Raw genomic sequence first — 117,059 nt, forward strand, 5'->3', positions numbered from 1 at the left:
TAACTGTTAACCGGGAAGTAAATTTATAAATTTAAGACTAGTCCTAATAGCGAGGTCCTTTATTATAAGGCTCGCTAAATAGTCCGTAGCTTTAAATAATAGGAAGGGATTAATTATAATAAAATATTTGCTTCGGTTATAAGGTTTATAAATTATGAATTTATTTTCACCTTCGCCGCTAGTTTCAATTTAAAATTAGAATAAATAAATGTTTAACCCGCTTTTCTTTATAATCTAATTAGGGAAGAGATTTATGTAGAATAGCCCCCCGGTATTATTAATAATAATAAAACCCTAATATATAAAACAAAGCGGGCCTTTATAATTTAAAATATAATTTATATATTTAGTATAATATATTTACTACCTTCCTCTATAATTTTAATTTCACCCCGCTACCCACTAATAAGGTTATTTTTAATAAAGGTATTACTTAGATCGCTATTTATATCGACAATCTATTTATTACCCGCCCTTCTAAATCTGACGTTTAAGCCCTAAAGGATATCCTTAATAAATAATTTAAAATAACCGATATAAGTCCGTATTCTTATTACTTAAATATCGTTATAATCCGTAATAGGCCAAATCGTACCTTTAAATTTAATTAAAAGGTTTTCCTTAAAAAGGTACTTGGCAATTTCAATATATTAAATTATAATATTATTTCTACCCCTATAGATAATTATAAAATCCCTAAGCGAGCCGACGATTTTAAAGCTTCTAATACCGATAAATATTAATATATTAATACTATCGGTTCCTTTATATATATAATGTTCGGTATATATTTGGATATTATTTTCGTAATATCCTTTTATAGTTAATACTTCGCTAAATTAACCTAATTTATATATTGATTATAAAATATATTTTTAAATACCTTCGTAGTACTTTTACCTTTTACTTTACTTATTCCGGCCTATTTTCTATTATTTTTACTAATTATTCAAATACTAATTAGGATAGTAATACCTTTATTAAACGCTTTATTAATAAGTATATATTCTATATTAATAGCGTAATTATTAATTAATAATTAAAATGCTAATAGACTATCGCCCTATTTATTTTACGAAGTAAAAGTTATAGTATAAATGTAGGTAGCTAAAGAGGTAATTTAATTTAAGAGATTACTATTAAACTTATCCTTTATAGTTAATTCCGCTATTATTATCCGCTATAATAATTACAGTATTATAGTTCTAATGAAGAACCTACAATATTATTCCTGTACGAAGTATGTTAATATCCAAAAAATATAATATAAGGAAGCGTAGGCTACTAGGAGCGTAAACTTCTAATAGGTAGCTACTAAAGAATAGGTTACTAATATCTTTATAAAAACTCTACCCCAAAGCATCTTTAAATAGTATTATTAGGCTTTAGGGTTATTAAAACCTTTTACCCTATTATTACTATTAAAGACCTATTAATACTTTTTTAATCCCTAACCGCCTATTTCCCCGTATATATTCACTAAACCTTTTATACGTAATAATTAATTCTTATACTATTTCTTTTATTTTTCGTTACTTTTATATTAAATTAATGCTTTACTTATAAATCCCATTCCCTCTAATTAAATATATATTTATATCGACAATTTAAATTATAATTTTCTAATTTCCGCGAAATTCCCTAATATAAAAAATTTTCAAAATCGACTTACAACTATCTGAATACCTTCTAGCCCTCGTATAACTTTATAAATATATTTATTTCAACCGTTATATTAAAACGAATCGATTAATATCGCTTACATAGGCTTACGACCTCTATATTAAAAGTTCTTACAATTTTTTTTTTTAACTCACTTTTTCATTTTTATTTTCAAAACTTATTATATTTATTATTATCTTACCGTCCTTATATTAACCCTTACAACGGTAATCCTTTTTCCTACTAAACTTTATTAATACTAACCGTATTAAGCGAGAGAGAAATATTTATAAATAACTTTACCTTTGCCGTTTTTAGCCCTCTTCACTTATTTTCTTATTATAGGGCAATTTATATTTGGATCGAGGGGGAGTGTTGAAGCTATTACTATGTCTTGGTATTCTTGGTATAGGGTTGATACAATCTATATACTTACCCTATATATAAGCTAGATTTCGTCTCCTTTCTTTATATTTCTCTTTCTCTCTCTTGAATCAATTAAGACATTTACCACCACTTTCGTCGTCTCTTACATTTATACGTGATCACCTCCTCCGTATGGTTCAACACACCGGAAGTTCAAAGTACGCGAAAGAAAAAAGAAGATACGTCTGGATCCTGAGTGTACAATAGAGGCGGCACATTGCACTACTGCTCAAGATACTTGGGACGAAGCTGAAACGAAGGAACGTATAGCTGGCTTAACAAGGAGAGATGAAATAAGAGAGGAATATGCATGAACACCCCATTTGAATAGGTTTCGAACAATAGGAGCTTTGATGGGGCTGAAGTCAGAGAGGAGGGACACCATATTCTCTTCCTCATTTTGAACCGCGGCTAAATCTTTCTCTCCTCCCTTCAACTTATTCATCAACCCTCACTCAACCAACTATCTCACTTTGCCTTGTCTTTGGCCTTTCCTCCTCAGTGCCTATCTACCAGTACGAAAGATCCCAAGCCAAGATGAATCAGGAAGTTCAGAACCAAGCAGCGCCAGGCCCAACTTATCGACGCGATTATCGCGACACGCCCGTTCATGACTCGCGAAGACCTCGAGGAGGAGTTCACAATGTGGGATATCGAAGAGTACCAGCTTTTGACTGCCTCGGGTCTTCTTGATCCGCTGCTCAGAGCTCACGAAGGCGACGACAACGAGACCCGTGACCAAAGGGTCTAAGACTTTCTGAAGGAGTTGCGGATGTGGAGGAAGTTTTGTAAGTAGCAGATGAGGTCATGAGACTGAGTGGCAAAGAACAGGAGGTTGTGAAGAGGTACTAACGATATATACCTACCTTAGTATACCATGGCATCAGCCCGAACATGCTCGGCGGCAACGCTGGCCACGAGGACCCGAGAATTGCGGAGCTCAGAGCCCGCATCACTGAGCTCGAGAACGAAAACACCACGCTGAGAGCCGAGTTAGCCAACAAGGATGCGGAGCTAGAAGATGCTCGCGTCCAGATTGAGACCAAGGAGGCAGAGCAGGCGGCCAAGGTGGAGGAACTCGCCGCGCAAGCGGACATTTTGGCCAAAAACGCTGGAGCAGTGGAACACCAGGCTATATTTATCAAGCTACGCCGGGAAGTCGGAAGGATAGACGTGGAAGACATGGACAATGCCTATGAGTTGTTGGGAAAGGCTGTGGAGGGCGTGAACGCCGCTGCCGCATGGTTTGCGGACGAAGCGGGCGCGCCTGGCGCTGAACCTGTGGAGCTCGAATGAATGAAGGGCATCCAGCTTACGGTGGACTTTTGGTAGGCGGTTGATTGCAGGCACGGGCGTGGTGTGTGTGTGCTTCGCGGTAGAAGCAGGAGTCGGAGTTGGCAGGTTGATGGCACATGAGGCGTCAAGGATTTGGGTGGAATGGTTTTTTCTGCTTCAGCTCTCGTTGTTTCAGTTCGGAGTTAAGATGGAAATTGGCATTGCAGGTGGTTGAGCCTGCCGGTGGTGTGTGCGTTAAAAGCAGTTCTTGCAGCTAAAAGCAATTCTCACCGCTCTGTTACGCCCTTCGTTCCTTCCTTTCTTCATCTCCTTCACGTGATAGTTCTATTTGGTACCCCTCGCAAAGCAGCGACAACTCAGAAGTCCACAGCCACTCTCCAACACTGGAAATCTCGATTTACACACCCAAAGTTGCTCAAAAATGAAGGAGAAGAGTCACATTTGGAAACGCCTGCCGCCAAAAGGCCTGACACCAAGGAAAGGGTCTTTCTCTTCGGAGTAGTCATGTCTTTCTTACCACCTCCATGTCATTTATCAAATCCACTCTGTGACATATTTCAGTACTAGTGTACCTACCTGGAATTGAAAAGCTCCCAACATGCCAGGCACCGTACCTACCTACAAAGGTGAGTGAAGTGACCTGTGACTTTCCACCACTTTCTCTTTACATAGCTCTTGCTTCCACCCACCAATTTTCTCTTAATGTTGACACTGCTGCCTGCCTGGCAGATTGTGGGTCACGGTCACCCTGTTGTGCAAAGCACCTCCGCCTCAGCTTTGTTCGTTTGGTAGATGGATTTCGTAGCTTAGCCACTCCTTGAGACTTACCACTTCCTCAATCCATCACCAGTTTCCAGCATCTAGGATCAGCTTCACGGCTTCAATACTTAACAGACTTCATCATCACCCAGCTAGGTAATCTTTCCTTGTCTCCTGGCCCCAGGTGCTAACTTCTTCGCTATTCCATTGCAACCGCAACCCGAGCCTCTACCGAAAGCTCAAGAATTTAACCTAAGCTTCATGACACAAAGAGAACTGGAGGCTAACCGGAGAACAGTTTCACAAGTCGCCATCGCCAACACCGGCCTACAGAATACGCTTCTCCCACTTGACAACTCGGAGCGGAAGACTCTACCGGCATACCTTCAAAGTGGAAGCGAAAACGTAACGATCCGAAGCAAGTCCGTAAAACGCCACAAAAAACCTCTCGCGAAGATTCACCAGTTGTTAGGGGCCCCGATACCTCGACCGAAGGGATCGCAACAGGAAAGAGACTGAATACATCGGGGAAAGGCTGTCCAATGGCCACGCATCCCCATGGCCGTGAGGTCGAGAATACCCTGGACAATGGATCAGCGGCCAAGGCCGAGAAGCCCGCTGAGCTTGAAGCAACTCACGACCATCCTCAAGGAGAACTGGTTACAAATCAAGATTCCTCCGCCTTGATTGCAGAGAACCAAAGGCTGAAAGCCAAGATCCAGGAGTTGTTGAAAGAACTCGAGATACAGCTTGACAATGAAGCTCGTAACTACAAGAGACTGGCCGAGATTCGTCAAAATCACACAGAGATTGAGCAAAGCCAGGCTGCTGAGCGACAAGCCGCAACGGAGAGGATTGCAATGCTGGAGGCCGAGTGTAACTTCTTGAGAGACGATAATAAGCAGATGGATATCAATCACCGTGATGCATTGTCAGCATTGGACAAATGGAAGGATCGCTACCATGACCAGCAACAAAATATGAGGGTGCTTCGAGGAAAAAGCGAGTGGTTGGAGGACCAACTGAACATTGCTCAGCACGACTTGACAACTACAAAAACCGATGAAGCCCGCATTGCTGTCTCGGAGAGACAGGCTGTTACCGAAGAGCTCACCGAACTCAAACAAGAGTGTAAGCAGCTGAAGGATCAGCTAACTGCCACACGAAACGAACGCAATTCTGAGCAACAGGCCGCAAACAACAAGATCAGCGAGGTGTCGAAGGAGTGTGGTCGGTTGAGAAAACAGATCGATACCATACAGAGCGAGTTGGCCGCAAAAGTCGAAGAAGCCCGTGAAGCCGAGACATGGAGAGAGGCCGCAACTCGGAGGGCTGCCAAAATCGAAGAAGAACGTGAAAAGCTGAAAGAACAGGTGGCCACAGCCCAAGGAGAATTAACCACTCAGGCCAAGAAAGTTTTTGAAGCCGAGGTCAAGAAGAAAGCTGACGCCAGGAGAGTTACGGAGCTCGAGGAAGAGTGTAAATGGTGGAAGAAGGAGTTATACAACTGTAAAAACCAGTTAGACGTGGAAGGCGTATCCAAAGCGGCTTTTGGCGCCAGATTGGAGCAAGCGTCAAAGCGAATCAGAGAGTTCGAGGAAGAGTGTAATCGGCTGAAGGAGAAAATGACTGCCGACACGAAAAATGCGTCCGACCAAATCTCCGAGCTCAAGATAGAATGCCAAATGCACAGGAGGCGGGCCACCGATCTCGAACAGGAATGCCTTGGCTACAAGAAGCAAGTTGCCATCATTGAATGTCAACTAGAGACAGCTATTGAGGAACGAAGTCAGGAACGGGTGGCAACAGCTGAGAGAAAGTTGGCTACCAAGACCGCAGAAGCTCATGAGGCCAACGTTAACCTACAGGCTGCCGGCAAGAGAGTCAACGAGCTTGAAAGATGGCATTGGAAGCGCTCGGACAACGAGATGTCTGCTCTTAAAGAACAGGTGGCAACGGCTGAGGGACAGTTGGCCACCAAGACCGAGGAAGCTCATGAGGCCAACGTCAAATTGAAGGATGCCGTCAAGAGAATCCACGAGCTTGAAATAATGTCGAAACGCACGGAGACAGAGATCTCTACTCAAAAAACCCTGTTGTCTTTAGCAACGGCAGCCAAAGCAGCTCGTACCACCAAACTGGAGCAAGCATCCAAGCAAATCAGGGAGCTGCAAGAACAGAATGAACATCTCCGGAAGGAACAGACTGAAACTGCTGCCGAGAAAAATCAAGCGTTAGACCAAGTTGCGAAGCTCAAGAAGGAATGCCGCCTCTACAAGGAGCAGGCCAACAAGGTCGAAGAGGAGCTATAACGAGTAGGCCACCAGACTCTAACAGGAATGCGTTGGTCAGCAGAAGCGTATTGCCACCGTTGAAAGCCAACTAAGCATAGCGATTGACTTGGAGAAGCGAAGTCATGAAGCGGAAAAGCAAGTGAAGGGATTGTCACAAAAGATCGCTGAGCTCGAAGAGGAATGTCGTCAGTACTGTCTTACCGAAACCAATGAGAGCGACATGGCTATGGTGAGGATAAGGCCCGACGCGTTTAGAGCAACGGAGGAGTTGGCAGCTCTTCGAGACGCTGTCCACAATGGATTGAGCAAAAAAGCGAAGGCGGTTAGCATGACTTGTAAGGCTATCCGGATCAGCTTTGAAGGGCAATCAAATGCAGGGGCAGGCGTGGTTTCGGCACTTCCGATGCTTTGGCATGCGGTGTCCGAGCTGGATATGGCCGTTGAGGAGGTTATGGAGCGGTTGGCATGCTTAACTAGAGGGACTATGGGGTAACTGCTAACGGACTTAATGTGGTAGAATAAAACAGTGTTATAAGTACCTCTTAATGCTGTAACACGTGCAACAGAAGTGCGTTGGTGATGGAAGATAGCAATATAACATTTTTTGGTCTTTGACGTGCATGTGAGACTGTGAGTATTTCATCTCTAGTGTACCTATGATCTTGACCACAAATAGCGGCAATAACAGCCGCCACATGTCAAGTGGTTGTCTTCCACGTTTAGAAAAAAGGTAAACAAAGCAACTTCGTTAAATACTTTACGAAAAGCACTCCCCCTGAACTGGATAGAGGTGTCGACCGGACTCTGTGATTACCTTCTAACCACCCGGCATTTGGGTTTGCACTTAATGCTTCATACATCTCAAAATCAGGGTAGAAACCCGAGTAGGGTACCTAGAACTAGTCTATGTCCAAGGAGAAAATCCACACTTAACCCAAATTGACAGCACGATTCTACTTGCAGCATACTATGACAAACAACTTCGTGTGACGAACCGTTACAAGCACAGGAGTATATCGCTGGGATAATAAGAATAACGGTAGTAGTAGCCAAAAGGTACTGATCGATTGTGAAAGCTATTGCTTGCTGAAGAGCCAGTATATAAAGAGGCCTGGGAAGGCCGTCTTTATATACCGGCCTTCATGGACCCGATATACTGGACCCGTGGACCCGAACATTCATCTCGGGTCCCCGGGGACCCGAGCCATGGACCCGGAGCTTCGGGTCCTCCCTTCGGGTCCAACCTGATTGGTCTGTTGGTTCTATCTGATCTAGCTTACATAGGTGATCTCTGATTGGATCGTAACACGATGCCCCCCTCTCTGTGGCTTTGTCCTCAAACGCCACGATACTACCTTGGCATGTGATTGATAACCGCCGTCCCTTGTTGCGTTGCTTGGGTGCCAACAAGCCTGTTGATCGTAACCTTAATGCCTGCCGTCTCCCTTCTCCCTGATCTCTTGCTTCCTCATCTTTCATAACCCTGTGTGATCCAGAACTTGGTGAGTCTCCTTTCTTTCCTTCACCCATCAATTTATCATGGCCCGATCTCGCATTGCTCGTCCCAAGCGTTCTGCTCAGAAGGGAGCCGCTACTAAGGCTCTTGCAGTCTTAGTCGAAGATTCCGGTGAAACCCTCGATATGCCGTGCAGCAATTGTTTCCGACACAATCGCACTTGTGTCGTTGATCTGTCGAAGTCGAATTCCTGCAGCGAATGTGTTCGTCGCAAGACCGCTTGTGATGGTCAGGATATCACTAGACGTCGTGAGCGTGCCCTGCCGCCTTTGGGGTTCTCCCTTATACTGATTGTCGTAGTTTATAAGTCTATGAAGGAGTCCAAGCGTCTGGAGGCAGAGGAGGATAAGCTGGTACGCAGCTCAGTGGAGATCCAGTCGCGTCTGCTGCGTGTTCGTGAGCAGAGGCGTCATCTCCAGAAGAGGCAGAAGGAGATGTTTGATCGTGGGATGGCGGATTTGGCGGAGGAGCTGGGGGACAACGATCCGCTTGTTTCCGAGGAGTCGACTACTTCCGAGCCTGGCGTTGCTTTGCCCGAGGTTGGTTTTGACGAGTGGGCGCAGGAGCAGGGGCTTGATCTCCCTGAGATTTTGTCGCCTGATCCTTTGTCGCCTGAGGTGGCTGGGGTCGGTCAGGAAACCGCCGGTGAAAGCTCTCGATCTCGCCCTTCAGGTTGACGAGGTTCTCTGGGGGTTCCCATGTATTGCTTTCGTGGCCGTAGCCTTGCCACTTGATTAGGTATTCGATGTTGCCAGTGTTGTCATTGATTTTTGAGTCCAGGATGGCTTCCGTTAGGTATTCATCTCCGTCATTCCAAGTTTGAACGTTCTTGTCGAGTCTTGCGTTCCTAGGTGCTGGTTCTAGTAGTGAGACGTGGAAGGTAGGCCATTGTCGCATGCCCTTGGGGAGTTCGAGTCGGTAGTTGCTGGTGCTGACTTTCTCGATTACCTTGAATGGTCCCAGTTTCTTGTAGTCAAGCTTATCACTGGGCCGTTTGGTCTTGATATTACGGCGAAGTAGGTAGACTTTGTCTCCCCTCCTGAAGGTCGGCGCCGACGACCTCGTGCGGTCGTAATATCGATTCATTCTTTCGCGAACAAAGGTGAGCTCGTCTCTCAGGGCTTGGTGCATTTCGGTAAGTCGTTCTGCCCTGATGTGGGCCCTGGGTACGACCGTCTCTGAATCCCAACCCCTACGGGAGCTCATCTCATAACCGTAGTTGGCAAAGAATGGTGTGACCTTCGTGGTCTCGGTCTTGGAGCTGTTGTATGACATTTGAGCAGTGGGTAGTAGCTCTGTCCAGTTGTCCTGCTCGTAATTGACGTACGCTCGCAGGTATGCTTCCAAGACCTGGTTCATTCGTTCTGTTTGCCCGTCCGTCCTAGCATGGTATGCGGTGGACATCTTGTGCTTCACGCCAAGTTTGTTCATGAATGCTTGCCAGTATCGTGACGAGAAAAGCTTGTCCCTGTCTGTCACGAGTTCCTTTGGCCAGCCATGATTGGAGGTAATGTACCGCATGAAGATATGTCCGAGTTGTTCCGCATTGGTATCTTCCCTGAACGGTAAGAAGTAGGCGAACTTCGTGAATCTGTCGACAACAACCATGATGCTGTCATACTCGATGCCAGTGGCTGGGTCTCGTGACATGGGGAGCTTCGTGATGAAGTCCATAGTTACTGATTGCCATGGCGCTTCTGACACTGGGAGTGGCTCGAGTAAGCCATAAGGCTTGTGCCTATTGGCTTTGGTTTTGTGACAGATTTCACAGTCGTGCAGAACCTCTGTAACGACATCCTTCATCTTAGCGAATCCGAATGTCTCCTGTACCCTGGCTATCGTGCGTGCGATGCCAGCGTGTCCTCCTTCTTCAGGGGACTCATGAATATCTTTCACCAGCTCTTTCTGCAATGACGGGGGTACCCACAGCTTGCCTTTATGAAGCCACGGCTCGATCGAGGTTGACAGATGTTTTTGGACTTCCTCGTCATCTACTTCATGTTGTGCCTCGGTGATTCGTTGGATCCAGTCGTCTGGATCCACCCTGGCAATGTTGATGTTGTAGATGTCGAGTTCATCCTCGTCGAGGTCGTGAATGGGTAGTGGCTTGTGCGCTAGGGAACCATCATTGTTGGTTTTGAATAAGGCTGGTGAGGCCGTGCCTTCGGTTTTGGCTCGAAGGTCTTCTCGTCTGCTCAGGGCGTCGGCCCGTGCGTTCTCAGATCCCTTACGGTAATGGATGTGGAAGTTGAATTGCGACAGGAATTCTGACCAACGGGTTTGCCTCTGGTTGAGTTCTTTACTCGTGGTGAAGTACGTCAAGTTCTTGTGGTCGGAGTAGACCTTGACTTCGTACTTTGTGCCACTCAACCATGGTTTCCATTCTTTAAATGCCCAGATGATGGACATGAGCTCTTTGTCGTGTGTCGGGTAGTTGAGCTCAGGTCCTCTGAATGCCTTCGAGTAGAATGCAATGGGGTGCAATCTTCCCTGGTCATCTCGTTGACCAAGTTGGCCACCCATTGCCCAGTCAGATGCGTCGGTTTCAACCTCAAATTCTTTATCGGGATCGGGGAGAATGAGAATCGGGTCGTCCATGATCATCTGCTTCAGGGTGTTGAAGGCATCGTCGCACTCCTTTGACCATACGAATACGGTGTCTTTCTTGGTCAAATCGTTGAGTGGCTTGGCTATGCCTCCGAATCCCTTGATGAAGCGTCGGTAGAAGTTGACAAATCCCAGGAATCCTCTGACGCCGGTTACTGAAGTGGGCGCTGGCCATTCGGCGACGTCCTTGATCTTAGAGGGATCCATGCGGATTTGGCCTGGGGAAATACGATATCCCAGGAAGTCCACTTGACTGACATGGAATTCACTCTTCTTGGGGTTGACTGAGAGTCCTGCCTTTTCAAGCGCGGCGAGGACCTTGTGAACGTGTTTCTGATGTTCTTCCTCTGTCTCAGAGAACACAATGATATCGTCAATGTAAGCCATCACGAATTCGCCTGCGAATTGTCTGAGCACGGCGTCGATTCTGGCTTGGAAGGAAGCAGGTGCGTTGGTTAGGCCCTGGGGCATGATGCGGTATTCGTAATGCCCTAGTGGTGTCCTGAACGCTGTCTTCCACTCTTCTCCTTTCTTCATACGAATCTGGGAGAAGGCTGAGGTGAGATCAAATTTGGAAAATATCGTGGCCTTTCCAAGTCTGTCTCGCATCTCTTGGATCAACGGCAAAGGGTATCGATTCTTGATGGTGTCGTTGTTGAGATGCCGGTAGTCGATTACGAGACGAAGTTCTCCGTCTTTCTTTGGTACAAAGAGGATAGGAGAACCGTAGGGTGACTGGGATTCACGGATGTGGCCCAGCTTGAGTCTCTCATCCACATACTCCTTGAGCGCCTTCATCTGAGCAGCGTTGAGCTGGTAGATCTTTTGGTATTTAGGTTTGGCGCCTTCTTTCAAGGGTATCTCATGGTCCCAAGGACCGTGTGCTGGTAAAGTGCACTCAGACGATTCCTTGAAGATCTTGTATCCTCGATACTGCAGAGGAACGTCTTTGAGCTTATCTTTGTTGTCTTTGGGCGGAGGTTCAGGTGGTGGTGCTTCCGCCTCAAAGTTGCTGATGAACATGACCATTCTTGATGGTTCTGATGGTGGCGGAGTCTCGTGTGACGAAGGGTGCCGATCCTTTCTATCAGTGACTGAGACTTCAATATCTGGAGCTTTAAGGAGCGCCTTCTTGCGATCCCTGATGCGGCCGCTGCTCCAGTCAATGTCGGGGTTGTATTTTCTCAACCAAGGTCTACCCAGTATGGCGTCGTGTTTACCAATGGGGGTGATGTCAAAGACGATCTCTTGTTTGTCGCCGTTAATCGTGACCTTCATAGGTGCTGTTTCCCTTAGCACCTGGCCCTGTTCGTAACTCGGGCTCTTTCCTTCAAATGTGTACACTCGATAGGGTCGTTTCTTGTAGACCCATGGTATCTTCCAGTCGTTCACGACCTGGGGTGTAATAAGGTTGATTGACGATCCTGAGTCAATCATGGCCATTGCCTTTCCTTGGAATGGCTTGGTCCAATCCATCTGGACCTGATAAATCGAGTCCTCATCTCGATTTATCTCGAGGACTTGTGGCGGGTCAGCTACTCGTGGTCCTCTCGCGAGGAGCTGGCGCCATTTCCCTGTCTTCTGCGGCCACCGCGAGCACGGCGTTTCCTCTGGGACTTCGATTTAGACGAAGATCCACTGGCCGTCTCGCTGGTGCTAGAAGATGCTGCTACTGCTGTTTCCTCCTTACGCTGAGTGCGCTGGAATGCCCTTTCTTCACGCATGGCTTGTCTTGAATGCCATTGTCGTGCTTTGTCGGCCATGTGGACTGCGCAATTGATTTTGCAACAGTCCTGGTATCTGGTGTGGGGAGATTCCATGCATTCACGCGTATACCCATCCTTCAAGACGAGTCTCATGAGTCGGCCGCCTCCATCGCGTTTGCGGGGTGTGCAAGTGTCCCACATGCTAATAGAGTCTTTATGATGGGCGGTTCGTACTGGTATTGGGACATCGTTTTCCCAAACGCGTTGGGGGAAGTGGTCGTGTTCCATCTTGTATGACAAATGCCATGGGCAAGCGTCATATAAGCATTGGATCCAGGCGATTTTCCCGTGAGATGGGTGGCCTGGGTGGACCTGGGGGTGGTCTCCTGCTTGGGGTGACCAAGGGCGATCACACACGGTGTAGACATTGGCCTCGAACGCGGTCACTCCAATGGATTGGAATGATTGTCGTGGAGGGTATGGCTCGATGAAGGAGTCATCGTCGATGGGACCCGCATAGAATTCTGTCTGAATCTGACGGTTGTACTTCTCGTCCAGATTGAACTTGTGGGTCCACTTGCTGTCTCGAGTGATTTTCTTCTTGAGGCCCTGCAATGAGGCCTGGATGAGGGCGATGAGTTCTTCCGGTTTCTTTTGGGAGTCCTTGAAGGTGTCCTCATAGTCCCATCTATCTTGCCGATGGATGTGACGCCGCTGGCGGTTATAGGCGAGTTGTTGGATCTCCAGTTCCTTGATTCTGGTCTGATTGACGTCCGCCAAACGGTTGAGGTAGGCTAACTGGGCCTGTAGTTCCTCGTTGCGATCCATCTGATCCGTCGTGTCCGTGTCTGATCCTGACCTTATAGCATCAGGGAGGTCAGTATGAACGGTAGGTTCCTCGCGTTCAACGGTAGCGAGTGGCCTTTCTTCGCGTTCTTCGAAGGTGTTGGCAAGCGGTGCGCGTAGCGTAGGTGGAACGGAATGGCTGTGAGACGGGGCTTTATTTTCTTTATTAATGTCGTTGCCCCGGATGTATTCTTCGTGGTCACTTTCATCCCTGTATGCCTGTTCATATTGATCGTATTCTTCGATCGTCATATCATCGGTCGGTTCGTTGATCCCGTCGAAGTCCACCATGGCGATGGTGCGGGGAGGCTCGTCATTGTCAACGAGGGCAGCGAGGGCGTTGGCAAAATCGTAGTCGATCTCGATGTTGTCGACCTCCTGGTTCCTGCCCTTGCTCTTTCCCTTGCTAACAGAGTTGGTGGAGTGAGTGGGAACTGGCTTCCAGCTTCCTTGGCGGCGATTGTTGTTGTTATTGCCGCCACTGCGACAGTCGCGGGCAAAGTGTCCTGGCTTGTCGCACTTGAAGCATTTCTTGTCCTTGCTAGGGCCGCCGCCGTTCTTGCGGTTCTCAACGGCATCCACGTCCATGGGGCCTGAGTGGGTGCCGTACGCGGTGCTGCGCGTCTTGTTGTTGTAGCTGTTGCCTCCGCGCTGATACTTGTAGCCAGTGTTGGCGGGGGCGCGAGGACGGCTGTCACCGGCGCCCTTCTCTTTCTTGCGTTCGAAAAGGCGGTTATCGATGACGATGGCCTCGTTCATGTATTCGTCGAGGCTCTTCGACTTGCGGTCGATCTTAATGAGCTCGTCCTTGACGTCGCTCTTCAGACCACGGTAGAACTGATACTTGAGACCTTCGTCATTCCAATCGACGCGGAAGGCAAGCTGTCTGAACTCAGCCGCGTAAGAGGCGGCTGACTTGGTTTGACGAAGCTCGTTTAGCTTGGTTTCAGCCTGGCGGACCTTGTCGGCGAGACCAAAGACCTGGTTGATGGAGCTTTCGAAGTATTCGAAGTCGTTGAAGGTCTTCTGGGTCTCGATGTGCATCTCGGTCCAGATGTTGTGGCCGAGGTAGTCCGCTTGGGTGGGCTGGAACCATTCGAGGGCCTTGCCAGTGAGAAATGACGAGGCGTACAGGACTTGCTGGATAGGATCCACGACTTTGGTAAAAGCGAGGTTGGCGCGGACCTGGGTAAGAAATCCCTGTAGGTCCTCCTTCCTGGTGCCATCGAACTTGGGGGGAGGGTTGAGCTTGATGGTGCTTCCCATAGCGGGGGAGACTGCGGTTGGATGAACAGAAGCAGCCTCGAGGTCGCTGATCTTAGTGCGAAGCATGTTGATGATGTCGCGAAGCTCAGTGTCGTTGGTCTCATTGGTGATGGCGGGGACAAGGGTAGTCCTGCGGTTTTGAGCATTCTCTCTGGCGAGAAGCTCGGCTGCCTTGACTTCTCTGCCGTCGTCGTCCACAATACCGGTCATGGTATCAGTGCTAAGACCAGGGTCTCTGGTCGCGGTACCCGGGGTGCCAGCCCCAGCGGGTCCTCCAGCAGCTGGTTTGCCAGTCGGGATTCCAGACATGATGACGGTGAAGAGGTAAGGTAATGGGGTTTTGAGGAAACTTGATTGTTTGAGGAAACGTTTTGGGTGCAGCAGCAAATCCCAGAATACTAGTGTGCAAATTGATGAGCAAGCAACGTGTGACGAACCGTTACAAGCACAGGAGTATATCGCTGGGATAATAAGAATAACGGTAGTAGTAGCCAAAAGGTACTGATCGATTGTGAAAGCTATTGCTTGCTGAAGAGCCAGTATATAAAGAGGCCTGGGAAGGCCGTCTTTATATACCGGCCTTCATGGACCCGATATACTGGACCCGTGGACCCGAACATTCATCTCGGGTCCCCGGGGACCCGAGCCATGGACCCGGAGCTTCGGGTCCTCCCTTCGGGTCCAACCTGATTGGTCTGTTGGTTCTATCTGATCTAGCTTACATAGGTGATCTCTGATTGGATCGTAACACTTCGTTCCCAATAGGTTAGAGAAAGCTTACCTGCACCCATACTCTTTCCTAGAGGTACCCGTACAGGTAGTTCTGAGATGTCCTCAATCTTTCTACCACACCACCCCTTTGTACACACCAAATCTATACCTACCTAGTTGATGGTCTTTTTCGGTTCTTTTATCCGTTCAATGGTTTTGTCAAACTACGAGACTATTAAAGGGTTTGAGGGTGGCACTTCCGAGTACGTTACAAGAAGTAACACTGTTAATGTAATTTACCTGTTTCTTGAGGAGTTCGGCCCCATGGCATCGGAGATGTTACCTTTAGACAAGGCAGAGAAGTTGGTAGCGAAGGGCAGGCAGAGGCCGGCGGCGCGGATTGTAGGCATAGAGGAATACATCTTAGTTCCCTTCGACATCTACGAGGCACTATCCCAGGTCACTGTCATATAGATTTTCAATATATTCCCGCCAGTCCGTGCCGAGTTCATCCGCATGGTGGCGCCTCTGTCTCATGGCAATCAGGGAAAGAAGAGGGCTTCAGGCAAGAAAGGCACGAGGCAGGGCTTGACATTGGGGCAGGGAGATGTTCGAATCGGTTTTTGTAGTGAGGGGCAGCTAATGCAACCTCGGGATGTTGCCGTGAAGGCCGAAATCAACAATCCATTTTGCCATTGTTTTATTTTAAACATCCACTAATATAACTGATTTGAATGCATGTTGGCCAAAAAGGTTAGCGAGGGTATACCCTACAGGTACCGTAGCGGGAAAATGTGCAGGGGAATAGGCCTTTTTAGCCTTACTAAGGCTATGTAGCTTTATAAGTGGAATAAGGCATGTTGAGTTAATAAGGTATGTTGAATTTATAGGGCTTATTGGTCTGGGGGAGGCTCCTAATTGGTTAATCGACTTTGGTCTAGATGTGCGCTATAAATAGTTATTAAAGGTCTTAAGTATAGTATATTATTTTAGCGATTGCTTTACGGAGTGTACGAACCTTTTATAATAATTATTATAATTAATCGCTAGATTTATACGTTTAACGACCCTAGCGGTTATTATAAAAGGTTTTATATTCTACGACGAATTACCAAGATAATACGCTATATGTAATTAATTAGGAGTATACAAATAGACTGTATACGATATTGCGAAATATTTTAATTATTATAATATATTGATATTATATTCTTTAATTTGTATATTACGATATTACTGGTAAATGGGAAATAAATTGGATAATCCGTTTTTTTTTCTATATTTTTCTTTTTGCTTTTCTCGAGGTATAGTCGGGGTTAGTAATGTTGAGGGAGAGAATTCGAGGATTGGTTAATAAAGTTCAATTAACCTTTTGTATCCCTATAACGAAAATAAAGTCATATACTTGCGCGTTAATACGTATTGGCTACTTTCTTTGTTAAAGTATATTATTTGGATATAATTAATAATTGATTTCTTTTAAGAAGTCATTCGGATATAGTTAATAACGGGATACGTTACTTATACAATTATTATTATTAGTAGTAATTAGTATAGTAATGGGTAAAGTGTTTAATAATAAGCTTAGACGGATTGGTTGAGCCGTTATTAGTTAATAAATTGTTTATATTATAAATATTATATTTGTAATATTAGTCCTTAAATTCTAGGAATCTATTACGTCTACGGCGACGGTTTCTACGTATAGAATTAATATTACTACTAGCGTAATTAGGAGTAGGCGTGTTAGTAGCGCCGGTTAATATATTAATTGTAGCGTCCGATATATTACTAGATATAGAGTTACGATAGGTTTGGGACTATATAAATATATAGTTTGGGGTAGTAGTAGTAGTATTGGGGGTAGTAATTTGTACGGTACGCGATATTAATTTCGTCGATATAGTATAGCCGAGAGGGGCTTAATTCGATATTAAGCGGGTTTGTAATATAATTGTAGTAGTTGCGAATATCAGCTTCTTGCGTAGAGTTTGTGCTTTTTTTAGCACTTTATTGGCTGCCGATATTTTATTAGTTGTTATTACTTTGATTGATAGTAGATTAGTAGGCTTATAAGGATTGAGTCGATGGGTAAATTATTGAATTTTAGTTAGCGAATAGAAGATTGGCGAATTAGTAGGTGGCGGCGATAATAGAGAAGATAGCTCTTTAGCCTTTATAATTTTTTCTTATTATTTTTTAAGTATAATTTAATAGTCGGCCTTTTTTGCTGTGATAAGTAGTTTCTTTTATTTCCTTTCATTATTTTTTAAGGGCATTTTCCTCTTATTACTTTTTAAGGTGGTTAATTTTTTCTTTTTTAATACGAGTAGCCTTATTTTCCTTTTACTATTTTTTAAGTATAACTTCCTTTTACTATTATTTAAAGCGATTAATTTTCTCCTTTTTAAAACGAGTAGCCTCTTTTTCTTCGGCCTCTTTCTTATGATGAACAATTTCCTTTACCTCCTTTTATTATTTTTTGAGGGTATTCTCCTCTTATTGCTTTTTAAGGCAGTCGGCTTCTTTTTGTATAGTTTGGCGGTCGGCTTCCTTCTACGTGTCTTCCTCTTGCTATTTTTTTAAACGGTTGGCTTCTTTTTATATAGTTTGGCGGTCGGTTTGTTTTTACGTATCCTCCTCTTGCTACTTCTTCAAACGGTCGGCTTCCTTTTACGCATTCTCCTTTTATTGCTTCTTTAGACGGTCGGCTTCCTTTTGTGCAGTTTAGCGGCCGGCTTGCTTTTACGTATCTTCTTCTTATTGCTTCTTAAGGGCGGCAGCTTGGCGATCAACTTCTTCCTTTTACTATTTCTTTTTATAAGCTTCCTACTACTATTTCTTGAAGGCGTTTTATTGCTTTTTAATGAGAGTTTAGCGGTCGGTTTCCTTTTATGTATCCTCTTACTACTTTTTACGACGAGTAGTTTCTTCTTTATTGATACGAGCAATTTCTTTATTTAGTTACTTCTTGCGGGCGGCCTTCTTGCGCTCTTCGTACTCCTTTTCCCGGCGAGTAGCTTCGTTATATCGATTGACCTCCTTATTATTAACGTTTATAGGATCCGAATTTTTAATAGTTATATTAACGATTAGAGGGATGATAGGGCCCGCTTTATTTGATTCGTTTAATACTTTTATATCGCTAAGGCTAATAGTTTATTTTATTTCGTTAATATTAATGTTTATAGTTTTGTTGAGGTTATTAATCTTATTAAATGCTATTTGTACTAATTTCTCTAAATTTGCGAGTATTATATACTATGTATTTAGTTTCAATTTATACTGTAGTTTTTTAAGGCCGTACGATTCCTTAAATCAAGTCTAATTATTATTGAGCTTTTTGCTAATGTTACGTGGTAATTAATTTTTAAAGTCTTTTAATAAGTTTGCGTATTTATTATAGTTGTCTTTCGGCAATTTAATAGGATTGAGCGGGCGAAATTAATTGGTTATATATTTTATATGACGGATAATTTTATGAAGACCGTCCTAGTATTCCTCCAGGTTATTAATATTAAGCTAATTATCTTTAAATTATATATCGAAATCCTTTTTTTATTTTACTAAGAAGGATTCGGTTGCTTACTATATCTATCACCCGTAATTGCGCTGTTCTCGTTCCGGCTATATAGTATTTAATTAACTAAGGTATAATATTAGTTTATTAATGCCCTATATATCTTCGCGAAGGTTGTATAGGGGGTTGGCAATAAGAGGGTTAATAATAGGAGGGTTAACGATAGGAGGGTTGGCGGTATACGTAGGGAGAGGAATTTCTGAAACCTTCTTCTCGGTTATCGGCTTTAATTTAATAGGTTGTTTCGTTATTTAAGGAATAGGGGAAGGCGATATATATATCTCCTTAATTTTGAAATATTTACGAACGTGAGATATTAATTCTTCGAAGGAATTATTACAACCTTATAATTTACGTACGTAATTAGCGACTTCGATTTTGTACTTTGTAATATTCTGACCGGGGGTAGGGGTAATCTTAGCCAAAGGTATTACGAATTGTTTTAATTATTAGTTATTTATAATAAATCTTTTATATTCCTAGTTGGGAGACGGTAATACGGGCGCGCGTAATTCGGCCGTTTTTAGTATTTTATTAATACTATTGGTCGGGGATGGTAGTTTCCTCTTTATTGAGCTAAATATAATAGCTTCGGCTAACTTTAGGCTAAAGGTATTAAACGGGTCGATATTATCGTCGTCGTCGTTCCTTTTGGTATAATTATTATTGTCTTTCCTTTCGGTACGCCCTTCATCAGAGGTTAACGAATTATTATTATTATTAGATAGCGACGGAGGCGGCGAATTTATAGTGCTATATTTTCCCTAAAATTCGGTCGGGTTAACGGCAATGATATTACTACCTTATATAAGGGTAGGCTTGTTCTAAAAGAATAAATCGATTTTAACATCCTTTAGGTTTAGGTAAATAGTAAGTTTATTAAATTTATCGCCGTATTTATCGCAGGCGGTTTTGAGGATTGGCTAAATATTATTATTATGAATTTACGGCATTTTATGGCCTTGATTATTAATATAGCTTTTCCTATTTATTATTATACGTTCGTTTATATAAACTTCGGCTATTTCATATAATATTGTAATATATATAAATTTAAAGTAGAAAAGGCCAAGTCTTTTATTCTTTTTTTCGGCTATGAAGTTATTTTCCTAATTTAAAATAGGGGCGACGTATTCGAAGAGCAATATATATAGTAACTTATTAAGTTTTTTATAAGCCTACTTTTTAATATAGTTAATATTAGATTATATAAACATAGGCGCCTCTTTATCGATATTTTCATTTTCTAATAAGACCTTTAGGAGGGTATATTACTAGTAGAAACGGAAATCTATCGGGTAATTTCTAATTTAACCTATAATGAATTTTAATATATTATTAAATAAGAATTTATATTCGTAGGCTCCGAATTATTCGTTAGTATAATTATATATTTCCTAGAACGTAAATGTTAGGGTATTAATTTTTAGGTAGAGGTTATAGACGACAGAGGGCAATAAATAATTATAATATCATATATATAATCTTTTACACTATATAATATCGATAATATTGTTTATATTAGTTTATTCTTTATTAGGAAGCTTATTAGGGTCCCTCTTCCAATTATAATAAAATCGATATCTATTTTCTACTATATTTCCAATAGTTTTACAATTAAATAGCTAGAACTAGGAAAGGTATATTTGCATTATAATTTTAATTAATTATAATTATATTAATAGAGTAAAATGTAATACTAATATAATATAATCTTACATCGCCTCTGCCTTTTCTTTTCTACCTTTTATAATAGATCCTCCCTTATTAGTAATATAATGCGCGGACGGGGGTATAGGATTTTAGGTTATTACTAGTTGGAGTCCGCATAATCCCAACGGGGATACGGACGCGGGCGCGGATATAAATATAAATGCCGGCGCGGATACAGATGCTGCCAGTAATACCTATATTTACTATACTTGGAGGCGGTATTCGCTAGTATCCTCTCGAACTTATAATAAATAACGATAATATTAGCGTAATCGCGAGGGTACTATCTCGAGGAATAATATATAGACTCACATTGCGGCGACGAAGTTTACGCTTTTTATTAGTAACACTACTTACTATCCGTAATAGTCGAGGAGGATTATTGTTACCCCCGTTATTAGTATTATTATTTAGTATGGTCGAGAGGGGTGCGCGCGTGCGTACGCGTGCTTGCCTTCTTACCTTCTTACTTATTTACCTGCTTGCCTTTTTGCTTACTTGCTTACAAAAGAGTAAAAGAGGGGTAGAGGAAGCGAGTGCGACTAGTATTTAGAATATTTGTACGTAGAGTTTTGGGAGATTTTATGCGCGGTATTTGTAAGACGAGTGGATGTTCGGTTAGATTCAAAATCGATCTGGTCGCAATAAATAGTAGTCGCTAGTGAATAGTAGAACGCGGTAGAGATTCTACCAACTGGCAGTGAATGGTAACGAGGTAAATAGGTACCTAGAAGATAAAGTTCGGACGATTGCTTCCCCTACTAACTTTAGGTTTCTTATAGGATTAATAAATTAATAACTTTCCTCTACGAAATCGAAGATTCCTATTTCGTTATACGCGTAGTTAGGGGCAATACCGATTGTATTTAAAATGCTACTAAAATTGAAACCGCTAGGTAGGAAGCAGAGTAAGAACGTGCAGGCTAAATAGTATAAAGAGCGTGTACAGCCTAGTAGTATTTTCTCCCTTTTATTTGGCCCATATGGATTTAATTTTTAAGATATTATTAAAGCGTTGAAAATTATAATTTAATTGGATCTAAATATAGTAATCGAAATATATGGGAAAAATAGACTAGAATATGTACGTTTATATGTATTTCCGCTATATTATACCGGCGATATACTATAGTAGGTTGAAAATACTGGATTCAAAGGTCTCCGTGCTATTAAATTTTATTGATGCTACTTTATATTTCTTATAAAATGTGGACTAATCGGCGCCGACGGGGAATAGGAGCGGGATTTAAATATATAGATCAATTGCGATATTATTATTTATAGAAGGTTTTATTATTAAATTAATAAGATGTAGCAATTTATACTAGTTATAGTAAAGGATATTAATTAAAGCGAGGCTAAGTAGTATAGTCGCTAATAGGGTATTAAAGCGTTATACTTTGTACTAATATAATTATTACTAGTATTAAATATTATTATAAGTTGTATGCTGGATCCGGGCTATTGGGAATATAATGGTATTATTAATTTACTTTACTTCTTTTTTAGGGATAATATTCTTAATCCCTCTAAGAGGGCTCAATATATAATTCGATTATAGTTATAGCAATTCCCGCTTGGTTGGCAAAAGTTATATTCGCTAATTAAGTATTTACCTATTTATTTCATATTAGTGTATGCTAAATAGATGATTATTATTCTAGTTATATTATTATACTAGTTATATAGAAACTATATAAGTGTACGGTTCTGTATTAAAATAGAAGCGGAAGGTTTAGACCTAATTGAAATTGTAGTTGAAATAATAGTTATATTGGCTAGAAGTATTACTTTGCTAATGGGGTATAATGTACCAAAGAAAGATAGACGATAATTAAATACTATATTATATTGTGTACGCTATTTATTTAATTAATTGTATATATTGGTATATAGGTTAATATCCGGGGGATTAGCGGTATTGAATATTAGGTTGGCCTTGGTATCGGCTTTAGGTGCCGGTAATATATCGCCGGTAGATGTAAGCCCGGCCGGTGCTCCGGGTATGCTAACTTTAGCCCCGGAAGTAGATGTAGATAACGAAGAAGTGGCTGATAAATAGATTAAACGGATATAGTTATATATAAAGGATATCTATTGTCTTAATATTTATATTATATTGTACTACCTACATTTTGTAGAGGAGTATACTATGCTGGTTAATTTTAATATATTAATTGGAGAAAAATTCTATAGGTACGTTTGAATGCGATGGTTATAGATAGTAGGGTTATATATGTGGCGGGATGGGAGTTTGGCGTATTGCGACGAATTTGAATTTGAAATCCGATTTCAAAATTTGGATTTTGGTTCGAGCTAGTTAGTTTAATTCCGACGACCCGGATGTACTTTCGTACCCTTACGTAATATATGCTCCCGGCGCTATTAAAATTGTAGATGTATGATGTAGGAATAGAGAAAAGATTGTATCCCCGAATACAATCGAATGTTAATTGTTTGGTAAATATTTTAAAATTCGAGTTTACGAAATTAATTATTCTAATATCGAAAAGGTGTTGTTAATAAAAGCTAATTTCGGGGAAGCGGTACGATTTGTTCTATAGAATGTATTTAAGTATAACGATTTAGAGTTAACGAGCGATATATTGGACTTCTACTAATAATACCCTTCCTTATTTAATAGGGTTCTTTTACGAGAGGATTGTAGCGCTATTAAGGATAGGGAATAGAAGAAGATTATCGAAGAATTTTATGAGATCCTAGCTAGTTAACGATTGGGATTAGTTAACGATATAGATTATTTGTTACTGAGCGTTATTAATAAAATTAATGAGAATGAAATAGTAGTAATATATATAGTTAATGAACGAAAACGATTACCTCGGCGTATAACGTTCGAAAATATTTCGGTATTGTAGTAAGGATTGTATATACGAGCTTATTAGAACGAGTATAGTGCGCCTTCGATAGTCTCCCCGTCGCTAATAAAAAATAGGGCCTTCTAATGGTTCTATGAGTTCGTATTTATAAATAGGTATGTACTTCTACTACTAGCAATATTAATGAAAGTGATGTATGGAGTGGGAATGTAGTGATGGTACCGGGCATTTGCTCGAGTTTGGTACTATTTGGTGCTATTTTTATACTCGACTATTGTTTCCTATATAGATATCGAAGATCCATTGGTATATATATATTATTCGAAAGTATATACGATTCTATATATTTAAAAAGTATTTTGACCGCTAGCGGGCTATGTGCTATTGAGATTATTATTGTTAAAAAACTAGCCTTTTTGTTGGCTAAAATCCTATATAAACGATGTAAATATTTTATATTTATTTCGCGGGAATTTACTATAATATGTATTTCAATAAATTGATAATTAGTTATTTGGAATAATTATATTAAGGTACTATAATTGATTATTAGTATTAATTTAATAGTATATATAATGCGCGATAGTATATCGATGGCCTAAAATAACGATATTATTCCCTAGATGTAATATATAGTATATATTATTATTCTTATTTCCTAAGCTATGGTATTAATATATTCGGTATTATATTATTTAATAGCGTATTAATATATAATTCGCGCTAAGGTATTAAAAGACTGATATACGTTCGAGTAGGGCGATTATATTTAGTATAAATTTAGGAGTGAAAGAACCCGTTTTGGCTGTATCGATTATATATTTATATATAATATCGATTATAAGAATTAGGATAACCGATTTGTTTCTATTATTATTAGTTGTATTAAATGTAGTAAATAACGATACTTATTTTTGAATTTCGAAATTATAAAAGAGGAGGACGAGTTTGTGATTATTGGTATTAATGTTGTGAGCCTGGTGTGCTTGTATATGGTTTACGTAGTTGGAGTAGGATTTGTTTGGGTCGATTGGGATATATATACTTTTTAGCGATAATTAGTATATTAATATTTTAGCGCCTTCGGTAATTTATTCGCTTAATAATACGATATTATTTCGATTTATTTGCCTTAACTGATGGTGTCCGCTTGGATATATCCGCCTAAATGTAATAAATGTTTATAAGGGAGTTGTTAGTGCCGGTATTTTGTCTGTGAGTTTTGCGTTTAATTATGATGTATTGTATTGATTTTTCGATATGTATATGTTATACGGCGGTCGATAGTAATAGTATTGGTAATATCTTTAAATTGATAGTTATAGCGACCGTAGCCGTGCTTTATATTGTTTATTGTAAGTATAAGCTATATATAGAGGTATCTATTGAGGTGATATTTGACCGCTGTGATAGGCCGGCGAGACGTGTAAATTGTAAAGAATGTGAGTGCTCTGCTATATATATGTTTCTAATTGTTGATAACGATGTAGGCTGGTATATGTTTATATTATTCTACGTATTTATATCAGTCTTTTGCTTTATGCTTCTAAATAGATGTAGATTGTAGTATTAACTAGGTGGATACGAAGATAGGTAGGTGATAATATTATACTGGACTTTCGATCCGATTTTTGAATTATACGGCCGGACCGAGAGTATGTGTGTATAGTTAATAATTATTTAGTGACCTTTTATTTTAATTTAGTATTTTGGATAGGAATGTAGGCCAGGATTGCGGGAAGATGCTCCGGTTAGTTATATACCCGCACTATTCAATTAGATATATTTTTAATTATATGTGTTTATATTATTAATAATAATTCTATTAATCGTATAGGTTTTACAAGTTGACGTATATCGTATACCTACCCGATTAAGTAAACTATTTATAGGATTTGATAATATGTATTTTTCTTTTTATTTATTTCCCTTTCTTCTATTGAATATTTGTTTAATTAATACGAAATTAATAAATAGTAAATTCTTTATATACGATTATGATAATAGCTTTAATTATATATTAATAATGCGATTGTGCGTAGGTGTAGGTATTTAATTTAGTGTGCAGTGTACAACCGTATAGCCGTATAGCCGTATAACTATATAGCCGTACAGCCATATAGCCGTATAGCCATATAGTAGTATAGCTATACAGCCGTATAGTAGTGTAGCCATATGGGGAGCAAACTAGTCTTATTTACTCAGCTACCTACGTATAGCCCTTGCGTCTCTTTGTACCTGCGGGTCCAAATAGTTATAACATCCCCACTACACTTACCTACCCACCAATCCTAATGTCACACTATTTGGACCCACAGGGTACAAAGAGACTACGCCACGTATGGCGGCGGAGTGGATAGGGGTTGATATCAGAGTACGACTGTTATGAGAGACTAGAGCTAACCGCCAGCGTGGTCCGTGCTGTAATTGTAGCTGCAGTGTTAGATTGGGGGCGCGGTTTATAAGCGTAACCGCTAGCGTAGTTTATATATAGATTGGGGGCGCGGGATTGGGGTCGCGGTATTGGAGTTACGGGATTAGGGTACGGGATGGGGTTGGAGTCGGGATTCGGGGTTCGGACGGAATGTAAATTACTAGATGAAATATACGTAGGTACTGTACGTATAGTTATAAGCGTGACGGGCTGCTTCCTATTTATATTTTTAGTCTGTATATTTGTATTAGTGTAGATCCGCGCCCGATTAGCGGTTCTAAGGTACGCTTTAGCGACCTAGCGCTTAGGAATTGGAACTTAAATGTAACGGGTCTGCACGAGTAAAGTATAGCGTATAGTCGTATAGTTGAAATGCTATATTTAATAAAGAGGAAAAGGAAGGACTGTACTAAAAGGGTATAGTTAAAAGAAGGTTTTGTATAGATCGCTTAAAGCGTACGGGCCAAGCAATTATGCGGGTCTGGCCAACTAGAAGACTCGTATCCTTATCAATAATATAGGATACGGTTTAATATTAGCTAAGTTTAACCCCTAGGCTCTAACCCTATAATATTACCCCCCTACTCCCCTTTAAACAAAGGCGGTCTATCGTATAAAGTATTAAATATAATTAATTATACAAAAGTAACGAAATCTATTACAACCGCACCCAACCAAATGCCTATCTGAACGGAGAAAATTAATAATACTAGAAAAGGTAAGATATTTCTATTTAAATCCCTAAATAAACGCTATACAACTACCTGCCTCCTACCCGAATTAGTAACAATACGCCTATCGCTTACCCTTACAAAGCTACGCTATAGCTTAGTACTAAAATTAAATTAGGGGATATTTCTAGACTTTGCCTATTAAGGAACCTCTTTTACTGTATTATATTAATAATTCATAATGAAAATAATTGAATTAAAACTATTACCTAATACTTTGTAACGCTTTACTTCTCCTACTAATAGTTGGCTATTATTACTACCGTAATTATATCTTTTCAATATACTTCCCTTACTGAGGACGACCTCAATAATCCTTATACTTACGAAATATAATACTTACTCCCTCTAATAATCGCATCGTAAATAAGTACCAGCTTTAAAGGCCAACTACGTAATAAGAAATATTATTAACGGGATTAGTCCGGACAAAATATTAAGGACCCCTCCTTTTAAATATAAGGCGCTCTCTTAACTGTAGTTTTATTAGGGCCGCTAATACTAGTTTTATTTAATCCGAATATTCTTCCTTTTTATAACTATTATTATTATAATTACTTAAACCCCTACCAAATTATAATAAATTAATTTTATTTAGTATAATTAGCGTACTCTTAAACTAGAGCTACTATTATTATCACCCTCTCTCCTCCTCTATCTCTTTATTTAAATAGAATTCAAAGCTTTCCTAGCAACGCTAACTCAATATCTCGAACGTCTTCAACCGAATATACCTAATAAAGGCAGAAGCCAAAAGAAAAATATTACTATTAAAATATTCAATAGCAGGCGAAAAGTAAGAGAATAAATAGTAAAATTACACTTCTAAATCGCCGATAGCTAATCCATCTATATAAAACTTTACTTACGTACTTAAAACCTAGGTTTCGAAATCTTCTTTATTACCTAAGAACTTATTAAATTAGGGGAATACCAATTTCGGAGCGGCGGGTCTCAAAATAATTTTAGTTATTAACGTTTAGAAGGCGGCCGTAAGTTACTATAAACGTTTGTAGGGATCTTAAAATTAAGGAATCGTAAGGAAAGTTAATACTATTATCGAGAGGGACGGAAGTCCGGACAGTAGCTATAATTAAGATTAATTATAAGCGAACGAGAGGGATTGAACAATATAAATAAAAAGATTTATTACTAGAAGAGACGGAAATAATAAAGGGGAGAGAGACTCTTCGGGCGTACTTACGAGAGAAGGGTAATAGTACTAATTTAAAAAGAGGGTCAAATATAATGTAACAGGTCTATACGAATAAAATATAACGTATAATCGTATGGTTAAAATACTATATTTAATAAAGAAGAAAAGGAAGGATTATATTAGAAGGGTGCAATTAAGAGAAGGTTTTATATAGATCGCTTAAAGCGTACGGGCTAGGTAGTTATACGAGTTTGGCTAACTAGAAGGCTCGCATCCTTATCGATAAGGTAGGCTCCCTATTGATAAGGCAGGCTCCCTATCGATAATGTAGGATACGGCTTAGCATCAGCCAAGGTTAACCCCTAGGCTCTAGCCCTATAATATTAGATTTCTAGTTAATTAGGAGCTTCCCTTAGACTAACAAGCCCTATAGATTCAATATACCTTGTAAGTCCAATATGCCTTGTTTTATATAGTAGCCTAGGATATATAATAAGGCCTGTAATATTCTATAGAGCCTATTACGCTCCCTATATTTCCGTTGCGGTAGTTTGGTAGTATCATTATACTCAATTTCATTTGGTTTACTCAAATGTGGTTGAAATAGTGGCTTGCAAGGACTTGAAACTAGGGTGAATAATTATTATTTGAGCTTAGAGGTCTTCACGTAGGTAATATACGGTTGGGTAAGGTGAAAACACCTTGAACAATCTAAATTCAGCATACCCTAAGCTAGTAGACGCTTCTTACCTCCCTGAAAAGGCCTATTATATTGAACTATACGGAGGAGGTGATCACATATAAATCTGAAAGACGACGAAAGTAGTAGTAAATGTCTTAATTAATTAAAGAGAGAGAAAGAGAAATCTAAAGAAGGGAGACGAAGTCTAATTTATATATAAGGTAAATATATATAGATTGTATCTACCCTATACCAAGAATATTAAAATATAATAATAGTTTCAATACTCCCCCTCGATCTAAATATGAATTGCCCTATAATAAGAAAATAAATAAAAAGGGCTAAAAACGGTAAAGGTAAAGTTATTTACAAGTGTCTTTCTTTCGCCTAATATGGTTAATACTAATGAAACCTAATAAGAAAAAGGATTACCGCTATAAGGGTTGATATAAGGACGGTAATATAATATCAAGTATAATAAATTTTGAAAACGAAGAGGAAAAAGTAAGTAAAAAATAAAAAATATAAGAACTTTTAATATAGAGGTTATGAGACTATATAAGCAATTTTAATCGACTCGTCTTAATATAACGGTCAAAATGAATATATTTATAAAGCTGTACGAGGGTTAGAAGGTGTTGAAATGGTTGTAAGTCGATTTTTAAAATTCCTTATATTAGGGAATATCGTAGAAATTAGAAAATCGCAAGTTAAACTGTCGATATAAATATATATTTAATTGGGGGGAGTAGGATCTATAAATAAAGGATTAACCTAGTATAGAAGTAACGAAAGGTAGAAGAAGTAGTATAATAACTAACTATCGGGTATAAAAAGTCTAGTAAATATATATGGGGAAATAAGCGGTTAAATATTAAAAAAGTATTAATAGGTTTTTAATAGTAATAATAGGGTAAAAGGCTCTAATAACTCTAAAGCTTAATAATACTATTTAAAGATATTTTGGAGTAGAACCTTTATAAAAATATTAGTAAATTATTCCTTAATAGTTTTATATTAGAAATTTACGCTCTTAATAGCCTATATTTCCTTATACTATATTTTTTAAATATTAATATACTTCGTACGGGAATAATATTATAGATTCTTCGCTAGAGTTATAATACCCTAATTATTATAGCGGATAATAATAGCGGAATTAGTTATAAAAGAGAAGTTTAATAATAGTCTCTTAAATTAAATCGCCTCTTTAATTACCTATATTTATATTATAACCTTTACTTCGCAAAATAATCGAACGATAGTCTATTAGTATTTTCATTACTAATTAATAATTATACTATTAATATAAAATATATAATTACTTATAAAGTATTTAGTAGAAGTATCGCCGCCCTAATCGATATTTAAATAAATAGTAAGGATAATAAAAAATAAGCTAGAATAGGTAAAGTAAAGTTTGAAAATATTGTGAAGATATTTAAGAATATATTTTATAATTAATATATAGTTTAGAGTTAATTTAGTAAAGTATTAGCTACAAAAGAATATTACGAAAGTGATATCTAGACGTATATTAAATATTACGTATATAAGGAAATTAATAGTACTAACGTACTAATATTTGTTGTTATTAGAAACTTTAAAGTTATCAGCGGATTTAAAGATTTTATAATTATTTATAAGGGTAGAGATAATACTATAATTTAATATATTAAAATTGCTAAATACCTTTTTAAAATAGGCCTTTGAATTAAGCTTAAGAGTACGATTTAATTTATTATAAATTATAATTATATTTAAGTAATAAGAATACGGACTTATATTAGTTATTTTAAATTGTTTACTTAGGGTATCCTTTAGGGCTTAAATATTGGATTTGGAAGGGCTGGTAATAAATAGATCGTCGATATAGATAGCGGTATAAGTAGTACCTTTATTAAAAATAGCCTTATCGGCGGGTAACGGAATAAAGCCGAAGTCGTAGAGGAAGGTAGTAAATATATTATATTAAATATATAAATTCTATTTTAAATTATAAAGAGCCCCATTTAATTTATATATTAAAATTTTATTATTATTAATAATATCGGGCGGTTATTCTATATAAATTTCTTCCTTAACTAGACTGTAGAAAAACGTAGTTTAAACGTCTATTTATTCTAATTCTAAATCGAAGGTAGTAACGAGGGCAAAAATAAATTCATAGTTTATAGGCTTTATAACCGAAGCGAATATTTTATTATAATTAATCCCTTCTCGCTATTTCAAGTTACGGACTACCCAACGAACCTTATAGCGAAAGACTTCGCTCTTATGATTAGTTTTAAATTTATAAATCCATTTCCTAATTAACGGTCGACGGTTAATGCTATTAAAGACGAGGGTCTAAATCTAGTTTTTAACGAACGATTAATATTTTATTTATATAGCGGCTTATTAATACTATTAATTTAGTTATTTTATACCTTTTCGATAATTCTTAGGTTCGGGGGTAAGTAGGGTAGTAAAGGTAATAAGGGCTAATAGGTCGATATTAGTATATTTATTAGTAACTTTTAATAGTAATTATTATTTTTTGAAAATAATAGGAACCGGGGGGTATAATTCGGAGTAATAATTAATAATAGTACGTTAATAATCGGGGTTAAAAAGACCTAGGTCGCCGCCGATATAAATAATATTGAATATTAGTATAGATAATTTTAATAAAGACAGGTCTAATAAAGTTAATTAAAATAATTAAAATGGGAATTAGAGTAGCCCGTTTAGGAGTAATAGAGAAAAAAATAGTTAGAATAAGGGTAAAATGGCGTAAGCGTATTGGAATTTCCCCTTAACTATATTAATAAAATTCCTCCTAAATCTAAAGCTCCCTTTAAATTAGAAGTAAGAAATAAATAAATTAATGGTAAGAACGCTAGTAGAAGTAGTAGCGGGGTAAATATAAATATGATTTATATAAGAGGCCGTAAGGGTATTAAGGAAAAACCTATAGGGGGTTTAGTTAAATTTACTCTTAAGTAACCCTACGCTCAGTTAGATAAATTGGGAAAAGAAGAGTTTAAATTTATAGAATAAGTACTAAAATTAGAATCCGGCGCGTAAATAAGGGAAAACAGGTTAATCATTAATTCCGGGGTAAGGTTTAGCGAAATATAAATATAAATTTCGTTAATAATTATATTATTAATTAAAATAACTTTATTTATATTTATAAAAATAATATGATTTAATAAGCTTTCGTAGCCTAATAGTTTACTTCGGCCGGCTATAAGTATTAACTTCCTTAGGAAGTCTGCGTCGGGTAATTTATAATAGTAAAGGGTATTAATAATTTTTAAATATAATAAATTAAATTTATAATTATTCTATACTTTAAATAGCGTTTTATTAATAAGCCTATTTAAATACTTATTCTTTAAATAAATAATTGTTTAGAGAAAAATCGGCTATAAACGACGGTTAAAGTTATTATCCTCTAAGATAATAGTAAAGCACTCTTATAAAATCCTATTAAAGCGTTTTAATATATTACTTTATTTGTACCAATTGATTACCGAATATATTAATTGTATAAATCGGTTTGTATACTATAATTAAAATCATTTATTAATATTTTCGCTAGCCTAATTGAAGTAAATATAATAAAATCTATACTCTAACTTATCGAATTTATTATATTATTATTCTACTATACGAAAAAACTCGTCTTTAATTTTACTAGCGTAGGCCTAAACGTATTACGTAAAATTATTTATAATAGCAACTTAATACTATTATCTTTATAAACTTTTAAAGCGAAAGGGGTTATAAATATTTATATAAATATATTCAAGAGGTTGACTCCCTTTATATACTAATTCCTTATAAGGAATTTATTTTAAATAGCTTAATATGTATTTATTATAAAAGTAAATATTAAGAACGGGGTAAATATTAATAAATAGGATTTAAAAGGAAACAATATTTCCTTCGCTAAAATAGGTAAGGCGGTTATATTATATTTTGAATTTCTATCGTTCATTAGTATAAGTAGCGAAAATAAAATATAGTATTTAATTATTAGTCAATTAATATACAATATATATTCTATTTATATTAAAGCTTCTGAGGCGGATCTTCTAATTATAAAGTCCTATTGCTAAGCTATTTCCGAATACTATAATAAAACTCTTATAATCGAATTGTAATATAGATAGGAAGTTGTAAGCAATTTAGGGTAAATAGTACGCACCTTCTAATAAAATATAAAACGAATTGCTTTTATAAATAAAAGTACGTAGTAAATAGGTACCTATCGCTTCTAAAGTAATTTCTATATTACCTATTCTTGTAATAGGAGGGTTAACATAAGGGCGAAAGCTTTTAAAACCGGTTTTATTATAAAAGAAGTAATTTACGGCACTAGAATTAATAACGATAATATATTTGAAATTATTTAGAAATTTATAACGAAATTCTAAAGCGGATAATGCAATAATGTATTCTACGAACCTAGAATTAAATAGTAGGGCTATAATAAAGAAAAGTAAATTAGCCAAACGGGTATCGATATAAATGGGGTTAGAGTAAATAATTAATTATATAATAATTAGATAATTTAAAGTAATAAACATTAATAATAACAAGGCTATTAAGAGTATAATGTTTAAATTAGTAAATAATAGCGATAGTAAAGCCGTTAAAGACGGTAATATAAATAAAGAATATATAATTAGTAAAGACGGATATAGGGACGGATATAGGCATAGAATAAATAGCGGGTCGGTTATTATAAAATTGAATATTATATAGCCTATAAATTCTAAAAAATTAATAATAGATTGTAAATTACCCGCTTCCTAATTGTAATGGGAGCGCTTATTAAAATGCAAATCTTTTAAAGTTTCAATTTCAAATTCTTTATTATCGAAAGCGGCTATTAATAGTATAATAATCGAATTAAAAGATCGGTCGCCGTCCTTTTAATTTATAGATTAATTCGCATTTTTATAACGCTTAAAGTACTAAATACTGTAATAAGAATCGCTATAATTTAATATTTTATATACTAAATAGGGTACTTGAGGGCGTTCTTTATTAGTATTGTATAGTCTTTTATTATTAGTATTAGTAACAGTCTTAATAACCTTAATTATATATTAAATTATAAAGGCTTTTTGCTAGGCCGGCGTATTGAATACCAACTTATCGGTATTATCCTTCTATTATTTAGCTTATTAGCGTTTAATTAGAGCCTCTTTAATTTTAATAATACGTTCAACCCTCTTAAATATAACTGGGGACCGGGTGATTTTATTAAATTCGTCCCGCTCCGGTAAGATAATATATTCCCAAATGAATTTAAAAACGAAAATAATATATAGAAGGCCTAAATACCGAATAAAATAATCGATTACTATAGAATCAGGTAGAAAGCAATAATTAAAATCCATTTCAACGAATTTATATTAAGTAATTTATAGCTGGCTAACGTAATCGGCAACGCTATTGCAAGTAATGAAAGTATTAATATAAAACCGAATGAAAGTATTAATAAAACCTTTAAAATCCTTTAAGTAATAATTATCGAAAATTTATTAGAGAGCCTTTACGATCGTCTTCGTATTGTAATTCTTAAATTCATTATAGATCGTTATAGCGATTTTAGTAATAAAGAAATTAAATTATTAATATTATTCAATATTCTAATCTTCAACCTTTTTATAGTATTTCTATTCAGGGATACCGGAGTAATAGACAAGGAGGTTAAGATGGTTAATGATATTATATTTAGAGCGCGCTAAAATATAAGTAGTAAAAGCATAGCGTTAGGCATAATTATCGCTTCTGCTAACGAGAATTAGGAGGGTAATAATTTCATTAAAAGTTTTATTAAGCATATTTAAAATTTAAATATTCGGCGGGGCCGGGCACTAGAATATAGTAGTAAGGGCATTATAAGAGAAGCGGGAAAAAGAACGGGAGCTAGAAGAGGAATTATAATAGTAAAACCTTAAAACTCTATAGAATTAGGGGGTAAAAATAGTATTAGATTTTAAGTAAGGCCCGAAAGAATAATAATAGAAAATTTTAATAATAGTATAATAAAAGTTAAATTTTAAAAGAATTTATAAAAGATTTAAGGTACGGCGGAAATATCTTTTAAAAAATAAATAAAATTATAATAATTAAAATAGCGGCGGGTAAGTAATAATTTTATAAGGCGCGGCCGAAAATTATACCGATATATTTTTTATTAAAAATATTATATAGAGTAATTACGCCGAACCATAAATATAAATATAAATATCTAGCCTATAAAAGATTTGTAAATATAATAATATAAAGTAATAGTGAACGATGTAATAGATACTATAGCTAGTAAAGTAGCGGTAATAGTAGAATATATAAAGTACTAATTAAATAATAAAAGGGGCAAAAACGGTCCTTACTCAATAAATCGCACTTCTATTAATACGAAAGTAAATAAAATCTCGTAATATATTAAAAATCCAACGATTTTTAATAAAGATAATAAATTCTCGTAAAATATAATAAATTCCATAATAGCAAATGTTAGGAAAAATCCAATATATTTATAACGTAGTAAAATATCCCCGCGTTTTAAATTACCAAAGTTTTTCCTATACGCAGAGTACGTATAGTAGTCCGTACGTATAGTCTATACAAGTATAAACTATATATATAACAGCTATAATCAATAGTGGTATTTACGCTTAGTAAAAAGTACAATCCTTTTAGAGTGCGAATAGTATCTTTTCTCAAAGAGAAAAGGTAATAAGGGGGAAAAAGGAAGGAAAGGGGGGGGTAGGTAAGTATTATAAACTTAATTATTATTTATAGAACGCCTAGCGTATCCGGGTTTATAACCTATTTGTTGGAAGGTATCGATCGACGAGTGGATATGGTACGAAGGTACGGTCGATACGGTTGTGTGGAGCGTTTAAAGTGGAGTAGAATAGTATATAGAATATAGGGAAAGGTAGTAGATTGATAGAGATATCGATGAGTGTCTAAGATATATTTCTTTTTCCCTTTCTTCGAGGGAAGCCCTCTTTAAATAGACTTTTTGGATTAATAAATCATCGAATAATTAAACCGTTTATTCTTTTAGAATTGTTATTTTCCGATTATTCCAATGGTGTTACGTATATCTTCGTACGACTAACGTCGAGGCCGGAATTCGAATCGAATTTAAAAGTCTTCTCGGACTTCTTTCTTCACTTCTACTCTATATAGTCGTTATATGACGAAACCGTTTATATAGTCGGGAACGTTATGTTTCGTTCTTTCTAATGGAGTTACGTATGATTTCGTTTGATTAACGTTAAGGTAGGAATTTGATTACGAAAATCGAGGTTTAGATTTTCCTCCGGGTTATCTTCCGGATTCTATTTAGGGTTAATCCCTATTATAAATCGGACCTTTCTTCCGGACCGGAATTTTTCTCCCGTTATAAAAATAGTATTTATATATAAAAATATAAATTTTATTTTTATACCTACATATTATTATATAAGCCCGTAAATCCGTTATAAGTCTATTATTATTTATATATATATATTAAGTCTATAATTACTAACACTACTAAACTATACGGAGGAGGTAATTACGTATAAATGTAAGAGACGACGAAAGTAGTGGTGAATATCTTAATTAATTAAAGAGAGAGAAAGAGAAATATAAAGAAGGAAGACGAAGTCTAGCTTATATACAGGGTAAGCATGTGTGGATCGTATCCACCCTGTGCCAAGAATGCCAAGACATGGTGATGGCTTCAACATATCAGAAACGACAAAAGACATCAACTAGTATAAAAGAGGCAAACCAGAAGTACGCTCAAGCATTATAAGCATCCTCCAACGGCTGTCCACCAGATCCCGCTCCCGCGTTAGAGCCCTGGCCACCCACATCCTCCTCGAACTTCCTCACAACTCCCTTCAAATCAGCCAGCATCTCCGCGAGCAAGTCGCTCGACGCCGGGACACTGCCCTCCTTAACCAGTTTACAAACCACTTTTCCCACGCGACCCACGTGCTTGGCCTTGGTAAGTATGGCCGCGAGGCCCTTCTTCATGCCCTCTTCCTTGGCTTCCAACTCCCGCTCCTTCTTCTCAACTTCTCTGGTGCGACGCGCAAGGTTTTGGGTTTTGACGTGGAGCTGACCCGTCTCCAAGTTACGGCGAGCAACAAGGTCGCTCAGCCGACGACACTCAAGTTCGAGCTCGGCATATGTCATCTTGTCGGATGCAGAGCTTTTTTCGGCGGCGGCCTTGCTTTCGTCGTGAATCTCCTCTTCCATCTCCTTGTCCTTGATCTTGTGCACTTGCGTGCTTTGGGCCTCGACTTTGGCGAGGGTCTCGTCGATTGATGCAAATTTGAAGATGGGCGTTGTACCCTGCCCCTGCTCTTTGACTTTCTTGTTGAGCAGTTGCTCAACTTGCTCTTGCAGTGAATCGTTCTGCGCCTTTAGGTTCGTGATCTTGTTGGAGAGTTTGGCTTTCTCCGCAGCACTGTTGTCTTTGAACTTCTTCAGTTCAGTTGCTAGAGCCTGCTGATGCGCAATTTCCGCCTCTAGCCGGGCGGCACTTTCCTTCTTGGCCTGCCTCAGCTCGGCTTCCAAAGCAGACACCCTGCTCGTCATCGTCTGCTCCGTGACTTCCCTGGCAATTTCGGCTTGCTTGACCTCTTCCTTCAGGCCCTTGATCACGTCGTTGTATGCGGTCGCAATCGCATTCTTCTCAGCCAAGGCCTGTTCGTGCCCCTCGATTTCCTTGTGCATCCTCTCTATTCTCCTCGACAGGTACCGGTTTTCGTTCTCAAAGGCGACCAACCGGCGGCTAAGCTCCTCAGAAGTGCAGCCCGAGTCGTCAACGCAAACTGAGAAACACGTTCAAGTTAGCGATCAGCGAACATTCAAATTTTTCATTGGATTTCCTCGCCGTCAGTTCATGAAGCCACTTACTGTACTTATGCCACATCTGGCAATCCAGGAAGAAGTCTTCAAAGTCGTTCGCATAAGGCGGGTAAATTACGCCAAACAACTGGAGAGGCGCGATCGATCTCGCCCACCATCTCCGCCTGGTCTCTACTTCTCTGTCAAGCTCCTCCCTTGACACTTCTGGGTGACGCAGATGTACGTGATGGAGTAGTGCGCGCCGATTCGTCACGTACACCCTTCCGGGTCCATGAACATGTAGCGGCATCTGCGGTTGCTGTACCGCCGCATACGGTGGGGGAGGATATGGGGGAGAAGGAGCTTCGTCAGCCATCGTAAGTTTTTGAGCCGTTGTTGGTTACCTTACTGAGGAGATGAAAAAGGAGACGAAGAAGAAGAGGCCGAAGAATGAGAGGAAGAAGAGAAAGGAGAGTGTACGGTCAAGTTGAGAATGAACTTGAAGGAAACCGAGTTTGGCTGTTGAGGAAAGAAAAGAAGTGAGTTTGCGCGAGAGTCATCTGAAAGTACCCCGCGGCAAATATCATGCAGACTATTGTGGCCTAAAATCATGTCTTCGTCTGAAGTATGAAACGCGTGAGTAGAGATAAGGGGGACTTCGGAAAGAGAATGGTCAGCTCATGCTCTAGATCAGCACACACGTTCTCACCAAACAATATCACAAAATTCAGTCAAGCACCGCGATTCTCAAGCTGAAACATACATAGAACACTCTATTGTAATCCAGTTATGTGAGGATGAAATCCTGTATTTGAACGTTCCCTAGTTAATGCAAGTTCAACGGGTCAACATGATAGAGGTAGCGTACTATTGTGTGAACTATTCGAGTATTGGGCCAAGACAGAGTTTTGGACTCCCAGGGCTCTTGTTTTTTAAAGGGACGTATGATCTTCCAAGACCCACATAAAGGAGACCACGAGTTTGGAGGTCAAGGCTACCGTGTGCTTGTAACAAGAGGCCGAACTCGTCCGCTCTGTTTGCTCGTCACATATCCGCCATCTGCCCGAGATCAGAAGCAACTACTGGATCATATGACGCTAAATTTAATCCGATCAAGGTGTTCTCAATGTACTTCAAGGCATATCGCACGTCCGTTGATGCCTTTTGAGTGTCAGAAATGGTCTGCCTACAAGTAGACATGGAGATTGGAGGTATGACGACCCATCAGCCAGGTACTTTGCCTTGCTTAGGGTAGAGTGGATATAAACGGCTTGTATTGCCGTAGATCAGACGACGCGAAGGGCGGTGAGTGGCAGGGCTACATATACTATACCGTATGTGTCTGGTACCTCTACGGGTACCTGCTGCCTGGTGGTAGCCCTTCTTCTGCTCTAGTTCTCACCCCTCCTTGTGATTTTACCGTGGGGTGGCTGTCACCGGCTGTCAAAGCTCACTGCCAGTCCTTCTTGAAATTCTTGCCAGTTACCACCCCACTGCGGCACGGTATAAATCTTCTCCTTCTACCCCTACATCCTTGTGCCTCTTCTCCTCTTCTTTTTTTGTCGCCGTTCGGTCTTCTCCGACTCACTCAAAGCCATCTGTCACTTCCTACCGCCGCAAGCAAATCAAGATGCCTGTCCGTCTCCCTGGCGACCCTCACCCGGTCCGCGAGCCGTAAGTCAGCCCTTCGCCTCGAATCTCAATCACTCAAGCACTTCGTCCCCGCTCACGCTGTTTCCCGCTTGTAGGACCCTTCGCTCGGTCTTCTGGGACCTTAACCACCTGGCCATCACCGGTTATGTGGGATACTTCGGGTAAGCTCACATCTTGTAGTGCCTCTACCTATCTCGCCGTCAGATTGCCAACCAGTCTTGTCTCACAGTACCCACTATGCGTACCTACACTGCTTCGACGAGGCATTCCAGGACTGGTGTCGCGGGGCCGGCATCGACCCCGACACTCCGTTTCGCCGCAACGGCAGGATCTTGCCCATTCCGCTGGCCAGGTACGTGGCCGATATATCTGATCACATGCTGAACACAAAGTGATATACTGTCTGCCTCGTGGCATGTCGCTAACCTTTGTCGCTTGATGTAGCAAGCTTTAAGCGCACACCAGCTGAGGACGAGAAAAAGGAGAAGGAGGTCCGGCAACAAGGTAGAAAGTGAAAATAACGGGGAGGTGTCACTTACCACCGGTCTCGGTCGGGAAGTTCTTCCGGAGGAAGTGCGCAAGGAAAGCTATGTCACCGTGGGTGGCGTGAAGACTTTCCGCACCGAGCAGCAGGCGTTCATGGACGATCGGGAGGCCAAGGAGCTTATGGTCATTTACACAGACCCATCGGATATTCCACCTACGTGCAAGATTCCTTGTGAGACAGAGAGAGCTTCAGAAAGACACTTTTTAGCCTAAGTCGTCTGCTTACGAGCCTTCGCTTGATGCCGATCGACCGTACACCTCAGAGAAACCGTTCAGCTCAGAATAACCGTTGAGGCTACGGTTACGGCGGCGGCTATCGTGGTCGTGGCGGATACAACAACTCATACAACAACCGCCACGACGACATGACCGAAACTGATGAGGACTGTCGAGGAAGCACATGGCATGGAGGATTCACCAAGGGACTGGGTTAGATCATTAGACCAAATATCAGCCGTCTTCATATCTTGCTGCGTGCGCCTTGACAATGGTGAGGTATCGTGAAGTGCATTGTTGATGTAGTGTGAACATCAAGCAAAAGTCTCACCATTACCGTCGCTTATGATAATGTGTTCGAGGTGAGAGGACGGGTAGTAGGCTCTGTCTGTGTTGACATAACCTGGTCGTCGACATGTTGGTCAAGTGGCCTGACTAGGGCCTTAGGCACTTCACTCAACTTTTTACGTTGCGCCGCTTCTTCCTGCTTGGCTTCCAGCAGGATATGATACTTAGACGTAGGAAATATGCGTGATTGGATGGGAGGTTTAGGTCTTGTTTCGCAATATGGTATGCACGTCAGCATTTGTCCAGGTGTTTCTTTCCTCAAGCGTTGCAGTCGAAGGTCTATGGCTCTTTCCCAGAGACGGGTGGGGTGAGCTCTCATCTGCTTGAGGCTATACCATAGATAATGCCAATGGCAGGCACCAAGTACAGCAAAGAGGCTTGGCCATGTCTGCATTGCCGAGTTGGGTACCTAGGATCATCCGCTCATACTCCATGCCATGTGAATGGAATTAGGTTGTTCGCAAGAAACTTGGTACGAATGGGAGTGCAACTGAGCTTAAGAAGAGAATGTGATTTGTGTAAATGGCGTTGGAATGGGCCAAGGTCCTGGACCTTGGAGGTTTTAGTCAACTAGGTAGTGAAGTTATCAGTTGTGAGAGGGAAATATTGTGATCTCCAGGTTGTCGTCTTCAGGTTAACTATGCCGCTATTCATAGGTAGGTAGTGAAGTCTTCCAATCTTCCCAAGCCAAAACCTTGGAAGTGTTAACCAGGGAGAGAAGGTTCATACCAGGTCGAGTAAAGAAGCACCAGTGTCACTGGACATATGGTGTCAGGTTCAAGGTTTACAATGGATTCAGGAACGTTCACTTCGTCGAACCTGGCGGCAAAAGGTTCCCTTAATGGCCTTTTCAAGGCCTCCGATTCTCCCAATAAATGGTCCTCGGTTCCTCACCCTTCCTGTCAGCTAGCACCCAGTCTTTTGCATCACTCACGCCCTCCCAGGACTGACTCTGCTTTTGCTGGCTCGTCCTCTCGCCGACACATCTGCTTTGCTCCAACACGACATCCCTTTCGACATTTTTTCTTTCCGTGATGTTCGCCTTTGTTGTTCTTATTCCAGACTTTGGTCAGTGAATGATACAACGAAGATGGGCCCACCGAACGGCATTCATGGAACGAACGAGACGTTGGCTCCGTGAGTTCCCTCCTAGCAAGTTAGTCTTCTGGCTCGGTGCCTCTGCTAACATGGTCACAATGCAGAACAATTCGTTCGGTTCTTGCCGATGTTGTCAAGAAGGTTGTTGAGGAAGAGACTAGACAAGGCTGGTATGTGTGTGATGCAACAATTTTCCCATCATAAAACCGACACTGACCCAGATTCCATCATAGTTCGTCTGTTGTCGCTCGTATGTTGAGCAATGCCGATAAAGCGTGGGCAGAATATTGCCACAGGGCCGGCATAGACAGGGACACCCCCTTGGGTTCCCCTTTCCTTCCCGATGACGGATCAGGCGAAGAGTATGAGCGTGCTGCATGTGAGTAGTTGGCGATGGCGAAAGATTTGACATTATGGCCTCCTAACCCTTCGTCCCCTCCTACAGGGCGTTGCGCGCCCAAAAGCCGGCCGATCGTCTGCCAGCACGGAAGATGCTATCTGCTACTGCAACAGTCGAAGATGGCGGAAGCCACACAGCCGGCACTGGCAACTTGGTCGCACCCGTACGCTAGAAGTAAGCACCCCTATGCAGACTCCATCGATAGCGAAGTCTTGAGCTGACAGACCTTGAATCCATAGTCACCCTAGCTGGCACTACGACCCAAGTGCAACGAGGCCCAACGCCCGGCACCAATGATGCGCGCTTTGCGATAAGTCGTTTGCGGCGTTGAGTAAGCACAAGAGGACGTAAGTGACAGTAAATCCCGGAAATTGTCCCTTGATGACATTCATTGACAATGAAATCGGAAGCACCCGTAAAGACAGAAGGCCTGTGGTTGACTGCTCGCTACCGTCGCTTGACGGATCTCCTAGTTTTTGCTGCCACCGGCCGGTTGACGGCAATGCTCTTCGTGAGCATATCACCGGGGTCGAAAGGATGTTTCCTAGCATATCACCGGGGTCGAAGGGATGTTTCCATGAGGGGGTTGGGTGATTCATATCACGATATGGTGTCTGAAAGACCGACAGAACCACTAGATCGTTGATACCGGAACTGAAGCGCCACAAAGAGAGGTTTAGTAGCTAATGAACTCGTCCCCAGGTGCTTCTGGGTGTTTGTTCTTATCCGCCCATGGCCCATGTCGTCTTTTCGTCGTCCTTTGCTGTCAATATTTCTCGTTCGCACCTGGCCCATGGAGTAAAGTCGCTTTGCCGTAGCTCATTTCTATTGCGTGGAAAGACGTTAATTTTTGTCGGATAATGGTTGTGCGCATCCTCAGGTAGACCGTCATGATTGATGTTGATGATGTTGATGAAGAAAAGAAACGAAACACAAGTCAAGAAAACGACCGACGTCAAAAGTGGGCCTCTCACGTGAAGATAACGCACCACCGATAACTTTATTTACGCGTTCCCGCGGGGTTCGGTGGGTTTTCAGGGGGCTGCAGTCCACTGGCACCTACTGAAACCCACTGGAGCCCCTCTTCGTTCCGGGGCTTCCCCTTCGGCCTTCCACCGTTCCCCTCACTGGAGCAAAATTTCGGCTGCTGTCACGTCATTGGGTCCGGTCGAGGTCCGACGGAAAACCCATACCACATCATCTTCCTCACCACGGCACTCACCCTTTCACTTCTCACTCTCACTTTTTCACATACGGGACAAACGAGAATCGACCAGTTCATTTCCCTAACCCATCCATCCGCCCGCCCTCCCACTCGCCCGCCATGTCCTCCCCCGCAGAGTGTCGCATCCTCGTGTTCGCCTCCGGCAACGGCTCCAACTTCCAGGCGGTGGTCGACGCCCTGGCCGCCGGCAACATCCCCAACGCCCGCATCACCCGCCTGATCGTGAACAGGGGTAAGGCGTACGCGACGACGCGCGCGGAAAAGGCCGGGATCCCTTGGGAGTACTACAACCTGATCTCGCACGGGTTCCAGGCGCGTGGCGAGACGGACCCGGAGAAGATGCAGGAGGCGCGCAACAAGTACGATGCCGCGCTGGCCGAGAAGGTGCTCGCGCTGGATGAGAAGACGGAAAGGCCGCATCTGATCGTGCTGGCGGGCTGGATGTACATCTTTGGCAAGCACTTTTTGGGCCCTATCGCGGAGAAGGGAATCAAGGTTATCAACTTGCATCCGGCGCTTCCTGGTAGGTGGTTTGTCTGACATCAGGTGGATGGTGAGGGAGGGACAACGGGATTTGTGCGCTGACAATTCATTCGCTCCGCACTAGGCAAGTACGACGGTACACACGCCATTGACAGGGCGTACGCCGACTTCCAGGCTGGAAAGTTGGAGAACAACAAGACCGGTATCATGGTGCACTACGTTATCGAGGCCGTCGACCAGGGTGCGCCCGTCCTTGTGCGCGAGATCGAGTGCCGTGAGGGTGAGAGCCTGGAGCAGCTAGAGGAGAGGATACACTCTCATGAGCATTCTCTCATCGTCGAGGCTACCGCCAAGATTGCCGGTGAGATCATCGCCTCTCAGCAGGCGCAACAGTGATTGGTACTGGGAGCGGAAAATGAGGATGTGGTATAGCGATGATGATGAAAGACGACAAACCTGTAGAAACGAAAGAAACAGGACACGAAACGAGCATTTGGGCCTTGTTCAACATCACAGGTTCAACAGGATAGGTATGCAAAACGACAGGGCAGAAATGGGATTCGAACGGAAAAGGACTAGGCTTGGGGCGGATCGTAAACAGTCATGGATTTCAACACTGAATACAGCTAGTACAGGGCACGGGGAGAACGGCGTGATGAGATGAACTACACTTCAAGGTTCCCCTGAAAGATCAGAACAGAGACGCGCGTTCAAGATGAAGGACGCTCCTTCGCGGCTGTGTTCAGGATCGTGGGACAAAAACACCAAAAGATCCATGTCGCGATGGATGAACGACGAGTCAGAAGAGAGCAGGGATGGCTAGTCGACCTGGGCGAGCTGGGCAAAAAGCACAAAAAAACATACAACACCAGGGATTCGCTGGTCGTCACCGACCCAACTACTAGTCTGGCCCTCACTGGCTTATCTATGGGAGAGCGGACGGGATCCCGAGTTTTCCAGTGGGTATGGTCGTATGTGATGTTCTTGAACGAGGAAAGCGCTTAAGTGCGTGCATTTGACAGGGAGCAAAAGGGCTGTTGTCTATGAGAAGTCTTCAGTGTGGATCCCGCGGAACACCCCCTTTTTTCGTGTAAACAATCGAGGATCCACCGGCGATACCGTACGCCATTGACAAAGTTTCATAATCCGAACCCAAAGATGTTGACTTCGAGAACCCGGACTGTTAGCCGATATGAGGTACATACCGGGACCAGTTAGGTACCAGGTATGCAGAGTCCGGAAGATGAGCAAGGTTGACGAAGCAAACCACCACCAAGTAAAGCCGTGTTAAGGTGTAGAAGACGAGAAGCAATATGACAGTGGTGTCGAAGATGACCTTGTAAACAAAGAACAGTATGAGAAGCATAATGTATGCGACATGTGCCAGCCCCTTGATCATATCTTGGTCGAAGCCTTCCCACGGCTGTGGCAACAGTCGGACAATCTTGCGTATGGGGATAATCCACATGACCCATGATATCAATACGGAAATCCAGTCCTCAGGCTTGACATTCGCTTGGATGTTTTGCAGGACGGTGTGTATCTCGGTGATTCTCCCAAACGGATCCTGCCAGAACGGGGGAAACAAGATCCACGAGGCGACGAGGAAGACTGGAATGATAGTGGCCGTTATGGTTAGGCTGGACACCCTCCACAGCGTCTTCTCAATCTCCGTGAAGAAAGGTGCATTCCAGGCAACGCAATGGAGACCGCCGTAGATGAGCCCAAAGATGCTGAAGCCCAAACAAAACCCGAAGCGTGTGCCGGGTTCTCCAAACCGAGGGAAGTTCCCAATTCGATCCTTCAGGAGGTTAGAAGGGACAGTGTCGAAGCCGTGATAGAGGAGGGATAGTTGCCACCGTCGGACGTCAGAATGAAGAACCTGGACATAAGGAACTAGCCGACCGATCTCCTCCAACCGTCTAGCTGGGCTTGCATCATCGATAGGCCTGTCAAAGGATCCAGCTCCTCGTAGTTCGATACTATCCCATTCGTTACCCTGCTTCATATCGGAAGCAACTCGCTTCGTGACCCCAGGAGGTGTCAGTTGCACAAGGTATAACAGGTCTTCGGATCTCTCCACCTTCAGGAAAAGAGGCTCTCGAGAAGTCCTGCAAGGTTTAGCCAGTGGTTAGCAAATTTGATGGCCAACGGATACCGGCAGATATCTGAGAACGCATTGGAAACCCACTTGTGCCTGTCCGAGAAATGGTAGCCCAAAGGCGTGTAAACGAGATCTTCGAAAGCCGTCCGCCGAGCACCAAACATCCCGAATTTCCTCTCGACTGGCCCCTTTCGGTTGATGTTGATTCTGTGCTCAAGCTCCTCATTTCCTTTTGACTCAACAGGAAACACGAGACTTTGCACATCTTTGTGGAGGTGAGCGGATTCTGACACTTTATTGTCCAGCTTGATCTTGGTGCACATACTTGCAAGAAGCTTTGCCTCCACAGTTATACCTTCGGGGTCGAATGGGATTTTCTCCGGCTCGTCAATGCTTAATGGCTTACTCCACCACAAGCCGTATATGATCAAGGTGCACACTGCATGACCGAAGGTGTTGAGTTCTAGAAGACTTATTGCTAGACCCTGGGCAAACCGAGTGAAGCATTGGGCACAGAATCATGATGTTACCGGACGGTTATGTTTGTTAGCAGCTGTGAGAATTACGAGGGATTTCGGCACACACAGTACACTTACCTTGCAAGCAAACCAGTGCCTTGGCCAGGGTATTTCCTTTGCTCTTGTCCTGTATGTGCACGAGTGATGGCTTGGGAATCAGGGAGTATAGTCCTTTCTCCTTGAAGAAGCTGAGGGCTTCCGGAACCAACGTAAGCCGTGTGCGCCTTGCCCCATTTGACTTCCAAGGGAGGAAGGACTGGATCTCCGCCTTGTCATTGCTCGCGGGTTGATCCTTTATTTCGACGACGAAGCCGCCCATAACTGCCAAGAAGCTGTGCATCATGGTCCATTTGGGCGTAAGGGAGGTCTGCGTCAAGGATCTGTTAGCTCATTGCAAAGTTAGGTGGCTTGTAGTGCACCATACCTCCAAGTCTATTGTGCTCTTGCGACGCCTGAAGCAATATGTCAAGCGCCTCCAAAACCTCTTTGTTTTGGCCTTCCACCGCGAAGAGTAGCCATGAGTCTCTGAGTGGGTTCATGGCTTTGGTGAGCTTCTTTGCCTGTGTGTATTGCTGAAATGCAGTAAAGGCAATCTTTTGCGGTTCTAAATGTTAGCGCAGAAAAGGCTGGGCAAGGACGGATAACATCTTACCAGTTCTTGACAGACAAGACCCATTATCATCCATCCAGTCTTGCGTACAAACTGCCTCATGCCTCTCTCATTGTGCCCAGGGACGTTGAAATGGAGAGAAGTCCACACACAAAGACCGAGTGTAAGAAAACATGTCGAGAAGATGGCAAACGTTCCTCGGCGGTCAGGCTCTAGTTCAAAGCGAGGGTCAGCTGGGCCGGTGAAAGCACTTCCGAAGATTCCAGAGTGAAACATGGCAGATGAATTGAGATGGGAAGTGGAAGAATGAAAAGCGTGAGTCAGGGGAGGGACCGGATCTTGGGGTGTCCAAAAGGGTCATAATAAAAGAGTCGGTCGGAAGTGGAGGGTGGCCGAGAAGGGAGAAGCCCGCAATATATGTGCGAGAAGGCTCCCGAGAACTTCATATCGCACCTCTCTTGCTATCAGTTTCGAGTGTTGTTACACAACCAAAGAGAGGCATCTAGCCCAGGTCTCTAGGCACAGTAGGAATCGCCGTTGCGCAACCTATACCAACAGCCTCGAAGTTGAATCCGCGAATCATCGACTACATCGCGGTAGCCGACGACCCGGTCCTGACCAGCTAGAAACCGGGGTAGTCAGAAATGAGGGGGCACCAAAAACACGCCTATGGTCGTAGACCTTGTCAACTGGAGGCTGAAGGCCAAGGCAGACTAACGTATGGATTTAGAGCCCAGGCAGTTCTTTTCGGTGTCGACAAACTAATGAGAAACACTGTTAGCTTGGACAATCCCCTGATAGCGAGGGCGGCTTGGTCACAGCACGAATGTACATGATGCATAGCGGTCCAAGACAGCTCACGCCATACAGCTTTGACACTGCCTACCTCGAAGGTCCATGTACAGCAAAGACTGAAACCCCGGGATAGCAACGTGCATGGGCGACCAATAAGGCGACCAATTGAAGGAACGAGATATATCTTCCCTAGCTCCTTGAGAAAGCAGGTGGCTTGCAGCCGCTTGGGCGCCTATCAGGCAAAGCTCGCGCCATTCTGTGGAGGCGAAGTGGAAGGAAGAAAGAGAAAAGGTTAGAAGGAATACAGAGAAAAGGGAAGGGAAAGCTTTTGTTGAAGCGCAATATTGGACGTTTTCGAGGTTGCTCAGGACGAGTAGACTGTACTCAAAAAGCTTTCATGTCATGGTAGAAATGTCGTTGCAGAACTTGTCTCGGTCACCCCTCCATCCAATTGACAGGACGGGCGCGGGATGTTACTTCCTAATTTGCACAGAGTCCAGGTGCATCAGAGAGACGGGAAGGAAGCTGCCTCCCACGTTACACAACTTAGCCGAGAAAGAGCAACCATTCGTTCTTTCCAACTGGGCTGAATAACTGGCAGTGGTCACTGTGTTAAGGTACCCCGCTCCTCCCCCCTCCCCCAGTCCAGGTACTCGACCCTGAGCAACTGCGGGCTTCTTGATGTACTCAACTTTCTTCCCGTATCTACCATAATAGCGTCAAAGACCATCGGCATGCTCACACAACGAAAGCTCATCGCCCAATGGCCCTCAAGGGCGCTCTACATGGGCAGCCAAACCCGCATGAAAACCATCCCTCAAATCAGATCATACTACGACGAACCAACCACCCCCTCCCACCTTGAGTCCATCACCCGCGATCCCAAGTACTCGCGCATCCTGCGCAAAGTCTACGGCGCGCCCTTCCAAAGCCTGGTCAAGCCACGAATCGACGAATGGTTCGCCTACTGCCTCCACCGTTCACCTTCAGGGACATCATCAGGGTCAGGAAAGCAAATGACAATCCAAGAACGCACCCTCGCCAAACACGAATGGGCCCAAGAAGTCCTCCACATGCGCGAGCCCTACAACCGCACGCCCTGGCGGTGGGACTCCCTCAGCCAGCGGTCCGAGCCGCCTCTGGGTATGCGGCAGCCGGGCGAGCCAGTCGCGGATTTCTTGAAGAGACTGCCGCCGGTTCCGGGGCCGAAGATGGGCGGGAAGAATGATCGGTTTGTGCCGAGGTGGTATGTGGTTGAGAACCCCGTTAGGGAGGCGTACTTTGCGAGGGGGTATTTGGATCATGGGAAGGCGCATGAGCCGCATCGGTTTGGGATTTGGATTGCGAATCTGAGGAATGCGTACATGACGTTCTTTGAGCAGGTGGCGTATAAGAGGAGCATTGGCAGGATGAGTGAGGAGAGGTATCGAGAGGAACTGAGGGAGTTTATTGCGAGGAAGGCGAGGCAGTTTAAGTTGACGAGGGGGGAGGTATGTACAGCCAGATTTCGCGGTTTCATCAGGTCAATGGCTACTGGATCGCTAACATGTTTCCCTAGTGGGTGATTCCCGTCCCAACATCTGAAGCAACAAAAGTCTGGTCCGAAATAGCCCAAGCAACGGGCCTCAACATCCTCGGCACATCCGCCCGGATAGCTACCTCTTCCTCCATCGACTACCCAGACCACCGTCTAATCGCCGTCCAAACGGTCGACTTCTCCGACCACGAAGACGTCGAGCGCATCCTCCGCCGCCTCGAAGGTATGGGCATCGTAGACCGCACCATTACACAGCCCATCCACTACCAAACAGAAGCATACTACTTCCTCGGCATAGGGCCGAACAACGTACACAACCTGCCCACAGCGTTTTATACCAGCGATCAGTTCTTCAACGAGGAACTCAGAGCCAAATTGAGGCAAGGGCGGTCGGGGCAGATTCTGGATGAGTCCGTGCTTCGAAGGAGCGAAGAGTTGCGAAGGAAGCAGCAGCAGGAAAAAGAGGAGCAGGAGGAGATTGCGGACTTTGGACGGATTTGGAACCAGGAGCCGGAGGAGAAGCAGAGGGTATGGATACCGCCGCAGATGCTGGTGCAGAGGGATCCGAACGTGTTCCAGGAGTTGGAGATTGCCAAGACGGAGGCGGAGAGTGCGAGGGCTAAGACGAAGAAGGCGAAGAGGATGACGATGGAGGAGTGGGAGGAGACGGAGGGTGGTGATGATCCGGTTGCGATGGCGTTGAATGCGAAAAGGGTTGAGTGAGTGGGCCAGTTAGCGATTCCTGACGGGTTAAGTACTTCTGTTTAATGTTTGATTGGTGTTAAAGGGTGTAAGAGATTTCCGAGGGGTTGTCTGGCTTGTGCTTCTAGATGTTGTTACCGGAGCTGTTGCCTGGTGCTTGTCCTGATATCTGGTCCTCTATCCTTCCTCTTTCTGGGTCAACTACACCGTAATCTCGTTCGTCAGTGGACGTCAGATCCATGTCCGTTGACACTACTTCTGTATCATTCTTCATACCGTGGCTCGCCCGCAACGATGCCCAGTCGATCCGCCTTTCGGCTACATCGGTTGAAGTGTCTCGATCCGTCATAGCGTACTCTGATATAGTGTCCAGGTCTCTTGGCCGAGGAACTGCCCTCAGCCAGCGAGTCCGGGGAAAGAGGCGTACGAGCAACGGCTTTAGACAGGGCATGCAAGCGCATATGATGGCGACGTTCAGTTCCGTGTTGCTGTTGAAGAGACCATGGTTAGCTTAACCTGATGTCCACCACAGGTTTTAGAAGGGCTACTCGCCCCCAGATATAGTGGATTACCAAGCACCAAGTGTAGTCCCCGTCTCCCATGGCGAGAAGACCACAGATGAAACGGAAAAGACTGACTCCCAGCACGCTGAATTGTCTTCATGTTAGCTAGAGCTTTGTTCGGAACTTCGGATGTGCGAGTTGTGAGAACTTACAAGCCGCCTGTACCCAGGATACCTTTTGAGCGAACTCACATCTCAAGGGCCTGATGATACATATGGGCATCAACAAGATAATGATGTCGGCCACAACGTTGGGTCCCAGTAGCGATTCATACCATATATTGATGTCCATACATTGATCTTTGTTCCAATGGGTCCAAAAGACCTTGATCGGTTTGCACCAGTAAAGGACGCCTGTTGCTCCGATGACATTGAGGACAAAGACGAAACCAATGGTGGAATAGACGGCATAAGTGAAACAACGGCTTGTTGTAAAGCGTAGGTAGAAGGAGAGGATTGAAAGCTTGGTGAAAAAGTTGGCAATTGGATACGTGCTAGTGACTCCAAAAGCGCTAACCTGAAGGACGTGGTCAGCTACGGGGGACTGTTTCATTGTGTCCTGCGAAGAGGCGGAGATGAGATATTAGGATGACATACGAGCAGATACTTCTTGTAGGTATGTTTGGGGTCTGGGACGTCACCGTAATGCCTACCAAGCCCATATTTTGTTTCTAGGTGAACACCCCTGAGATTAGCCTCTCTTGTCAAAGTTTGACATTCGCGGTGCACAAGAGAGACAAGACCACATACGTATCGTCACAGATACCGAGAAGAGAATGGAGAATATCTGTGGGAAACATTTGTTTAGCATGTACTCGTTAGAGGTATGCTCATGGCCAGTATCGTACCAATGCAACGAGGATAAACCCTGTGGAATACCCAAGGTTAGTGAAGCTGCAGCATCTCCCTAGGATCAGATTCCTGACCCAGGAGGCAGGTTCTTTCTGCTTACAATCTTCCTTTGGCTTGGAGTTCAGGATGCGGCGGGTCGTGTAGAATCTAGCGCAGACGAATATGGCGGGGAAGACAGGGACAAGCCAAGCAGCCAAAACAACTTGAGGGGCAAGCGTTTCTCCTTCGCCATAGGCCCTGATCGGCTCAAACTTTTCATTGAAAAGTTGTGAGGGTTACAGGGGGTTTTGGTGCCAAGCTCGATTTTTTTTCTGGACTAACTAGTCTGGGCACCAAAAAACTCGAGAAAACTCGAGAAAACTGCTCAAACTTGAACCAGGGTGTTCAGAAGAGGTACCGACTAATGTAGGCCGTCATACCTTCCTAATTTGTACTGAGATCGACAGATTCTTAGTGTTTTTGACCGGTTTTCTTATTAAAATTGACAAAATCTCAGAAGTAGGGGGTACCCTACTTCTGGCAGAAAAGTTGTGAGTTTTCGTGAGTTTTCGTGAGTTTCCTTACCAAGATATATAACGTAAGCAGGTTTGCCCTGTCGGTGAATATTATGTCAGTTGAGCCGCACTTGAACCTTATACTCCTAGTTATCAAAACTCTATTGTACTATAACTGCCACATATTCGTATTCGTTGATATCGGTCGCTATAAATCTAGAAGTCGTAACCGAATTGCTTTCGTATTTATAGTAGTAACTGCTATTTATATTATTTTTCGTCGTACCAGGAAGGATTCTGAACTTATATACTATAGCCCAAACTATACTAGAAAATCAGCGGATAGAATTTAGTACAACTTAGTAATATAGTTTTCATAACTCTTCTATATAGATCGATTTACTTTTAATACCTTATTAAAATAGCTTTAAGAAAATACCGGTTATTTAAAGCCTAATCGATACTAGATAGTATATTAGAAATTGATAGTCTTTCTATATATCCTAGCTTATTATTAAAATTAGCGAATTACCCCGTATTATTTTTAAATTAATTAGAGTTCGGTATTAAAGATTATAAATAATTTATTGCTTATTTGTGAATATTTATATATTACGTGTCACAGGGCTAGATCACATGCCCTGTGCTAGTCGTGCTATTGGCCAATGCTACACTGCGGCTCAGCTGTAGCCATTGCTATAGCACTGGGCTTAGCCTTGGTAGCGGTTATGGGGTAGATCTATCTAGTTAGGTAGATCTTACCCGTGCCCTATATTTACTTTGGCTACGTATACCTTTTTTACTTCCTTCGTATAATAATACAGATTATACTTCATACTTAACGGTGCCCTCGCTCCGTAATAGTTTATTATACCTATATATTACGCTATACGCGCTTATTTACTATAAATATCGCGACGAACGTTTTTCTTAATAATTTACTAGTAATTAAGTTTTCGGATTATTTTTAACGTTCTTACCCTACGTAGAATAGAGAATTAATTTAGTAAGAATAGTTATCCGTTTAGCACTTTTAATTATAAGCGGATTCTACGACTATTGTAATTATAGTAATTAAGCGTTAAACGACGTCTTTAATCCTAAATACGTTTATTTACTTACTACGAGGATAATAATAATATTAAATCGGTAATTATTAATTATTATAATAATAATACCGATACCGAATTTATCGTTATTAATTGATCCCCCAATCTCCTAAGCGAGGCTATCTCTACTTTTATTAATTAAATTTCAATTCTTAATATAATTAATAATTACCCTATTCTATAGGAGCTAAATTCTTATAAAGTTAACGTTCTTCATCCCCCTAACTATTATTATTTGGGTTATAAATTCTATAGTCCTAATTTCGTTCCCTAAGGATTAAGCGATCCCCTAATAGATAGTAATAAAATAGTTACTAATAATAAAATAGCCTTAATAACTCTACGTATATATAGTAACAATATTATACATCGTAATATTTAGTCCTTTTTATATAATATATTATTAATTAGTAATTTTATAGCTTTTTACCCGGTTATTTTCCGTTAATATACTAGCTATATTACTTAACTGCCCGCTTTTATAATTATAATCAATATTATCGCCGAAGCCTTTCGTACTTCTAAAGAACGTTTTTATTAAAAGATTTTATATAAGGAAGCGGAGGACTATATTAATAAGTAGTCTTAGAGGAATTTTTAGAACGAAGTTATTTAATAGAAGTCTAAAATTAAGAAGTAGTTCGATAAATATAAAGATAGGCAGTAATTATACGTAAACTACAATAAAGAGATATTTAATATAATAAATCATAATATAATTATAAAAGCTCAAGTACTTTCACTATAAACCTAAATACTTTACTTATAGAATTAAATTGCCGAATTATAAATTAATAATAACGGCCTTATAACTTTTATTTAAAAATAATAGTATCGGCGTCCCTACCCGCTTCGGCCTTAATAATAGTAGTTCCAGTAATAGCTACGGCGGAAATCCCGGCGGTAGTAGCGGTAGAAATCCTAGTAGTCCCGGCAACGGTAGTAGAAGTTTTAGCGGTCCCTCCTTTAAACCTCCGGTCTCGACTCCGGTTATAAATTATAATAGTAATAATCACCGTTATATAGTACCCGACCCTAAGGTTTTTAACGCTTCTAGTAAAATACCCCGTAACTATAATAATATGTATTCTATTTAGCGTACAAAGGTCTATTTATATTAGAATATAAATAAGTAAGCATTCCCTATAGAATGTATTAAATTCCTTTATATCTATATTCGTTTAGGTAAAGCGCTTATAGTTAACATTAAAAAAAGTATAAAATTTATTACAAAAAGTAAGGACCCTTCGATAAAGCCCTAGAAAATAAGCGAGAATTTGATTATTTATTTTAATATTCGTTATAACACTATAAATATAAAGTTAGACGCTGAGCGTACTCTCTAGTAACTTTAGTAAAAATCTAATTTCTAGAACTTCGAGGACAAATTTATCTTTTACGCTGACTACTATAGTATAAATAATTCGATAAGGATATTTTTACTTAAGAAAAAGGTTAACGACTAATTTAGGAAATTAAGTAATTACTAGATTAATTTCCTAATTAATAATAATTTTTAAAGCTAGGTTATACTCTTACGTAGCCTCGTTTGTAACTACGAAGAGGCCGCCTTCGGAAAGAAATTCTCTAACGCTTTTAATAATTATAATAATTCTAATTCCGGTAATAAGAATTCTAATAATAGTAACGGCAGTAGATACATTAAAACCGGTTTATAAAGCGGTAATATTATAGATTTAAATTAATTTAAAGTTATTATACGTCGTATTATACTTTCCAATATTTAGAAGCGTTACTAGGATAATAGTAAATATGCAAAATATAGTAAAAAAGGTTATAAGTAGAAGAATTATTAATAATTCGTAGATTTAGGTAATAGTAAGGGATTTATTGCTAGTATTAAGATTACCCGTTCAAATAATAATAAGAAGTCTAGTAATAATAAGAAGCTCGGTTAGAGCAGTTACGGTAACAGCGGCAATAATATTAATACAGTCGATAGTAGCGGTAGTAAAGTTATTCCCAAGGCTAATAATAGTAATACCGGTACGGAAAATATAGCGCCTCCAACGTAAGTCGCTAATAGAAGCTATTACTAAAAAAAGGAAGGGGCAAGAAATTAGAAGGATATCTATTAAAATTAGAGCGTAAAAAGTTAAACTAAGAAGAATCTTTATTAATTAATTTAATTATAACTAAACTAGAGAAATCTATCCTTCTTTCTAATTACCTTTATTATAGTAAGCGTAAAGTATATTATTTAATATTAGTTAATAGCGGTTATACGGGCAAAGCGTTTATTGATATAAATTGTATTAAATAAAATAGTTTACTAATTTATACGCTAGAACGGCTACGGCCGTTAAAGTTAGCGGACAGTAATATTAATACCTATATTACCGACTATATATAATTAATAATAAAGATTCGCGTCCATAACAAAGAAATCGATATATTAATATTTATATTATTACTAGAAAAACCAGTTATTTTAAAACTCCCCTGATGATAATAATATAACCTTTTTACGAATTAAGAGATAGGAAAATTTAAATTCAATAAAAAATACTAAAACAAGTACCTTCCTAAGGATATACCCAACTTTTAGATACTGGCACTTAAAGTTTTATACAGGAATACCATAAAAATCGTTAAAGAAGAGCTTATTAAGGAGGAAATTCTTTAAGAAGTAATTAATAAGAGGAGAGAGATAGGATCGGTATTAATAGCGGCGCCGCCTTCTCTAGATAATAGACCGGGTTTTAAAAGTATAATAATAGCGCTAGAACCTGAAACTAGGCTATTATTAAAACTAAGATTAATAGTTCGCCTACTAATATTAGGATTAAACCCGCAATACTCCTAAGAACTTCTAATATTATCCTAAATTAAATATACAATTTAATATAAAAGGGTTCAATTATAGGAAAGAATCGCAAAAAGGGTAAGTACGAACTCTAAATAATTATAGCCTATTAATTTACCGGAAGGGAATTAAATAATAATATTACTTTAAAATCTAACCCTATTTTAAACGGTAGAGCCTAAAATAAAACCTATACTTTACAAAATAATTAGCGGGCAACGCTTACTTATCGTAAATTTAGCGAGGAGATTCCTAATATTATTATTTATAAGGCCTATTGACGTTAATAATATCCTTATTAATATAAACGATATCGTAGAACTCAACGCTACAAATTTTAATTTCGTAGTCCGTATAAAGTAATTGGAAGCAATTATTATAAGCAAGGTTAAAATCGAAGAAGTAATTAAATAAATAGAGGCGGAAACAAAAAATAAGAGTAAAGAGGAATCGGGAAAGCTAGAAATTATAAATCAAATATATAAGGAAATCTATATAAGTAATAGAACTAAGTATAAGAATAAATTTATAAACTACACTTTAAAGATTTTAAAAGATAATATAAGCGAAATTATATTAAAAATGATAAAGGAGGACGCTAAAAGATTCTACAAAAAAGCGAACAAACCTTTAGCTACCAAAGAACAAATCAAAACGAAAATACTAATATACTACTATAAATATTAGAAAGTAGCCAATCTTAGCAACGCTAAAATTATACTTTAATATAAGTCCTACAATTACAAAATCGAATTTATTCTAGGAGCTGAATTACCTAACGCTCAATTACAATTATTTTCCCCCCTAGAATTAGGGGTTATTAAAACATAGCTTAATAAAAATATTAAATAAGGATTTATTAAACTATTACAATTACTAGCGGCTTCCCTAATCTCATTAATTAAGAAGCTGGGCGGTAATATCTATATTTACGTAAATTATAAAAATATTAATAATATAATTCTGAAAATACAATACTCTCTTCCTTTAATTAAAAAGACGTTAAACGCTATTTATAAGGCTAAAGTTTTTACCAAACTCAATATCGTCGCAACTTCCAACCGTATTGTGACGGCGCTGGTAGTCAGCGACCCACATGTGGGTCCCGCTATCGCTTACACGACCAGAGTATTTATTTGGGTCTACACGCTTGTACCTAGTTTTCTTCCTCTTTTCTTCCCCCCATCTGAAATCTTCTGTCATAGATGGAATCTTAGCTCTGCCTTCGACTCTCCTATACTGTGCCCTTGCACGTATACGGATTTATAAAGGCTATAAATAGCTAATAATATTTATAATATATTTCGGGCTATATAAATCTTTAATTTATCCTTTTAGCTTATAAAATACGCCGGTAACTTTCTAGAATTTTATTAAAAATATTCTCTATAATACCCAAAATAAATTCGTTACTATTTACTTCAGTAATATTTTAATTTATTTAAACAACGAAGAGGATTATATTAAATATATATCGGATATTCTAAAGCAGTTCGAAAAATTAAAGCTACAAATTAATATCGATAAATACGAATTTTTTATTATAAAGACGAAATATCTAGGCCTAATTATGATACTAAGCGGTATTAAAGTAGATATAAATAAAATTAAAGCAGTAACGGTATAGGAAACTCCGGAATTAAAAAAAAGGATTATAATCTTTCCTAAACTTTATTAATTTCTACCGCCAGTTTATTAAAATTTTTCGAATATAGTAAAACCCCTTTACAAACTTACTAAAAAAACAGCGGATTAGTATTAGGATATTAAATATTAAAAAGTATTTAATAACTTCAAAATTACTTTTATAATAATACCAATCCTGAAAATCTACAATTAAGGTAAAAAAAAGAATAATTAAAATAAACGTATCGAATTAGGCATCGGGAAGGATATTTTCCTAATAGGGAAATAATAGAATTTTTTACCTAATAGCCTACTTTTTAATAAAATATATTATAGTAAAGTATAATTATAATAGTTATAATAAAGAATTATTAGCGATCGTAAAAGTATTAGAAGAATAGGCTCCTAAATTTAAAGAGGCCTAAAAGAAAGTAAAAATTATTATAGATTATAAGAATTTTAAAATATTTATAACTATAAAGTAGTTTACCCCTCGTTATATAAAATAATTGGAGTTTCTTAATCGTTTTAACTTCTATATTATATATAAGTAAAGCCTAAATAACGTTAGGTTTAATACTTTAAATTAGAAATTTAAAAATAGGTTATAAAACGACGATAATAAATAGTTACTAGCGAGGAAAAAGCTTCTAATCAACCCGGACCGCTTTAACCCAGCCTTCTTTAAGGACGACGACAATATAGAAGAGAACCTAAATATTGCTAATATATATTTAGGAATTATAGAGGAAGTTTATTATATAAACTACACTACGGACTTATATGATTAAGACTTAGAATTTTAGGATTTGAACCTCTACGAATTTAATATTACAAAATGTATAAACGATTTAATCGACGATAATTACGTTAAATCTAATTTAACATAAGAAATGACCTTTTACCTATAGAAAGATAGTTAAAGAAATTAAATTCTAAAAATTAAGAAGAAATTTACCATCGCTTTTATAAAATATTTAACTAAATAAAGCCGCATTTATTGGAAGAAAGATATAAAAGAGAAGGTACTTATTAATCCGGACGATAAAAATACCCAATTATAATTTATTTACAAAATATATATAATAAAGCCTAATAATTATGCTAACTATAAAAGGATATATAAAATTTTAATAAATTTTATTACTAATTAAGAATATACTAATTAAATAAAGAATTTCATAAAGCCTACTTAGCTTATATAAAAATTGAATTATTAAAGTACTCTCCTGCTAAATTCTTAAAACCTTTCCCAGTTCTATTTAAAATTTGGATGGAAATTTCAATTAATTATATTACCCTAATAATATTATATATAAGGCGTAGCCGTATATATAAATATATAACTATAATGATAGACCGTCTTACAAAGATAAAATATTATATTCTAATAGAGATTTTAGAAATGGACGAATTCGTCGAACAATTTATCGAAAAAATCTATAGTATTTACAAGTTATTAGATAGTATTATTTCCAATAAAAAATTATAATTGATTTTAATACTTTAGAGAACTTTATACGAAAAGTTAGGTATTATAGTAAAATTTTCTTCAGTATTTTATTCCCAAACTAATAGTTATACCGAAAGGATTAATATTAAAATAGAATAATACTTTCAATTCTATATTAACTAAACCTAAAATGATTGGGCGAATTACCTACTTTTAGTAAAGCTCGCTTATAATAATACGGTATTAAAAATTATAAGAGTAAGCCCCTTTTATACTAATTATAATTTCTACCCTCGTATAAGTATAGAGCTGGCTAAGCCTTACCCTCCCAATTTATTAAAAATATAGAAGAAAGAATTCTTCAAAGCTTTAAAAGTAATTAATTAGTTTTAAACTATTTTAAATAGGGTAGTAGCCTTATTGAATAAGTATAAGACCGATACGAAGCGAATACAAATAAAAACCGTAATAACGCTCCTAAATATTATATTAGTAATAGAATTTTATTAAATACTGAAAACCTCGCTATAAGGAAGCCTCAAGCAAAATTGGTCCCTAGATAGGAAGGACTATTTATAATTATTAAAACTAATTCCTACTAAGTAAAATTAAAACTTCTTAAGAATATAAAAGTTAATCTAATATTCTATATATTTATAATTAAATTCTAGGAAATAGCCGGACTACCCGGCTAATACGATATTAAGGAAGATATCCGTACGAATAATGGTTGAATAATAATTATAACTAATAAGTATAATAATAATAAATAGTCAAAATAGGAATTCGAAAGTATTATAGGATATAGTAAAGTAAATAACAGTCGCTAACAATATTATATTAAATAAAAAAAATATTAATAAACCTAATGAGCAACCGGTTAAAGATTTAAAAGGATACGATAATATTATTTAAAAATTCTATAACGCTAATCCCAATATATTACTACTATTAGTCTAGGTTAAAAAAAGAAGAGGGCAATTAAAGAAGAAGTTAATACGGGCTTAGAATAACCTCCTAGAAATATTAGAATTAGTATAATAATTAGAAGTACTATTAGTTCGAAGAAGTATAAAATTAAATAAAAAGTAAAAGATAAATGAAAACTTAATAAAAAAGGAATTTAGGATTTATAGTACGAATCCCACTTTAAATTTCTAGAGAACGAATCTTCTAAGCCTATTCTGAGGGATAGTCCGAAATTTACTTATACTTTAATTTCCTTTTCTCCCTACGGTCTCCCTAAATTGGTCTCTCTAATTGAGTCTCCCCAATTCGAATAAGATTATATAGTAGTTATAATACGTTAATATAAATAAATAGAGTATTTAGGAATTATTTTTACAAATATAGGGTAAAAGAAAAAGAAAGAGGGATATAAATACAATTCGAATGTATAATATTTATATTTGTATTAGTAGTGGCACTTTAAGTGTCCTCATATACCACTATATTATAAGGCCTTTATAATACCCCCTTTAGGGGTTGGCAATGGTAGAGAGGGGAGGTGGCAATTATAAAAAAAATTAGAATATTATTCAAGATTATTTAGTAAAATAATAGATATTTCGGTAGAAGGGTTATATTTAATAATACTTTAATTAGTATTTTTCTCCTAGATAGGAGTCTTAACGTTAAGTAATTTCCCGTCTTAATATACGCGCTAAGGGATTTTATCTAATTTTAATTGGGTATATCCCGGGAAGGTTTACTTTGAAAGATTTAAGGGCAAAACTATATATTTAGTTAGCGATTTCGTAAACGGGGATTTCTTTTGAGAGGGGGTAGTGTTATAGGGCTAGATTATATGCCCTATGTTAGTCGTGCTATTGGCTAATATTGTACTGCGGCTTAGTTGTAGCTATTACTATAGTATTGGGCTTAGCTTTAGTAGCGGTTACAGGGTAAATCTACCCAATTAGGTGGATCTTACCCGTGCCTTATATTTGCCCTGGCTGCGCACACCTTTCTTGCTTCCTTCGTACAATAATAAAGATCATACCTTATACCTAACGGTGCTCTCGCCCCGTGATATTACGTATATTATATTACCGCCGGATGATTATTTAGACTTTACTATCGAATTGAATTTTAGTTTGAATACGTTCAATAGTTGTATTAGTACTATCGATAGTATTTATATCACTACGTATATTAAGAAGAAGGATTAACTACGATAGTATAACTATAAGGGATTAATAACTTACAATATATTCGCGGCCGTAAAGTTCAATTACTTTTTTACGTATGTATTGGCGGACGTAGAAGGGTCGACGAACGATACCTTACTTTGCAATTAAATATTCTTACGTTCGTTTCGTATGCTTCGTAATCGATACTATATTATAGACGCTAATTTTGGCGTAAAGTAGGGTATTATAATTCTTTTTGCAAATGTTAAATATTATCTTCAAGATTGGAAGAATATAAATGTATTGCTAGAAGACCTTAAAGAGCTATATAATTCATATTACTCTCGTATTTGAATTGTCGTAGAGTATGTTTTTGGTTATTTAAAAAGGCGATAGAAGATTATAAGGGTAGTGCCTTTCGAGTATAGTCTTAATAACCAGAGACGGGTTGTATACGCGGTAATTACGTTATATAGTTTTATATTAAAATATATAAGGAATCGAAAACCCTACTAATTGAATACGAAAGAAAAGCGGTAGATGAAAGAGGCTCGTATATGTACGCGAAGGGTAGTGAGGAGTATATACCCTAATTATATTAGATAGCGGTCGTCGATATTAATATAGAGGAGTTGGTAATTATATTTGAAAAAGACGAGAGATATTAAATAATTTAGTATGTATAGAGTAGAGTAGAGTATTGAAGTGGGGGGAGGAAGGGAGGGGAGGGGAGGGGAGGGGAGATTGTAAATTATCGTGTTTGTATAATTATTTGCTAGATTATTAGAAATATTAGATTATTTCATAAAATTAGGGGTTTCGAATTAAAATCTAGTAAATTTAGTAATCTAGTGTAAATCTAGTAATTTAGTATAAATTTAGTAAATTATTAAATTAATTACCCCTCCCCCAACCTTATCCCTCTATTTTATTCTATTCTATTCTATTCAATCTTTCTAGCAGTTAATATACCCCTCCTTTATTTTTTTTATTTAACTTTAACTATATGCTAGTAAAAAAAGGATAATTTACAAAATAATTAATATAGTTTATTATCTCCTCCTCCTCTAACTTAAAGAACTTACGCTATAAATTCTCGACGGCGAAGGTAAATTCGTTAGATCCAACTGGTTTAGGAGCTTATAATAAAGTAGCTGCCTTTTCTATCGACGTACTAAGTAATTCGATATTATTACCCTTCTTTTTACGACCGACTTTATTAGTACCCACGTCAATAAGGGGAATTTTGCCTTCTAGTAATAATCTAAATAGGATTAGTATCCTTCCTATATTGTTACGCCTTAGTAAGTTTTTTTACGGGTAGCCGAATAACCTCTTTAATATTGTCATCGTCCCTATCCTCCTCCCTATCGTTAGATAAAATTATTTCCTCCCCGTTATTATTATTATTATTATTATGAAGATTAATATTATTATTATTAAATAGTTTATTTACTTACGATTCTCCTACTTCCGCGATGCCCCTACCCGCTGCCTTCGTCCTGAAGAATATTTGAAAGTATATTTTAATATTACCGAGCGGGGTCTTTATAAATTAGTCGATTATATAGTTCTTAGTATTCTTCCGCTTCTGAAAGGCTTCTCAATTCTACGTAAATATTTTGGGTAATTTAGTAGTAGGGTTAAGCGAGGCGCTAAAGATAGAGAGAACTTCTTTTTAATAATAATATCAACGTTACTCGGTATTGAATTTAGTCTTAATAATCTTCTAAGTTTATATATATTTAATCTATTTTTCTATATAATATCCCTTTACCCGCTCTTATACTTCAATAAAATCTTTTGGCTATATTAAATTAAAGAGTTTGTTGTTCTTATATTCGAGGAATTAAATTATTAGTATATCGGTCATGGTATGAGTCTAGTTGATCCTCTTCTTTAATTTAATTAACTTGGGTAGTTTTAGTACCTTTAGTTACTTAGGCTTAGGGGGTGTTTACTTCCTCTTTAAAATTAGGGGGGGTATAGTTCGCGATAATTCTCTATTTTGTACGATATTTTAAGGCGGTTGGGTATTATTTAGGGAGGCCGTTATAATATCGTTTTGGATTTTAATTGGTTGGTTATTATTAATGTATTTGTAGTCTATTGGGTAGATAAATTGGCTATCTTCGAGGGAGTCGAAGGTTGGGAAGGGGGGTAGGATATTATTATTACTGGGCGGTTTAAAAATATTATCGAGTAGCTATAAGAAGGGGTTAACGAGACTATTTTATTATTCTTCGCCTTTACTATTTACTAAGTAGGACAATAGTAATATATTTGAACCGTTTAGAGGGGTTAAATATTCGTTTTAGGCGTTTATCTTTTCGGACTGGGACGTATTTTAGCTGGTATTTTTCGTATAAATCCGAATGGATCTAGGTGCTAACCTCGTGCGGGGTTCAACCTTGTTTTTCAGGTGTCTTTGACAAGGCGGTGTGGAGGCCTTGGCCAACTATACTAAAAATGGTCAAGACCAGCCATCACCAAGCTAATGCAGCACTAAAGCGGTACGGTCGTATTGATCCACCCCTTTTACTTGGCTGCAGACGAGAGGAGGTAGCTAAATATTCCTAACTTTTCAATGAAAAGTTTGAGCCGATTAGAGCCATATGGCTTACTCATCAGCGAGACGTCCATGGATGCAAACTTGTGGACGCAAGGGTGCGGCCTTGCATAGTTGAGGATTTCAATCAGATATCACCGGAGGCGTCATATAGTCTTTAAAGGCATTCCTTTTTCGTCCGCTGGGACGTTTGTTTTTCTCGTGAAGGTCGGACAAAGTCAGCTAAGACCCACCCCTTTGTGAGTTGCCAGTGGTTGAGGGGATCTGGGGAGAATAGACAGAAGGGGTTAGGCCGGGGGGGGTAGAAATTGGCATTTCGCTACTCAACCCAGACCATGCCGAAAACTGTCACAACTCCTTTCCTTGGCACCTCCATACGCAGTATGTAGCTCGTAGGGCGTCCATAGTCACCGCTCATCGCTACCAGGCTCGCTAATAACCGGGTGTGTGTGGTGGTGACAGAGCGCGTGGGGGCGCGGAAGCAATCCGTCCTCTGAAGCGGGCGCGAGATTCGTTCCGTTGTTGCTCGTATTCATAGATCTGAGCGTCCGCTGATGTTCGTGAGGCTAGGACAGCAGCGGGTTGTTCCGGCGGCTGGCGATCTTCATGATGGCTGGATTGAGCTTCACTTGCGGTTGCTGTGCTTCACGATCTTCGGGATGTCACGGTGGTTTTCCGCATGCACATGAATCGTGCTGGACTGCTGGGTCGGTGCTTGGCATCACCGTGATGGGTTTATGATGGATTGGCCTGTGATCGACCGAGTGACCGACAATCTTTTGGTGTGTTTCCAAGACAAGAGTGATGATGAAGTGCATATTGATACGTGTGAAGACTGTGAAAAGAATTTGGATCGAGGAGTTGCAGTGTAGGTAAAGAAGAGAAGGGTAGATCTTGGCTCACTGCCTTTGCGCGGAGGAATCTGGGTCGGTTGATCAGCTGATCTGGGCTTAATCACCTAGACAGCACATATCTCCGTAGGGTGGTTTGTGCGGGATACGCGTCGCGTCTGCCCACACAAATTTACCCCGCCATGGGAGGGAACCTTGATGGCCTCTGTTTTTTCCCAGCGCCTTCCCAATTGGATTGGTTAACTTGACACTGCAATCGATCCTACCCACTCTACCGTCGAAAGAGACCTGGGACAGCCCACTTTGTCTGGTTCTTGGAAATCGCATTCCTGGACCTTAGCCCTGATGCGACCGGGCCCCGCACCTTGCAATGGCCGATCCGCCTCTTCCTGTCGCGGCCCCTGCCGGCAACTCGCAAACAGACGTCCCTCAAGTCTCTGACCCGATTGCTGGCCCGAATGCCAAAGCGAGCACGATAGACGCGGCTACACAAACCGACCATTTCCCATTCAACATCCCCATACCTCCACCTCGGACAATACCGCACTCCTCGCCGTTCTTTGGAGTCTTCCGAAGCGCCTACGAGAAGGCGGATGCCTCTTTAGTCCGCGAGTCGCTGCTGTCATGGCCGGAAAAGTACTCGCACGCAGAGCCTCCCGCGATTCTTTTCGGTCCTCCAGGAACCGCGGGGACATGGTTTACTTCCCTCCGTCAACTAGACCACGATACATCGCGACGGATAGAAATTGTCCGCCGGGGCGCAAGAGCTGCTGGTTGGGACGTGTTCTTTGCCAGCGTCAGGGCCGTATGGTCTGGCCCCTCGACCTCGAAACTCTATGCGAATATCCAGCACTGGCCTGACTACAATGTGGAATCCGCCCTCTCCGAACACTTGCGCCGCCGAGACCTTAGTAGCTCCTTTTTCGACGTGGAACTCTTGTCCGTGTACGACCTGGATGGAGAGCCTATACTGCCGCCGTGGATTTGCAACAGTAACGCACCGAGATTTTCTATGTTACACAAAGTTCAGAGTCTCATACACGACGAACTGTTCTGTAGCCAGCCCCATGAGGAAATTGTGCCGCATCCGGGCCAGGGCCTCCAACACCCTGATAAATGGACCCGGCAGTTCTGGCAAGCAGATGTAAGTCTGGCCTTTCCTGAATGCTTGACCGCGTGCTGAAGTGTTATGGCAGACGATTCTCCTCGTTCCACAAGCGCAATCTCCATGCGTACTGTCCTCCTCGGTCGTTGCGAATTGTCCCACTGGGGACGATCAAGTCCAGCGTATCGCCAAGTACTTTCTGGGATTAGCCCTTCAGCACACCACCGGATTTCCCGATTCCGACTTAACAGTCCATAACGCCCATATCGCCGTTGATATGCTATACCGTGTTATGAACGCGGAAGCTGTGATGACTCCTTCAGTCAAGTCCCAGATACTCATGTTCGCCGGAGAGCAACGTGATTACGGACTCTTCCTTCGGGCTTGCACTCTTCAAAGCAGGTTTGACAGTGCCCCCGACCAGCAGCTTTTCGTCCCTTGGCTCGATTGTCTCGTCAAGAGGAGGTTGTTGATGAACTTCTGGGATCCGTACCTTCAAGAATGGTTCGTCCCATACTTTACCATCCACTGCCTCATCTGATGTGGCTAACATGCAGCTAAAACAGCTTGACCCAGCTCATCCTTTCGTACCAGAACCTGCATGACCGAGTCGAGTTTGTGCTGGCCTTGCCAAAGCAGATCACCGGTCAAGGTCTCCTACCCCACCTACTTGTGACATCTTGGCTCAAACCTTTACTCATCCCGGATGATTTCCGAACACCTTTACTCTGTTCATCAAAGGATGGTCGTGCTCTAGCTAAAGCCGCTCTCAGCTTTGGCCATGAGTCTACTGTTGCTTATGAGTATGCTGGGTCCCTTCAAAAACTTGCAGAGCATGATTGCTAACATCGAACTAGACTTGTCAGAGAACTTCTCATTCAAATGCAGCTGCCCACCGAGCCGATGCCTTGGATCGCTGCGTTTATAGAATCCCTACACATGAAGATTGACTGGGGCATGAGACGGCATCTTTGCAGAACCTTCATCCAATTCGACCACTTTTTCACATCCCATCACCAATCAAGATACGTATCTGCTTGGTTATCTGAGGACATCGACATCGTTGGCTTCCTCCTCTACCTCGCAAGACAAGTCGACTATAACCTCTACCAGGAGTGGCTGGCTGACCTCAGTAGATCGGTCAAGCAATGGGACGGCATCTACAATCCTGGCATGATGGCGTTTTTTACTAGTGTCTACAAAGAAGTATCCGGGGTAGCGCTTCTAGGCCCCCTATGTACCGATTTACTAAAGCAGCACTTCCGAATGCTGGTTCGGCCACTGCAAACTCACCTGTATGGTCATCAGAACTTGTCACGGAAGCCACCCAGACCGGTTGATCCTAACGACCATGTAGCGATGGAAGGGTATCGGTTCCTAGTGGATGCAACTCAAGAGACAGCGCAATTCAGATGGACAGCCCTTCAAAGAGACTCGGTCAAGTGGCTCTGGAAAGACACAGGGGTTCAAATCACTTTCGATACGTCCACTCAGCCCCCTACCTTGGTGGTCAAGAAGCTTTCTGCCTCCAATGATGATTGGTTCAAGCGAAGAAAACTTGCTGCACAGTCATGCAAAGAACTGGAAGAACTTCGCCATGCCAAATTAGAATACACGTTTGGGCCAACAGACCTCGTGGATTGGTCGTTTGCGGATGGTACCGGTCCAGATCCAGCATGGGTCTTGGAAGATGATCCGGCAAACCCACCCCCCGAAACCCCAAATACACCAAGACGTCCAACGCTCGCCAGGGCCGTCTCGCCTAGAAGCTCTCCCACATTTGCTTCTCCGACCAGTAGTGAGGCTATTCCGCGGGACCAAACCATTAGAGATGAGACGTATGGTTTTCCTTCGGCGAAGAAGCCTGACGACCAACCAGCCCCCGACCCAACGGAGCTCACCAAAGAGGAAGCTTTCAAGACCCTTTCGTACGAGGAGTACATGCTTCGCAGGCACAAAATGGAAATAAAGGATCAATGGGAGAAAATCCGCGAGGAAGACAACGAGGATTTGGAAGAGCTTTACGTGCTGCTCGGGCGTCGCAAGGGTCTTCCACACAAGGCATACATTACCGAGGAGGTTTTGCAACTCGCGCAGAATCCGGCCGAGGGACTTGTTGTTATGGGCTCCTCGAGACGTTGGTTGACGACCTTATGGATAAGGCAACTGTGGGAACACAGGAAAGGGATCAGATTGATCACTCCGGCTGATGATCCAGTCTTTAAGCACTCTAAGTACGGGATCAAAAGGAAACGCGGTATGGGTGGCGATGACGATTCAGAGGATGATGACGAGGAGGACGATGATCATCCCGTATGGTAATTCAACAAGTGTATGTTGCGGTCTTTTATCACGGATATCCAAAATAGAAAGTTAGGAAGAAGGGTGCCGATAGACGGAAGTCCCCAGAACATGCATCGCTCGCTCCCACCACCCGGTCTCATTCCACACAAATGAGGACCAAGTTCACCTCACTGCATCACACAACCCTCCTACTCCTCATCCTCATAAAATACCAAACACCTAACCTCAATACTCTCCCTCCCCGGCGTCCCCTCCGGCGTCGCCGGATCTACAAACGCCGTATGCGGCGTCCACCCCGCCACCCCCTTCTTCCCCCTCCCCCACGGCTCCTGCAGCCCCTCACCCCAACTATCAAAGCACTTGATCAGCACCACCTCCTCCGGTTTCATATCCTTGACATAATAAAACTTGTGTCCCTCGCTCGGCACCACTCCATACGTCTCCCCCTTGACTTCGTACCCTTCGGTTTTGGGGTATGTCTCCTCACCAGGGGCTACCTCCTTCCCGCGATCCTCGTTGTCTTCATCTGGGCGACGCTTGGGGTAGAGCAAGTCGACGGGCACCAGATCTCCCGGGGAAGTCGAGCGCCAATCAATAAACGCCAGCGGAAAGTCCGTCGCCGGGTGCGAAATGGGTCGCCAGACGTTGATAATCTGGTACCGTCCCTTCAACAACTTCTCTGCTTCTTCTGCAGGCGTCACATGCCTGCGCACGCGCGTGGCAGCAGCAGCAGGCGTCTGGTCGACGTGCACCTGCTGCACGGGCTTTCTCGCTGAATTATTGGTGTTTCGCCGGATGGTATGATCAAAGATCTCTACCCTTTTGATACCAGGCAATTTAGCCCGCAGTAGGGCCTCAACTTCGGCGTAGTACCCCGACCAGATGGCGCGCTCGTCGGTGAAGGAGGTTTCGGTGGCCGGGTGGTTGTAGAGCGCGAAGCCGGAGACGTCCACGCCGAAATCCGAGGGGGATGATTCAAGGGCGGCGCGGAGGTCGTGAACGGGCTTGGAAACGGAGACGCGCGAGAAGGAGGAGTAGTCGACGTCTACTTTGGACCAGGATTTGATGAAGGGGGTGGAGGAGCGGTTGATGGTTGCCGGGTCGGCGTAGCGGAAGGTGCCGGTTGTCATGTTGGCGGTTGTGGCGGGGGTGGTGAGGGTTCGGGTTTGTTGTTGTATCAGTTTTGAAGGTCGGATGTGAGTTCTGATGGCAGTCCTTCTGAGTGACGAAGTGACTGCTTGCATTGACTTCCGCTTTGTGAGACGGTGCGATTGTTGACGGCAGCCGGGTGATGTTGTCCTAACGCGGGGTTATATACCGGTTCGGAGTGCTGCGGGACGGGCGGGACGGGCGGGAGCCGGATTGCGCCACCGGTAGTCCCGCTGGCGCGATTTCTCTCCACAATTGCCGGGTTGGATTAGTAATATCCATCAGCGACGGCTTTGTCATGTTGTTGATATCGTCAGCAACTTTTTACTTCCGTTGCTTCTATGTAATTGCGCCAGATAACTCGTCAGGTCTTCAAAACCGACCATCTGACTAGCGGGCGAGCCACTAGTCAGGGACATTGATTCGTACCGGATTCTGGTACCGAGACGGTAATATGGTGTGCATGCATTGGACATGCAGCTCGAAGGAGTAAAATGCAACTAAACCATATGCATATGCGGGTATACCACCTAATCAATTGTGGCTCGCCCGCTAGTCAGATGGTCGGTTTTGAAGGAGGTTCTCATGGCGTCAAGGAGACCAAAGGTGTTTCGGGTCACCGGCCTTCCGATGAGGAAGTCAGAAGCCGACACAGCAGTTGGAACTTGAAGACTTGACGAGTAATGGTTTTGGTACTTGTTATTCGTGTATTGGATCCATTTGTAACCCTGGGTGTGTGAGCTGGTGGCTTTTGGATGTTGTCGGAACACCCACTGCAATCTCTTGTAGAGAGTGGGCAAAAGAATTGATGGGAAAGAATACTAACATTATTGTTCGAGGCTCTCTAGTAAAAGTGTTAATGACTTGTTTTTGAGTCGCTTGATCTGGGGTCCGGGCCCGGGCCTTACATGCGCTGCACTAACATTTTCCACTAGCAAACGCCATATGTTTGTCTTTCGAATTTTGGGTGTGTCCCTCGATTCTTCTTCCCACTCTCCCCTCTGCCAGAGAGTCTGCGAGAGTGTAAATGTTGCGACAAAACGACCAGTCCACTCCAGCTCATACCCCACGCGGCGGTTAATGGTCAACTGCATTCCTATTTCCCGTCCTTTGTTTCCCAAAACCCATATCGCTGCCGATGGGATTCTCTTCTTCAGCGCATGCAATGCAAGGGTCGCGTCAAGACATCGCGGTCCGCGATGCACTGCGGCCGCCATCTTGCATGCTGAATGCAGCAGCAGCGACAGTCAGTGGCTGTAAGACACGCATCGCATTTCGTCATGCACTGCTGCTGCACCTCACGAGACAAGCATAAAAGTCAGTGATTCATATGCAATGCAGTAGGCAAGTATGTATGTCTTTCTTTCAGAAGTTCCAAATGATAGTATCGTGAAAGATCGTGACGACCTTCTTCCGGTCATGTATTAATTAATGATGTATCTAGTAATCTAGAGGGTATGCCTTTCTTTCTGTCCCTTTGGGAAACCCCAACCCATAACGATCGTGTATGTGTGTGGTATATGTCATGATATGTAAGTCATGGTCTTCTTGTCTTTCGTAACGGCGTTCGAACCCGCGTTCCGTTCGTGGTAAAAAAAAAAACAACATCAAAAACATTACGCCCTTTTTTTGCGCCGCGCTAGGTATATGATCCAATTGTTGTAATGATTTCCCCGCCCATAGACAACGACAACAAAAAAATGTATGTGCAAAAACAACAACAAAAACTCAAAGACAGTGGAAGAGCCAGCTTAACTGTCAAAGATGGGGCCATAGGCCGGAATGCCTCGCATCTCGCACCCATGCACGATTTTCTTGGTCATCATGGGGTTGCTGATGCAGCAGACCGCCTCGGCGTTGAACTCCTTGAACAACCGGAGAACGATAGGCAACATGTCCACACGGCCGGTGATGGAGGTGTCGAGAATGACGGGGTTGTTGTCCATCCTGTGGACCAGATCCAGGGTGCGCTGGCCGTAGGTCTTGAGGGGGGACTTGGTCTGCCAGATGACACGCATATCGGGCCTGTTGGCGTCCTCGATGAAGGAGAGGCAGGGACCAATGCCGGAGCCGGTGGTGACGACGATGATCTTAGGGAACATGCGCAACACATAGCCGAAGCCGTAGGTGGGCACACCACGCTTCCAGAGGTGGGTGGGCTGGTCGTTGATGGTGGACTTGGTCCAGTCGCCGACCTTGGAGACAATGCACGAGAACTTGGTGTCGGGGGTGTCGAACTTGTCCGTGAAGCAGGCGAAGCTGTGCCAGTCCTTCAGGGGATGCTTGGCGACCGAGATACCCTGGCCGAAGACGACTTCGGTGTGGCTGAAGTGAAGACGGATGGCGTGGGGGGAGAGAGCCTCGGGCTTGACGGGGATCTTGCGGAGCAGCAGCCACGGGTGGATGGTGGCAAGGGTGAGGACGATGATGATCCAGAAGGCGGGGAGATGAAGGAGGAAGTTACCCAGGTCGGCCTGCTGCTTGCCCAGCAAGATGAGCAGGATCCAAAAGAGGACGAGGATGATCCAGTTCGCGAAGCGGTGGGTCAGCTCAAAGTAGTCGTGCAACCTCATGCGGAAGGTGGGGTAGGCGACGATGACGATGGAGAGGAGGAAGCCCAGAACGGCCCAGACAAAGGTCAGGACGGTGGTGTTGATGACTGATGGCGTGTAGTTGTACGTGAAGACGGCGGCGAAGCCAATGTACCAGACAACCGATGCCACACCTGTCCCGCTGTGGACGCCGCCGAAGTGGAAGATCTTGCACGCCAAGCGGCGGATCCTGATGGGGGCAGATCTGGGGATGGATCCGAAGATGAGGAAGAGGGCGTTGATGACAAGGGGTTGACGGCACAGACCGCAGACAGCGATGTTGACGGCAGCAGCGTTGACCAGGTCCATGGGGTGGGCACCCTTGATCATCATGATGATAAAGGCAATGGCATTGCCCATGAAGGCTACAGTGAAGAGTCGACGGTAGATCGTCAAGATGGTGTATCGAACACGGCCCAAGGGCTTCTGCTTGTACTCATCCTCCTCGGTCTGGGCCTCGAGGTCGACGATGGTCGGGCATGTCGACTGGTACGTGAGCCGCTTCTCGTTGACAATGAGAGGCTTTTCCGAGTTGGTCGATGATGTGGAGATGGCGGAAGCTTGGGAGAAGGTAGATGAGACGGAGTCATTCTGCCTGGTATGGCCGAACTTCTTCCCGCTGTTTGGTGTGGTTGTGGTCTCGATCGTAACTGTGATCCCTGCCGATTCGGGCTTCTCCTCGACGGGAGATGTGTATGGTTTGTCCTCCATGATGAGATGTCTGATGGTAATTTCGACTACAGACTCCGAAGGGTGAAGGTTTCGGACTTGGTCGTTTGAAGATGTGATGGAAGAGATTGCGATCAACTTGGACTTCGGAACGGGATGGGACCATCATATATCAGCATCAGGAGTCCGTCGTCCCCGTCTACATAAAGCCAAGGGCAGGCCCACCCCTGGGAGTCCGATGCTGCTCCCGACACCGAGCACATGTCGCCGCATTCGTCGAGTGACTGGGAGGCTCCCATCCCTTTCTGGTGGTCCAAGGCACCGGGATGGACCATCGGTCTTGTTGCGGAGTTTGCGGAGTCACTCTGTGGTCCAGCTTGTCCACACTCGCCCACACTGAACCAACATTGCGGTAAGTGATCTACGGTCTGTCCACTTTGTAGGAACTGATAAAGGGAATGGCGGGAACCGTACATGGAAGAAGTTGCACATCTTCACGACAAGCCGCCGGTTACACAGTAACAACCACTTGGCGACGGCCATAGAGAGCGAGCGGGTGGAATCCGACAACCTCCTAACCCTAATGCCCTACTGCATGACGACACATCCTCGACTCAATCCGAGACGGTCACTGGCCTAGAGACAACAAAGGCGGAGATTTATGATTTATGGCGGGGAGGTTGAGGTGTTGGCATGCAAATTCTTCTGCAGCTGAGACGGTGTTAAAGGAAAAGGGGTTGCACCGCAGATGGGGGTAAACAGGAACTTGGTTCTCAGAAGGTTGCCGGGATCGGGACGGGAATGCTCTTGACGGTGTATGGGTTGGCATCCAGGGCTATCCAGGGCCCATCCAGGTCCCAGCGTGCATGCCCGGCATCGCGGGCTCCAGAATGTCGGAGTATCTTTCTGTGGTGTCTGATTTGGCAAGGGCGATGAAGATCGGTCCTTCCAGGTCTATGAAGAATTGGAGGGCAGCTGCCAGTTGCAGGTCCCAAAGTCATGTGATGATAGTCCGACCCAATCAGTGATGTCTCAGTCACCGGGAGCACCTGTCGTTCCACCCGAGACAGCCCTTGGACAGCTGGACAACAGCGGTCGCACTCCCCACAAACAGCACTGACCGACCCCACGATTCCAAGAAGTGGAAAGGGGATGGACAGGGCACCTTGACGGTCAAAGCACAGGCCATCAGACTGCGCTATGTCGCTATCGCGAACTTTCCCCAATCTTTTGAGGCTCTTTTGATCACGATCGGCAGAGCTTGGTACGCTAACCTAATATGTTCTAGCACCTCATCGCTTGCTATCGACTGCAGCTTGTCGGCTTGTCTTTCCCTCGTTTTCTTCGTTTTTCACGTCTTCCACCTTCTCTCGCAGCATTCTATTACTGCCACTGCAAGCCACTTTAGCTTTTGGCCCTGTAATTGATTGATGGGCAATTATAATAAGACATTCAATTATGGCCCCTTTCCCATCAACGCCATGGTCTCACGGACATTCAATTGTCTGACCGGGCCCTTTCTGCGTCCCCATTCCCATTGCTACCGGAATGATCAGCGCCATTACCCGCATCCACATTGCTGACGGCTGACAGGGAGCTGGCAACGGAGCTTGCCATATCGACTCGCTTCCCTCTTCCATACCGCACCCAAGCCACAACAGAATTCCTAGCTTAGCTCACCCATGGGTCTGACCTCAGCCCCTAATCGGAGCGCCAAGACCATGCCAAGACCTGTGCCCCATACCGTGAAGAAAGTTTCGCTGATATCGGAGGTCTTAACAATTGATTTTGGTCATTTTCGTACTGTCTTATAAGGTATTTGGTGAGACTAGTCCTGGGCTAGTCCTTAATTAGTCTTGAGTTAGTATAGATAAAAATAAATTTAAATATGCTAACATAGTTAAATGCTAATAAGTAAATAGAGAGAATAGTTCTAGACTAGCTTTGGATCAATTTGAAATTAGATTTTTAAAAGTTATATTTACGTTATTAAATTATTAATTTACTTTTACATTATTAAAAATAAGTAATTTACTATAACCAAAATCTAATTATAATTTTGATTTTATTAGTATTTTATTAAAAATTATTATATTTTCTAAAATTGTTGAATAAAATAAATATTATTCACTTTTAAAAATTATAAGATTAAAAATATATAAGAAATATTATATAGTTTAAATACTTCTTGTAAAATATTAAATAAATAAGTTTTAAATATAGGTTTATAAACTTTAAGTATATATATATATAGATTTAATTTAATGATAATATTATTATAATAATATTAGTTACAGTTGAAATACTATTAATTTATATAGATTTTTCTTGATTTTTTCTAATATTTTCTTTTATCATTTTATATTCAATTTAGAATTAAAATCCTTTCAAAACTCTACTTTATATAAATTCTATTTAAAATAATACTAATTAAATTTTCAATATAAATATAAAAATCTAATATAAATTTACTTTATAAATATAACGCATTTATAATTTATAAAAATAAAATTAAAAGCTTAATTTTTATTTATAAATTTAAAAAATATATATATAAAAGTAATTTTTAAATATCAAAATTATTATTAAACCACTATATAGTTTTTAGGACTTAATTAGTTTTAAATTAGTCTAATATTAATCTTCGATTATAAATTAACTCAATCGTTATACAATCTAACAATATTATATTACTTATTTACATAACTATTCCACCCTTATTTACCGCTTTAATTACGTATTTAAAATAAATTTATTTACCGCCTTCCGGCAAAATAATTATCCGTTCTTAAAACCTCTTCTTAAATTTCATTTTCAAATTTTAAATTTCTTCCTTCTTTCTCCTTTTAACCAATCTCAAATATATTCTCGGTATATATAAACTCTATTTTACATTTTTATAAGATTTTATTTAAATATTTCTCACCTTACTTTTAAACTATATAACTAATATTCTACTTTATAATATTAATATATAACTAGTCTAAAACTAATTTAAAATTAATCGATAATAATTTACCGCCTAATTTACAACTAAATTAGAATAAATAACTCCTAAATATATTAAAAATGTAGCCTATAAGGCTTATATAACTTTAGTGGAGCGGCCTAAGAATTTCCCGCCTTTTACACTCAATAAGGTATATTAAAGTTATTTCAAATAAAATGAAAATTAATTTCTAGCCTTTTTTTTAAGAAAACCAAATCTAAATTGCAATTAATAAACTTCTTTACCATTTTATTAAGCCCCGCGGAACTATATACGGTAATGAGGTAAGTTAATTTAAAATTAATTTTGGAATAATTTATTATTAATTTATATTATTTAATACCATTAAACTTCTATTTCCGATTTATATAAATATATTACTAAATTTCTACCTTCAATATAAAGACAATTTACGGTAAAAAAAATCTTCTACAATGGTTTAATTAAAAAGTAGAGGGAATAGACTTATAAGGGTTACTCTAACGGCAGTTATTAGTCTTATAAATTTCCTAACCTATTTTTAACTAATTCAATACTAATTAAGGATTAATCCAAGCCCTCCTCCAAAACGTCCTAACGAAGAAAAATATCCTTACACTATTTAGGATTTCTTTAAGCCTAAGCCAGCTAAAGAGGCGAAAATATTTAATATTCTTACTAGGTAAATTAAACAGGCTAAAAATACTAGTCCTACTGATACTTCTACTGAATAATCGGTTAGGAATCAGTTTTATACTTAACTAGTACTAATTTTAGATTAATTAATTATATTTTTAATTAATAATTAAGGCTAGCCAAATATTACAATAATTTTATACAATTATTTTTCCATTTTCTTAATAACCTCAACTTTTATTTTATATTATAAGGTAATAAGTAAAAAGAATTTGATTTAATTAATTAAATCCTATAATTATTTTTAAATAAATAATATTTTAAATTGAAAAGCCTAAATTAGAATTTAATTAATTTTCAATTAGTACTATATGAATAAAATTCTAATTTATTTTAGAAACTTTTACAAATAAATAAATAGATATAATATATAAAAATATTTTACTATGTTATATTATTATATTAAAATAAATAATTTAATTTAATATTAAAAAGACTTTTTTATATTAGTAAACAACTTAAATAATTAACTTCTTAGTTATTTTAAATACTTTTAATTCTTTTATTTTATTTAAAAAACTTTATAAATTTCAAAATAAATTTATATAAAAATAAAAATAAAAAACTAATAACGTTATTATATTAAACAATTAATTCTTAATATAAGTAAAAAGTAATCAATTTTAACTCCTTAATAATTTGTTTTATATAAATTAGATTATTCAACGTTAAATTATCTATAAGTTTCTATTATAATAAATTAAAATCTATATCATAATTTTATTTAAAAAGAGAGGTAATTTATAATATATTTAATTTTATCGTTAGATTTTTACTATCTTTTCATTAATCTATCGCTTTATTCTATGAGTTTTTTATTTAATGTTTAAAAATTTCCATTTTATTGTAAATTATTATTATAAAACAAATTATTTTTAATTAATTAAGTAAATAAATAATAAAGAACATTTTCTTTTTTCTTATCTCAATATTTTGTATTAGGTTAATATATTTAATATAAGCTTTACTATTTAATTAAAACTATATTTAATTAAGGAATAATTTTAAATTATAAAGTTATTTATTTTAATTAGAACTTTTTCAAGTTATAAAATGAATTCCAAATAGGATTTTCATATACTTTCAAATTCTTATCCATTTTTATAAACTTAATCCATATATATTAAATCCTATTATTTTATTAGAATTATAATCGGCTTAGAACTAATTATAAATTAGCATTATATTAAATTTACATTATCGTTTTATTTTTCACTTATTTAAATGTGAATTAATTTAAAATTAATTAGAAATATTTTTATTAATTTCAATATATTAATTTTACTAAATCTTATATTAAATAGAACTTTTATTAGTGTAATAATAATAAATTATAAATTAATAGAAATTATATTTTTATTTTATATTTATTAAATAAATTCAAATATATAATTTGAGTTTTTATAGTTTTATTATATTATTTATTTCTTTAATTTTCAATATTTAATATATAATAAGAATTTAATTTTATATATAAATTTAATTAAATGAACGCTTAAAATATCAATTAATATTTTAACATATTAAAAACTCTGTTTTCAATTCTATTCAAATATTAATATTTAAAAAGAAAGAATAGAAAATGATTAAAAAATAAAAGAAATTTAATAAAAAACCGTTAAAATCTTTATAAAGTTTTAAATTAAATTTTACGTTAAATTCCCGAATTTACTCTTTAATTTATAATTTTCATATTGAATTCTAATATAATATAGGAATCTAATTAACTTAAAAACAACTTATATAAAACGAAAAGAAATAATTAATAAATTATTAACAAAATATTTACTAATCCTATTTCTCTATATATATTTTATATATTTTTATATATATTTCTAAATATTTTATATATATATATATATTACTACTATATAAACTTCATTAAACTTTTATTCTCCTAATTTTAAAAAAAAGAAAAAAATTTAGTTTAATTATTTATACCATTTGGAAAGATTATATAAATAAAACTTCATTTAATATTAACTTCAAATATATTTAAATTTGAAATATATTAATAGTATTCTTTTAACATAAGAAACTCTTACTACTTTATACTTTTATTATTATTTTTTTTAAAATCTTAACGAATTTAGGATTAGATATAGAGTTAATTCGGATTAGACTTATTTTTTTAATTTTATTCTTTTTATTTATTAGAATATTAAATAGCTCGGTACTAAATATAAATTAGTTCTAGACTAGATTTGTATTGTAATTTTTCTTCTTTTTTTTATTAAAATTTTAATTAGTCTAGCTTAAGGTTGGAATTATTTTACGGTTTAATTTCTTTTTAATTTAATAGAAAATCAATTAATCCCGAACTATATATAGATTAATTTTAGATTGGATTTATATTCTAATTTTATTCTTTCTATTTAATACAATACTAAGTATAGTCCGGTTTTAAATTGGATTTATTATATAATTTTAATATTTTTTATTAATTAGAATCCTAATTCTTTTCGCTTAGGGTTAAACCTATTTGATAGTTTAATTCTATTTATTTATTAAAATTTTAATTAATATAGGACTAACTATAAATTAATTTCGGACTATATTTATATTCTAATTCTTTTTCTTTTATTTATTATAACATTAATTATTTGATTTAAAATTAAACTCTCCTTATAATTTTATATTTTTTATTTACTAAAAAGCTAACTATTCCGACTTAAGATTATATTTATTTTAAAATTTATTCTTTTTATTTTTTAGAATCCTAACGAATCCGATATAAAAATAAACTAAATTTAAATTTATATTTATATTTAAACTTTATTCCTTTTATTTACTAAAATTTTAATTAATTTTATATTAAATATAGATTAATACCGGGCTAAACTTACCTTCTACTTTTATTTTTTTTATTTTTGTTAGAATTTTAACGACTTATACTTAAATTTAAAATTACCTTATAGTTTTATTCTTTTCACTTATTAAAATTTCAAGTAGTCCTAAATTAAATATAAAATGATATTGGGTTAAATTATTAATTTTAAATTGGGTATAGATTAATACCGGATTAAATTTACTTTCTAATTTCATTTTTTCTATTTACTAGAATCTTAACTACTCTTACTTAAAACTAACTTTATTTTATAGTTTTATTCTTTTTACTTACTAAAATCTTAAGTAAGTTTAGATTGGCTCTAGACTAAGTATAGACTAATACCGGAATGGATTTACCTTCTAATTTTATTCTTTCAAAATATTATCCCTCTCCTACTTATCATTAAATTTACTTAACGGTTTTTATTCCTTTCACTTACCAGAATCTCAATCAATCCTAAATTAAATATAAATTAATACCTGATTAGATTTACCTTCTGGGAATTAATTTTCAATTAATTATAAATTAATATTGTATTAAATATACATCGTTAATAATAAAGGGAGCAATACCCTTAGAACGCTAGGGCAAATTCTTATAGCGTTAATACGCGAGCGAAAGAATATAGCTGTTAATTATAATTCCAATTAATCTAAAATTAATATTAGACTATTAAATATTACTATTATAAAATTAAAGTAAAAATAAATTTAAAGAATTTTTGAGAATAGTTTGAAAAAAATCTAAGAAAGATATTATACGTACTAAAATCGAAATAAGGTTATTAAAGGAAAGAAAGAGGGGAAGGTTTAAAATTAGAAATGAAATTTGAGGAGGGATTTTATAGTAGAAAATTCTACCAAAAGCAATAAAGGCGCGCACGCTAATCATATAACTATTATATAATAATATATATAATATATAATTAAGGCGGTAAAACAAGGCAGACTTTAATAATACAGTATTAATAGTAATATTATACTTTATAAGAATAAAACAAAATTAAATTTTAAAATTAAAATTATCTTAAGACTATATAAATTCAATAATAAAACAATATAAATATTAATCTATTAAGAACATATTCGTATTAATAGTAAACTAATCTCGAATTAATACAAGTAAAGATAAATAATATATATTTAAGATTTCATAATAAAATAGACTATATAAAGATTAAGCTTTAAACGAACCCAAAGAAGTAAAATTTATTATTTAGTTTTTTTAATAAATATTATAATACTTTAATATTTATTAATATAAAGTAGTATTCTATAAGAATATATTATAAAATTATATAATACGTGTCAATTTAAATAAATAAGAAATACTTTTACATCTTTAATTATAAATTCTATTATATTTAATTATTATAATACTAAACGTTATATAAGTTCTACTACAATTAAACGAATTTTAAATTATTATAATTAATAATAAATAATAATATTATATAAAAAGGTAAGATATATACAATTTAAAACTTAAATAATCCTAAAGAATTTAAATTTATTATTTCATTTTATTTAATTTAATAGAATAAGATTAATAATAATTAACATAAATTATAAATCCAAGAAATTATTCTATAACGATTCATAAACTAAGTATATAATAAAAACAAGTTTTTAGATATATATATATAGAGAGAAAGTATTCCTATACTTCATTTTACATTCTACTAAATTATTACTATTAATATTTAAAAATATATACAATTTATATTAATATTAGATTAATCTTGTATTAGTATTATTTTCAAGGAATAATATATAAATTACATTAATTTCTAAAGTATAATGTAATAAATTTAAGATTAAAAAAAATATAATAAATGTAGATTAATTATTTATTTTCTATTTAATTCTTACACTTAAAGTTTCTTTTTAAATAAATATATATTTTAATACTTTCTATTAAACATTAATATATAATCTTAAATAAATATTTCCTCTTTTTATTATGTTCAACTATATATTTTATATAAGATTGAACAAGTATAAAATTGAAATTTATTTTACGAACGAATAAAACAGATTCTCAAATATATTATATATATTAAATCTATACTAATTTACAACAGATTTTAGACTAGGTTCGTATTAATATAATTATTAATAAATAATATATAACTTAAATTATTTTCTAAAATATAATAAATTTATTATAGTTATTTATTTTTAATAAAGTCTTACCTTTAAATTTTCTTTTTAAATAAGTATTATATATTAGTATTAGACTAGTCTCATATTAGTATATTTATATATAAATAATATATGAATTGAATTACTTTCTAAAATATAATATAAAGAATTTAAGACTTTAAAAAGTATAATTAATTTAAATTCATTATTTATTTTTATTTAATTCTTAAATTTAAAATCTTTTTTTAAATTAATATAAATATTAAGAACTAATTTACTATTTTAAATATATACTTCCTATTTTTAATATTTATAAATATATATTTTATATAATATTAAGCAAATATAAAATTCAATTTCATTCTACTAATTAATAAGATGTATTCTTAATTATATTACATAAATTAATTCCATACTTGCCTACAATTAATCCTAGACTAGTCTTCTCAATTAGGCAATATTTGGTTCAAACAAGCAAATTTAGGTAGGCTTCAAAATTGTTAATGGAGTACAATATGAATTCAAGTCTTAGCACACTCCTTTGTGCTCCGAATATAATCCGATATCTATCTTGGCATAGTCTTGGCGCTCCGATTAGGGGCCGAGGTCAGACCCATGGGTGAGCTGAGCTGGGTGCTCGCCACAACAACGCCCTTCTTTCCTGTCATCCCATTGGTCCCCGAGGCCAATATGGCGCCCACCCAAGACCACTACGCCGTACCTGAACGCCTTCGAGAACAGCTTACGCCTAGACTCATGGACTGTGCCTGGCGAGATGGACGTAGCAGCGAGGTGCGCAGAAATGGGACAGTGGTTCTGGTAAAGCAATCATCTTGGCTGCCCTGTATCACCATTTGTTCCTCATTCCAGACATGAAGGGACTTTGCGAGAAAATCACCTACACGTGTACCGTTCTTCAGATTCAAGTCGATCAGATCGCCAAACCACGGTGGAGTCGTCGTCTGTGTTCTTGTTGGTCTCCAGGTTCAACCCAGTACACCATGGGGTGTCTTCCCAACCGCCCTCAACCTTCAAGCGCTGCGGGATCAGGCCAAAGGATTCCCATCTCGGATATCGTCAGCTTCGCACTCGATAGGCAACATCTCTACGACCAGAACAAGCCGCTCTTCATTGATGCCGATGACCCCATCCTCTCGTTATCCGCCAGTCAAACGATAGCATTGGTGTCGAGACTGGTCGCGGGGTTGCGTGCGGCCGGACTCAAAAAGGGCGATGCTGTGTTATTGCATCTCGGAAACCATGTGAGTATCACTTGTGCGTTGTTCTTTCTGTCCTCCACTCTGCTCTGCATGCGAGCCAACGAAGATTGCAGCAATGGTCGCCGACGTCCCCCCTTTTTCCCTTCTCATCCGGGATCTACATAGACCCACATTGTCCCCATTGTCCGGGTCCCTGTCCCGTCCAAGAACGGCTTCCCTTCCCCAGCTTTGCTCCCCCTTTCCTCCGGACTGCGGACTACCGCTTTGAGAGAAAGAGTTTTTGCACTCGAATTTTGACTCACCAACAAAAAATCACAGTATCTCTACGCCTCCCTGTTCTTCGCCATCGTAGGCGCAGGTGGCATCTGTTGCGCCTCTAACCCGGCCCACCAGTTCCAAGATTTGAACCATGTCGCCCATCTTTCAGCCTCCAGATTCGTCATCACAACCCAGACCAAGACGGCCATCGTGCACGAGGTATACACGAAACAAGGCATCCCGCCCTACAATGTCTTTTTTGTGGAAGCTCTCGACCACCAGGTCCTCCAGCAAATACTCCGCAGCCCGAGTCGGGTGGAACAACCACTCGGAACCACCCTAGGCCATAATGCCCCAGGCAGGCCACTCACTGATCTCCTTCGCCATGGTCATTCCGACTGGATGATACTGAGCAGCGAATTGGCCATGAAGCAAACAATTGCTTGTTACTATTCCGCTCCTGGGCCTACCGGCATCCCCAGACTGGTCGCCGTTTCGCACCATGCCCTCGTGGCCCAACATATGGCGCTCCGCCCGGGGGATGAGCCCTACGGCGGGTCCGTGGTCCGGCTAACATGTCTCCCGCTCTACAATATGTTTGGCATCGTGTGGAACCTCTTTGCCGCCGTACGATATGGCCATCCCGTGTCCATCATGTCCAAATTCTATTACAAACCCTTTATCCACTACGTCGACAGGTATCGGGTATCTGAAACATATCTCACACCAGCGATCATCAAGGTCCTCACTAACCTCGACGACCCTGGCCTCCGAGACAGCTTGGTCACCCTCCGCTACATTGGCGTGGGTGGAGGGCCGATCGACTCGGCTGCCCTAGGGAAGCTGAAGGCCGTCCTCCACCCGGAAGCGACCGCATCTCAGATCTGGGGGATGACGGAGTTCGGGGTTGCTGCGCTCTTCCGCTGGGGCGAGCATGATGAGACAGGATCCATCGGCCGGCTACTTGAAGGGTACCAGATCCGCCTGGTTGCTCACAAGGGTCATGATAGCACGACAGAGGGTCGGCCCGGAGAGCTGCTTGTCCGATCGCCGAGTCTCATGAGCGGGTATATAAGCATGCTGCCCTCTGTCGGAGTCGATCAAGAGGGCTGGTTCCGAACCGGCACAATTGTTTCTGCCAAGAGTGGTAAGCTCTATGTCGCTGGTAAAACAATGGAGCCATCTGACACCCCAGCAAGCACACATTCCGGACAGTTCTCGCCTGCTCTTAGTTCACATTCCTTTTATCACGATACATGGTGAAGGGATATGAAGAGGACGTTTGATACGAATGAGGTTGGGACCCATGAGCAGTCGCCAAATGTTCAACGGCAAATACCGTCGCGTATACGGAGCCGCAAACATCCGGCGCTGCCCAACCTGCAGCTTATTCTACTATTCACCGCACACACCGCTTGATCGAGATAAACCTTTAAAAGGCATTCGGACCTGCATGTTTGCAGGTGCGAAGAGTCTTTCTCGCACTGGATTGCCTGCACCACCTCCTCCACGAATCGGAGCTTTCTTCTCGACGACATCCACAACGTTCGCCGATGATACAGAAATCTCTGCGATGCGTGGGTCTAAAGCGAACTGACGAGTAATCCGAACTTGCCAAGCTGGGCTGCGGGAGGAGTCTCAAACACGAGGTGTTTACTGACCCGCGATGGCCTGATATCATGGATAAGGTCCTAGAGTTGAAGAATGGTGGCAGCTTCCACAGTTAAAGAGCGAGCTATTGGTGCGCAATCCACTTATGGCTGATCACGTACACCACTTTACCGCATACACTCACAAGAGTGACAAATATCGCAAGAAAGGAACGTGGCTGGGGGAGTCCCAGTCTCGAAAGTATGGCTGGTTGCGGTTCGTAGTTCCATCAGATCTTTCGTTTAGATCTTTTCATGTAACGCTCTTTGTGCAACTTTCTGTTTGGCAATCATACTGTTCCTGAGTTCTGCTTTCCCGTGTGCCCAGAGGCGGCGTATATCGAGATGATATTCCTGCCCAACCTCGCTAGTAATCACCTCTGCATTGTATCGGACTTTGCCAAACACTCAGAGACTGAATGTCCTTCATTTCTCTTCAGGTCGGTCCCATACCGCCTCAGCAGCGTGTCAGTGCCCATAGCGCATAGTCCCAACCTGATTCACCCCATCCCTCATCCATGTCCTCAGATCGAATCATAGTCCAAGACTGTGCTTCTTGTCTTCTCAGCTCCTGTATTTTGATAGGACAGTGGTTACAACAGACAGGACAGCATGGAACAAGGGGAGGAAGGGCCCGAAGGTGCTCATTCCTCTTCACATACGTCGACCTTCTTCCGCATATTCACTCTGCTTCCTCTTTACCTCCCTGACCCTCCATCGGAACACTCGTTGGCTGCCTCTAGTAAGATACTTCGACAGAGTTGCTCACGATTTCCTCCACACATTTCTCCGTGGCATCAGCGAGCACGCTATAAACGAGCGGAATGCCGTTGTAACTTGTCATATACTCCCAACCGAACCATTACCAGCTTTGTCCTGGTGGTCACCTAAAATACTGGTACCCTATGTCTGCCATCCTCTCGTTCCTGGCTTCTAGGTCGCCAACCTTCTTCTGGAGATTGCTAATGTGAGCTAGAGTACCTCTAGCTTGAGGAACCTGGGCAAAAGCCATCTTTTCGGTAAAAGAGGTGCTTGTACATCTCGATTTAGGTCTTATCCTATCTTTAACTGGCCGACCTCATACCTAGTCTCCTGGTGGTCTAGATGAGATCTTTCCCAACCCAGCCGTCGCAAGAACACATTGAAAATACCCTAGATACCTCTATGGATTGGCGAAGGCATCGAAAGGTTTAACTTACAGATGCGGTTGCCAAGTCTACCTCATCCACCATCTCGGAAGCTGAAGGTGCGGCAGCGTGAGGTTCTGTTTGCTGCGTATCATCGGATAATTGCCCCGTTGGATGAGAGGTTTGCTTCACCTCGGCCAAGAGAGCTGGCTCTATCGGTGGCTGGCATATTCAATACCGGGATCAGCTTGTCCACCACGACATTAGGGCTTTGATGAGGGAACAAAACGCCTAGGGTGGATGTCAAAAGTGAAAACGCATGGGAAAGTTAACACAGGGGTTTGAGCTTGTCTGAATGGGAATACTGAGCATAATGCTCTTTACTATCCCTCGTTTTTGTCGAGCTGAACTGATTACCTTTGCCCAAATTATAGTCACGAAATCACTTGAAGGGTGGTGCGTGGAGCAAAAAAGTGTGGTGAGCTGAGTTCAGCTCTTGTTGTTTATCGTTTTTCCCCGACCTTATGGTATCAGCCTAGGAGCTCCTCTCTTGTTGCTTGCCTTTTGTGTCCCATTTGCCCGTTCTGGCCATTGACACTCTGACCGTTGACAGACCCGAGTTGACCAAAGCTATCATCCTCGTCGTCAAATTTTTCAGTAAGGCGAACCCCTTCCCTTCGAAACAGGACCCGAACTCCGAGCTAAAACGAACAAACAAAACCATTATCCCTTATCCGACTCTATCTCTGCCATTCCTGTTCCTTTCAAGTCGGTCCCATATTGCCCTTGACCGGCCTATTTCTTCACAAGCATGGCCAAGGCACTGATGCCCTCCTTCATCGTTTTGTTCTCGTCCTCGAGCTCAGCAACCTTCTTTTCGAGATTCTTCTCTTTTTGGGAAGCCTGAATAACCGAGTCGCGAGAAATATCAAGAGCAGCCATCGAATTGGTGAAATTGCTCCTCAGCATCCCCGTATACTCCCCGAGCTTGGCGAGGCCCTTCTCCAGCTCCGCGTTGTCCTTCTTCAACTCGGCGACCTCATCTTCAAGGCCCTTGATCTTTGCCTCCTTCCTCGTGATGTCCTTCTCAAGGTCCATCTTCTCGGCCAAAAGCACTTCGAACTTGTCATACTGTTTTACCTCATTCTTGATCAGGTTCTCCTTGAGGCACTTGACCTCCGCGTTCTCCTCCTTGAGGCGCTTGTTCTCAGCGCAAAGCTTTTCGATCTGGCTGCTGTAGTTCTGGCAGGCGCCCTTTAAGAAGGCTTCATGGGCGGCAGTATGCTCGCTCTGGAGCTTCTTCTTCTCGTCGGCATGCTCCTCCTCGAGCTTAGCGATCTTGGCCTTGAACCTGGCAATGATACTGCTGCCCTGCTCTGGGGTGAGGCCAACCTCAGGCTTGCCGTAGACTGGAAGCACAAAAGGTTAGAATCAGGAATCGACAAAAGCTCCTTGTTTTCACTTCATTTCCAGGTTGTACTCACTGTAGCGGCTCCACATCAACTCATCCGCAACGAGCGCCTTGAGCGCGTCGACTTGGTCGCGAGATATCTGCCCCTGGTAGAAGGCGCCGTACTCGTCGACGAACTTGGTGACGTACGGGCCTTCAACTTTGGTTTTGAACTCTTTTTCGAGCTCTTCTGTGGTGAGGTTGTGGTGAGGTTGGGGTGAAGCTTGATGACTTCGGAGAACAGGTAGCTGTGGTACGAGTGGTACACAGGCTTGGTCTTGTCGTCTTGGTTGCCAGACATCTTGAAGTTGAGGTAAGTGGCAGGGGAGAGTTCCTTGCAAAAGTGAGGGCGACAAGGATGAGGTTGAGCGGAGATTCGGATTTTGGCTTGGTTTGCTCAGTGTTGGTTTCGGCGGCAGGAGCGTCGGTGAGGTAAGTGCAAGGAGGAAGTTCTTGCGGGGTGTGAGAAGGAGTGAAGGAGGAAGGTAGAGGTAGAGTTGATCTTGCTGCTTTTGATTCCTGACTGCTTGGAGTTCTGGCAAGCGCAACTGAAAAAGTGCGAGTGCAAGTGGAAGTCGAAAGCTGTCGCAAGATTCAACAAGGAAGAGAAGGAGAAGGCGGAAAAGGCAGCGCGGGGTACTGCTGATTAGATGTGGAAGTCGTCTGAAGTCGACGCAAAATTTCAAACGGAGAAGGCAGAATAGGCACACGCGGGGCACAATACTATTGAGATATTGTGAGAGTCTTTCGGTCGTCCTGTGTCTGGTTCCAGCTGTTGACGACTGGCAGTGAGTATTGAAGACCGGACGGTGAATTATGAACTTGATATTGGAAGGAACGGAGAAGGCATACACGTTCATGGTCAGCTGGGGTTACGTATACCTCCTTGGAATCATTACCGGCCTGACGCTCCAAGTAGTAGGGCTTCCAGTCCTTTTGGGGAGTCAAGGAGTTATCAGGGCAGGTACGGAACTCAGGTATTGTTCAAAACCATTGAACATTAGCTTTGAATAAGGCAGGTCCATCCTCAGAGTTTTTACCCTCATCGTCACCTTCCAGGTCCGATGGGGTGGAGGCGCACTTGATAGGATGCAATGGGCTGGACAGCGGGGGTAGCGACGGCGGGCCTAGGGATTGGTAGAAAGTAGGCATTGATGGATCTTGTATGATGCTCGGTCGCAGTCTTGATCTTTGCGTGTGTGTTCTTCTTGGGCGCCATCGTGCTGCTATTGTTGCTGTCGCGGTTGCTACTACTGCTGTTGTAGTGGTTCTGTTCTTCGAATTAGCCCTGAACTCCTAGTATGGGATCCCAAGAACTTACCTCAGTTGAATCCGAATGCGATGAGAGATTTCAGCATACGGGACATGTCAAGCCATTGTGGACGAAAACCTACCTACCTTAACTTCTTCGTTTCAACCGAGTTAACTAATGGAATCCCAAATCCCTCCTCTCCTCAAAAGTCATCCCCTTCCACTCCTTCGCTCTCTCCGCCTCCTCATCCATTACCCTAGACATTCTGCTGGAAACTTCGATGTGGCAAACTCTCCTACGCTTTGTCGCATTCCGCTCCAAAAACATTCGCGACAACAAGACATTCCCTCCCGTAAAAGTTGAGGACTTTATAGTCTACCACCCATAGTACGAGCAATATTACTAAAAGCTCCGTTTGAACGATTACCTCGACCCTATCAAATAGACCGAGAGAATAGTAACCCGAAATACCATAGCGAACAAATCAACATTCGATGTCCACAGCCCCCAATACATCGATCGCACCCAGAACATGATTACCGAACTCTATGCTGTCATGGCAACATCTCTTGTGGGAATGGTCCTCCCGAGCTCCTACCCCTGTTCTGGACTCGAATTCCCGGAGGAGGAGATGGCATATAACTTGTTCCCAGGAAACGAGAGAGAGATAAACCTCTCCTTCAACATCTGGGCTTCCTCCTCATGGACCTAGGCCATCGCCAGATCCATAGCCTGATGAATCTGCTGTAGCCCCCCATTGTATATTGTATGTATTTCATCATCGCAAGCTATTGTCGAGTTGGCAACTGTTGTTATGGCAGGACGCTATCGGCGCCATTGTGACGGGGCTAGGAGTGACTCCCCGAAGATTCTTCTGTCTCGGTTTGTGAGCGGTTTGTTGTCGGATGACTCTCCATCGCCTGCTCACCGGGGCAGAGTCATATTGATGGCTGAGGGGGACGAAGGCACCCATGATATCCAGAAGACCGCCGGAGAGGCCATCACCCACTACCTGACACTATGTCTTGAAGAATATATGCGAGATGTGGAATAAGCATTTTCACCCTTTGCATCTTCAACCCTGTGAGCAATGAGGGCAGTATTCGTCTTTTCCTTGATAGTTGTACTCGACACAAGTAGACTTCTACCCCCCAAGTAGGCTACCCAACTTCCTGATTTTTCCACTACGATAGCAATGATCCCGTTTTGATCAGATGGAAGAAACGAAAGTCCTCGAGACAAGGCATCCGTACACATAGTGGAGTTAAGACAAAGAGGGGCAAAGAGGCAAATAGAACTTGAAGGAATAATCGAATGAGAAACATTATTTCGTAAACGACAATAGGCAGTCCTGAGGTGACACAATAAGTCACTAGATGTCAGAGAATTCTTGTAGTCTGGACTGAAGACATTCAGTTGTTCAGAGCACACGTTGAATAGTGATTACAAGCACGTGAGGCCTTCGTGCCTCTAGACTGGATGTACCTAACTAAGCGTCTCGAACTGGGAGTCCTAGCCTGACGCTCCTGATCCGGAAGTACCTACCTTAGATTCTGCCTTTTGGCAGATTGAGCTCACGAGGGGAGCTGAGGGCAATAGCGATGACGATATGGACGATATCTTTAGCATTGGCGATGGATAAGACAGGGAAAGCAACACTAGCGTGAGCGACGAAGAAGACGCCGCCGCCGCCCCAGCCAACAACGTTGACGTCCAAACTCCTGATCGGAACGGACCCGCCAACGAGAACCTCGAGAATGGCCAGTACTTCACGCCGCCTCCGCCGTCTGGCGCCACATCAACAGATTTACCTCCTCTCGCCTAGAGTTCACTTGCCCGCACGCACCAAAAACTTACAGGTACGCACTTTTTCCATCAGTCAGCCGTCATGTAATTTTGGCCTGTTTTGGGCGTGAAAACAATAATTGTTACCTACCTAGAAGAATTGTCGTTGACTTGTACAGCCAAATGATAGCCCTATAAATCTTGCACAGACAGGAAACTGGCGATGATTTGGAGAAGACAACATCGCTCAGAGAGGTTAGAAAGAAAGTGAGGAAGTTGACGATATTTCGATTATACCTCCCATCTCCCTTTCCTCTCCTCTCATTTCACTCTTTTCATTGCCTTCGTCTTTCTGAGTAAGACATGGATCAATATCATTCTCATCATCTTTCTCATCGTTTTCCTCTTCTATATCAATGTCGCTGGAGTATTCAAGTTCAAAACCTAGTGTGTATTCAAAAGGTGAAACTTTGCGGGCAGAAACGGTATTTACGATGTCAGGTGTCGTCAGCTGTTCTTGGGTGGGGGTGCGTACATGTAAGTTTTTGGTGCGTGCGGGGAGGTTAACTCCTCGCCTACCCGTCCCGGCCGACACCTGCTTCCGCGAGCTCCTGACGCTCTCCCTCGCCCACGAGGACGCCCGGGTAGTAAGGAATATGACGTTGGCGATGGACACGCTAATGTAAGAGCCTGAAGCTGTGTGGTTGGCACCGGGCATCCCATACAGACTGGAACTTGTTATCAAGAGGTGCCGCGCAGAGAATGAGTTGCTATCGGTGGGCTGGAAAAGGCGACAACGAAAAAGGGCTTGATTGTTGTTGTCTAATGGAAGAGGAGAAACGGAAACTAGGGCAGCCTAAATACCTGGAAGGGAGTGCCGGTGAATGGGCGAGGCCAGTGAATGGGCGGCCCAGGGCACGGACTTCCAACAGTTGCCCAGTTGTGTACCTATTGCTTGTGCCTGGGAAGTGCGGTCGGGTTCGGAGGGAGGGGCTATCCGGACGCTCACCGTGTATTTTGGGCCCAGAAGCATTTCATCCGATGGCTCGCAGCCACTTCTCAAACTTCTCGCACGACATAGAGGCCGTGGGAGAACGAGTATTGGGGTCAAACTGGTCGATACCTGTACCTTGTAGGTACGCCAGTCACTCTTCAGTCCGGTGTATAGGGGACTGTGGGTGTTCTCTCTTGACTAAAGACTCCACTTAAGCTGCCCGACATGAAGCCTCAAGTGCTATTCATTTCTTCAGCGTTGTTTCAAAGATTTTTGTTCCTTCCGTCTGATCTCAAGGGAAAAGTTGCTATTGTTCCTATACTGTGAAGACACTGAATAAGAGTTGTAGAATTGGACAGGATAAATATGGGATATTCCAGTGATTTGCAAGAACCTTTCCTTCTTTCCGTCCTTTGTTCATCACCAACTTCCGATCAAGGAAAGCTGAGAACAAGCCTCCTTACACTTGATCATCAAAAACCGCTACCTCCAACCATGTCTGCCTTGTAAGTTCATCATCATGTAGATCTACCACGACTCAGATTTGCTAACCTAGACAACCGTTCAGCAATCTCTCATCCTTGATTGATGAAGCAATCGACGTGGCCTTCCTGGATGAAATTTACTCTGGAGACTCTATGGAAAGGTAAGCCTAAAAGTTTTGTGCGTGTGAAAGTTTTCGAAGCATGTTGATGAACACACAAAGATTACTGCGTACCTTGAGCAAATATATGAGTAGACGCTGACGGATCTCTTGGTAAAGGTCCCTTTTTTTGGTTGCTGTCAGGGACAGGGTCAAAGACTTTGTGGCCGAAAAGTTAGCCGAACTTGGTCTTGCCAACCGAGCTGTCGTTCTTGCCCCTGATGCTCGCCGGCACACTGCATGTGCGCCTTTAGCCTCTCCCCAGGTTCAGAATGGCGCCACAGGCGAGGAAGCCTCGCAAACCAGGTATGTTATAATGGCGGAGAACTCCAACATTGAACCCAACGCTAAAGTACTCTCCTCTCATTGCCTGTGATGCTAACGTGATGCTACACTTAGTGCCCAGAATGACCAGTCTGCCCCCGGTGCCCCTGGTCCCCCTGGTCAATAAGTGTTGAGCAAGATGGTTATCTTGGGATTCAGTCAATCCACACATATAAATATATATAGGGTCCCCCACCCTCTTTCTCGTCCCGCTTGCTTCTTCTCTTTCAATCAATATGTTGACCAGCGTTTCTCGTGCCCTCGTGATTACATGTACTCCGTTAACTTTGACAAAAAGACTGGTTTATCCAGCAGTTCGACCCCAACGCGGCGGTACTCCCGAGTCCCGGTTACCAGTGGTGCCAGGTCTATCGCATGTGGCTGAAAGGCATTGCGGAGCACAGCACTCTGTACGTGATCAATACATCCGACACATCCTCCCCTGTCCCATGGAAGTCTTCTACCTTGCTAGAGGTAGCAATTTTAAACCTTAAATCAACTAACACGAGTGCTATCATGTACCAAGGCACAACCACACTGGAGATGGAAGGATGATTTGCCACCAAGGCGCACCAGATGGTTCTCGCAGGATCTGTGGTCAGCAGTATCCTGACCCTAAGGCAATGGACGCGCACATCATGCGTGACTATGGGATTAGGAACTTTAGCCCTTTCAAGCACGTGGCGGTGGACTCGGAGTATGGCCAGGCTTTGCTTCGTGCTGTGGAGGGAGGGGCTAATCAGTGAGAAGATGGAGACACAAAGAAGGAGACCCGCGACACGTTGAAATAAAGACGTACTGTGGGAAGCGATCCGCTGAATCAAAGAAAGAAGTGATGATATTGTGGATGATTCAGAAAGAAAGCGCTACGGGAAGAGAAAGAAAGAAGGAAAAAATACTGGTGTGGTCTGGAAGTGAAAGTGGGCCAAGTGCCAGCCAACCTTACCAGGTGGCGGCGGCCCAACACACCCCCTCAGACCAACACAGCTATCATACATGTAAACAATCCCGTGATACTTTTCTTGGTGTTTTCCACCCCCTGTGGCTCTTTCAGCCCTGTCCTGTTTCCCTATGTACCTGCTTCCTTACGAGACAATGTTCCTGGATGCCAAACCTAGCATCTTGACGAATTTTCCGTGCTTTTCAGCGTTGAGTGGCTTCGTGAAGCCATCAGCGATCATCTCATCGCCGGGAATGTGGGTGACCGTGAACTTGCCCTGTTGGACTTGCTCAATCAACCACTTATACCGTACATCGATACATCTGTTCCTTGCCGCGACCTGTGGATTCATGACCTGGTGGCGAGCGTTCTTGCTGTCGGTGTAGATCAACGAGGGTGCTGGCTGGGGAGCTCCCAGCTCTGCAAGCATGCCCGAGATCCAAAGCGCAGATATTGCTGCCGGGGTGAGATTCGAATGTTCAGCCTCGGTGGTGCTCAGTGTCACAAAGGCCTGTTTCTTCGACTTCCAGTATACTGGACCAGCTCCCAAAAACACCACATGGCCACCTGTCGAATGGCGCGTGAATTTCTCGTCGGCAAATGAGGCGTCCGCATATGCTCGAAGACGCAGATTGATGACGTTGTCGTTGCCTGGAGACGGCTTTCCACCTAGAAGGATACCAAGCTCAGCCGTATGGATGAGATAGCGGAAGAGGTGCTTCATCAACTCAAGATGGCGATTTGTAGGTTTAGCGTTGCCTTCGCACAATCGATTTACCGTGTAAGTGATGTCAGGTCTGGTGCCTGTCGAGAGGTAATTGACCGAGCCTGTCTTTTTCAAGTAGGGCTTCCCTTCGTTGGGGAGTAAATCGCCATCTTCCAAGACGAAGTTGGGTGGCCAAGGAGACTTGACGCCGTGAAGACCCTCATACCCAAACTTGGATATCAACGATCTGGTGTATCGTTCCTGTGTCACAAAGACTGTACGTTGTGAGCGATTCCGAATAACCTCGTAGCCCAAGAACGTCTTGACTTCTCCCAGGTGTTTCATCTTGAAGTGTTGAGCAAGCTTCCCGCTAATCTCGTTGATGGTATCGACAGTCTTTGCTGCAATGAGGAAGTCGTCCACATACAGGACAATCATTGCACCAAGCTTGTCGTTACGGAAGAGACAGCAGTCCGCACCAAGTGGCTCGAATTCACACTTCTTCATAACGGGAACCAAAGTCTTGAACCAATATAGAGGGCTGCGCTTGAGGCCGTAGAGTGCTCGTCGCAGTTGACAGACCATGTCGTGGCCTTTCTCAAGGCCAGTTGGCTGTTGGACGTAGTAGATATCGTCGGGTGGAATGGGCGCGTTGAGAAAGGCCGTGTTGAAGTCGAACTGGTGACATTCCAAGTCCAAGGCAGCCATGAGGGCGAGGAAGGTTCGAACGCTGACGCTGTTTGCCACAGCCGCGTAAACATCTTGGAAATTCCAGGCTCCGTCTTCGAAGTTACCGCACACCACCCATCTTGCTCGGGCAGTAAGCTCACAGGTATGTGGATCCATCTTTTCGTCGTACACCCATTTTCCTGGCAAGACCTTCATACCATCCTTCTTTTTGACAAGGAAGTACACCTCTTGATCTTCCAAGGACTGGACCTGGCGCTTCATCGCTGGAAGCCACCACTTCTCGTAGTTGGCCAAGCGCCGGGCCTGACGATAGTTCTTCGGGATACTAGATTTATCAAGGTGTCGAAGATCATTGTCGACTTTGATAGAGGTAAGGCAGACAACCTGAGGCAGAACCATGCGTGGTTCATCAATGCCATAATAAAAGACTGGAAGAGAATGAGCTTTGGGTGGGGAATTACCGTGTAAGAACACCAGCTTCTTGGTGCCATCAGTGACTTGCTCCTGGCCATATTTGAAACCTTCAGGTTTCTGTGCCGCAGCTCGTCGAGGTCGAGAAGAAGCTTGTTGAGGTTGTACCGGTTGCTCCACCATGTCCTCTCCAGGGGTAGGGGGAGGGAGAGGGATATTGGCAGGGGAAGGGGAAGGCGGAGGAGTCTGGGGTCGAACTGCCGAAGCGGCTGTCACGCCCAGATTTGGTGAATCTTCCGGGAAAGGGTGTTCCTCTGGGGGAATGGGAGCCTCTCCTTCCAAATCTCTGTAGTCCTCGTCGTCCATCTGAAAGATGACTTCTTCGACGGGTTCAATAGAGGGAATCGCTATCTCAGCGGTAGTCTTCTCAGACTGGGCTTGGGTGACCTGTGTAGACTGTGAGCTAGGGTCTGGTGTAGCAGAAGGCGTGAGATATGGAGGTTGAAAGGGTTCTTGGACGGGTGGCGCTTTGAGCGATGAGTCTTGGGAAGGTGGCTCCCGTGCTTTGGGGCTTTGTGGTTCTTCCTCGACATCCGGCTTCCACGTATTTTGCACTGTAACGTAGATGTTCTGGCCTTTGGCGATAACCTCCTCAATCTCCTGAACAGTCTGGTCATTAAAGATGACTTCATATTCAGTATCCTCGACAGGAAGATCCTGATTGTCGTGATCACCCTCATGGAATCGGACAGCACTTGCCCGGACGACTTTTCCCAGTTCTTCATCCCAAATACGGTAAATACGGCCGTGAAGGTCATCGTAAGCAATAAGCTTACCCTTTCGTGACCTGGGAGCGAACTTGTCGCCTTGCACTCTCTTCTGAGGTTTGATGTGATAGTAAGCAGTACAGAAATAGCTGCGAAGGTGGCGTATATACGGTTTGACTGACGACTCTGGCAAATTGGCTGCTCTGGCGAAGAGTTCGTGAGGACTCTTGTGTTCTGGGTTGGACTTGGAAGGTAGAAGATTGAGAATCTTGACTACGCTGTCGACGACAAAGGGCCACAGTTTGACTGGAATCTTGTGCTCGATAATTAAGGCGCGGCTGCGCGTCATGATAATCTTGCCCGCCGCTTCTGCTTTGCCGTTCATCCAGGGTGAATGGGCCGTCGACTTGTAGATCTCCATGCCTTCTTGTCTTGCCCACACGACAAGCTTGCTCTTTTGGAAATCAGAGGTTGACAATCCAAATTCAGGACCGCCATCGATGCCAACAACCTTGACTTTGAGGCCGCTTTGAGTCTCCACCCAAGTCTTCCATTCTTTGATGGCTTCAAAAGCATCACCTTTATTGGCACAGAACCGTACCCAGTGATAGCCTGTAAGAACGTCGACGAAGTGGACCGTATAATGGTAGCCAAGGTGGCCTGGTTCCTTGTTGTAGATGACGTCAATCCTGACGAACTCCAATGGCCTGGTAGCGACCGGGTGAGATGTCTTGGGAATAACGTCTTGTGACTTGGCGAAGACACAGTCCTCGCAGAAGTCGTTGTTGATGTTCTTGAGATCGATCCCAGCATCCTTGCAAGCCTTGATAACCGTCTCCTTCCCGGCGTGCATCAAACGTCGGTGCATGGTCTGGTAATTGATTGAGGCGAGTAGGGCGTGGCCGGGGGTGATCCGATTTTGACTGAAGTCGGGAGGCTTGGAAGTCGGTATAACCGGTACTCCTCCTCGAAGAGTGCCACATTTGGTGGTCTTGGGCGTGTGAGCGTACACAATAGAATTGGACCGCATATTCCATTCCATTCCAGCGTCGAGCATTGATTGTCGGCTGAGAAGGTTAGCGGGTGTAACTGGACAATAATAAGCATCTTTGATAGTAACTCGAACAAAGGCGCCGTCGTCTGACGGTATGGTGAGCTCAACAGTGCCCACATGGTAGGCATAGTGAGTCCTACCATCACCTATAACATAGGTCATAGGTTGAGGCAAAGGTTGCAAGTCGGTGAACCACTTGATATGGTTGAAGATCGTGGTCGCCGCACCGGTATCGTATACAACACTGTCTTTGGTGAATGCCTCATGAGCTTGTTGGACTTCAGCGAATAAGGGTATCGCTGGGAGCTCTAGTGAAAACCCGCTGGGTTGAGTATAGCGCCCAGCATGCTGAATTCCGGGATACTGTTGGCGAACAGCAAGTTGGATCCAGTCGTGGCCGGATTGTTGAGATTGCTTGAGTTGTGGACGACAAGAGCGGTAGTGCCTGTAGATGTCTTCTGCAGAGCCTTGATGGCCTTCTCTTTGTTCTGCCAAGTAGCTGGTGCCTTGTCTGGTTCACACCACCAACAGACGTCATTGTCGGGGTTTCTGTGATGACCACAAGCGGCATGGACGAAGCCGGTAGGAATCTGACGCTTGCAGCCGGGATGAGTGCAGTCGATCATCTCGCGTCGGCCTTTCTTCTTGTCCTTCTTGTTGTTGCTGGACTTCGTATCCTCTTTCTCCTTGGTCCCAGCCTTAACCTGCACCGACAAGGCCGGCGTCGTGGCCTCGGTTGTCGCTATGGTATTGAGCTTGTCGAGCAAATCGGACATGGTGAGGTGACCGTTGGTCAGGTCGTTGACCCAAAGACGGTGATGGAGAGGATAGGAGGATTCAAGTCCGTTGAGAAGGAACCAAATCTCGACCTGAGGACTGACTGTAAGCTTAAGATCGTTCCAACGTTTACGAAGAAAGAAATGACGGTTAAGGAAAGAAGCCATGGAGTCAAAGGAGGCACGGTTGAGACTGGTATACTCCTTGATAACCATGCCGATGGATTCCTGGGAGACCTTGGGAACCACACGCTTGATGAGGTCGTAGAGGCGCTTGGGGTCGCGGTCAGCAGGATTCCAACCCGAATTCTGAAGGAGAATCTGGACATTCCGACTCTTCATGGAATTCGTGATGGCAAGTAAGACACGCGCGCGTTCAACACGCCAGCCCTCGGCAGCCTTCTTCTCAGCCGCAGTCGGGGCGTCCGGGTCTTTTGGAGTGGGAGGTTGAACATCCTCGTCGAGATAGTTGAGTAAGCCGTACACGTCGAGAGTGTTACGAAGGGCGTTGTCCCAACTGTCGATGTTGGACTCACCGAGCAACTGCTCGATGTTCATTCCGACCTCCAAAGCCATGATGACGGTGGATGAGAGTAGACTGAAAAGGAAAGAAGACTTCGCTCGAAGCTGTAGATAACGACGTAAAGGAAAGGTGACGTTGAAAGAAAAGGTGATGAAAGAAAGGTGAGTCGTATGAAAGGTGAGTCGTATGGGCTAGATACAACTGTTGATGGAGGGCGCGATGCGGGGTCGACAAGAAGGTCGCGTTCGTTGATGGGCGTGCAAATCAATCAAAACACCGGGACTTTCTCCCTATAGGGTGTGCTTGAATTTGCTGTAAACCTCGTAACGAAGCGGCTCGATTGTTGACTTCGAAGATCGCGAAGCGGTTCCGGGCTCACAACCTGTGGGAAGCGATCCGCTGAATCAAAGAAAGAAGTGATGATATTGTGGATGATTCAGAAAGAAAGCGCTACGGGAAGAGAAAGAAAGAAGGAAAAAATACTGGTGTGGTCTGGAAGTGAAAGTGGGCCAAGTGCCAGCCAACCTTACCAGGTGGCGGCGGCCCAACACGTACTCTCGTGGATGCAGTGAGAGAGAAAAGTAATATGAACAAGGCAGAGGCTAGATACCTTTAGCTGCAGATATCAACCGTTAATACTCGCCTTGTCCCACCCGGTTATCCAGCATCCATACCTCTACCTAGACTACTAGGAAACAGAAGATACCGCAGCCACGAACACTCGTTTCCCATTTGCCCGTGCGAGACACTCAGTCCTCAGACTTTCCGTTAGCGTTCCTAACCAGAACATTTCCCGCGCTAGAATCCACTCGAATCCCCCCTTTGTAAGCGTTTGAAGTATGGCGACCATGATCACGCAGGATATGGCACCTGAGAGCAGTCTGGTCCTGAAATTGCTCCAAGCAGAGCATTCCTGGTACGCCGCCCAAAAGCGGCTCGGGGCAAAGAACGGGCTCCCTGTTGACATGCCTATGTACGTTGGGAATTGTGTCAGATTTTACATCGGCCGCATCATTGCATGTTGGCTCTTAGCCAGTGGAACTTACTGCCTCTTATGCTGAGAAGAATTTGACTGCCATCTCTCGCAGATTGCGCACCACGCGTAGCTGCTTTTGGGAGGGCGAGCGGCTGGGTTAAACTGGTCCAAGGACCAGTCGCCAGTGAGTCTTTAACGTACGACATGTGTCAGTTCTTATGAGGCTTTACCAGTTTAGGAGAAAGGGTAGGGCTTGGGAGACTTACGGAGCGGCTGTGTCATCTTGAGCTTCTCCAGCGTTGTTGTCACCAGCCGGTGCCAAAATACTAAACGGGGCTTCCGAGCGTTCATTGCCGGGACAGCCGAACTCATTGTTTGCAAGAGGTAGGACGACGTCACGTAGAGAGGTATCGCCACTGATACCGGCGTTCCTCAGCACGTTTTTGAGCTCTTTAGCAACCTTTTGCTGCATTACAGCGGGGCTAGAAGGTTGAAGAACTTTTGATCAGTGTCCATGACAACGAAAACGGGTAGGCACCTCTGGGTTGCATTATATCGATCTCATGTGACTCACATCATGTTATGTTCCGAGCTGTCAATTCCCTGGAACAACTGTCCAGTGATTGCCTGGATGACTTCGTCGACGATTCTGTGACCATAGAGTTAGAACTGGCATATGGATTGTGGGATTCCGGAAGGAGGTGTGAATAGAGGGGCTTACTTGGACGGCATTTTGACAAGCTCGCCGTGCGGCGTGGGGCCGTGGGGGCAAGCAGACGGAAAGATAGATGTAGAGGCAGGGTTAGGTCTTATGGATCATCGCAGACTGCCTGGATGGTGGTATGGAGAAAATGACGGAGGTAGAGGGCCGACGACCACAAACGGGTTGACTCTGAAGTGGTAACAGTCAGAGTAGAAATGGAAACCGGAACAGCCCTGAAATACTAGAGGAGATTGCCGGTGAAGGGAAGCCCAGTGAATAGGCGTTAAGGTTCAAGGTCATAGCAAGGTTGTTCGGTTCGACGAGTGGCCATAGCAATAACATGTGGTGAAGAGCAGAGATGCTTAATAAGTGAATGTCAACCTATAAGTGAAGAAAAGCGGCATAAGCACTACAGATGAGAAAAAAAGAAAGAAAGAAAAGAAGAAAGGAGTTGGAAGGAAAGAAAGAAAAGAAAAAAAGAAGAAACCCCAGACAGCGACTGGCCACTCCAATACAAAGTATATCCTATCTTCTAGATCCCTCATCGACCCTCAAGAGAAGAGCCGATCGTCGTCAGTTATTGAGGGATGGTGAGGCCTACCAGTGGTTGCCACGTGACAACCGCAGGAATGACTTTGCTAGTTTGCTTTCACATCCTAAACTGTTATTGTGAGACAATCATCAGCTACTCCTTGCTGTATAGCTGCGTTTGACTGAGCAACAACCCCCTGGCGCTGCTGTTGCTAGAGGTATCCTTGAACCGACAAAGTGACATCTCCGGAGAGCAGAGCCGCGCGGCATTGGTTACCAGGGTTACCCATGTCCGTAGCATACAAGGCTGCAGGTACCAGGCACGCCAAGCTTCTTCGGCAATCCCCCGGAGTACAGAAGTACACGAACGGGTTTGTCCCAGCTTGCCAACCTTTGGTGTGTCAGCATGGCTTGTTGTGTGCTGTCCATCCTGTAGAAGCTGATAGTGCCAGGAAGGAAGACGCTGTGCGAGCACCGATTATATAGGTACTAGGTAGATGCTTGGGACTGACAGGGCGACTGAAGATATTGAGGCTGCGGCTGTTGTTGTGTTTGATGGGTAACAGGAGCAAGCTTGGGCAATCGGCAAGCTTTCGTTGGCGCCGCAGTTCGCAGTCCCTGTTAAAGCAGCACCAAGGGCCCAGTGAGCACGAAACTTCGATATGTGCAAGCAAAGGGGGCTCGCCGGCTCGGGATTTGGGTCGCCTCCACCACTTGGTCCGTCGGTCTCTTAGGTACGTGAAGTGTATTTGTTGCCGCAACAGTCTTTGACAAACGATAGAGAACCTAGCCTGAGGTTATTTGTCATGGGTTAGGTGAAGCGGTGACGTACGATACGGGACGAACCTCCGGTTTGGCTCGAGCTTGGGCCCCGGTGAGCTTCAGACGGTCTGTTGATCCGATAGGACGTCACCGAATGGACCTCCGCACAAACCTTGTCGGGTTCTGCTCCGGATAGCATAGGCATGGGTGGGACTAGGTAGCGGGAACATGGTCAATACTCAAAAGAAACTCCCTGGCCAGTGTATGGGTTGGGGTCGGTATGTTGACGATGGGAAAGGCGGCCTTGTTGAGATCAGCATCTAGTCAAGGCAGTCTCGTGATAGAGCTTGAATGCATGCCTTCCGTCTTGTCGTCTCGAATCCTTTCCTCGGTCAAAAGCTTCTGTCCAGACTGTGTCCTGTCACTCCAACAACCCCAGATTCGAGATCCGGTTCCAGAACGCCAAGACACTCAAGGTCAGCTGCATGTGAGTGTCACACTTGAAGTTGAGGGTTGTGCTTCGAGCTCACTGAATGGCCTGACCTTGAGTACCAACCTTCCTTGGAGGAATGAGGCATGTCTCGGCTTGCTTCAATGCGAAAAACTCCCAGACGTCGCAAGCCACAACAGCTTCTCGGGATACACGAAGCCGAAATCGTGCGACCGATACCAGGACCCGATGGACTGGGTGAAGAAGCAGTGAAATGTGCTTCAAGACACAGCCAAGGTGCCCTCATAGTTCTTGGCTGAATGAAGAATGTCATAAGCGGAGCAAAAGGATGTTCGAGAACAAGGGCGCTGTGATCGTCCGCCCACAGGGTCCGATGACGTTGTCCACTCTTTGCAGCAAAGATCTTCCCTGTGACGGAGCCGGCGATCAGGCCGGACTGGGGATCCTGAAAGCTGAAATGTGGAGAAGTGATATGAGGACACCAACCGGTCGAGACTCCATGGGACCGGATTCATCCGACGATCTTGTCAGATTCATAGGTTGGCTGATTGAGCCACTAGAATTACTCCAAGTTCGGAGCTCCAGTTTTGCCAGCTTGGTGTAGTAGTGCCAATCTGACAGATCTCGAGGACCCTTAGCGTACGTCAACAATCTCGTGGAACTAGGCCAGCGTCTTTCGCTCTCTTTGTGATGCGTATTGAAGCTCAGGGCTCACTGATCAGGATGATGGACAACATACATAGCTCCACCGCAAGGGTGGTACCCTGGGACGATCACCAGAATCCATGATGATGGTTGTCAAGGAATAAGTGTGAAAGAAATGGGCTTTGAGCTGGTGTCGGGGCTGTTGGTCTGACGTATGACTGGAAGACGAAGCATAAAGGTCGAGTTGCACCGTCCTGACTTGTTCGACGAGATTGAAGACACAACCACAACCACGCCGAGGCACATGGTATTCACGAAGAATCCCATGTTTCATCGAACCTAGGAACCTAAAACTTGTGTCATTCATCAGCGCTTTGATCCGGAGCAGTCTGCCAAGTAGAGTAAGACCTTCACCATCCTTCTCATCCAAAAAGAACTTACCAAGCGATTCAAGATTGCTGACTTTCTGTTCGTAGGCGGATTCTTCCTTCACTAACAATCCCGGGGAAATCCTCCTGTTGAACAGTGGTGCCTGTTTGGTTTTAAGGCCCAGCAGTCCATTCACCTTGAGGACTCGTGACCTGAGTCTCCAACGTTACTCGAATTGAGTCAGCCTCCGGACCTTCGGTCCCGCAACTTTGCGCAACTTCACTGAACCCGGTATCTGATATCGAGGGACTCGTGACTGGACATCACGACAGAAATTCTCCGACGACAGGAAGCTCGAGGACCTATATAAACCCCTCAGATCTTGATCCTTGACCTCCTTTTCCCTCCTGCCACAACTACAAATACCAGTACTCCCACGAATTAGAACAGCAACCGTTAGCCTGTAGTCGAACAGCTTCCCCAATTTCGCCATCGATAGCAACTTACACAGCAACCGTTTTATGAGCCTGCTAGTGAGGAACCGAACATCCACGAACATCCATCATGCAGCTCACTTCTCTCCTTTCCGCCATTGTGGCCCTGGTGATGGCCCCCCTGGCTATCTTGGCCTCCCCGGCTGAGACCCTGGGCAACAGAGACTTCCCTGACCCAGCCATTACCCTTGACCCTCGCACCCACGAGTGGTACACCTTTGCAACCAACAGCAACGGCAAGAACGTCCAGGCTGCTTACAGCCCCAATCCGCACGACGGTCCTTGGACCTATGTCGAGCACGACCTCCTCCCGACTCCGGGCAAGTGGGTCAACCCCGACCAATACGACATCTGGGCCCCAGATGTGCACTACTTCGAGGCCACCGACTCATTCGTCATGTACTACTCTGGTCTTTTGGCGGATTCTCCTTATCACTGCATTGGCATCGCCACTGCGGAGAACATCACCGGTCCGTACGAGGCTCTCGATGAGCCTTTTGCTTGCCCCGACTCTGAGGGTGGTGCCATCGATGCGAGCGGCTACCTCGACCCTTTCGACGGCTCGTTCTTCGTTGTATATAAGGTGGACGGTAGTTCGAAGGGACCCGGTGGTCCTTGCGGCAACGGCGACCCCCCTGGCGAGCCGACTCCGTTTCGTCTGCAGAGAGTTAACGAAAGCGACGGCATCACTCCGATAGGCCATTACACTGAGATCCTCGACCGTGATCCGGAGCTCGATGGCCCGCTAATCGAGGCCCCCAACCTGATTCGGACGTGGAACGGCACATTCGTACTGTTCTACTCATCCCACTGCTATAACACGCCAGAGTACGACATCAAGTATGCGACTGCAGACCAGATCGAGGGACCGTACCATCGCCGTGGTGAGCTGATGGGTCCTAACACTACTTCCTTCGGGTTCGACGGCCCTGGAGGAGCGAGCAGTGTCCGCGGCGGTGGAATCATGGTGTTCCACGCCAATTGCGACGCCGGGCGTTGCATGTACGTGACGGAGTTCGGAGTCGACGAGGATGGCATCGTAACGCTTCAGGATTGATCTGTTTTGAACGTTTGATCAGCACGGGGAAGAAAAAGACAAGGAGTAGAGAGAAGAGAAGGACATGGAGTCATTGGGTACAGCGTTGGCTTTTGGAATGCATTTTGGGTATTAGCGATAGGCGTACGGCGTTCGTTTTCCATGAATACATTAGTGTTTGCACCTAAAACTGCCTTGATCCGAAGTGACAAATTGAAACCAGTGATATAGGAGACGTAGGGCAGAGCTAGAACACTAGCATTGATATGTCAAGAAAAATACGAGTGTAGTCCAGCATGAGCATGGTTCAGACAGAGGTGGTGTCTTGACATCGAAATTGGTGATCTTGAAGAAGAAGTCAGGAGAAAGACAGTACGGCGGGAAAGAAAATGCAGACATCATGATCAGTTGCCCGTGCTCATGCCAAACGGGATGATGCCGGGTGCACCTGCCCCTGTAAGATAGTGACGATACGCTAAGTACAGCAACGTACGGCGGGGTACTGCAGGTAGTACGGGTCGCCGCTCCTTCAACACCAACAACCAACATGCGGGGAAGCCAGGAGGGACAACGACAAAGGGCGTTTGCGCCCGGTCTTGTCGTCATCCATTGAAGATGGCGAGGTGCCAGAGACAGCTCTTTGGGAATGGAACAATGGTCCATTCTAAATTTGCCTGTAGATTTTTATATGAACCTCCGACGGGGTCACGGTTGAGTGTTGCTGCTGTAACCCACTGGAAATCCGTTCCCTTGGCGCGGATGTTGCGAATTTGACCCACTTTTACCCCTTAATTCTTAATGCCCAAATCGTTCCTCCCTCTTCGAAAAACACGACACATCACTCCTTCCTCGTTGCTTTGCACAATATCCGATCGTGCTGTCGTGGAAGCTCGGGAAGAGGATCTTGAGGTGTAATACAGGGATGCAATTCGACCAAGCAGACCACACAACACGACCAAACAAGGCCACGGACACTCAGCTTCTGTCATACTCGACGGAGCAGCCCATCGAATGGGATCAAGGCGTTCCCAAAATATCAGGCACAGTTGACATGGCGTGGTCCTTCTCGACAGGCAGCACGGCCATCTGATCAGCCGCGATCCTCGGTGGCCCTTCGTTGCCCGGGAACGGAGCGTATTTGTCCACGAGATGGTACATATCCGCATATGCTCTGCGACCAGATTAGTGTTTGCCATTGTACTTGAAGATGGGCGACCTACTGCTGCCTAACAGCCGTTCCAGCATTGGCATGGTTGACCGAGTATAACAGGTTATAGTACACGCTATACAACCGATTCCTATCCTCCCACTCGTCCTTGGGCTCGCTCGGTTCCTGGTAACGGTTATACGTGTTTGTGTATATCGGATCGCTAATCTTGTTGTAGTTGCAGCGCCAATCCGCGACATCCATCTCGTGATGGCCGTAAAAACAAGCCGCATCGAAGATGTAGATGTTGCCGTTGTCACGAGAGGTTCCACAGTTCCCCTCCCAGAGATCTGCGTGGATCAAGCTCGGCTTGAGGACGCGGCCATTTTCCACCAAGGCGTCTAGCAGCCGTAGCACAACTCGTTCGATGAACCGTCTTTCGACGATGTCAAGGTCTTCCCAGGAACCGTTGACCTCAAAGTCCTGGACAATGACGTTCCGAAGCAACTTGACGAAGAACGTGGTCCAGTTAGTTTCCCACTCGACACACTGCAGCACACGCCCCTGACATTTCGAGATACCAAAGCCGAACTGTCCTGTCGGAGACTGACTTTCGCGATGGAGACGTGCCAGCCTCGAGCATAACTTGTCCGGGTGTGGCATCCCGTCCTGCATGTCGACATACTCAGCCACGAAGAAATAGGCCTCCGGCTCCTCTAGCTTGTACTTGTCCCAGCCGAGTGGCGCGGGGGCAAAGTCAGGCGCCGACTTGCGCAGTTCAGACATGGCACTGCACTCTCCTTCCATCATGGAACGACCATGGTTACCCGGGGCGGATTTGACGAAGTACTGGCCCCTGGATCCATCGGAAAAGGCGAGAACCAGACGAGCAGTGACAGTCCATGCTGATTTCCCGCAGTGACTAGCTGATATGATCTTTGCCCCAGGACCGAATAGAGCAAGGATGTTGTCGTCGATGAAGAAATCGCCATCGTATGGTAGCGAAGATTGCAAAGAGCGCTTGCGCAGAAGTTCAAGTTCTGAACACATTTTGTATCCATGCTTGTAAGAAACAACTTCCAACGGTCTGTTTACAAAACATTCGAGCCCCTGGCGCTCTTCTAATAGCTTTCAGCTTACACTTGATCACCATCCCTCCAACATTCACTCCATTCTTCCCTTTCAGTTCATTGTTTGTCACCCCCAACCTTCATTGTGCGCTTTAAGTTGGACAGAATCTTGGCTGGGCGTTAATGGGTAGTGGAAGGCACCGTTTGCCTCTACCCGTCGCCGGATTTGGGCTTGTTTGCTGCCGTATCGTCCTTCCGAGCAACTGTTGGGCTGAGAAGCGTTCCTTCATATTAACCAAGTAACCAACAACAGCCGTCACGATATGACAACAAAGGTGGTGCAGTTGAACCGTCTCATTCAAGAAAGGCATTGCGGGCAATCCAGCCATCAACGATCCTACCCAGACGGGAACAAGCAACATCGCAGATGCAAAAAATCTCCTCCTTACGCCTGGCCCCCACGAGTTTCTGGCCCTAAAACAAGTCCAAATTCCTATTAATTCCCTCTCAATCCGGATGCCCCTCCTTTACACATACCAGCTCTGCCGCCCCAAACCCCCACAGCTCCTAGAAGACCTAGAACATATTGAAGTTCATATTTATCCCCTCCCAATCCGGATGCCCCTCCTTCCCCCTAACCAGCTCCGCCGCCCAAGACCCCCTGGGTGCCTTCTGCGCTTCCTTCAGCGCCTGTCGCACAATAGCATCACCAAGCTGCTTCTTAATCTCCAACCTCGGCAGCTGCCACCTCAGCAGATTCACCGAAGTAGCTCCTCCCGGCAGGCTATCCACAGGCGGGACAGTACAAAACCCAAAATCCGCCCGCTTAGCAAACCGCAGAGCACGCACCGCACCACTCATACGCTCCGCAATAGTCGGGTTGGTATGCAGACTAATGGCCAACCAAGCCTCGCGGACCGCCAGCGTCGGGATGTTGTGACTGCGTAGCAAACGAGCGGCTACGTCCGCCCCGATGATCTCGAACCGCTCGGGCATGGTATCGTACTCGCGGGCTACGCCTATGGCGTGCAGGATACAAGCGACGAACAAGACGTGCGGCGGAGCGATGGTGGCGTATTCCCCCAAGGCGGGACTGATGAGGGCTATCCCTGGGAAGCTGGGCAGCAAAGAAGGGCCGTCGGCTGGGTCGTTTAGGGGGGTGATGCGCATCAACGCTTGGGCGTACATGTAGACGCGGAAGCTGTGGTAGAGGAGCGTGGCGGGGAGGCGGGAGCGGGCGAGGGCGAGGGCGTCGGCGCAGACGGGGTGGGAAGGCATTAGGGCGCGGAGGGCGGCGGTTATGGTGCCTGGGTCGGATACTGACGGAGACGATACTGACGGCGACCCGGAACCGGTGCCGGTGGAGGAGCTCGAGTTGTTGGACGTTCGGCTGCCCATGGCGCGTGGCCGTGGTCGTTGACTGGGATCACGGGAGTGAGGAACTGCGGTGCTTGGGATAGAAAATGGAGTTGTGATCTGAGGAGTCCAACAGTTAAGCAAGTTTGGACTTGTCTGCACATTTTGGGAGGTGGTGGGTGGCTTCTGTGGCTGCAATGCAAGCAGCTGTCGGTGTCGGTCAAGTCAACCGACAGATGTCATTGTCAGCACCGAACACTGCGAAACCAACCCGTTCCCCGTCATGTTGCCTTCTGCTTCCAAAGATCTCTCGTAGAGACCATCACAGGCTTGAGTACTTGATGCCTAGACTCCTAACATCCATGTTGTCCTTCTGGGATGCATCTTGTTTGGATGGTTGCCCTGCGCACGCCGAACTTAGGTTCAAGTTACGCCCGCGAAGTACACCCGTTCGAAACACTCGCACTTGATCTTCAACCCTTTCCATAAAGTGACACTTGTCCTGGCGCTCCAAGTCTCTCATCTTTGCACGGCCCTCTGGCCGGTAAGAGGCGGAATTGTGGGTGGTAGACGTGAGTGCGAGTACTCAACCTTCTTTCCGCGGAGTAGCAAAGGCCTGAAAACAACACTTGTCTTCTCGAGAAGATGAGGCCTGATAAGTGGAAGGGACCCAAAGGCTTGAGACCAAGTGTTCATTTGGTAAAATCAGACAGACGTACAATGGAGTGTGGTTCCTACATCTCCTGATGACCGAACCTCGGAAGTTGGCCTACACGGTGAGATTTTAGGCGACAACGCGTCGAGTGTGTCCCTTTCGTCACGATGAGATTCCAAGACAATCTGATGTTGAACGGTTGGTCAGCTCACACTTCCATTACGGCAGGTAGGTTGCACGGTAAACCCAAATAGGAAGGATGGTACCTGAAGCTGACATGCTGACGCGGACTTGCGAATGCCTTGTGCGGCCGTCTTTGGTGATGCCAGTGATAAATACCCCAGACTTTCCTCGCGCTGAACAAACAACAAAGTGCCGCAGTCGAAGCCCCCAATATCAACAACAAGTCAAAAAGTTCTTCAAACAGCACTCCAATCCCTTCCAGCAACCACAAGAAGAAGCCAACAAATCAACCCAAAATGGCATCCCCAACAACCCTCCCACCCCGCTACCAAATCCGCAAGCTCACCCTCTCCGACCTCCCCTTCGCCCACGCCATCATCACCCACGCCAACCTCTTCCACAACGCCGTCTGGTCTCGCCTACACGCCTCCGACGCCGTCTCCCGCTCCTACCAAGTCTTCAACACCGGGCAGTACAACACCTCCCACGGCATCGAATCCGGCATGTCCTACGGCATCTTCGACACCTAGTACCAATACAAGCGGCCCGAGTCCGCCGCCACCCACGGCAAAGTCTACTGGGATGAGTCAACCCCCGCTGCCTCCGGTGCTGAGCTGCTGGAACAAATGGATTTCCCGCTTGTGTCAGTCGCGCTAGCCTACGACCCTGTGGCTACTCCGTTTGATAGAGTCAAATTCCAACCTCTCTTCGACGCTTTGCCGCTGTTCGAAAAACTAGTCGGCCTGACAGAGGCCAACGACATTCGCCCGCCGGAGGAGCGCAAACCGAAGGAAGTAGGCGAGTGTCTGTATAGATGCGGAACGGCGACGAGGGCGGATTATGAAGGGAGGGGACTGGCGAGAGCGTTGGCGGCGCATTTGATGGTGGAAGCCAAGAAGGCGGGGTTCAAGGCCACGCAGGTCGGGACGGTGAATAATCGGCTGAATGAGATTTGGGAGAGGGTGCCTGGCGAGGTTGGGGCTGGGGATGGGGCTGGGGTGGAGGGGGCGAAGAGTACGGTGGTTAGTGTGGTGGATTTGGAGAGGTATGAGGAGGAGGTGGTGGGGAGTGATGGGGTGGTTAGGAAGGTGAATCCGTTTTTGGGGGCGAAGGTTTTGAGGAAGTGTATATATGTTACTCTTTGAGGAAGGAGGGAAGGAAGGAAGGGGGGAAGGAAGGAAGGAGTAGGTGGGTGGAAGATGGTGGAGTGGCTTTTGCCTGGCGGGATGTTGCGAAGGAGATGAGAATTTGGGATTTGGGAAGGAGCAACTGATCGTGGGATGAACCGGGCCGAAAGGCCATGTAACACACCAGAAGCACTGGAGAGTTTGTTAGCTCGAAACCTCTCGTCAAGTGGCCTGGATTTTTTTGGCATTTAGTTTCTCGATGATAGGAGCCTGAATACTATGTCTGCCCAGATATCGCTGATAACTTGTCTTCGGTTCACTTCGAGGCATTCCAAGGCAGGCTTCCGGCATTCAGGATGGGTTGGGATAGGTCTCATTTGGACTATCAGGCTACTGTACATCATGATGATTGACAACCAGTTCTAACTATTGATACCTAGGTATGCAGATGATGTGCTAGATGCAACAGCCAGAGATACCCGAACAGAAACCGTCCTGCTTTATCACCCCAAACTCCAGCCAGATCATGATGACCGCCATGATGATAGCTAACGGGTAATGCTGCAACACCAGAGAGCAATGTACAGAGCAATCTCTCTACCAACCACCGTCTCGGACATGGTCGGATTCCATATGGACATCTGACCCCTAAGCTCAAAACCTTTCCATCGTCGATACTGCTACACAACTTTCCCGAAATAGGGTAATACACTTCTATCCCCAGGAAGACATGATTGTTGGCTTCCGGGCCCCAATTGGTCCCCTGTTGCCGTATCTCCAACACATACTCCCTTCCACTCTACAAGTTGCTCATATGAACCTGCCTCACCAAGCTGTTAATTTCCTTCGGCCGAAACTCAGGTTCATACCTTCCCGCATGACCCAAATCATCAGGCGGCATCGGCACCGGGTATCCCGTTCCCGCCGGTCCAGCCGGTCTTGCCTCATCAGCCTCCACAGCCTCCGCATCACCAGTAACAGTACCAGTACCAGTACCAGTACCAGTACCAGTAGCAGCAGTAACAACCCCCATACTCCTCGCAAACTCCTCATAAGCCCTCTTCGCCTCCTTCCGATCCTCCTCCCTAAACCTCTCCACAATCCCCTCCACCACCCTCTCCACCTCCTCCCTCCCTCCCTTCCACCACTCCAACAGCTTTCCCTCCGCCTGAACCAGCCTCGCAGCAACTTCATTCCCCACAGGCAGCACCTTCTCCTCCCTACACTGCACACAAACCATTGGCACCGCTCTCTCGTTCTTCATCTTCTCCCTGGCTTCTCTCTGCATCTCCATCAAAAACCGCATCCGCTCCGCCTCAAAGTGTCCCGACCTCTGAGCACGGAACCAAGCACCGAGAAAGCCCATCCGGTTCCAGGCCGCATCGCTCATTTCCGGAGTTGCCAGAGCGCGCAAGAGGGGGGTTTCCATACGTCGCCAGAGCTCGTTGTCGTCCTCTTCTGCGCGGCCTTGGTCTTCGGCAAAGGACTCGATGAACTCGCGGATGCTCATGCCCAAAGCGATCTGCTTGAACGAGAGCATGTTCTCCTTTTGCTCGGGGTCGTCAGAGCCGGCGAGGAAGAAACCGGGGGCTATGCGGGTGATGGTGGTGGAGAGCACGTGTTTGCAGAGGGTTGGGGGGCTGAGGGATAAGCCGTTGGAAGGGTTAGGGGAGGAGGGGGAAAAACTGTCGCCGCCGCCGCTTTCGCGGATGTGGTCGCGGATGGAGGTCAGGCGGCGGGTGGTGACTTGGGTTTGGAGAGTGCTGGTTTGCAGGAGGAGGGCGCTGTCCGGGCCGTAGATCTCGTTCCAGGTTAGAGCGTGGTCGAGCGCGACGTGTTGGTGGTGTGATTCAGTGAGCTGAGGGGGGATGTCCAAGTGTAGCTCGATGGAGGTGAGGACTTCGGCTTGGGACTGTTGGGCGCGCAGCGAGGATTCGATGTGGGAGAGGTACTGGTCGGCGCGGCCTTGGAGGTCCAGGAAGGTGGCTATGAGCTGGCTTTTGCTGAGCGAGAGGAGGTCGGCGCGCGTGTAATGCGGTTCGCGAGGGACTTCATCCACGGAGGAGTCGAAGTCGTGCGACGATAGCAGATGCTGTGTCTCCGGTGGTAGAGGCATCTTTGCGGACTTCCGGCGCGATAAGCGTCGTCTCGGACGTCAGTTGGGTCAGAGATTACTGCGCGGGGTAGCGATGATACCAGGCAAATGCTAAACGCGAAGGGCAAGTAGTCGGCTGGGGCAAGATGACGGAAATGGAATGCACTATGATGTTGGTTTGCTTGTTGGCTTGTCAGCTTGTTGGCGCGTTGGTTTGTTGGAACGGGCAAGGATAGCTTCAAGGGAGATGGTTTACTACTTTGTTGTAGCATTCACATTGCACCCGGCCTCCAGGTTGCGCTAACTAGGTAGGTAGACAACACGAAGTGAATGGGAAGTGGAAGGTCCGCGAAGAGCTACAGAACCCGCACGGCTGAAACGCGCAGAGCCTCCCGGTACCGTGGTAACGGTCCCCAGATATCCCAAACACAAGCACGTCGCAGTGTTAGACGTAAAGTGGAAGGAGCAGGCACCACTCACCAAACAGCCGCGGCGCCGACCACAGGTTTATCTCAGAAACTCAGACCTCTTTGGCCACGAACGCTCGCATGGCAAACCATTTGCTGAACCAACGCACAGCCTGAACCTCAGACTGATCTCCCCTCTCCTTCTGCAACGGATCCTCCGGATCTCCTCTCACAGCAAACCCATGCTTGGCTCCCGGATACACCACAACCTCATACGCATTCGGCATATCCGCCCCCTCCACCTCCACCTCCGTCGCCGACGTTTTGTTCTTGTCTTCCAGAATTCTCGTCACTTCCTTCATCTTCTCCCTCCCCATATACGCATCGTCCTCCCCGTTCGCCAAGCTGAGCGGAAGCTGCACCTCTTGGATGTGCCTCGGCAACTTGAGCAACGACGGATGGGCAGTGAACGCGCAGTCAATCAGCGGAACCTTCCCTCCACCACCAAGCGTCACCCAATTGTCCGGGTTTTGAGTATTAGTAAGGCCAACAGCGTAGAGCCCACCCCAGCAGAACCCAGCAACGCCGACCTTGGGAGGTGTACCATCCGCCGACGGCGTCGATCGCACAGCGCTGAGGAAGGATCGCACGCGCGGCCAAGCAACAGATGGACGGGTGCGGTAAAGGAAGAGGAGGACAACGGGGACGGCCTTGATGATGTTCCAGGAGCGACTCAGGATGCGGAAAAGCCAGGGCGAGTTGGGGTCGGGCTTCGACTCGAATGAGGCCATGAGCGAGAGAGGGACAGCTTTGCCGTCCATGAAGTCGGGGACGTACACAATGCAGGGAACACGTTTTGCGTATGAATCCGCTAGGGCGCGCGTGTTGCGGAGGGTCCATCCGAAGGCATCGGTAATGAGAACTACCGTGCCGAGCGGTTTTACCCAGGGCTCCGGGGTCGCGATGTATGTGGGAAGTCCGTGGATGACATCCTCGTGGCCGGTGGGGATGACGTCGCCGCGGAGGGTTCCTTTGAAGCAATCGGCGCAAACGGGGACGGACATTGTGACTGTGTGATCAATGCATGGAGTAAAGTAGGAGAAGAAGATGAGATATTGTGTGAACAATTGGTATTTTTCTGGTCATCAAGCTGTCATGTAGATGAACGGATATGGATGTTTGAGGTTGAAAGCGGAGTTTAGAATAAAACCGGAGTTTAGAATAAAAGCCGAGCCAATGGTTGGGATCTCAATCTCAATGTGCAGGACAGGAAACTGAAAAGTTACATGAACTCCGGGTTAGGGTTACACATGCCCCAATAAATCCACCTGCCGCCCCGATTCTCCAGCACGGTCGCTCAATGCACCAACCCTGGCGTACGCAACCCGCGGGATGGACAAAAAGACTGCCTTGGCCGATGAAATGACGCTCCGTCGTCTTTCAAAAGAATGTCGGCGCTTTCCGATGTGAAAGGAGGAGCGAAAGGCTTTTGGGCCGATGATACCTGTATTCATAACAGCTTCATAACGGGAGCCTAATAGAAATAGAACAGAGGTGATAATGAGTTGTTCCCGCTTGTAAGCGCTAACCACTAACAATTACGCCCAAGCCCCCTATATCTGTCAGATTTACCGGTATAATTGAATGAATCTGTGTAATTGATTCGAGCGCTCTCTCTACCGAAGGTTTAGGGGTCTGGGGGTATCCTATATTTGCTAAGACTTATTAAATCAGGTGGTTAGAACTCTGGCATCTAGCCCACATCTAGTTAGAATACTACCCTAAAATCTAATACACCCCCTTACTTACAAACTTCTTTTACTTCTTTAAAATTAAAAGTAAAATTATTTATATATTACTCTCGTCGTTTCATATCTCCAATCCCAATATTTTATCTAAATTATCGAAATCTACCTCTCCCGGTACCAGATTATCTCTTCCTCTGCTATCTTCCCACAATAGCACTTTAACTATCCCTAGCAACCTCCTAAATCTCCTATACTCCAAAATACCCAATACCTTTATTAATCTATCTATTAATATCAATTTTATTTCTAAATATTCGATATTAAGGGTCTTTTTCTTAAAAATTTCTCCCCTTAACCAATATCTATAAATATCTACGTACCTTATCTTGATACTAAAAGTAAACGTCTTCTCTATAAATACCCTAATAATTTACTAGTTATTATAATATAGAGTAAGAATAGGATCCTCTAATAAATTTACCCCCAATACCAATATTAATCGGTTTATAAAGAAAGTCTCCTTAATTACCTTCTCAACTAGATATAATTCTACTTTTATTATTAACGTAGTAACCGTAGTCTATTTAATTACTCCCTAATAAATTAAATTACTATATAATTTAATTATAAATCTTTGGGAATTCTTATTGTCACTCTTATTATTAATAAATAAAGTATTGAATGCAATTTCAAATCCATTACTCCCGCCAAAATAAAATACCTATATTTTTATTATCCTTAAATACTATATAACCTTTTCGCTCGCTGCTAAATAAGTAGGATTAGGATTATAATTATATTTAGCCAATCTACTTAACAAAAACGCAATATTTACTCGAATATTAATTATTACGTATAGTAAAGAACTTATATTAATTTAATTCGCTTATATCTCTACGTAATTAGTAATACCTTTATAAAAAACTAATTCTTTATACCCTATAAGTATTAAAATTAGGTAGTAATTAAATTTAAGTAGCTTAGTAATCTTATTGATATTTACCTCTTAAAACAACTAAATTTCTCCTTAATCTCAATCACATATAACTTCAATACCTAAAAACTATCAGAATTCATCTCCTCCTATTAAGTAATATTATAATTATAATTCTATTATATATTTTTTTAACTTCCCCCATCTTATATTTATTGAATACAGAAATAATAGTATTAATATAATATAATATGAAAATACTATCTTTCTTTATAATATACAAATTTTCAAAAATTACTTTAAATCCTATTGATTTAAATACTCCACTTAATTCTCGTTACTATAATAAAGGAATTCGTCAAAAACCGTATAAGGCTTTAATAAATTTAAAAACCTTCCCGGGTATTTAATACTCCGATAATATATATATATAGATGTCCTTATTAGAATAAGTATTTACAAAAGTATTAATTATATCGTATTAAATAAATGTAAAATTAAAGCGAATAACAAAAGTAATAATAATACGAAATAATCGACCTACGAAAGTAGACGCGTACGTATCAATTCTTATCTTTTTCTATTAATTACCTCTTATAACAAACTTAGCTTTTACCTTATTAAATATCCTATTCTTATTAAATTTATAAGTATAAACCTATATATAATCGAAAATTTATTTACGTTTAAAATAGGGGATATCCTTATTTACTTCCATTTATATTTTTATCTTTTTATAATTCTTAAAGTAAATTTCCTCTATTTTCTTAAATTATTAGCTAAGTACGAAGTTATTTAAATCGTAGTGCTTTTTAAATATTAGGAGGAAATTACGTTAGTATACCCTATTAAAACGACTGTATTTTATAATTAACCGTTCGATTTCCCCCTTAATAATTATCTTTTTATTTATTTTAATTACTAGTTAGACTAATTTACCAACGTTAAAAGCGGCTTTCTATAATTCTTAATAACGAACGTACTAGTCGATAGCTCGGTCGATAGAACAACTGGTATAGAATATAATTAATGGAATAAATAGAAACGACGGGTATAAACCTATAATATATTCGATAGATATTTTATTATTAATAAATTATTAAACTAATACCTCTTATAATTAATTACTTTTATTTTAGAAAACTTTTTAATTCCTTTAATAATCCTCCTAATTTTAATCGAAGAAATTTAACGGGAGAGATTTAATATTATTATTATTAATGTCGTTTAGTAGCGTATAGCTTTTAATATAGGATAGTTTAAATACCTCCGAAGGTTGGTTAGCAGGCTCGTCTATTCTATTAAATAGGTCGGTAAATTCCTCGCTAGTAATCTTAAGGTTATTTTTAAACTTCTTAACGTTTAAATAGTAGGTAATATCCTCGTCGAATATTATATCCCTAATTTAAACGATCCGATTTATATAGGGATTCTATATATAATAGATAGAAGTTACTAAGTAGTTAATAAAATACCCGATCTAAACCTTTAGGTTATACTTTTAAAATCTTTATTTTTTCTTTTAAGTAGCGTTTATTATAGTAAATATTTTATACTTATAGATTCGAAGGTAGTTTAAATCTAATTTACGTAATTCTTATTAATTGTATTAGTTCGTAAAATAGGTATAGAATCGTTCGAAAGGGGATTTTTAATTATATAAATAATGAAGGGAACGATTAATAAAGTAAATGGCCGCGTAAGTAATTCTTAATTATAAATCTTCTAATATTTTCGAATTTAATAATATTATACGGTATCTCTCTTTAATTATACCCCCTAAACTTTCTACCCTTTTATTCCATATTTAAATATTAGGAGTAGAAAATTTAAGAACTGTATTATATTAAGTAAATTTAATTTTAATTTTATTATTTATAAATTCGTTATTATATTCAACGGTTTTAATATAAATAGTATATTAGTATTTAAATATTTAAATATAGTTAATTAAAGTATTAATTATCGTAATAACTTTTTAATTCGATAAATAGTAGTTCTAAATTAATCCTAACTATTAATAGGTAATTAGAAAGAAATAGCGTAATTCTTTAAGTCCTAATTTAAAATTGAAGAAATTGATAGCGAATTTTTCTCTTAGGCTGTAACTTCGGTCTCTCAAAACGCGGCTAATTTATTATTTTATCTTTACTATATTATATATATTATATTTAATTAATGGTATACTATATAATTATAATCTATTAACGTTTTATAAATAATTGATTATTTTAGAATTTAAATAACCGAGTTATTAATACTATATTTCCGCTAATTATCTCGAAGGTCGTTGTATATATAAATTCATTTAATAATAGTGTATTACGAATGAAATTCTAATAAATAAACGGGGAATAATCTTAATAACTGTTTAATTATAAATAATATTTAAATATTAAAGAAATACACCTTTAGCCTCCTTTAAATAAGTATTTAATAATTAATAGTCCTAATAGAAACTCTACCTTTGCAATTAAAAATAGGAAACGAAATTAGTAGTAAAATCAGGGTAGAAGGCGACCTCCTTCAACCGTAATTTTAAAGGATTGTTCTTACCCTTAATAACGATATCGACCTCCCTAAACCCTTTAATTTCTATTTAAATATTACCAACCTATAAAAGGTTATCCGGATTAATATAACGAAAATAAAGGAAACGAATAATTTTATTAAATATATAAAACGAATTACTTAAATCGAATATTGCTAAATGTTTAAGAAAGTAAATCTTATTTCCAATTTTAAATACCCTATTAATTTAGAAAGTTACTTTATAAATCCAACTTAATAAATATATTAATTTCTCCCTTCTTAATTTCCTCCTCCTTTTTAAAGAATTTAATTACTTCCTTAATAAACTTTAAATGTCTGACAAAATTAACTTTAATAACGTATTTAATAGAAGGGTATAACCTAAAGTATAAAACTTCGCGCTTAAATTAATATACTAATGATCTTTAAAAGAATAATAGCCTTTTTCGTATACTTTATATATTATACTATTACCCCTCTTATATAATTAAATTTCGGATTTATCCAACGAAAACTTTCTCTTTTTAATATTAAAACCCTTTAATTTTTTATTCTTACCGTCGTAACGAACGTCCTTATTTTTAATATTATAATTTTCGCTATTATATTTTTAATTATTATATTTAATATTAATTTAGCTAGCATTAAAAGTATTGTAATAAACTCCTCCTCTTTCGGCGGCGACCCCGTAACGAACGCTATCGATACTGTACCGTTTAAAATCCTTATAAACTTCTATATATTCAGAAATATCAACGGCTATTTCTTTATTAAATTTCTAAGCGCTATTATATTACCCCGGGCGAATAATTTTAACCGTGTTAATAAAATTAAAATACTATAAATTAATAACGAAAGTCTCCCCGATTCCCTTATTCCAACCGTTACTTATAGTAATAAACTAAATTTATAATTAATTAATCTAATTTTTAAGTTCATTCGTAAAAATAGCGATAGCCTCATAATATATCTTTCTTGCTTTAACTTAATCGTTAACCACTTTATAATTTATTATT

At 42.1% G+C, this 117,059-nt stretch overlaps 27 protein-coding genes across 27 annotated transcripts; 13 read left to right on the forward strand and 14 right to left on the reverse strand.

Annotated features, from left to right (window-relative positions):
• Positions 1–4,685: 4,685 nt before the first annotated feature.
• B0H65DRAFT_564348 (uncharacterized protein) lies at positions 4,686–6,455 on the forward strand (the record flags this gene model as incomplete). Its single annotated transcript, XM_062830251.1, has 1 exon — positions 4,686–6,455. The coding sequence occupies one exon, from the start codon at positions 4,686–4,688 to the stop codon at positions 6,453–6,455; it is 1,770 nt and encodes a 589-aa protein (XP_062686933.1).
• Positions 6,456–7,664: 1,209 nt separating this feature from the next.
• On the forward strand, positions 7,665–8,920 carry B0H65DRAFT_485592 (uncharacterized protein). The gene is made up of 2 exons (XM_062827681.1): positions 7,665–8,202; positions 8,254–8,920. Exons 1-2 carry the CDS (start codon positions 7,977–7,979, stop codon positions 8,628–8,630), a joined length of 603 nt encoding a protein of 200 aa, XP_062686934.1. The 5' UTR covers positions 7,665–7,976; the 3' UTR covers positions 8,631–8,920.
• A 3,175-nt stretch (positions 8,921–12,095) lies between these two features.
• Positions 12,096–13,364, reverse strand: B0H65DRAFT_414979 (uncharacterized protein; the record flags this gene model as incomplete). The annotated part of the gene is made up of 1 exon (XM_062823957.1): positions 12,096–13,364. The coding sequence occupies one exon, from the start codon at positions 13,362–13,364 to the stop codon at positions 12,096–12,098; it is 1,269 nt and encodes a 422-aa protein (XP_062686935.1).
• Positions 13,365–24,124: 10,760 nt separating this feature from the next.
• Positions 24,125–24,274, forward strand: B0H65DRAFT_415169 (uncharacterized protein; the record flags this gene model as incomplete). The annotated part of the gene is made up of 1 exon (XM_062823970.1): positions 24,125–24,274. A coding segment is annotated over one exon (150 nt), but the record flags the coding sequence as incomplete, so codon positions are not given.
• Positions 24,275–36,037: 11,763 nt separating this feature from the next.
• Positions 36,038–37,463, reverse strand: B0H65DRAFT_485598 (uncharacterized protein; the record flags this gene model as incomplete). The annotated part of the gene is made up of 2 exons (XM_062827682.1): positions 36,038–37,071; positions 37,157–37,463. Coding segments are annotated over 2 exons (1,341 nt in total), but the record flags the coding sequence as incomplete, so codon positions are not given.
• Positions 37,464–38,717: 1,254 nt separating this feature from the next.
• Positions 38,718–39,751, forward strand: B0H65DRAFT_564364 (uncharacterized protein; the record flags this gene model as incomplete). The annotated part of the gene is made up of 5 exons (XM_062830252.1): positions 38,718–38,761; positions 38,836–38,901; positions 38,970–39,092; positions 39,189–39,231; positions 39,311–39,751. 5 exons carry the CDS (start codon positions 38,718–38,720, stop codon positions 39,497–39,499), a joined length of 465 nt encoding a protein of 154 aa, XP_062686938.1. The 3' UTR covers positions 39,500–39,751.
• A 1,189-nt stretch (positions 39,752–40,940) lies between these two features.
• B0H65DRAFT_544808 (uncharacterized protein) lies at positions 40,941–41,662 on the forward strand (the record flags this gene model as incomplete). The annotated part of the gene is made up of 5 exons (XM_062829329.1): positions 40,941–40,987; positions 41,053–41,118; positions 41,182–41,310; positions 41,394–41,511; positions 41,597–41,662. The coding sequence occupies 5 exons, from the start codon at positions 40,941–40,943 to the stop codon at positions 41,660–41,662; spliced, it is 426 nt and encodes a 141-aa protein (XP_062686939.1).
• Positions 41,663–42,463: 801 nt separating this feature from the next.
• On the forward strand, positions 42,464–43,932 carry B0H65DRAFT_585203 (phosphoribosylglycinamide formyltransferase). The gene is made up of 2 exons (XM_062830916.1): positions 42,464–43,096; positions 43,181–43,932. Exons 1-2 carry the CDS (start codon positions 42,673–42,675, stop codon positions 43,450–43,452), a joined length of 696 nt encoding a protein of 231 aa, XP_062686940.1. The 5' UTR covers positions 42,464–42,672; the 3' UTR covers positions 43,453–43,932.
• Positions 43,933–44,239: 307 nt separating this feature from the next.
• B0H65DRAFT_505448 (uncharacterized protein) lies at positions 44,240–46,354 on the reverse strand (the record flags this gene model as incomplete). Its single annotated transcript, XM_062827993.1, has 5 exons — positions 44,240–45,167; positions 45,248–45,645; positions 45,746–46,045; positions 46,103–46,201; positions 46,331–46,354. The coding sequence occupies 5 exons, from the start codon at positions 46,352–46,354 to the stop codon at positions 44,240–44,242; spliced, it is 1,749 nt and encodes a 582-aa protein (XP_062686941.1).
• A 1,302-nt stretch (positions 46,355–47,656) lies between these two features.
• On the forward strand, positions 47,657–49,395 carry B0H65DRAFT_51824 (uncharacterized protein). The gene is made up of 2 exons (XM_062828692.1): positions 47,657–48,573; positions 48,642–49,395. The coding sequence occupies exons 1-2, from the start codon at positions 47,818–47,820 to the stop codon at positions 49,341–49,343; spliced, it is 1,458 nt and encodes a 485-aa protein (XP_062686942.1). The 5' UTR covers positions 47,657–47,817; the 3' UTR covers positions 49,344–49,395.
• Positions 49,396–49,446: 51 nt separating this feature from the next.
• B0H65DRAFT_414309 (uncharacterized protein) lies at positions 49,447–50,969 on the reverse strand (the record flags this gene model as incomplete). The annotated part of the gene is made up of 7 exons (XM_062823908.1): positions 49,447–49,810; positions 49,839–49,979; positions 50,034–50,401; positions 50,482–50,555; positions 50,635–50,671; positions 50,733–50,752; positions 50,837–50,969. Coding segments are annotated over 7 exons (1,137 nt in total), but the record flags the coding sequence as incomplete, so codon positions are not given.
• Positions 50,970–63,814: 12,845 nt separating this feature from the next.
• On the forward strand, positions 63,815–67,644 carry B0H65DRAFT_452428 (uncharacterized protein). Its single transcript, XM_062826097.1, has 4 exons — positions 63,815–64,941; positions 64,994–65,406; positions 65,469–65,705; positions 65,760–67,644. Exons 1-4 carry the CDS (start codon positions 64,168–64,170, stop codon positions 67,222–67,224), a joined length of 2,889 nt encoding a protein of 962 aa, XP_062686944.1. The 5' UTR covers positions 63,815–64,167; the 3' UTR covers positions 67,225–67,644.
• B0H65DRAFT_51847 (uncharacterized protein) lies at positions 67,310–68,650 on the reverse strand. The gene has a single exon (XM_062828698.1). The coding sequence runs from the start codon at positions 68,448–68,450 to the stop codon at positions 67,395–67,397; it is 1,056 nt and encodes a 351-aa protein (XP_062686945.1). The 5' UTR covers positions 68,451–68,650; the 3' UTR covers positions 67,310–67,394.
• A 1,089-nt stretch (positions 68,651–69,739) lies between these two features.
• B0H65DRAFT_452430 (uncharacterized protein) lies at positions 69,740–72,112 on the reverse strand. Its single transcript, XM_062826098.1, has 2 exons — positions 72,090–72,112; positions 69,740–72,011 (listed from the first exon to the last, which is right to left on the reverse strand). The coding sequence occupies exon 2, from the start codon at positions 71,655–71,657 to the stop codon at positions 70,107–70,109; it is 1,551 nt and encodes a 516-aa protein (XP_062686946.1). The 5' UTR covers positions 71,658–72,011; positions 72,090–72,112; the 3' UTR covers positions 69,740–70,106.
• A 9,142-nt stretch (positions 72,113–81,254) lies between these two features.
• B0H65DRAFT_414189 (uncharacterized protein) lies at positions 81,255–82,016 on the forward strand (the record flags this gene model as incomplete). The annotated part of the gene is made up of 2 exons (XM_062823896.1): positions 81,255–81,515; positions 81,792–82,016. Coding segments are annotated over 2 exons (486 nt in total), but the record flags the coding sequence as incomplete, so codon positions are not given.
• Positions 82,017–82,325: 309 nt separating this feature from the next.
• On the forward strand, positions 82,326–82,994 carry B0H65DRAFT_413825 (AMP-dependent synthetase/ligase; the record flags this gene model as incomplete). Its single annotated transcript, XM_062823871.1, has 1 exon — positions 82,326–82,994. The coding sequence occupies one exon, from the start codon at positions 82,326–82,328 to the stop codon at positions 82,992–82,994; it is 669 nt and encodes a 222-aa protein (XP_062686948.1).
• A 2,349-nt stretch (positions 82,995–85,343) lies between these two features.
• B0H65DRAFT_505454 (uncharacterized protein) lies at positions 85,344–86,258 on the reverse strand (the record flags this gene model as incomplete). The annotated part of the gene is made up of 4 exons (XM_062827994.1): positions 85,344–85,410; positions 85,487–85,916; positions 85,992–86,142; positions 86,190–86,258. The coding sequence occupies 4 exons, from the start codon at positions 86,256–86,258 to the stop codon at positions 85,344–85,346; spliced, it is 717 nt and encodes a 238-aa protein (XP_062686949.1).
• Positions 86,259–88,755: 2,497 nt separating this feature from the next.
• Positions 88,756–90,027, reverse strand: B0H65DRAFT_438804 (uncharacterized protein; the record flags this gene model as incomplete). The annotated part of the gene is made up of 4 exons (XM_062825386.1): positions 88,756–88,996; positions 89,142–89,145; positions 89,292–89,438; positions 89,943–90,027. The coding sequence occupies 4 exons, from the start codon at positions 90,025–90,027 to the stop codon at positions 88,756–88,758; spliced, it is 477 nt and encodes a 158-aa protein (XP_062686950.1).
• Positions 90,028–90,483: 456 nt separating this feature from the next.
• Positions 90,484–91,701, forward strand: B0H65DRAFT_544817 (uncharacterized protein; the record flags this gene model as incomplete). The annotated part of the gene is made up of 5 exons (XM_062829330.1): positions 90,484–90,494; positions 90,752–90,937; positions 91,031–91,074; positions 91,254–91,365; positions 91,482–91,701. 5 exons carry the CDS (start codon positions 90,484–90,486, stop codon positions 91,699–91,701), a joined length of 573 nt encoding a protein of 190 aa, XP_062686951.1.
• A 4,130-nt stretch (positions 91,702–95,831) lies between these two features.
• On the reverse strand, positions 95,832–96,954 carry B0H65DRAFT_564415 (uncharacterized protein; the record flags this gene model as incomplete). The annotated part of the gene is made up of 1 exon (XM_062830253.1): positions 95,832–96,954. Exon 1 carries the CDS (start codon positions 96,873–96,875, stop codon positions 95,832–95,834), a length of 1,044 nt encoding a protein of 347 aa, XP_062686952.1. The 5' UTR covers positions 96,876–96,954.
• A 617-nt stretch (positions 96,955–97,571) lies between these two features.
• Positions 97,572–98,270, reverse strand: B0H65DRAFT_438807 (uncharacterized protein; the record flags this gene model as incomplete). The annotated part of the gene is made up of 3 exons (XM_062825387.1): positions 97,572–97,791; positions 97,869–97,988; positions 98,065–98,270. 3 exons carry the CDS (start codon positions 98,268–98,270, stop codon positions 97,572–97,574), a joined length of 546 nt encoding a protein of 181 aa, XP_062686953.1.
• Positions 98,271–101,331: 3,061 nt separating this feature from the next.
• On the forward strand, positions 101,332–103,156 carry B0H65DRAFT_52083 (glycosyl hydrolase). Its single transcript, XM_062828735.1, has one exon. It carries the CDS (start codon positions 101,824–101,826, stop codon positions 102,808–102,810), a length of 987 nt encoding a protein of 328 aa, XP_062686954.1. The 5' UTR covers positions 101,332–101,823; the 3' UTR covers positions 102,811–103,156.
• Positions 103,157–103,629: 473 nt separating this feature from the next.
• Positions 103,630–105,284, reverse strand: B0H65DRAFT_52157 (Fructosamine kinase-domain-containing protein). Its single transcript, XM_062828755.1, has 2 exons — positions 104,010–105,284; positions 103,630–103,960 (listed from the first exon to the last, which is right to left on the reverse strand). The coding sequence occupies exons 1-2, from the start codon at positions 104,984–104,986 to the stop codon at positions 103,807–103,809; spliced, it is 1,131 nt and encodes a 376-aa protein (XP_062686955.1). The 5' UTR covers positions 104,987–105,284; the 3' UTR covers positions 103,630–103,806.
• B0H65DRAFT_52033 (uncharacterized protein) lies at positions 105,285–106,552 on the reverse strand. The gene has a single exon (XM_062828730.1). It carries the CDS (start codon positions 106,402–106,404, stop codon positions 105,583–105,585), a length of 822 nt encoding a protein of 273 aa, XP_062686956.1. The 5' UTR covers positions 106,405–106,552; the 3' UTR covers positions 105,285–105,582.
• Positions 106,553–107,375: 823 nt separating this feature from the next.
• Positions 107,376–108,719, forward strand: B0H65DRAFT_452469 (uncharacterized protein). The gene has a single exon (XM_062826099.1). The coding sequence runs from the start codon at positions 107,827–107,829 to the stop codon at positions 108,343–108,345; it is 519 nt and encodes a 172-aa protein (XP_062686957.1). The 5' UTR covers positions 107,376–107,826; the 3' UTR covers positions 108,346–108,719.
• Positions 108,720–108,730: 11 nt separating this feature from the next.
• Positions 108,731–110,605, reverse strand: B0H65DRAFT_564427 (uncharacterized protein). Its single transcript, XM_062830254.1, has one exon. The coding sequence runs from the start codon at positions 110,441–110,443 to the stop codon at positions 109,127–109,129; it is 1,317 nt and encodes a 438-aa protein (XP_062686958.1). The 5' UTR covers positions 110,444–110,605; the 3' UTR covers positions 108,731–109,126.
• A 49-nt stretch (positions 110,606–110,654) lies between these two features.
• B0H65DRAFT_452472 (uncharacterized protein) lies at positions 110,655–112,034 on the reverse strand. Its single transcript, XM_062826100.1, has one exon. The coding sequence runs from the start codon at positions 111,891–111,893 to the stop codon at positions 110,943–110,945; it is 951 nt and encodes a 316-aa protein (XP_062686959.1). The 5' UTR covers positions 111,894–112,034; the 3' UTR covers positions 110,655–110,942.
• Between the last annotated feature and the right edge of the window lie 5,025 nt (positions 112,035–117,059).

The sequence above is a fragment of the Neurospora tetraspora genome (genome assembly GCF_033439725.1).
Source record: "Neurospora tetraspora strain CBS 560.94 chromosome Unknown B0H65scaffold_1, whole genome shotgun sequence".
NCBI classification, from domain to species: Eukaryota; Fungi; Ascomycota; class Sordariomycetes; order Sordariales; family Sordariaceae; genus Neurospora; species Neurospora tetraspora.

Excerpts from the sequence above, each read along its gene's own strand:
- B0H65DRAFT_485592 (XM_062827681.1), top strand. The coding sequence starts at position 7,977 with ATGGCCCGATCTCGCATTGCTCGTCCCAAGCGTTCTGCTCAGAAGGGA. Across the intron at positions 8,203-8,253 it reads TCAGGATATCACTAGACGTC|TTTATAAGTCTATGAAGGAG; the intron begins GTGAGCGTGCCC and ends TGATTGTCGTAG.
- B0H65DRAFT_585203 (XM_062830916.1), top strand. The coding sequence starts at position 42,673 with ATGTCCTCCCCCGCAGAGTGTCGCATCCTCGTGTTCGCCTCCGGCAAC. Across the intron at positions 43,097-43,180 it reads CTTGCATCCGGCGCTTCCTG|GCAAGTACGACGGTACACAC; the intron begins GTAGGTGGTTTG and ends GCTCCGCACTAG.
- B0H65DRAFT_51824 (XM_062828692.1), top strand. The coding sequence starts at position 47,818 with ATGCTCACACAACGAAAGCTCATCGCCCAATGGCCCTCAAGGGCGCTC. Across the intron at positions 48,574-48,641 it reads TTAAGTTGACGAGGGGGGAG|TGGGTGATTCCCGTCCCAAC; the intron begins GTATGTACAGCC and ends ATGTTTCCCTAG.
- B0H65DRAFT_452428 (XM_062826097.1), top strand. The coding sequence starts at position 64,168 with ATGGCCGATCCGCCTCTTCCTGTCGCGGCCCCTGCCGGCAACTCGCAA. Across the intron at positions 64,942-64,993 it reads GGCAGTTCTGGCAAGCAGAT|ACGATTCTCCTCGTTCCACA; the intron begins GTAAGTCTGGCC and ends GTGTTATGGCAG. Across the intron at positions 65,407-65,468 it reads GATCCGTACCTTCAAGAATG|CTTGACCCAGCTCATCCTTT; the intron begins GTTCGTCCCATA and ends CAGCTAAAACAG.
- B0H65DRAFT_51847 (XM_062828698.1), bottom strand. The coding sequence starts at position 68,450 with ATGCAAGCAGTCACTTCGTCACTCAGAAGGACTGCCATCAGAACTCAC.
- B0H65DRAFT_452430 (XM_062826098.1), bottom strand. The coding sequence starts at position 71,657 with ATGGAGGACAAACCATACACATCTCCCGTCGAGGAGAAGCCCGAATCG.
- B0H65DRAFT_52083 (XM_062828735.1), top strand. The coding sequence starts at position 101,824 with ATGCAGCTCACTTCTCTCCTTTCCGCCATTGTGGCCCTGGTGATGGCC.
- B0H65DRAFT_52157 (XM_062828755.1), bottom strand. The coding sequence starts at position 104,986 with ATGTGTTCAGAACTTGAACTTCTGCGCAAGCGCTCTTTGCAATCTTCG. Across the intron at positions 103,961-104,009 it reads GGAACGGCTGTTAGGCAGCA|AGCATATGCGGATATGTACC; the intron begins GTAGGTCGCCCA and ends ATCTGGTCGCAG.
- B0H65DRAFT_52033 (XM_062828730.1), bottom strand. The coding sequence starts at position 106,404 with ATGGGCAGCCGAACGTCCAACAACTCGAGCTCCTCCACCGGCACCGGT.
- B0H65DRAFT_452469 (XM_062826099.1), top strand. The coding sequence starts at position 107,827 with ATGGATTTCCCGCTTGTGTCAGTCGCGCTAGCCTACGACCCTGTGGCT.
- B0H65DRAFT_564427 (XM_062830254.1), bottom strand. The coding sequence starts at position 110,443 with ATGCCTCTACCACCGGAGACACAGCATCTGCTATCGTCGCACGACTTC.
- B0H65DRAFT_452472 (XM_062826100.1), bottom strand. The coding sequence starts at position 111,893 with ATGTCCGTCCCCGTTTGCGCCGATTGCTTCAAAGGAACCCTCCGCGGC.